Below are 144,179 nucleotides of genomic sequence, written 5' to 3' on the forward strand. Positions count from 1 at the left end.
TCCAGACGATTAGCCATGCAGTGACAGCGCATCGGACCATTTTCCAGAGAGGATAAAAAGGTAGCCATTGACAACGGTGATGTCCTTACATAAAGCCAGCCATGGAAAGGAGTAGGATTGATTGGATGAAGACAGCAGGAAAGCAGAGGTTCAGAGAAAAGCATCTCTATGCGCTTATCTGAAATTCTCACCAATGATTTACATAAGTATTTCTATCCTTATTTTATTATATATTTTCGAAAACTCCGTAACTATTTTATATCCGCCTGACTGAGATCTACAAGGTGACCATAGCTTGCTTCATACCAACAATCTCCGTGGGATCGACCCTTACTCACGTAAGGTTTATTACTTGGACGACCCAGTGCACTTGCTGGTTAGTTGTATCGAAGTTGTGAATGAAAAACAATTTATTAAGACGTGCTTACCAAGTTTTTGGCGCCGTTGCCTGAGATCACAATTTCGTGCACCAGCAGGAAGGAGTCATTTACCCAATCTTGGACAGCCCCTGGGTCAGCCCCGTGCATGTCGTGCCCAAAAAGGGAGGAATCACTGTAGTTCCCAATGAGAGGAACGAACTAATTCCTACAAGGACCGTTACAGGATGGCGGATGTGCATAGACTATCGGAAACTCAATGAGGCTACACGAAAGGATCATTTCCCCCTCCCTTTCATGGATCAGATGTTGGAAAGACTCGCAGGACACACATATTACTATTTTCTTGATGGTTATTCAGGATATAACCAAATAGTGGTTGATCCTAGAGACCAAGAGAAAACTTCATTTACTTGTCCATATGGAGTGTTTGCCTATAGGCGCATGCCATTTGGGCTGTGTAATGCACCTGCGACTTTCCAACGCTGCATGCTTTCCATCTTTTCAGATATGATAGAGAAATTCATTGAAGTTTTTATGGATGATTTCTCGGTATTCGGAGATTCCTTTACTAGCTGCCTGAATCACCTTGCCTTGGTATTGAAAAGGTGCCAAGAGACCAATCTGATCTTAAACTGGGAGAAATGTCACTTTATGGTGATAGAAGGAATAGTCCTTGGCCATAAGGTTTCTAACCAAGGCATTGAAGTGGACAGGGCTAAAGTGGAACTTATTGAAAAACTTCCTCCACCCAGTGATGTTAAGGCAATTAGGAGCTTTTTAGGGCATGCGGGTTTTTACAGAAGGTTTATTAAAGATTTTTCAAAGATAGCCAAGCCCTTAAGCAATCTCCTTGTATCTAATACACCATTTATCTTCGATGAAACATACATGTTAGCATTTGAAAATTTGAAAATGAGGTTGTCCTCTGCTCCTATCATTTCCCCACCTGATTGGAACTTACCATTTGAATTGATGTGTGACGCATCTGATTTTGCAGTTGGGGCAGTGTTAGGATAGAGGAAAGATAACTTAGTCCATATGATATACTATGCGAGCAAAGTCCTTAATGATACTCAAAGAAATTATACCACTACTGAAAAGGAGTTGCTAGCAATAGTTTTTGCATTTGACAAGTTTAGATCGTACCTCATTAGCGCTAAAGTGATTGTTTTTACAGATCACACAGCACTTAAATATTTGTTTGCCAAGAAAGAATCAAAACCAAGACTAATAAGATGGATCTTATTGTTGCAAGAATTCAATATTGAAATCAGAGACAAGAAAGGAGTGGAGAACAAGGTAGCAGATCACCTATCCAGGATTCCTCACGATAAAGGCGGAACACCTGATACAAGTGTGAACGAGCTCTTCCCTGATGAGCAGTTGATGACAGTTCACAAAGCACCATGGTTCGCAGACATTGCCAACTTCAAGGCAACTGGGGCCTTGCCTCCAGAGATCAATAAACATCAAAAAAGGAAGCTCGTGAATGATGCAAAGTACTTTGCCTGGGATGAGCCATATATATTCAAGAAGTGTTCAGATAGAATCCTTAGAAGATGTGTTTCGGAAGAAGAAGGACGAGAGGTCCTATGAAATTGCCACGGCTCATGCTATGGAGGCCACTTTGGAGGGGAAAGAACTGCAGCTAAGGTGTTACAAAGCGGATTCTTTTGGCCCACCCTTTTCAAGGATGCCAAAGAACTAGTGAAGAGCTGCAATGAATGCCAAGGATCTGGGAACTTGCCCAAAAGAAATGAGATGCCACAAAATTTCATCTTGGAACTGGAACTGTTTGATGTGTGGGGAATCGATTTCATGGGACCATTCCCAACCTCATATGCAAACAAGTACATCTTAGTAGCAGTGGATTACGTTTCCAAGTGGGTAGAGGCTATTGCAACCCCAACAAATGATAACAAGGTGGTCATGAACTTCCTCAGAAAGAATATCTTTAGCCGGTTTGGAGTTCCACGAGCACTCATCAGTGATGGAGGGAGCCATTTTTGCAACAGACCACTAGAGGCTCTTCTCCTACGATATGGGGTAAGACACAAGGTAGCCATGCCTTACCATCCCCAAACAAGTGGACAAACTGAGATATCCAACAGAGAGCTAAAGAGGATTCTGGAAAAGACTGTGGGTGCATCAAGAAAAGATTGGTCGAAGAAGCTGGATGATGCTCTTTGGGCATACAGAACAGCATTCAAAACACCACTTGGAATGTCCCCATATCAACTGGTGTATGGGAAAGCTTGTCATTTACCACTGGAGCTGGAACACAAAGCTCTTTGTGCTATCAAGATACTAAATTTTGACAGCATTGCTGCTGGTGCAAAGAGGATCTTGCAACTGCAAGAGATGGAGGAATTCAGGTCACAAGCCTATGAAAATACCAAGATATATAAAGAGAAGGCAAAGAGAAGACATGACCTGCATCTTGAACCCAGGAGTTTCGAAAAAGGGCAGCAAGTACTCCTCTACAATTCCAAATTAAGACTGTTCCCAGGAAAACTCAAATCAAGGTGGTCCGGGACTTTTCTTGTCACAAGGGTCTCACCATATGGACACATCGAAATCATGGATGAAGGTTCAGAGAGGACTTTTATAGTGAACGGACAAAGACTCAAGCATTATCTGGGCAACATGGGAGAAAACCCCAGAGTAAAGTATCATCTCAAGTAAAGGAGGAATCGTCGAGCTAGCGACGATAAAAAAAGCGCTCTGTTGGGAGGCAACCCAACCTCAGGTAGTTTCCTTTTCATTTTTTATTTCAATAAAGTAAAGTTGTTTCCCCTGTATTGCGAGAAGCTAAGTTTGGTGTTCCACACCAAAACAATCCAAGAGTGAAAGTGTAATTCTAAGTTTGGTGTTTCACCAAAGGAATTCAGTTAGAATCACACACCACTCCTAAAGCACATTGCTAGCTCCAGTCAATCAATGGAAACCACTTAGATTTAGTTAGATTTTAGTTAATAATTGTTTTGTTAAACAACAAGATATGAGGTTCTATGCATAAATGCAAGGTTCTGTACTAGGCAAGGAACTAAGTTTGGTGTTCACACACCAAATTAAGTTCATAAGTCACAAGTATACATGCAAGTTAACTGTTTCTCGAGTGCTTTGGGAACAAGCAACTTCCAATAACTTTGTAGGAATCTTATGAGGAAATGGTGCACTTTCACCCAAGGAAGTGAGGTAGCAAAGACCAGGATGATGACAAAAAGAGGGCAACTAGAAACCATCACCTGAAGGTTATATTGTCACTTAATTCCATGTACTTAGAATGTTAAAAATTGGAAGTCCGAATGCAATCTTGATTAATAGTTACATATTAGTTTGAACCTTTTTAAATTCTATCTTTTAAAGTTTTGTGTTGAAGAGGTCTATGATTGCTAGTCTTTATGTCACTGCATCCTTGTGTTACTTACTTGTATGCTGGTCCCTTTGAATCAAATGAAAAGAGAATGAGTGTTTACAAAAGGCCAGAGTGGAGTTCATACTATGGAGTAAGTTCATGAGTTTATGGTGTGATCATAAGTTAGCTAAGTTGGTTCAACCACAAGGTGGGAGGACAACTATCTGTCATGAATACTATGCTTTGAACATACACATGAGACTAGCTAAATAACAAGATCCTAATAAGAAAAAGGGAAAAAGAAAAATGAAAGTGGAAGAATAAAAGAAAAAGAGTAAGCAATAAGGCTAGGCACCAATGGTTTTAATCTTGAAGCATGTGTCTGTGGTGTTCCTGTGTGAGGGATTTACTTGGATGAATAAGCTCTTAGGGGTGCCTTATCACTTGGTAACTTGGGTTAACTAACTCGGGATTATCAGCTGAAAGTCCACTATCAAGAGTAACCCCCACTACAGAGCATTTAGTAACCCAAAGAGGTGCTGGACACCAAGGTCTCAAGAAAGAAAATAAACAAACCATGTGCCTGTGGTGTGTATGTACGGGGGAGAGACTTGAGGAAGTAAGTCTTTAGGGGTACTTCAACACCTAGCACCTTGAACCAACTGGTTCGGGAGTGTTGGCTGAAAGCTTATTCTAAAGAGTTGCCCCCTTACAGAGCACTTAGCTTAAGAACACAAATAAGCCCTGAAATGACAACAAAAAGATCAATGAATAAAAGTCTCATGGGATGCAATCACAGTGAGTATTCTAGGACATGATAAAGGTCTGAAAGCCAGGAATGAACCTAAGTTGCTATGCATGAAACCACCATAAAACCAGGGACATGACTTCCACAAGTATGACTCATTTCTCTTGGCATTCCATTCATCATTCTCTTGTTCCAGTACTTGCTTAGGGACAAGCAAGCTTTAAGTTTGGTGTTGTGATGCCAAGGCATTTTGGCCAGTTTCACTGACCTTTTCTTTACTGTTTTTAAGGTAGTTTCATGCATTTCCTTAGAAAATAAGCTAGTTTTGGGTAGATATTCACTTACATCTTGATTCAAGCATACATTGTGCACTTTACATGATTTCATGAGGATTTTCCATGAAATTAATGACAAATTGGATGTTGCATTTCCCATGACTTGGACTAGAACTTTGATGCACTTTATTGCTTGATTTCAGGACAAAGGAAGCAAGGAAGAACCACGTTAGCAGCCACGTTAGTCTCACTAACGTGACTTCTAACGTAGGAATGGGAGCTAGCTTGCAAAGTTATTGAGAAAAGTAATCGCCAATAACGTCCTCGAAGCCATCATAGCCCACGTTAAGAGTCACGTTAACTAAGTCAACGTGAACTCTAACGTGGAGGAAAGAAAATGGAGCCAACGTTAGTGACACTTACCTTTGTCACTAACGTTGGGCCAAGCTCATAAGTGGCCACGTTAGTTGCCACATTAACTTAGTTAACGTGGCTTCTAACGTTAAGAAGTAAAAGAGAAGCCAACGTTAGTGACATTCACGTTTGTCACTAACGTTGGCTAAGCCTCCACAAGCCACGTTAACTTCCACGTTAACTTAGTTAACGTGGAAGCCAACGTGGAGAAAGTATATGATCGCCAACGTTAGTGACACCTAACTTTGTCACTAACGTTGGAATGAACCACACAAGCCACATTGAGCCACGTTAACTCCCACGTTAACTTAGTTAACGTGGAAGCTAACGTGAAGAAGAGAGATGATGAGCCAACGTTAGAGACATTCACCTTTGTCACTAACGTTGGAGATGGCTAGCATTGCTACGTTAGAGGCCACGTTAACCTAGTTAACGTGGAATCTAACGTGGGAGATAGGGGCACATTGGAACGTTAGTGACAAAGGTAAGTGTCACTAACGTTCTCGAAGGTTGGCAAGCTAACGTTAAGAGCCACGTTAACTAAGTTAACGTGGACTCTAACGTAAGAAAGGGGGAGGCTTCTCAACGTTATTGGGAAAGGTAAGTCCTAATAACGTGTGCGAAGGACCAAGAGGCAACATTAGTGGCAACGTTTGTGCCACTAACGTTGAGGTTAACGTGGCTCTAACTTGGGTAAGGAACGTTAGTGAAAAAGGTGATTGTCACTAACGTTCTCGAACCCACATTTTCACTTAAGATTAACACCACTAACGTCCTGAGCTAAAGTCCCTGCCCACTTCACACTTTCTCTCTGCAAGTAAAGCTAAGCCCAATGAAGAAGATAACTGCTTCAAACTCAAGATCCAAAGGCCCATACCCAAGACTTGGAGAGCCAACTAGAAGATCAGAAGATTAGTATATATAGGAGTAGCTTTGAATTGATTAAGTGAGATTGGAAATTGGGAAAACTACTCTCTGTATTTTACCATTCTCTGCACTTCTAGTTTTGTTTTCATCATGTATTCTCCATCTTTGCTTCCATTTTCCAGAGCTATGAACAACTAAACCCCTTTCATTGGGTTAGGGAGCTCTGTTGTAATTTGATGGATCAATACTAGTTTTCATTATTCTTCTCACTACAAAAAAAAGGTCTATGGTCACGGTGAAAAACCGTGACCATAGCTAGTGAAAAGGGTGACCATAGGTCTATGGTCACGGTTTTTGACCTATGGTCACGGTTTTTCTGCCGTGGCCTATTCTCTCGTGGCCATAGACCTATGGTCACGATTTTTTTATCTATGGTCACGGTTTCTATGGTCACGGTTGTAATGTTCAAATTCTGGCACTTTAGGCCACGTTTTTTTACCGTGACCATAGCCTTATCTATGGTCACAGTTTTCACTGTGACCATAGCCTCTATGGTCACCCCACCAAAAACCGTGGCCATAGCCTTAGCTATTGTCACGATTTTAGCCGTGACCATAGCCTCTATGGCCACCCCTCATTAAACCGTGACCATAGCCTCTATGGTCACCCCTCACCAAAACCGTGACCATAGCCTTATCTATGGTCACGGTTTTGGCCGTGACCATAGCCTCTATGGTCACCCCTAACCAAAACCGTGACCATAGCCTTATTTATGGTCACAGTTTTAACCGTGACCATAGCCCCTATGGTCACCCCTTCCTTAAACCGTGACCATAGCCTTATCTATGGTCACGATTTTTCGCCGTGACCATAGCCTCTATGGTCACCCCACCGTGACCGTGACCATAGCCTTATCTATGGTCACGGTTTTCACTGTGGCCATAGCTTATCTATGGTCATAGTTTTTACCGTGACCATAGCCTGTTTTATGTTATGAGATTTAATTTTTTTAAATCATAATCACATCCCAAAATGATGATAATCACAAAATAAATCTAAAGATGAAAAATTTGATAAATCCAAATCATAAAAGTTTCATTAAAAATTAGATATTCATTACAACACTAATCAAAATAGAGTGTAATTTATCCATTACATATAATATCGGATAAAGTCTCTTATCAAAAAGTAAAGAACACATCAAAATAATACATTTAGATAACCAAACTTATTATAAGACCCATCCCATCTTATACAGGGTGCCACAACAACTAGTCAACTCCTTTTGTCTTTACGAGTCCAAAAAAATTATCCTGTATACAAAATAAAACAAAAAATTCCTCGTAAAGAACATTAAAGAGTAGGTAAACAAAATAATCAATTAACAAATATTAATCCTAAATTAATATAAATACAAAATAATTTCTATTTTAAACTTCCTGTCTTAAAATGAGACACAATCAAGCATGTTGTGGAAAATATTTACAATGTAGCAATTGAAGATTTTACATATCAATAATTATAAAATATCTTGGAAAACACAGAGCTATTTGAAAAATCAAAGAAAATAGATACAAAAATTTTAAAATTTTTACACACTAATCACATAAATAAAGTTGATGCATGACCTCTGAAAAATAAATAAAATTAAAATTCCTAATCTATCATTAAGACAAAAAATAGTGATATCATATCATCTACATGACATTTATAAAGTGATGTGTTTTGATTGAGTGAAATCAAAATGATTTAGTAGTCCCCATATATATTTCTTTGGTAAAATTGGAATGAGAAATTTTCATGCAAAAATTTACTCTTAGTGCTTAAATTCATCACTGTTACAACTTATTATATTCACCCTTTTGTTTAGTGTAAAACCTTGCTATTACCAATTTCAGAAGAAACAAGAAATGCTAATCCCTAGGTTAGTTCAAACAACCCTAAATTCACGGACAGTCCCAACAAATAACCATCCTACAAGCATACCAAACAAGTTGTTTATTGCTGCACTGAAAAATTGAAAACACGGAAATTTTCACTGAGAACTAGCCATAAGGATTCACATTTGAGAACAAGGGAATCTGCTACTTGACTAAATTTAAATCAGAGTGAGGTCAGATGTTTCAGAAAAAGTAACTCTGGAAAACAGAAAAGAAAAAATAAAAATAGCCTAAAAAGATGCATTGAAACCTAGGATATTAAAGATGAAGAGAATAGACTGGCTTTAGAAATATAATCTCATCGAAGCGCCAATTATCATTGGCAAAGCACACAACTGGAAAGCACTACAATGCTCATATGCATCAGCAATCTAGCCTTTCCGGGTCCCAACAAAACCATTTGTCAAACTCCTTTCAACTCAATTTCAAAATCTGAACAATTTCAATATCTCAAACCATTTTCAATTTAAATTCATTTTTCTACAAATCAAGCTCATCTCCAATATTATAACCCTTTCCAAATTCCAATTCATTTCCAACAAAGTCAACTAACATCTTCTCAAACACTTTCCAACATTTTCAAACCCAAGTCATTCACAAATCTCAAATCATTTTCCGAAATCAAACTAAATCTAACATCCAATCACTTTCCAATTCTCAAATTATACTTGATAAATATTTGAATCAGAATTTTAAATTAATCCTTCATTCACTACTTCAATATCAAATAAATATTCAGAACTAGTCACAGGCAAGTAAGCAATCACATTTATTCAAAGCAGTTCAGCTCAACTCATAAGACCCCATAATCACCAAAAATATTTACTCGCCTAAATAACAATTTATAACAACTCCTAAGAACAAAATGAGTTTTAATAAAAACGTCCCTACCTCAAAGTCGAAACTCGCAAAACCAAAACGCGTCAAAAACCCCTTTTTCCTCGGCCAGCGACAGCAGCAACCGTAACCTCAGCTTTATCCACTTCCGCAACAACCGAAACAACTTGAATTGTAACATACAATAATCGAAACTCGATCCTAAGGCATTCACATCACAGGAATCTTAGTAACATATAACAAAATAGTGACTAACAGAGTTCAAAAGAAGGGATAGCTTACCAGACTTACGATTAACTGAGAACACGGAGCAGCAACTGTAACATCCCTTCCAGCAAAATACAATCTCTTGGGTTGCTTCAAGCAACATATAAATAAATATTATCTCTTGGGTTGCATTAAGCAACAAATAAGCAAACAATATCTCTTGGGTTGCCTCAAGCAACAAACAAACATCTCTTGGGTTGCTTCAAGCAACAAACAAATAAACAAATATCTCTTGGGTTGCCTCAAGCAACTGATAATCATACAATAAGTACTTTACTCTTTCTTTTTTCTTTCATAATTGCAAGTACGCAAGCGGGACAAGACCCACGCCCTTGCTAACAATCTCGTATACCAAATAATATTTTCTTAAAAGAATCATTGAAGTTATTATCATTAAATAAGCCTTAAATATTGATTTTGATTAAGTCCTTATACTTTTATAAAAATTTGGACATAATCTCCTTTAAAAATAGGACTTAGCCACCCTTACGGGTTCCTTCTTTCTCAACATTTCATCAGCCTCTTTCAGCAGTTGCCACAGCAATATATATTCTCAAAAACATTTGATAATAGTATAGAAAATCTATTTCTTAAATTCCACATCCAAAATAATTGCCAACACAACTTGGCAGCCTGATTTTCATTTTGTTTTTAAAATATCAAATGAATTCGGAATCACGCAAACTTTATATCCATGCGACCGTCTTGGATTAAGCTTTCTATTAAACTAAAAATCATAATTTTTCACTGATTCTAGCTTCGGAAATATAAGCAAAACCGTGACTGCTCTGCAGTGTTTTAAATCCAGAAGACAGCAGCAGTGTACAACATTCGAAATTTCATATAAAATCCAAATTAAATCCAACCACCTTCAAAATTTATGTGGTTAAACATAACTTATTCAAATTTCTTTCTCAATTAGTTCCAGGGTCATACCATTTTTAATGAAGGAGTTACGTAGCTTGGAAGTTAGGTAATTTTCTGCTGAAGTCTGTTTTACAAATCATTAAACATAAGCTCTTCCAAGTCCGATAACTCACTTAAAACATGGAAAACCCTGAAATTTGAATCATATATACTAAACATACTCAAATTTCATCTTCAATTGGTTGCATCTCAATATCATTCGAGAATTAAAAATTATGAAGCCTCAAAGTTACTGACTTAGAAAACAAAGCCTAACTTTTACTGCACAATACATCTATCTCTGAAAATCCAAATCTTTAAAACCACAACTCTAACCATTCTAAATTTTTATAAAATTAAAGTATTAGGACCAAAGTTTCATTTAAAATTGGTTCCATTTCAAAATTCAAACTGCAGAATTTCCAATAGAGGAATCAAGTTGCTGATGTGTTAAACGTTCTGCAGAAAAACCAGATTTGACATCCCCAATTCACAAATTCACCATAAATCATAAACTTAATAAAAAAGTCTCAAATTTACCAGTTTAGTTCCTTATATCCCAAGTTTAACCCAGGCTTGGTCTCATGTAATTCCGATCATTACGTAAGTAGTTATAGCTTTTCAAAGTTTCTGACTTCGTTTAAAATTATGCAGAAAATCAGATTTTAGAGTTCAACTTTGAAAAATCATAACTAATTCTCTAGTTGATACGAAACCTCAAAAATTGAATTTTCACAATTACACTTAACATAATTTACTTAAAATTTAAATTCTTATAATTTCAGTCACTATAGAGTTACTAAATCACTTTTAAAGTTGCCGCTTTATTTCAAGAGAACCTGATTTTCAGCAAACCATTTAGTATTCAAAATCCAACCCTTCAATACCCCTCAAAACCAATTCCAAATCAACCACCAACCAAGTTCATTAACATTACAATATACCAAATAATAGCTCAACGGCAACAAATCCAACATAACCCATTAAAATTCAGAAATTCTCAACAATTAGTCATCAAACAATTCCCAATCCATATAATCAATCAATATCACTAATCAACAATTCCAAATCACAATCTCAACCATTCCAATCACAATTTCAGCCACAATTCAATATTCACATAATCAATCAATTACTCACAGCTATTAAATCTATTTGCAGTTATTCAATAAACCTTGTAGGCAATCTTAAATTGAAATCGTTTAAACCCCCTACCTCAATTAGTCAAAACCGTCGAATTTAAACGCAATGATGCCCTTCTTTTTTCCAGTTTACAACAGCCAATGCGGCCGGAACAGCAGCAGCAGCCTCACTTCTTCTGGGGCAGCAACAACAATGACAATCGCGCCTATCCCAATCACCTCTGTAGCGGTGACATCAGTGGTTCCGGATAAAGATGATAATACTAAACAGAGACATTAACATATGCTATTGTAATCAGAACAAAATATGGTAGAGGAATAGATTCGGAAAACAGAGCATGAGCAAGAGTGTTACAGTTTTAAGAATGGAATTGGGAACGCAGGGGAAGCTGCTGTCGGGTATATCAGTGACGCCTCCCTTCAAGCTCAATGATGATTGAACTATGACGGCGAGGTCCCTTCAACGGCAGCGCTAACGGCGGTGCGCGGCGTTGGCAGCGACGACTCTAACACGGCGACAAAGGCAGAGCTTCTTCTCGGTCAGCAGCTTGCAGCTCAAAGTTTCCTCCCAACGTCTCTCTCTCATCTCTGTTCCATAGCAGCGGCCTCAACTGGCGCCAGCGGCGGACTTCACCCACGGCGATGGCGACGGCTCGAACAACAGCGACAGCACACGACGGCGCGCAACGACAACAACAAATCCCTCTCTACGCAACGTTGAATCTATGCCTCCCTCTTTCTTCAACTCGAACCTGACGATGGACTCCAAGGCAGCAGCAAGAAGCTCAACGGCGTTTGGTCTCCATAGTGACGGCGGTGAGACACTGGTGATGGCGAGCCGGACAGCAACTGGACGGTAACGTGGCGCAGCTCCCTCTCTTCCTCTCTGTGGCTGGTGTGGGTGTATTGTGCGTTAAGTGGGTGAAGGAGAAAGGGGGTGAAGGCTGCGTGTTTTAGCCTCTGAGGAAAGGGGAAAATGAGGGTTAGGTTCTCAATTTGGGAATTAGGGTTTCTAATTTTAATTTGGGAATTGGGATTAGAAATTAAGGATTTTATAAAAGAATAAAGGATAGATATGAATAGATATTTTGATAAAATTAGAGGGTAGAGAAATTTTAAAATCAAATATACTCTATTAAAAATATTTAAGAATATTATTTATCAACACATTGTTAAGTTCAACTAATTATTTTTAATTTAAATTATAAAATAAATATATTAATCACATTTTTATAAAATATAGTTTAAACTCAATACTAATTATTCAAATTAAATGATATAACTTTTTATTATTTTTCTATCACCGAAACTTTAATTTCAATTTACAAAATATCTAATTATAATAAAATTACTTAAACTTTAAGTATTTATAAAAATCCATTTAATCATTTCTCATTTAATTATCAAAACTTAATTTAATTACTTTTAATAAAATAATTTCTAAAAATAAAGTATTTAATAAATATTTAAATTGAAATTAACTCAAATAATATTTTTTTCGAAAATTATGGGTCTTACAAATCACATTTTATAAAATACGATTTTAAATCTAAAATATCGATTACCTAAATTAAATTATATTACATTTCATTATTTTTCTATCACAACTTTAATTTCAATTTCTATAAAGTAACTAATTATAAATCATTTTTTAAATCATTATTAAGTTATTAAATCATTTTTTATGTTATTAAGTTTTAAATCTTTTTTTAATTTAAAATTAATAGTATTCAACTTAATTTTTTATTTATAAAATTAAATTTAAAATTTTAATATTTAAAATAAATCATATAAAATTATTATTAGTTTTTAATTATTAAAATTTTTAAAAGATAAAATATTTAAAATTATAAAAAATACATAAAAATTTTAATTAATTCAAACTCAAATGATTAAAACTGTGACTATAGACCCCTTTAGGCCACCCAAAACCCGTGACCATAGACCTTTTTAGATCACCCTTTTGAAAAACCGTGACCATAGACACTTTTTGGTCATTGTAAAAAACCGTGACCATAAACCCCTTTAGGTCACCCTCAAAACCGTGACCATAGACCTTTTTAGGTCACCCTTCCGAAAAACCGTGACCATATACCCTTTTTGGTCACTGTAAAAAACTGTGACCATAGACAGCTTTAGGTCACCCCCAAAACCGTGACCATAGACCCTTTTAGGCCACCCCCAAAACCGTGACCATAGACCATTTTAGGTCACCCTTTTTTGAAAAACCGTGACCATAGCCCCTTTTTGGTCACTGTAAAAAACCGTGACCATAGACCCCTTTAGGTCACCCCTAAAACCGTGACCATAGACCCTTTTAGGCCACCCCCCAAAACCGTGACCATAGACCCCTTTAGGCCACCCCCAAAACTGTGACCATAGACACTTTTAGGCCACCCCCAAAACCGTGACCATAGACCCCTTAAGGTCACCCCCAACACAGTGACCATAGACCCTTTTAGGTCACCTTTTTTTGTAAAACCGTGACCATAGCCCCTTTTTGGTCACTGTAAAAAACCGTGACCATAAACCCCTTTAGGTCACCCTCAAAACCGTGACCATAGACCCTTTTAGGCCACCCCCCAAAACCGTGACCATAGACCTCTTTAGGCCACCCTCCAAAACCGTGACCATAGACCCTTTTAGGTCACCCTTTTTTGAAAAACCGTGACCATAGACCCCTTTTGGTCACTGTAAAAAACCGTGACCATAGACCCCTTTAGGTCACCCCTCAAAACCGTGATCATAGACCCTTTTAGGCCACCCTTTTTTAAAAAACCTTGACCATAGGTACTCTATGGTCACCCTTTCCAAAAAAACCATGACTATAGTTTTTTTTTTGGTCACCCTAAAAAACCGTGACCATAGAGGGACTATGGTCACGGTTTTTTACCGTGACAAAAAAAACCGTGGCCATAGACCCAAAATGTTGTAGTGTCTTCTATCTGTTCTTTTGATTTTACTTGAAAGCTTTCAATCTTCATCCAATTGGACAGTTATCTTGGAAAAGAAGTTATTCAAACTTGGATCTCTTCTGAACCTTGAAAGAGGAATGAAGAGATCATGCTAGAAATGTTTTCTCATGCTGGACCAAATTGGGTTTGGATGGATATGTGACTATAATCCTCTCAATACTTGATTTGGGAAATGCATGTGGTATAATCAGTGACCATACTTCATCTCTTCTCATGAGCAATTGACCAAGGAATTGGCTATTGATCAAGATTTGAGAGATCGAATTACAAGGAATTGTAATTCGATCACTTAAGATTGCCAAGGAGATCAATGAATGCATTGGTTGAGGAAGAGATGAAAATGAAATTGATCCGGAGAATGCAACATCTCCTGAGCTCAATGAACTCCCCATTTCTGATCTTACCCATTCTCTTTAATTTCTGTCATTTACTTTTATGAGCAATTACCCCATTCCCATTTACAATTCTACAATTTACTTTCTGTCATTTACTTTTAGCTCTTTATTTCTAGCATTTGCTTCTTCTGTTATTTACCTTCCCGCCATTTTATTTTTTGCAATTCTCAACTCAAATACTGATTCGCTCAACTAGAACATTCCTCTAATTAAAGTTGCTTGATCAATCAATCTCTGTGGGATTCGACCTCACTCTATTGTGAGTTTTTACTTGACGACGAATTCGGTACACTTGCCGAAGGAAATTTGTCACGAGACAAGTTTTCCGTGCATCAAGTTTATGGCGCCGTTGCCGGGGATTGATTGTGCATCAACAATGATTAAATTGGAAGATAACTAGATTGAGCATTTTTGTTTTGTTTGATTTAATTTTCTGTTTGAGTAATTTACTTTAAGTTCTGGTTAATTTCTTCCCTTCCCCCTACCTTTTCAATTTTCTTTGTTATTTACAATTCAGTTCACTAACCCACTAACTGTTTGATATATTGCATCACTCATACTAACAGTAATTCTAACAGAATACTTTCTGCATTTATTTTCCTTGCTTGTGCTTTGTTGGTTGTATGATAGGGAGAAGAAGCGGGGCTTCAACTTCCTTTGATTCTGAACCTGAGAGAACCTTCTTTAGATTAAGGAGGGAAGCAAGAGGAAAAAGAGTGGTTGGTGCTGAGAAAGAGGAGGAATCCTTTGTTAGTTGATACATAAACACCACATGTACTTAACAATGATATTGTCATTAGTACTCAGAGCCTTCAGCTTTCTCATTCTTTCCCTTTTTCTTTCTTGCTTTAATTTACAATTGCTTTTTCAAGGTTTTCATGATTTTCAAAAGATTTCACAAAATGCACTAGATAGAAACTTCAACTAAATAAAATCCAATGCCATTGAGCAACAATTAATCATACTAGCTTTCCAAAACTTGTATGCATATGCTAACTTCTTCTTTAATTCCTTGTTTGTTTATGATCATGATGCTTTATTGCTTTTGAACTCACAAAACTTAAGTTGGTAGTTATAATGTCACAGCAGCATGTTAGAAATCAGTAATCAAACTATGCTTATTCATACACACATGCATACAGATAATATAAAGACAATCATGCAATTTAAAGTGCTGGAAACAAAGGAGAGGAAAAGGAACTTTACAACCTTGTAATTCATCTTCTCTATTGTTGTCCTTTTCCTTCAATTCTTCCCTTTCCCTTGCCAAACTCAGAATGCTTGCTCATCCTCAAGCAACAATTAGAACAATGGCTATGGGGCTAAGATGGATCATGAATGTCTTACACATTGAAATATTAGTAGCACATGTGTTTTAAGCAAGCAAAATTAAAGATAAAAATCAAGGCACAAAGGACAGAGACATTGTGATTGCATAAATATGAAGGTGTGCACAATACATTGCATAAAAGATAAGTGGCACACCAAATTTAGTGTGACACTTTCACTTGGAATTAATGCAAGTATCTTGTAAGAATTGGAACCAAATTTTGTTGCATAGCAACACCAAACTTAGAATGCAATCATATGTCAATTTATTTGAATTAAAACTAAGCAAATGAAATTGTTATTTGTTAAGTACAATCACTAAACCAAGAATCTATCATGAATAAGGATCTCTTGGTGATGTACTAACAAAGACAGTTAATAAGCAAACTAGAGGAAAGTATTAAAAAAATAGAAAAATAACTAAAGCAAGTAGAATGAAAAAGTGTTAAATCAAAAGAGAAAAATAAAACTGCAGAGGCATTGTGATTATACAAACAAGTGGTGCTGCTGGATGACTTGCATAGAAAATTAAGTGGCACACCAAACTTAGAATCTTAGTGTGACACTTCCATGTAAAATTGATGCAATCATCCATGAAGATGAAAAACAGTTTGTTGCAGGGCAACACCAAACTTAGAATGTAACCATATGCCAATTTATTGAATTTAAACAAAGCACATAAAGAAAACAAAGCAGAGAAGAAATGTTACCTACGGTTGGGTTACCTCCCAACAAGTGCTCTTTTAGTGTCATTAGCTTGACATGTTGTTCTTCACTTTCTTCCTCTTCTTCCAGTTTGTTAAGAGGAATGACCTCAAAGGGGGGAAAGATTCAGCTAGTGTCCCTTGTCTTGGCCTTTCCTCAGCAAGCTTCCTTTTGTAAATAGCTTGATTTAGCTTGCTTGCTAGATTTGGGACAGAATTGGTGTTCTTGCTAGTTGCCTTCACTTATTTGGATTCAAGACTTGGTTGCTGTGTGATTATTGGAGTCTTGTATTCATCCAGAGCCTTTTGAATTGGTGGTTCCATGAGCTTTTGCTCTATGTACTTCTCTGCTACACTTGAGTTTGGAATTCTTTGGTTGTCTTTCTCACTTTCTTGCTCTTCCACTTCCTCCCTTGCACTCAACATTTGACTTAATAGCTTTTTCATTGAGGAGGTTTGTTGATCTTCCCAACATTTCTTCATTTCCTCTTCATATCTTTTAATCTCAGAGTCAATTGTTGAGACTTTTTGGTCCAGGGGAGTTTGAGGAGGTTGTGAGTGTTCAGGTTCTCTTGTCATCTCAAGTGTAGTTTCAGGTTCCAATACTTTCACCACCTTTTCCTTTTTTGCAATTTCACTTGACACAGGGACCTTGTGTTCTTGTTTTTCCACTTCCTCATCCACAAATTGGTGGTCATCCTCACTGTTTGATGGTTCTAAGTTTCTCTTTATTTGCTCTAAATGCCCATCCATCTTCTCGAGGAGGATTTCTTGCTATTTCCAAGAGTCCATTGATGTTTGTAAGTATTGTTCAAATGCTAGCTCAAGGGATGAAGGTTGAGAATGAGTTTCTGGATATGTGGGTGCTGTGGTGAAGTTGTTTTAAGTGGTATGGACTGAATCTTGTGGATTATGGAATAAGTTTTGTAGTTGGTGGAATGAATTATATGGATCTTGGAGGAAACTTTGTGTTGAGGCATAATCAAGTGATGAACACTCTTCCAAGTATGCTCTGGCAGCACAATCAAGTGATAATGTCCTTGAATAATTAGAATGTGAATCATTGCATTTCCCTGGCTCTGGGAAAAATTTCATTTCACTTGATTGTTCATACTCCCTCATTCCTTGTTGATACTCCCATCCACCATGGAGATAATGATATGAATCATTTTGTGGTGGTGGTTAGCATCCCATATGATTCTCTTGTTCATCTTGTGTTTCTGAAGCAAATCTCCATGGATTGGAGTGCTCAGAATTTGTATTTTCTTGGTGATATTCCCAGCCACCATTAGAGATTGGTGATGGTGGGTAATATCCCATAAAACTTGTTTGATCATAAGATAATTTGAACTCCATTTGAGTTTTGTAAAACACACAACCAATGAGAATTTCTTAGTGAGGCAAAAACACAAACACATTGGTTTCAACTTAAAATAGAGAACAAAAACAAAGAAAACGCTTGATCTAGACTTCTCACCCACTTAGTCATTGTTGATCTAAATCAATCCCCGACAACGGCGCCAAAAACTTGTGGGTTGGAACCGGAATCCAACACAAATAACTCACCGGCAAGTGTATCGGGTCGCATCAAATAGTAAAACTCACTTAGAGTGAGGTCGATCCCACAGGAATTGATGGATCAAGCAACTTTAGTGGGTGATTAGTTTAGTCAAGCTAACATTGAAGTGAAATTGGATGAAATATAGCCAACAGAAAGTAAATTGACAAGAATTGTAAATGACAGAATGTAAATAGGCAGAGAACTTAAAGAGCAAGAAATGTAAATTGGCAAAATCTTAAATGACAAGAAAGGTAAATTGCATGAAATGTAAAGGAAATTGGGTGCTGAAAATTAAAGAGGTAGTAAATCAAAGCTTAGAACAAGTGATAGAATCTTAAATGATAAGGAAAGTAAATTGCATCAATAGAAAAGGGAATTGAGGTGTAGAAAAATTTAAATTTCTTAGAAAGCAGACTCAGCTCAGGTAAAATGTAAAAGTGTAGAAAAGTAATTGCCAAAGAAATAAAAAAGGGAGACGGTAAATGAAACTTAAATCCAATTCTCCAATTCCCAAACAGAAAAGCAAATATTGCAGAAGAAGAGAATAGCAAATGAACCAAACTTAAATTGCAGACTCTCACTAAGAGAGTAAAGATCTCAGGGGTCAAGAGACTAGAAAACAAGTCTAGATCTCAATTCCTTCCTTGATCCAACCAAGAACAATTGCAGAAGAAATAAAGATGAAAATCAGTAGAGAAACTTAGATCCAAATCACAATTCCTTGAATTTTGCAGAAAGTAAACAAAGAGAATTCTCAAGGTGAGATTGAAACAAAATTTCTTCAATTCTCAACCCAAGACTCAAAACAAAAATAAAAACTAAGAGAGAGCTCTCAAATCCCATTCCTACTACTCCCTCAGGGACCCAGCCTGTTTAACATAGGTGAAAATGATGCCTTATATAGGCTTTACAAAATGAAAATGAAAATGAAATTGAAAACAAATTACAACTAAATAAAATTCCTATTCTAACTTGTTCTTGTGCCTTTGAGCGATGATGTGGGCTTTGCTTGCTTTGTATTTGAAGAGAGATGGGTCCAGTTGATCGCTCTTGGTCTTTTAGGAGAAATCTATGTGCAAATTGGATTGTTGGTGCTTCACGTTTGAGTCAACGTTTGAGGCAAACATTGACTCAAACGTCTTCGTGTAATGGCATCATGTAGAGCGGGCTTTGCTGTCACTCATGTTTGAGTTCACGTTTGAGGTCAAACGTGAGCTCAAACGTGATCCTCCCAGGGTGTTATTAAGCCAACGTTTGACTTCACGTTTGAGGAAAACATTGGCGCAAACGTTACTTCTCCTCCAGGGTATTAGTAAGCCAACATTTGACCTCACGTTTGAGGCAAATATTGGCACAAACATTGAGAACATTGCCAGATTCGGGAGCTCAAACGTGCTGTCCACCCCATACTATTACATATTGTTGGAAAGCCTTGAATGTCTACTTTCCAATGCTGTTGGAAGCGCATCATTTGGAGCTTTACAGCTCGAGTTATACTCCGTTGAAGGTGCAGAGGTCAGCTGGCCTTACTACAGGTTGGTGCCATATTCGTTTATGCACTTTTTGGGGTAATTTTCTCCCTCAATTTTAGTGTCCATCATGTAGTGCCATATATTCTAGAAAAGCTCTCAATCCTTACTTTCCATTGCTTTTTGAATCACCTCATTTGGAGCTATGTAGCTCAAGTTATTCTTGTTGGAAGTATACCCCCTTCAGGCTGTGGGGAGCAACGTTTCCAGCAACGTTTGGAGCAAAACGTTGAGCTCCTCCCAAGGTATTCCTTAGCCAACATTTGACCTTACGTTTGAGTCAAACGTTGGCGCAAACGTTGAGCTCCTCCAGGGTGGCTGTGCTGATTGTCAATCTTCCTTGATTTGGTCATGGGCCACGCTTTTAAAAGCGTGGCCTAAGGCTCCAAAGTGTGCTCCAACTTCAAAGTGTGTCCCAAAGCTCTTTTTTTTTCCTTTTTAGCTTATTTTGTGCTTCTTTGCTTCTTTTTCTTCTTATTTCTTATAAGATTTATAAAATTAAAAGATCAAAGAAATATACCAATTAAGTACAAAAGCATTCAATATTTAAGCACAATTCATCAATTTCTTGTATGAAAAAGCATAGAAAAACATGACATGGTGACATGTCATCACTACCTGATTATGTGCTACTTGTTTTAATTGTACCTTATTGTGTATTACTTGCCTGTATTGCTTGTGTTTGTACAACTGAGAAGTCCCTCATGCTGGTGTCAGTTGACGCTAAGGGCTGTTCTTGATGAGATGAGTTGATGATGTAATTGAATAATGATGATAATTATTGAATGAGGTAATTGAGCTCCCTGGGTATATGCAGTGAAGTAATTTCAATTGCTCCAGGTAGAGAATGAGATAATTTAAGTTCCCTGGGTAGACGCAGTAAAGTGATTTCACTTGCTCCAGGTAGAGAATGATATATTTTGAGCTCCCTGGGTAGACGTAGTGAAGTGATTCACCTGCTCCAGGTGAGGATATGAGGTAATGATATAGAATTACTGAGATAGAATGGCTGGGGATGGTTACGTTTATAATCCTGATTGTGAATCATCGGAGAGTTAGAAAGTTGGGAAGCATGAGGAATATGAATCAGATTTAGCATTCCCTTATGACAGTTGCCTAATTATGCATTAGCGAGGACATAAGATGAATATTTTGGTGAAAGGAAGTTTAGGATGCTTAGTGAGTTTTTATTACAATGCATTGTATTTATTTGGCACTTTTACCGTACTGGAAACCCATGGGTCGGGGGTTCTCATTCCGTATATATCTCTTGTTTTTCAGATACAGGTCCAGGTGCTCAGAAGTGAGCAGTGGTTCATCTGAGAGATGGCGAAGGTCTTTATATTCTCTACTTTATATTTTGCTTAGGATCTCTCCACCTTTATTTTGAAAATCTTACATTATGTATTGAACTCTTTTGAACTTGCCTATAGAGGCTCTTATGTTTCTTTTGGGAGAGATTAGGAGATTCTGTTGTCAATTACTTTCATATTGTACCCTAGCTGGCCTAAACTTCGCGGGTCGTGACTAGAGGCTATTTACTTATGTTATATATCTATATACTGTCATTCTCTTATTCTCCGTAATGCCTTTATCTGTATATCGCTTTCGACTTCACGCTTTATCTTTTAGTTGTCGATACGTGAGTGTTACGACTTTGCGATTTTATTTTACTCCTTTTTTCAGGCTTCTCATTTAATATTTCCTTTCAATATATATATAACTACATATTATAATCCCCCTTGAGAGTCATACCACCTTATTATCATTGAATTATGACTCGAGCATAAGGATTTGAATATTAGGGTGTTACATTATAGTATCAGAGCAGTTCGTCCTCGTGAGCCTGAGGGATGGAACTGCTTATGCTTCAGTGCATACTCTGAGTTTGTGCCTGTGCTAGTTAGGGTATTGATGACCGGAAATCACTCCCCATATAAAATGAATCCGTTCTTTGGCAAGCTCACCAAATATCATCAAGTAATAACCCACTAGGAGTGGGGTCGAATCCCACAGAGATTAACGGATTAAGACAAACAATAGTTAATTGATTATCCTAGTTTGACGATTTATTAAGGAGAGATAAGCAACAAGAAAATGTAAATGACATAAAAGTAAAAGAAAGCAATAAAGTGCAAGAAAGTAAATGGAATAAATGTAAAGTACAAGAAAGTAAAGTGCTGGAAATGTAAAGTGCAGAAAATGTAAATAACCATAAAGTAAATGAAAGAAAGAAAGATAAAATAAGTATTGGGATCAAGAGATATTGCATTCTCTGGATCAATTGATTTCATCTGATCTTCAATCATGCAACTCATTGACCTCTTGGCAATCATGAGTGATTAAGTCCCAATTCCTTGGTAACTCAATTTCCCCAATATTGATCAATAGCCAATTCCTTGAGCTAGTTGCTCATGAGAGAAGATGAATCTTGTTCCCTAATTATACCACACATCCTCATAGATCTAAGTGGTGGGTAGATTAAATGTCACAATATCCAACCCAAAACCCAAATCTACTCAAGTGTGAGATGTAACAACCCTGATTTTCGAGTATGCGAGATCTTTTCTGAAGGTAGGGAATCCTCTGAAAGATCAGTAAAGGGAACACCTCTGTTGTATCATCAAGCATCTCAATCATCATTGTCATTATATTATCTTTAATCAAAACCTTATTGGAGATAAGCTCGACAACGCAATCGCGAAGAACCTAGTTTTTGAACCGTATCGGTTAGGAGTTTTGATTCTGATTTCTGTAAATAGTCTCAGTTTGACAAAACGGACTCAATTCATGAGAGAAGAGAGATAATAGGATAATGTTATCATTATATGGGTATTAGAAGCTTCTTTAATGATATTATAAGGTTACTTGGTCAGTTTTGGTTAAAAACAGAAAATCGGTTTAACCGGGTTCACAGTTTACTGGTGCAGCTTAGCACCAGCACTCTTTGATGACTTTAGCAATGCTAAGGCCTCATCATACATGTTCTATTCTCATAACAAATATGTTACTAGTGTCATTTATGCTAGTATCTCAGAAAATAATTTTTAGTGATGTTTTTACAAGTGTTCCAATACATCTAGTTTTAGTAGTTATACATCTGAGATATTTTAATATTATTTTAATCCACCTCCAAGCCAACCAATCAAAACTCAACCTACAACCCCAAGATACTCCAAAGCTGGTCATTTACTCCATTTGGCCGAAAATGACAAGAGAGAAAAGAGAAAAACTTTCATGACACTTAAATCTTCAAAGCTTGATTTCTTCTGAACTAAAACTCAAATCAAAACTCTAATTTCACCAAAATGATCCTCTCTTCTTTCTCTACATAACCATATAACATATCAAGGCTGGAAATATGGTGAGATAGTTGTCTCCCTCCCTCTTCAATTCGGTTTTCAAGGAAACATGCTTAAACAAGTGTTTTCTTGATGTTCTTCCTTAGATCTCTTGCTTAGCTTGAATTGTGGGCCAAAGATCTTTGATTTCCTGCACGTTTAAGGTGAGGATAACCTTCCTAAGATGCTGATGAAGTTTTTTTAGTTGATGGTTTAGAGTTTTAAAGTTGTTCTTAATGTGTTTTAGGAGGAAAAAGTGCTTTAAGAACACTTCAAAGAGTAACCAGATTTGGAGCAGCAAATCAAGGTAGGGTGTAACAAAATTAATGTTGATAATTTGTGTTTGAGTTGTGTGAATGTTGTATGATTTGTCTGTGCTAAAAATTGGTTGCATTCATGATTGATTCTTGGTGAAAATTTGGTGAAATTTTGATGAAATTTGATGAAATTCAAGCTATGAATTTGTGTTCTTGGGTGCAGCTAGAAACTGAAACCCTAGACCTTAAATTGGGGTTTAATTTGTGATAAAATCATGTAGAAAAGATGGGGTCTTAGTGGCTGCTAATTTATTATGAATTATGGTAAAAATCGGTTGCTGAAACGATTAAAAAAGGGTAAAAACAGAGAAAGAATGTGAAGAATTTATGAAGAAAACGAAGAAGACTTTGAGTGTGATGAAGAACATTGAAGAACACCTTTTAGATCTTAAAAAGGGCAAGGTTGTAATTATTTTGTTGTTTGAGGGGTTATTTGGTAATTTCCGAAAGTTAGGGTGGTTAAAGTAGAAATATTAAAAGTTACCGGGGTAAAAAGTTAATTTTGAAAGTGAAAAGGTAAAGGCAAGGTAATTTTCGAAAATTTAATGATAAAATAATAAATCATAATAAAATATTAAATAATAATATTTAATTAAAAATAATATTTTAATAAAAATAATAAAATAATGCGGAAAAAGCAGTTTTCTGTAAAAGCTTTAGAAAGACAACTTTAAGCGTAGAATCTCATAATTACCTTCATAAAACACTTAGGGAGTGGTAATAACATGTTATTGAGGCAAAGATAAAGGAAATATAAGAAGTTAAAGAAAAGATAAACACCAAAGAAAAGTCTGTAAAGTTTTAATAACAGAAAAACAGACAGAGATTAGTGAACGAACTAGGACAATATAGTTAGTCCTTGAGTTGCGACTAGGGTTAGGTATTATATGAAAAGTTAAATTGTTTCAGTATAGACTTAATGAACCTATACTTGGGACAGGCTAACTATTCATTCCAAAATTTACATAAGCTTTAAATACATACGTTAAACAGAGAAATCAGAGCAGAGTAGAGAGACACGGAGAACCGAGTAATCAGAGCAGAGTAAAGAGACAATGAGGAAAGAGTAATATAACAAAAAGAATAGAGGAGAAGAGTATAAGAATAAAGAGTTAAGCCTTGCGGCATGATGTTCTGTTGTATGTTCATCTGCTGCTTTTCCATTGGCCCTAGAGGTCCTATAGGCCCAAGTTCACCTACAGTGAGTTGTTATTCCTGTAGGCCAAAGCTTACTTGCAGTGAATATCAATTGTGTATCTCAAGGTGTTGCTCCTGTAGGTCAAAGTTCACCTATAGAGAGTTGTGATACCTGTAAGTCGAAGTTCACTTACAGGGGTGCCATCTCTGTAAGACAAAGTTCACTTACAGAGGTGCCATTTCTGTAGGCTGAAGTTCACCTACAGAAAGTTGAACTGTTGTATGTTGATCTCGGGTATAACCCACGAACTGAGGATCAATGTGTTGTTGTGTGTTGATCTCGGGTATAAACCACGAACTGAGGATCTCTGTTTTGTTGTATGTTGATCTCAGGAAAATCTATGAACTGAGGATTTCTATTTATTTGTGTATTGATCTCGGGGAAACCCACGAACTGAGGATCTTTGTTTTGTTTGTGTGTTGATCTCAGGGACGCCCACGAACTTAGGATTACTATTTCCCCTTGTGCGTATATTATGGGGTTGAGCTTTGTGCCGACTACTGGTAGTCATGAAGGAGTGGTATTCTTACCACCAACACGTATGCACGAAGGACACAAAGGGAAACCATATCTAGGACTTGTTCCTAGGTAATGTCGGGATGCAGGGTGTAAACCGACACATGATCTCATGGCCTGCATAGGACAGACATGCATCATACTTGGTTGTGCATTTCCTCTGTTATGATTATTGAATGAATGTATGCTCTGTTTGTTTGTATTCTATTCTTTGTATTTGCGTTTTATTTTCTTGTATTCTTTTGTTTGTGTTTTGCTTTCTATTATCTCTATTTTCTCTATTTATATGTATCTTCTGTTCACTACCTCTCGGTATTTTGCTATTCGTCTGCTAAACAACACGGAATTAATGAACTTAACTAATAACCCTGACCCTACTAAGAACTCCCCAGTTCTTACCCCTTCTATCTCCCTTCCCCCTTCAGATGGAAGCATGAGTACCCTTCTGTAGTTCACTGACGACCGTTCACAAAAAGGATTCCGCTCTAGGTAGTCTTCTGAGTCTAGGGTGAATTTTGTTCTCTGTTTATATGTATATACTGTGAGACCAGCCATCGTCTGCACCTCGTTTGTATGTGAACTCTAACCAAAATCCCGTGTACGAGACTCCTGTTACGTGGCTACTTGATGAGGTACCCGAGAGACGTCATGTGGCAATGTCTGACTGTGCAGAGGAGTAGTAGAAGATGTTCCACCTTTTGATGACGTTCCACCTGGCTTGAGTTTTGAAGACCTAGAACGTACTTTCCCTTGCTTTAGTAGTTTAGAGGGACTAGGTGAGTATAGAGTTTAGGCTAGCCTGGGTGCCAGCTTAGGGACTTCTTGAACAGGTCAGGGCCTGGGTTGTTGTATGTATATATATGTATATAGTTATTATCTAGCTATACCTAGGGGTGTTCTAACTAAAAGTCTATACTCTGATAAAGACTGGATCACTGAATGTTGTTAGCTGCTTGTGATGTATTTATGTGTGGTTGTTTATAACTGTTTTATCTGTTATCAGTTGTGAGTTGATTATGAGTGATTCCGTCTATTAACCCAAACATTTTCAAAAAAACAAATACCTCACAAATTAACCACGCTTTTAACAACAAATCAGACTCATATGATAAATAGTAGATAATAATTAGGAAGACAAATTGGTAGCGCTCAGTTTCCGGTATGATCTAGACATATTGAAAATTGGGTCGTTACATGAGAAAGGATTTCAAGCATGGTTTTATGATTCCTCTTCCAAGGTTCACATAAAATCCAAATACATTCCATCTCTTTTCCAAGATAATTGAATGCTAACATGTAGAACAAAATCCCTTCTAGTAAATCAAAGAGAGATGAAGAGAAGAAGAAGAATAAAAACAATCAATCCATCAAATAACAATAGAGCTCTCTTTCCCAATGGAAAGAGTTAGTGATTCATAACTAAAATATTTACAAGTGAGAAAGAAAATGGAAGAGGAGAGAAATGTGGAGAGAGGGTCTGAAGACCCCTCTAAAATGTGTCCAAAATAATAGATCCTCTCCCAGCATACCTAATTCTATGAAACTAAGGCCTTTATATAGGCTCTCCTAAATTACAAACTTAAATGAAATTAAAAGCAAATTACAATGAAATGAAAATAAACTATTCTAGATGCTTCTTGTGGCCTTGATTGGTTGACAATTGTGGCTTGAATAAGAGTTAGACTGGGCTTGGTTGAAGGTTGGGGGCTGCAGGAAGAAGTTGGCATGTGGGTTCAAGTGCCACTCCCACTTGATTTTGCTCTTTGGATTGTGACCCACTTTCCAACGTTGAAAGTATGGAGTTATTTGGGCCACAATCAACTCATTTAGATCTCTGTAGCTCAAGTTATGCTCATTTGAAGGTGGATAGGTCAGTCTGTCAAGTAGCCCGGCGTGCCACGCCCATATATTATGAAACTGGCATCCCACGCCTTCAATGATGCACAAAATCTTCCTCTCTGGCTAATAGAACTGGTGTGCCATGCCCAGAACCTGGCGTGCCACGCCCATTATAAAAGTAGAGCTGGCGTGCCACGCCTTCGATATCAAGTGGCACGTCCAGGTTTTGCAACGCTAAAATAATGACCTTTTTCACCTCCAGTTTTAATGTCCACTGGTGCACGAAATTGTGATCATCAACAATGGCGCCAAAGACTTGGAGGTCTCAAACGTGAATCACACTTTGTCATAATTCCGCACAACTAACCAGCAAGTGCACTGGGTCGTCCAAGTAATAAACCTTACGTGAGTAAGGGTCAATCCCACGGAGATTGTCGGCTTGAAGCAAGCTATGGTCATCTTGTAAATCTCAGTCAGGCGAATTCAGATGGTGATGAAGAATTCATAATTAAAAGATAAATAAAACATAAAATAAAGATAGAGATACTTATGTAATTCATTGGTGGATTTCAGATAAGCGTATGAAGATGCTTTGTTTCCCTTGAACCTTTGCTTTCCTATTGCCTTCTTCCAATCATTCATACTCCTTTCCATGGCAAGCTGTATGTTGGGCATCACCGTTGTGAATGGCTACAATCCCGTCCTCTCAGTGAAAATGTTCAACGCACTCTGTCATAGCACGGCTAATCATCTGTTGGTTCTCGATCATGTCGGAATAGAATCCAGTAATTCTTTTACGTTTGTCACTAACGCCCAACACTTGCGAGTTTGAAGCTCGTCACAGTCATTCAATCCTTGAATCCTACTCAGAATACCACAGACAAGGTTTATACTTTCCGGATTCTCAAGAATGGCCGCCAATGGATTCTAGCTTATACCACGAAGATTCTGATTAAGGAATCCAAGAGATACACACTCAATCGAAGGTAGAATGGAGGTGGTTGTCAGGCACACGTTCATAGGTGAGAATGATGATGAGTGTCATGGACCATCACATTCATCAAGTTGAAGAACAAGTGATATCTTAGAGAAGAAGTAGGCGTGAATTGAATAGAAAAACAGTAGTAATTGCATTAATTCATGAGGAACAGCAGAGCTCCACACCTTAATCTATGGTGTGTAGAAACTCCACCGTTGAGAATACATAAGAACAAGGTCCAGGCATGGCCGTGAGGCCAGCCCTCAAATGTGAAAAGAACTATGAAAGTATATGAAAGGTCTAATGTATCAAAATACAATAGCAAAAGGTCCTATTTATAGAGAACTAGTAGCCTAGGGTTACAGAAATCAGTAATTAATGCAGAAATCTTCTTCCGGGCCCACTTGGTGTGTGCTTGGGCTGAGCATTGAAGCTTCCATGTGTAGAGACTTTTCTTGGAGTTAAACGCCAGCTTTTGTGCCAGTTTGGGCGTTTAACCCCAGCTTTTGTGCCAGTTTTGGAGTTAAACGCCAGAATTCTTGAGCTGACTTGGAACGCCTATTTGGGCCATCAAATCTCTGACAAAGTATGGACTATTATATATTTCTGGAAAGCCCAGGATATCTACTTTCCAACGCAATTGGGAGCGCACCAATTGGGCTTCTGTAGCTCCAGAAAATCCACTTTGAGTGCAGTGAGGTCAGAATCCAACAACATCTGCAGTCCTTTTTCAGCCTCTGAATTAGATTTTTGCTCAGGTCCCTCAATTTCAGCCAGAAAATACCTGAAATCACAAAAAAACATACAAACTCATAGTAAAGTCCAGAAGAGTGATTTTTATTTAAAAACTAATAAAAACATAATAAAAACTAACTAAAATATACTAAAAACATACTAAAAACAATGCCAAAAAGCGTATAAATTATCCGCTCATCACAACACCAAACTTAAATTGTTGCTTGTCCCCAAGCATTTGAAAATCAAATAGGATAAAAAGAAGAGAATATACAATGAATTCCAAAAACATCTATGAAGATCAGTATTAATTAGATGAGCGGGGCTTTTAGCTTTTTGCTTCTGAACAGTTTTGGCATCTCACTTTATTCCTTGAAGTTTAGAATGATTGGAATCTATAGGAACTCAGAATCCGGATAGTGTTATTGATTCTCCTAGTTAAGTATGTTGATTCTTGAACACAGCTACTTTATGAGTCTTGGCCGTGGCCCTAAGCACTTTGTTTTCCAGTATTACCACCGGATACATAAATGCCACAGACACATAACTGGGTGAACCTTTTCAGATTATGACTCAGCTTTGCTAGAGTCCCCAATTAGAGGTGTCCAGGGTTCTTAAGCACATTCTTCTTTTTGCTTTGGACCTCGACTTTAACCGCTCAGTCTCAAGTTTTCACTTGACACCTTCACGCCATAAGCACATGGTTAGGGACAGCTTGGTTTAGCCGCTTAGGCCAGGAATTTATTCCTGTGGGCCCTCCTATCTACTGATGCTCAAAGCCTTGGATCCTTTTTTTTATCACCCTTGCCTTTTGGTTTAAAGGGGTATTGGCTTTTTCTGCTTGCTTTTCTTTTTTTCTTTTTTTTTTTTTGCAAGCTTTTCACTGCTTTTTCTTGCTTCAAGAATCAATTTTATGATTTTTCAGATCATCAGATAACATTTCTCCTTTTCCTTTCATTCTTTCAAGAGCCAACAATTTTAACATTCATAAACAATCAAATTCAAAAATATGCACTGTTCAAGCATTCATTCAGAAAGACAATAGTATTGCCGCCACATCAAAATAATTAAACTGTTTTAAAATTTGAAATTCATGCACTTCTTTTTCTTTTTCAATTAAAAACATTTTTCATTTAAGAAAGGTGATGGATTCATTTTCATAGCTCTAAGGCATAGACACTAATTGATCATATAATAAAGACACAAACATAGATAAACATAAAGCATAATTTTTGAAAAACAGAAAAATAAAGAACAAGGAAGTTAAAGAACGGATCCACCTTAGTGATGGCGGCTTGTTCTACCTCCTGAAGATCTTATGGAGTTCTTGAGTTCCTCAATGTCTCTTCCTTGCCTTTGTTGCTCCTCTCTTATGGTTTTTTTGATCTTCTCTAATTTCATGGAGGAGGATGGAATGCTCTTGGTGTTCTACCCTTAGTTGTCCCATGTTGGAACTTAATTCTCCTATGGAGGTGTTGATTTGCTCCAAATAGTTTTGTGGAGGAAGATGCATCCCTTGAGGCATCTCAGGGTTTTCATGATGAGGAATTTCCTCATGCTCTTGATGAGGTTCTCTTGTTTTCTCCATCCTTTTCTTAGTGATGGGTTTGTCCTCATCAATGAGAATGTCTCCCTCTATGTCAATTCCAACCAAATTTACAAAGGTGACAAATGAGATGAGGGAAGGCTAACCTTGCCAAAGAAGAGGACTTGTCTACCACCTTGTAGAGTTCTTGGGATATAACCTCATGAACTTCCACTTCCTCTCCAATCACAATGCTATGTATCATGATAGCCCAGTCTATAGTAGCTTCGGACCGGTTGCTAGTGGGAATGATTGAGCGTTGGATAAACTCCAACCATCCCCTAGCCACGGGCTTAAGGTCATGCCTTCTTAGTTGAACCGGCTTCCCTCTTGAATCTCTCTTCCATTGAGCGCCCTCTTCACATATGTCCATGAGGACTTGGTCCAACCTTTGATCAAGGTTGACCCTTCTAGTGTATGGGTGTGCATCTCCTTGCATCATGGGCAAGTTGAATGCCAACCTTACATTTTTCGGACTAAAATCTAAGTGTTTCCCTCGGACCATTGTAAGCCAATTCTTAGGGTCCGGGTTCACACTTTGATCATGGTTCTTGGTGATCCATGCATTGGCATAGAACTCTTGAAACATTAAGATTCCGACTTGTTGAATGGGGTTGGTGAGAACTTCCTAACCTCTTCTTCGGATCTCATGTCGGATCTCTGGATATTCGCCCTTTTTGAGCTTAAAAGGGACCTCGGGGATCACCTTCTTCTTGGCCACAACTTTATAGAAGTGGTCTTGATGCACCCTTGAGAGGAATCTCTCCATCTCCCATGACTCGGAGGTGGAAGCTTTTGCCTTCCCTTTCCTCTTTCTAGAGGTTTCTCCGGCCTTTGGTGCCATAAACGGTTATGGAAAAACAAAAAGCTTTAGCTTTTACCACACCAAACTTAGAAGGTTGCTCATCCTCGAGCAAAAGAAGAAAGAAGAGAGTACAAGCCGAAGAAATAGAGGAGATGGAGTGGACTTTGTGTTTCGGCCAAGGGGGAGAAGTGGTGTTAAGGTTGTGTGAAAATGAAGGAGTGAAGATGGGTTTATATAGGGGTGAGAGGGGTGTGTATGGTTCGGCCATAGAAGGTGGGTTTGGGAGGGGAAGTGGTTTGAATTTGAATGGTGAGGTAGGTGGGGTTTTATGAAGGATGGATGTGAGTGGTGAAGAGAATGGTGGGATTTGATAGGTGAGGGGTTTTTGGGAAAGAGGTATTGAGGTGATTGGTGAATGGGTGAAGAAGAGAGAGAGTGGTGGGGTAGGTGGGGATCCTGTGGGTCCACAGATCCTGAGGTGTCAAGGATATCTCATCCCTGCACCAAGTGGCATGCAAAATGCCCCTTTCTGCCAATCCTGGAATTAAACGCCAGGCTGCTGCCCATTTCTGGCGTTTAACGCTAGCTTCTTGCCCATTCCTGGCGTTAAACGCCAGTCTGGTGCCCTTTTCTGGCGTTAAACTCCCAGAATGGTGCCAGACTGGGCGTTTAACGCCCATTCTGCTACCTTTACTGGCGTTTAAACGCTAGAAACTGTCTCCTCCAGGGTGTTCTATTTTTCATTCTGTTTTTGTGACTTCACATGATCATCAACCTACAGAAAACATAAAATAACATAGAAAATAGAAATTTAACATAGATAAATAAAAATTGGATTGCCTCCCAACAAGCATTTCTTTAATGTCAATAGCTTGACAGTGGCTCTCATGGAGCCTCACAGATGTTCATAGCAATGTTGGAACCTCCCAACACCAAACTTAGAGTTTGAATGTGGGGGTTCAACACCAAACTTAAAGTTTGGTTGTGGCCTCCCAACACCAAACTTAGAGTTTGACTGTGGGGGCTCTGTTTGACTCTGTATTGAGAGAAGCTCTTCATGCTTCCTCCCCATGGTTACAGAGGGATATCCTTGAGCTTTAAACACAAGGGAGTCTCCATTCACTTGAATGATCAATTCTCCTCTGTCAACATCAATCATAGCTTTTGCTATGGCTAGGAAGGGTCTGCCAAGGATGATGGATTCATCCATACACTTCCCAGTCTCTAGGACTATGAAATCAGCAGGGATGTAATGGTCTTCAACCTTTACCAAGACATCCTCTACAAGTCTATAAGCCTGTTTCTTTGAATTATCTGCCATCTCTAGTGAGATTCTTGCAGCTTGTACCTCAATGATCCCTAGCTTCTCCATTACAGAGAGAGGCATAAGGTTTATGCTTGACCCTAGGTCACACAGAGCCTTCTCAAAGGTCATGGTGCCTATGGTACAAGGGATTGAGAACTTTCCAGGGTCTTGTCTCTTTTGAGGTAATCTCTGCCTAGTCAAGTCATCCAGTTCTTTGATGAGCAATGGAAGTTCATTCTCACAAATCTCATTACCAAATAACTTGGCATTTAGCTTCATGATTGCTCCAAGGTACTTAGCAACTTGCTCTTTAGTGACATCTTCATCCTCTTCAGAGGAAGAATACTCATCAGAGCTCATGAATGGCAGAAGTAGATTTAATGGAATCTCTATGGTCTCAGTGTGAGCCTCAGATTCCCATGGTTCCTCATTAGGGAACTCCATGGAGGTCAGTGGGCGTCCATTGAGGTCTTCCTCAGTGGGAATCACTGCCTCTTCCTCCTCTCCATGTTCGGTCATGTGAGATGTGGTTATGGCCTTGCATTCTCTTTTTGGATTCTCTTCTGTATTGCTTGGGAGAGTGCTAGGAGGGAGTTCAGTAATTTTCTTACTCAGCTGACCCAATTGTGCCTCCAAATTTCTAATGGAGGATCTTGTTTCAGTCATGAAACTTTGAGTGGTTTTGATTAGATCAGAGACAATGGTTGTTAAGTCAGAGGGGTTCTGCTTAGAATTCTTTGTCTGCTGTTGAGAAGATGATGGAAAAGGCTTACTATTGCTAAACCTGTTTCTTCCACCATTGTTGTTGTTGAAACCTTGTTGAGGTCTCTGTTGATCCTTCCATGAGAAATTAGGGTGATTTCTCCATGAAGGATTATAGGTGTTTCCATAGGGTTCTCCCATGTAATTCACCTCTTCCATTGCTGGGTTCTCAGGATCATAAGCTTCTTCTTCATAGGAAGCTTTCTTAGTACTGCCTGTTGCTGCTTGCATTCCAGACAGACTCTGAGAAATCATATTGACTTGTTGGGTCAATATTTTATTCTGAGCCAATATGGCATTCAGAGTATCAATCTCAAGAACTCCTTTCTTCTGATTTGTCCTATTATTCACAGGATTCCTTTCAGAAGTGTACATGAATTGGTTATTTGCAACCATTTCAATGAGTTCTTGAGCTTCTGCAGGCGTCCTCTTCAGATGAAGAGATCCTCCAGCAGAGTTATCCAATGACATCTTGGATTGTTCAGACAGACCATCATAGAAAATATCTATGATGCTCCATTCTGAAAGCATGTCAGAAGGGCACCTTCTAATCAATTGCTTGTATCTTTCGCAAGCTTCATAGAGGGACTCTCCATCCTTTTGTCTAAAGGTTTGGACTTCCACCCTAAGCTTACTCAATTTTTGAGGTGGAAAGAACTTTGCCAGGAAGGTATTGACTAGCTTTTCCCAAGAGTTCAGGCTTTCCTTAGGTTGTGAATCCAACCATGTTCTAGCTCTGTCTCTTACAGCAAAAGGAAAAAGCATAAGTCTATAGACTTCAGGGTCAACCCCATTGGTCTTGACAGTGTCACAGATTTGCAAGAATTCAGCTAAGAACTGATGAGGATCTTCCAATGGAAGTCCATGAAACTTGCAATTCTGTTGTATTAGAGAAACTAATTGAGGCTTAAGCTCAAAGTTGTTTGCTCCAATGGCAGGGATTGAGATGCTTCTCCCATAGAAATCAGGAGTAGGTGCAGTAAAGTCACCAAGCACCTTCCTTGCATTGTTGGCATTGTTGTTGTTTTCGGCTGCCATGGTTTCTTCTTCTTTGAAGATTTCTGTTAGGCCCTCTAAAGAGAATTGTTCTTTAGCTTCTCTTAGCTTTCTCTTCAAGGTCCTTTCAGTTTCAGGATCAGCTTAAACAAGTATGCCTTTATCTTTGTTCCTGCTCATATGAAAGAGAAGAGAACAAGAAAGTAGGGAATCCTCTATCAAAGGAAACAACAGTGTTAGCATCATCATTACGGGTAAGAATTGGTTCCACCCATTTGGAAACATAATCCACAGCTATCAATATATAAAAATAACCATTTGAATTCGGAAATGGACCCATGAAGTCAATGCCCCAAACATCAAAAATTTCACAGAAAAGCATAATTTGTTGAGGCATCTCATCCCTCCTGGATATATTACCAAATTTTTGGCATGGGGGGCAAGATTTACAAAATTCAGCAGCGTCTCTAAAAAGAGTAGGCCACCAGAATCCACAGTCCAAGATTTTTCTAGCAGTTCTTTAAGGGCTAAAATGTCCTCCACTCTCAGATGAGTGACAGGCCTCTAAGATGGACTGGAATTCTGATTGAGGCACACACCGTCTAATTACCTGATCAGCGCCACATCTCCATAAATATGGGTCATCCCATATATAATATTTAGACTCGCTTTTCAGCTTGTCTCTTTGATGCTTAGAAAAGTTAGGAGGAAATGTGCGGCTAACTAGATAATTAGCTACAGGTGCATACCACGGAGATACCTCAGATACTGCTTGCAGGTTATCAAATGGAAAATTATCAGCTATAGGAGTGGGGTCATCCTTAATGTGCTCAAAGCGACTCAAGTGGTCTGCCACTAAATTCTGGTTACCACTCCTATCCTTTATTTCTAAATCAAATTCTTGTAATAGCAGTATCCAACGTATAAGCCTTGGTTTGGACTCCTTTTTAGCTAATAGATACTTTAAAGCTGCATGATCCGAATACACTACTACTCTAGTACCAAGTAAATAAGCTCGGAATTTTTCCAGAGCAAAAAAAAAAAAAGAAGCTCTTTCTCAGTAGTAGTATAATTGGACTGGGCAGTGTCTAAAGTCTTAGACGCATAAGCAATAACAAAAGGATCCTTACCTTCGTGTTGAGCCAGCGCTGCTCCTACTGCATGGTTGGAAGCGTCGCACATGATTTCAAATGGCTGGTTCCAGTCTGGTCCTTTCACAATTGGGGCTCGAGTCAGGGCGGCTTTCAGCTTATCAAACGCTTGTTTGCAATCTTCACTGAACTCGAACTCAATATCCTTTTGTAGTAATCTGGATAAGGGAAGTGCTACCTTACTGAAGTCCTTAATAAATCTCCTGTAAAAACCTGCATGGCCAAGGAACGAACGGACTTCCCTCACAGAAGAGGGGTAAGGTAAACTAGAAATAACATTCACCTTTGCTGGGTCTACAGAAATGCCAGTATTAGATACCACATGTCCTAATACAATCCCTTGTTTCACCATAAAATAATATTTTTCAAAATTCAATATAAGGTTTGTATTAACACATCTATCTAATACTCTAGATAATCCATCTAAGCAAAGGCTAAAAGAATCACCATAAACGCTAAAATCATCCATAAAAACCTCCATACAGTCGTCAATAAGATCAGAAAAAAGACTCATCATACACCTTTGGAAAGTAGTTGGTGCATTGCACAAGCCAAAGGGCATTCTCTTGTAAGCATAAGTCCCAAAAGGACATGTAAAAGTGGTCTTTTCCTGATCCTCAGGAGCTATATGAATATGGAAATAACTTGTGTAACCATCTAAAAAGCAATAATGTGATTTACCTGACAGGCGATCCAGCATTTGATCAATGAATAGAAGTGGGTAGTGATCCTTATGGGTGGCTTGGTTGAGACGCCTGTAATCAATGCAGACTCTCCAAGCATTCTGAACTCTAGTTGCTATGAGCTCGCCATGCCCATTCTTCACTGTAGTGACTCCAGACTTCTTGGGCACCACTTGTACTGGGCTAACCCATTCACTGTCTGAAATGGGATAGATGATACCTGCTTCCAATAGTCTGGTCACTTCCTTTTTGACAACTTCCAAGATAGTGGGATTCAATCTTCTTTGGGGTTGACGGACAGGTCTTGCTCCCTCTTCTAAAAATATTCTGTGTTCACATACTTGAGGGTTGATGCCTACTATGTCTGCCAAACTTCACCCAATTGCTTTTTTATGCCTCCTCAGTACATCAAGTAATTGCTCTTCTTGTTGGGAAGTGAGTTCCCTTGCAATGATAACGGGGAACTTCTGTTCATCTTCAAGATAAGCATATTTGAGATGTGGAGGAAGAGGTTTCAGTTCCAATTTTTGATCATGGGTCGGCTCTGGATTGTCTGGAGCTTGTGAAAATGCTGAGGTACCTTCATTGTCTGTCAAGAGGGTCCCCACACTTGGACTTTGTCCAATGAGCCTTTCTCCTAACTCTTCTTTGTGAATTTCACCTACAGTTTCATCTATGAGATCACACTGGAAGATAGAATGATCTTCTGGAGGGTTGTTTATGACTCCATTCAGATTGAAGATTACTATGCGGCCATCTATTTCAAACGAGTATGTTCCTGAAAAAGCATCCAATTTGAATTTTGATGTCTTCAGGAATGGTCTTCCAAGTAGGATTGATGATGGTTTATCCGAGTCATTATGGGGCATCTCCAAGATATAAAAATCAGTGGGAAATGTAAGCCCCTTAATGTTCACTAAAACATCTTCAGCAACTCCAGCCACAGTAATAATGCTTTTATCTGCTAACACAAAATGAGCTACCGACCTTTTTAAGGGAGGGAGCCTCAAAATATCATATATGGACAAAGGCATTATACTAACACATGCTCCTAAATCACACATGCAATCATAAATTACTACTCCACCAATAGTACAACTAACTATACAAGGACCTGGGTCGCAACATTTTTCAGGTAATCCTCCCATTAAAGCAGATATGGAACTACCTAAAGGAATAGTTTCTAATTCATTAATTTTGTCTTTATGTATACATAAATCTTTTAGAAACTTTGCATATTTAGGTACTTGTTGAATAACATCAAAAAGAGGAACGGTTACCTCAACCTTTTTGAATATTTCTACCATTTTGGGATTGGGTTCCAGCTGCTTCTTGGGCTTCCTTGCAAGTTGTGGAAATGGAATAGGAGTATTGTTTCCTGCACTGTCTCCGCCTCTTGGTGCTTCCTCCTGTGGTTGGACTTCTTCTTTTTCAGCTATGTCTTGTATGTCCTCTTCCTCTTCAACATCTTCTATTTCTACTACCTCTTCAGCTGAGGCGTGTTCTGGTGAGCTTGGCTCCTCCTGATTCCTCTCCTATAGTGTGGTTCCGGAACTCAGGGTGATGGCATTAATGCCTCCCTTTTGATTGGGTAATGGTTGAGAGGGGATTCCAGTGGAGCTTGAAGGTTGGTTACTGGAATTTTGCATTGATCCAATCTGTGAAACAAGAGCTTGCAAAGTAGAGGTCAGACCATTCAGACTGGCATTAATGTTATTCATAATGTTATTTTTCATGGTCTGTTGTCTCCTCTCAAAAGATTGTAGTAACTCTTCATTAGGAGATAAAGAAGAATGAGTAAATTGAGAGGTCTGCTGTTGGGTATTCTGTGGTCCTTGGGATTGCCTCAGGTGAGGTGCTCTGTAAGGTTGGTTCTGCTACCTGTTGTTATTATTATTCCACCTCTGATTTTCCTGATTATCTCTGCCTCCTCTATTATTGTTGTCCCTCCAATTCTGTTTAGAATTGTCCTGCCATCCATGGTTATGATTTCTACCTTGATTGTACCCTTGGTTGGGGCGGTCATAGAAGTTATGAGTGGATGCCACCATGTTGTCTTCTTGTTGGAGTTGCGGGCATTCATCAGTATAATGGTTATAATCAGCACAAATTATGCAAACTCTCTGTGGGACTAACTGTTGGCTTTGCTGTACTGGAGAAGGTTGAGCTTGCTGAACTTGTTGTTGATTCAATTGCATTTGCTTCAGCAAGTTGGTCATTTCACAGATACTTTGAGTCAGAGCAGCAGTCTCTCTGCTAGAGGGTACTTCTGCAACAGCTTTTGAATGGCCTTGCTTCTGTCTATGGTTCCTAGTAGGATCAGCTAAGTCGCTGATCAATTGCCATGCCTCATCAGTGGTCTTGTACTTCTACACAGACCCATTGCTAGCACTTTCCAACGTGGTCTTATCTTGGGGCCTCATACCCTGTGTGATATAGCTGAGTAACACTACCTTGTCAATCATGTGGTGGGGGCATGCTTCCAGAAGATTATTGAAGCGCTCCCAGTATTCAAAGAGAGTCTTGTTGTCATCTTGAACAATCGTGGAAATGTATTTCCTCAGTTTATCAGTAACTTTAGCTGGAAAGAATTTCTCCAAAAACTCTTTTCTAAGCGTATCCCAGTTGGATACATTTGCTAGGGGTTGAGTGTAGTACCACTCTCTTGCTTTTCCTTCAAGAGAGAACGGGAAAGCTTTCAGCAGAATTGAAGTTTCATCTGTACCATCTCGCCTGACAGTAGAACAGGCTGCCCGGAAATCTCTCAGGTGCTTGATAGGCTCTTGAGCAGGTAAGCCATGAAACTTGGGCATCAAATTGAGCAGTGCGGTCTTTATTTCAAAATATGTAGCCACCGCTGGGTGATGTGCTTGAAACGGTTGCATTGTAAAATTAGGGGCTCCTTCCTCCTGGATGGTAACTCTCCTAGGTTCTGCCATGTCTTCTACACGTGAATCAACCGAATCAGAAGAACAGGAGCTGGTTTCTTCCTCAAGTTCACTTTCAGATCCGCCCTCAGAGCGGACTAACCGACGCCGAGCTCGCCTTATTCGTGAAATAGTCCTTTCAATTTCAGGATCGAATATTAGCAAGCGCGAATCAGGAAGTGAACGCGTCATTTGACGAAAGAAACATGCAGCTCATAGTAGCAAAATAAAATAAAATGCGAATAAATAAATTCTAATTAATAACTTTAGCACTCTATTGCAACTCCTCAGCAATGGCGCCAAAAATTGATACGGGCAGAAATTAGCGAATTAAAAATTATTAAAATATATATATACGTTGCAAGTATAGTTCTTAATTCGCCAGAAATCCGCCTATCAATTTAGAAAGGTGTCACAGAAAATTGAATTTAAAATACTGGGAGTATGAATCCCAGGTCGTCTCCCAACGAGTTGCAGAAAAGTGTGCTATTTTATTAATCAGAGGTTTTCAAAAAGGTTTGAATTGGGCAAACAGGAAATTAAATTGATGAATTTGAATAATGTAAATAAAAGCCTTTACTGGGAATTGATTAGTTGGAATCCCTATTATTGTTGGAATGCTCTCAGGATTAATTGACAATTAAAGGTTATCATGTTTAGTTATCCTTCACTAGGTGAAGGAAAGTCAAACAAGTTGGAATGCTACGTCCGTTCACAAGTTGCAATCCACTTAATTAAAAGGGATTGGTGTTAGTGATTAGGAGGCAATCCAACCATAAACCCAATTACAATTTTTCTTTCAAGCCTTCCAACTCAAGGGTTCCTTTCAATCAATTCCCCACCAAGTTAGGGAACTACTCACTCATTGTAAAGGTAAAATTCATAGCATATGAAAAGGAATTAAAGAAAGACATTGTAAATAAAAATCAAAATAGTTAATTATAAATAAAGGTGATCCTTGTATTAAATAATCCTAAGAATATTCCAATGGTAAAATTAACAAAGCAAAGAACATGGAAGAGTAAACCAAGTAAAGAAAACGAACTAGAATGACGAAGTCTTGATGAGGTAATAACTATTCTCAGTGTTCCAATGCCAAAAAAATAAGAGAAACTAAAATCCTAAGAACTATGAATGTGTAGAGAGAAAACCTAGAGGAGGAGTAAAACTAGATCTAAAACTAAAACTGTGTAGAATGAATGTTGTCTTTTGTTTCTGCATGTTCTCTGGCTCTAGTATGCTATTCCGGGCCAAAAACTGGGTCAAAATAGGGCCCCAAATCGCCCCCAGCGAATCTGCAAATTATGCAGGTCGCGCACGTCACGCGATCGCGTCACTCATGCGGACGCGTCATTCGCGTTTCTACTTTGCCACGCGGACGCGTTGTCCATGCAGTCGTGTCACTCGTGCTGTTCCATCCGCGTGGTCGCATGTTCCATGCGGCCGCGTCGATACAAATTGCTCTTTTCCGCGCGGTCGCGTCATCCATGCGACCGCGTCGCCTCTCGCTGGTCATCTCCTCAATTTCTTGTGTTCCTTCCATTTTTGCAGGCTTCCCTTCCAATCTCCAACTTATTCATGCCCTATAAAGCCTGAAACACTTAACACACAGTTCACGGCATCGAATAGAATAAAGGAGAAATAAAATACATAATTAAAAGTCTCTAGGAAGCAAGTTTTCAGCCACAAAACATCTTTAGGAAGGAAATATAAATGCATGCTTATTTAATGAATAAGTAGGCAAAGATCATGATAAAACCACACAATTAAACACAATATAAACCATGAAATAGTGGTTTATCATGTTGCTTTTGGAGCTTTGGTGAGGCTTGGAGCTAAGGGTTGGTGGAGACTTCCAAGAAGAAGCTCAACTATTTTGGCTACAAGAGGTACAATTTAGGTTTCATTTAAGTACCATGTAGTGTGATGAGAATTCCTAGGTTAGATGCCCCTAGGATTAAGTTTGGATTGTGTAAATGGTTGGTACTAATATGTATAGTTGATACGTAATGTGAATTAATGATTGAGTTGAGAATTGTGTGAATTGCATGCTTGGTGTGTTGAGAATTTGATGAATTAGATAATGAATATTGGTTTGTGGAATATGCATTTAAATTGTGAATTTGGGCCGGAAGCTGGAAAGAGGTAAGAAAGGTAAGTGATGTATGTATTGTGTGATGTCATATGAGATTGAATAGATAATTAATATTGAGTGTGTGAATAAATGGGAGGAATGTGCCTTATTGTTCATTTACATTTCCTTGCAACTTATTGTTCTACATCTTTGTTCTTCTAGTTTAACTTGTCACTTCCTTTATTTTGTTCCCTTTATGTTTATGACACTTTGTTGCTTTTGATTTTCATTTAATGCAATTTGAGGTATTTCATGTTATTATTGCTTTCTACATTTGTTATTGTTAAATTCTTGTAATTGGTAGTTGTTAGATTTTATTATTGTTGCAATTTTAACATGCTTTATTTTATGCCTTCCAAGTGTTTGATAAAATGCTTGGTTGGATTTTAAAATAAATTTTTGTGTTCTTGGCTTGGATTGAGTAATTTGGAGACTCTTGAATTGGCAAAGTCTATTGTGTTCTGCTTGAGGATACTTCTGCAACGGCTTTTGAACGGCCTTGCTTCTGTCTATGGTTCCTAGTAGGTTCAGCTATGTTGCTGATCAATTGCCATGCCTCATCAGTGGTCTTGTACTTCTTCATAGACCCATTGCTAGCACTTTCCAATGTGGTCTTATCCTGGGGCCTCATACCCTGTGTGATATAGCTGAGTAACACTATCTTGTCAATCATGTGGTGAGCGCATGCTTCCAGAAGATTATTGAAGCGCTCCCAGTATTCAAAGAGAGTCTTGTTGTCATCTTGAACAATCGTGGAAATGTCTTTCCTCAGTTTATCAGTAACTTCAGCTGGAAAGAATTTCTCCAAAAACTCTTTTCTAAGCATATCCCAGTTGGATACATTTGCTAGGGGTTGAGTGTAGTACCACTCTCTTGCTTTTCCCTCAAGAGAAAACGGGAAAGCTTTCAGCAGAATTGAAGTTTCATCTGTACCATCTCGCCTGACAGTAGAACAGGCTGCCTGGAAATCTCTCAGGTGCTTGATAGGCTATTGAGCAGGTAAGCCATGAAACTTGGGCATCAAATTGAGCAGTGCGGTCTTTATTTCGAAATCTGTAGCCACTACTGGGTGATGCGCTTAAAACGGTTGCATTGTAAAATTAGGGGCTCCTTCCTCCTGGATGGTAACTCTCCTAGGTTCTGCCATGTCTTCTGCACGTGAATTAACCGAATCAGTAGAACAGGAGCTGGTTTCTTCCTCAAGTTCACTTTCAGATCCGCCCTCAGATCGGACTAACCGACGCCGAGCTCGCCTTATTCGTGAAATAGTCCTTTCAATTTCAGGATTGATTTTTAGCAAGCGTAGATCAGGAAGTGAACGCATCATTTGACGAAAGAAACATGCATCTCATAGTAGCAAAATAAAATAAAATGCAAATAAATAAATTCTAATTAATAACTTTAGCACTCTATTGCAACTCCCCGACAACGGCGCCAAAAATTGATGCGGGCAGAAATTAGCGAATTAAAAATTATTAAAATATATATATACATTGCAAGTATAGTTCTTAATTCGCCAAAAATCTGCCTATCAATTTAGAAAGGTGTCACAGAAAATTGAATTTAAAATACTGGGAGTATGAATCCCAGGTCGTCTCCCAACGAGTTGCAGAAAAGTGTGCTATTTTATTAATCAGAGGTTTTCAAAAAGGTTTGAATTGGGCAAACAGGAAATTAAATTGATGAATTTGAATAATTTAAATAAAAGCCTTGACTGGGAATTGATTAGTTGGAATCCCTATTATTGTTGGAATGCTCTCAAGATTAATTGACAATTAAAGGTTATCCTGTTTAGTTATCCTTTATTAGGTGAAGGAAAGTCAAACAAGTTGGAATGCTACGTCCGTTCACAAGTTGCAATCCACTTAATAAAAAGGGATTGGTGTTAGTGATTAGGAGGCAATCCAACCATAAACCCAATTACAATTTTTTTTTCAAGCCTTCCAACTCAAGGGTTCCTTTCAATCAATTCCCCACCAAGTTAGGGAACTACTCACTCATTGTAAAGGTAAAATTGATTGCATATGAAAAGGAATTAAAGAAAGACATTGTAAATAAAAATCGAAATAGTCAATTAAAAATAAAGGTGATCCTTGTATTAAATAATCCTAAGAATACTCCAATGGTAAAATTAACAAAGCAAAGAACATGGAAGAGTAAACCAAGTAAAGAAAACGAACTAGAATGACGAAGTCTTGATGAGGTAATAACTATTCTCAGTGTTCCAATGCCAAAAAAGTAAGAGAAACTAAAATCCTAAGAACTATGAATGTGTAGAGAGAAAACCTAGAGGAGGAGTAAAACTAGATCTAAAACTAAAACTGTGTAGAATGAATGTTGTCTTTTGTTTCTGCATGTTCTCTGGCTCTAGTCCGCTGTTCCAGGACGAAAACTAGGTCAAAATAGGGCCAAAATCGCCCCCAGCGAATCTGCAAATTATGCAGGTCGCGCACGTCACGCGATCGCGTCGCTCATGCGAACGCGTCATTCGTGTTTCTGCTTTGCCACGCGGACGCGTCGTCCATGCGGCCGCGTCACTCGTGCTGTTCCATCCGCGCGGTCGCATCATCCGTGCGGCCGCATCGATACAAATTGCTCTTTTCCGCGCGGTCGCGTCATCCATGCGACCGCGTCGCCTCTCGCTGGTCATCTCCTCAATTTGTTGTGTTCCTTCCATTTTTGCAGGCTTCCCTTCCAATCTCCAACTCATTCATGCCCTATAAAGCTTGAAACACTTAACACACAGATCACGGTATCGAATAGAATAAAGGAGAAATAAAATACATAATTAAAAGTCTCTAGGAAGCAAGTTTTCAACCATAAAACATCTTTAGGAAGGAAATATAAATGCATGCCTATTTAATGAATAAGTGGGCAAAGATCATGATAAAACCACACAATTAAACACAATATAAACCATGAAATATTGGTTTATCATGTTGCTTGTGGAGCTTTGGTGAGGCTTGGAGCTAAGGGTTGGTGGAGACTGGTGCACGAAATTGTGAATCACACTTTTCACAACTCCGCACAACTAACCAGCAAGTGCACTGGGTCGTCCAAGTAATACCTTACGTGAGTAAGGGTCGAATCCCACGGAGATTGTTGATTTGAAGCAATCTCTGGTTATCTTGTAAATCTCAGTTAGGAGGTCAATTATAATTATCAGTTGACTTGCAAATGAACAAGGGAACATAAAATAAATACTTGGTATGCAGTAATGGAGAATATGTTGGAGTTTTGGAGATGCTTTGTCTTCTGAATCTCTGCTTTTTCCCTGTCTTCTTCTTCACGCACGCAAGGTTCCTTCTATGGCAAGCTGTGTGTTGGTGGATCACCGTTGTCAATGGCTACCATCCGTCCTCTCAGTGAAAAAGGTCCAGGTGCGCTGTCACCGCACGGCTAATCATCTGTCGGTTCTCGATCATGTCAGAATAGGATCCATTGATCCTTTTGTGTTTGTCACTATGCCCAACACTCGCGAGTTTGAAGCTCGTCACAGTCATTCAATCCCTGAATCCTACTCGGAATACCACAGACAAGGTTTAGGCTTTCCAGATTCTCAAGAATGCTGCTAATGGATTCTAGCTTATACCACGAAGATTCTGATTAAGGAATCCAAGAGATATTCATTCAATCGAAAGTAGAACGGAGGTGGTTATTAGGCACGCGTTCATAGGTTGAGAATGGTGATGACTGTCACGGATCATCACATCCATCATATTGAAGTGCGAATGAACATCTTAGATAGAAACAAGCGTGTTTGAATAGAAAACAGAAATAGTTGCATTAATTGATCGAAACACAGCAGAGCTCCTCACCTCCAACAATGGAGTTTAGAGACTCATGCTGTCAAAGAGTACAAAGTTCAGATCTAAAATGTCATGAGGTACGAAATAAACCTCTAAAAGTTGTTTAAATACTAAACGAGTAACCTAGGTTTACAGAAAATGAACAAACTATGATAGATGGTGCAGAAATCCACTTCTGGGGCCCACTTGGTGTGTGCTGGGGCTGAGACTTAAGCTTCTCACGTGCCTGGGCTGTTTTAGGCGTTCAACGCCAGGTTGTAACCTGTTTCTGGCGTTGAACTCCAACTTGTAACTTGTTTCTGGCACTGGACGCCAGACTGCAACATGAAACTGGCGTTGAACGCCAATTTACATCATCTATCCTTGAGCAAAGTATGAACTATTATATATTTCTGGAAAGCCCTGGATGTCTACTTTAAAACGCAATTAAAAGCGCGCCATTTTGAGTTCTATAGCTCTAGAAAATCCACTTTGAGTGCAGGGAGGTCAGAATCCAACAGCATCAGCAGTCCTTTTTCAGCCTGAATCAGATTTTTGCTCAGCTCCCTCAATTTCAGCCAGAAAATACCTGAAATCACAGAAAAACACACAAACTCATAGTAAAGTCCAGAAATGTGATTTTTAATGAAAAACTAATAAAAATATACTAAAAACCAACTAAATCATACTAAAAACTAAGTAAAAACAATGCCAAAAAGCGTATAAATTATCCGCTCATCACAACACCAAACTTAAATTGTTGCTTGTCCCCAAGCAACTAAAAACAAAGTAGGATAAAAAGAAGAGAATATACAATGAATTCCAAAAACATCTATGAAGATCAGTTTTAATTAGATGAGCAGGGTATTAGCTTTTTGCTTCTGAATAGTTTTGGCATCTCACTTTATCCTTTGAAGTTCATAATGATTGGCATCTATAGGAAGTCAGAATTTAGATAGTGTTATTGATTCACCTAGTTCAGTATGTTGATTCTTGAACGCAGCAACTTTATGAGTCTTGGCCGAGGCCCTAAGCACTCTGTTTTCCAGTATTAGCACCGGATACATACATGCCACAGACACATAACTGGGTGAACCTTTTTAGATTGTGACTCAGCTTTGCTAAAGTCCCCAATTAGAGGTATCCAGGGTTCTTAAGCACACTCTGTTTTTTGCTTTAGACCTTGACTTAACCGCTCAGTCTCAAGTTTTCACTTGACACCTTCACGCCACAAGCACATGGTTAGGGACAGTTTGGTTTAGCCGCTAAGGCTAGGATTTTATTCCTTTAGGCCCTCCTATCCACTGATGCTCAAAGCCTTGGATCCTTTTTATTATCCTTGCCTTTTGGTTTTAAGGGCTATTGGCTTTTTGCTCTTGCCTTTTGGTTTAAAGAGCTTTTGGCTTTTTCTGCTTGCTTTTTCTTTTTCTTGCTCTCTTTTTTTTCGCTTTTTTTTTTGCAAGCTTTGTTCTTTATTGCTTTTTCTTGCTTCAAGAATCATTTTTATGATTTTTCAGATTATCAAATAACATTTCTCTTTTTTCATCATTCTTTCAAGAGCCAACAATTTTAACATTCATAAACAACAAATTTAAAAGACATATGCACTGTTCAAGCATTCATTCAGAAAACAAAAAGTATTGCCACCACATTAAAATAATTAAACTATTTTAAAATTCGAAATTCATGTACTTCTTTTTCTTTTTCAGAAAGGTGATGGATTCATAGGACATTCATATCTTTAAGACATAGACACTTAGATACTAGTGATCATATAGTAAAGACACAAACATAATTAAACATGAAGCATAGTAAACGAAAAACAGGAAAATAAGAACAAGGAGATTAAGGAATGGGTCCACCTTAATGAGGGTGGCGTCTTCCTCTTCTTGAAAAACCAATGGTGCTCTTGAGCTCCTCTATGTCTCTTCCTTGCCTTTGTTGCTCTTTCCTCATAGCTCTTTGATCTGCAGTCAATTGCTCTACCATTGAATTATGGAAAAACAAAAGCAATGCTTTTACCACACCAAACTTAAAAGGTTTGCTCGTCCTCGAGCAAAAGAAGAAAGAAGTGGAGAAGATGGAGGAGATGGAAGTGTGTGAATGGTTGAGTTTGGGAGGGAAATGGTTTGAATTTGAATGGTGAGGTAGGTGGGGATCCTGTGGGGTCAAGGATTTAGCATCCCTACTCCAATTAGGCGTACAAAATGCCCTTACTGTGCAATCCTGGCATTTAACGCCAGACTGCTGCCTGTTTCTGGCGTTAAACGCCCAAATGTAGCCTGTTTCTGGCGTTTAACGCCAGACTGATGCTTGTTTCTGGCGTTAAACGCCAGCTTGGTGCTTGTTTTTGGCGTTAAACGCCAGACAGATGCTTGTTTCTGGCGTTTAAATGCCAGAATGATCTTCCTCCAGGGTGTGCTATTTTTCATGCTATTTTTCATTCTATTTTTTATTTTCCATTTGTTTTTGTGACTTCACATGATCATCAACCTAAAGAAAACATAAAATAGCCATGGAAAATAAATAGATATAATTAAATAACATTGGGTTGCCTCCCAACAAGCACTTCTTTAATGTCAATAGCTTGACAGTGAGCTCTCATGGAGCCTCACAGATAATCAGAGCAAGGTTGGAACCTCCCAACACCAAACTTAGAGTTTGAATGTGGGGGTTCAACACCAAACTTAGAGTTTGGTTGTAGCCTCCCAACACCAAACTTAGCATTTGACTGTGGGGGCTTTAGTTGACTCTGCAGTGAGAGAAGCTTTGCATGCTTCCTCTCTATGGTTACAGAAGGAAAACCTTGTGTCTTATAGTTTGCAATGTCTGCAAACCACAGAGCTTCCTGAATAGCAAACAATTACTCATCCGGAAAGGTTTCAGAGATCTCAGTAGGAGGGAGGGATGCTCCTGCTACTGGTTCTATCCGGGATAGGTGATCAGCTACTTGATTCTCTGTCCCTTTTCTGTCTCTTATTTCTATATCAAACTCTTGCAGAAGCAACACCCATCTTATGAGCCTGGGCTTTGAATCCTGCTTTGTGAGTAGATATTTAAGAGCAGCATGGTCAGTGTACACAATCACTTTTGATCCTACTAAGTAGGATCTAAACTTGTCAATGGCATAAACCACTGCAAGTAATTCTTTTTCTGTGGTTGTGTAATTTTTTTGGGCATCATTTAAAACACTGCTAGCATAATAAATGACATGCAGAAGCTTGTTATGCCTCTGTCCCAATACTGCACCAATGGTATGGTCACTGGCATCACACATTAGTTCGAATGGTAATGTCCAGTCTGGTGCAGAAATAACTGGTGTTGTGACCAGCTTAGCTTTCAGGGTCTCAAACGCCTACAGGCACTTTGTGTCAAACACAAATGGTGTGTCAGCAGCTAGCAGATTGCTCAGAGATTTTGCAATTTTTGAAAAATCCTTTATAAACCTCCTATAGAATCCTGCATGCCCCAGAAAGCTTCTGATTGCCTTAACATTGGCAGGTGGTGGTAATTTTTCAATTACTTCAACTTTAGCTTGATCCACCTCTATTTCCTTGTTTGAAATTTTATGCCCAAGGACAATCCCTTCAGTCACCATAAAGTGACATTTTTCCCAGTTTAAAACTAGGTTGGTCTCTTGGCATCTTTTCAGAACAAGTGCTAAATGGTTAAGGCAGGAGCTAAATGAGTCTCCAAATACTGAAAAGTCATCCATGAAGACTTCCAAAATCTTCTCTACCATATCAGAGAAGATAAAGAGCATGCACCTCTAAAAGGTTGCAGGTGCATTACACAGACCAAAAGGCATCATTCTGTAGGCAAACACTCCAGAAGGACATGTGAATGCTGTTTTCTCTTGGTCCTGAAGATCTACTGCAATTTGGTTGTAACCTGAATAGCCATCCAAAAAGCAGTAATATTCATGACCTGCTAGTCTCTCTAGCATCTGGTCTATGAATGGTAAAGGAAAATGATCCTTCCAGGTGGCTGTATTGAGCCTTTTATAGTCAATACACATACGCCACCCTGTAACTGTTCTTGTAGGAACCAGTTTATTCTTTTCATTATGAACCACTGTCATTCCTCCCTTCTTAGGGACAACATGGACAGGGCTCACCCAGGGGCTATCAGAAATAAGATAGATAATCCCAGCCTCTAGTAACTTAGTGACCTCTTTCTGCACCACCTCCTTCATGGCGAGATTTAGCCGCCTCTGTCATTGAACCACTGGCTTAGCATCATCCTCCAATAGGATCTTGTGCATGCATCTGGCTGGGCTAATGCCCTTAAGATCACTTATAGACTACCCAAGAGCTGTCTTGTGTGTCCTTAGCACCTGAATTAGTGCTTTCTCTTCCTGTGGCCCTAAAGCAGAGCTTATGATTAAAGGAAAAGTGTCACCTTCTCCCAGAAATACATATTTCAGGGATGGTGGTAGTGGTTTGAGCTCGGGTTTAGGAGGTTTCTCCTCTTCCTGAGGAGTTTTCAGAGGTTCTTTTATTTCCTCTGGTTCCTCCAGATCAGGCTGAACATCTTTAAAAATGTCCTCTAGCTCTGATTCGAGACTCTCAGTCATATGGACCTCTTCCACCAGGGAGTCAATAATATCAATGCCCAGGTAGTCGTCTTATGTGTCTAGATGTTGCATAACTTTGACAACATTCAACTTAAACTCATCCTCATTGACTCTCAGGGTTATCTTCCCTTTTTGGATGTCAACGAGGATTCGTCCAGTTGCTAGGAATGGTCTTCCTAGAATGAGAGTTGCACTCTTGTGCTCCTCTATTTCCAGCACTACAAAGTCAGTAGGGAAGGCAAATGGCCCAACCTTGACAATCATGTCCTCAATTATGCTGATGGGTATTTAATGGAGCCATCAGCAAGTTGAAGACAGATCCGGGTTGGTTTGACCTCTTCAGTCAAGCTAAGCTTTCTGATAGTGGATGCAGGGATTAGGTTGATACTTGCCCCAAGATCACATAGAGCTGTCTTGGTGCAGTTACCCTCTAATATGCATGGTATCATAAAGCTCTCGGGATCTTTAAGCTTTTCTGGGAAGCTTTTCAGAATGACTGCACTGCATTCTTCAGTGAGGAGAACTCTTTCAGTTTCTCTCCAATCCTTCTTATGACTCAAGATATCATTCATGAACTTGGCATAAGAGGGTATTTGCTCAAGTGCCTCTGCAAACAGAATCTTTATTTCAAGAGTCCTGAGATAGTCTGCAAAGCGGGCAAATTGCTTATCCTGCTCCTCTTTGCCGAGTTTTTGAGGATAAGGCATCTTGGCTTTGTATTCCTCAACCTTAGTTGCTGCAGGTTTATTTCCTACAGAGGTAGGTTGAGAAGCCTTCTTGAGGGATTTATTATCAGCACTTGTAGGTGTCTGATCCCTCACTGGCATTTGAAAGCCAGGGTTGGAAGCTGGAGTGGCGTTAGACGCCAACTCCTCATCTGTTCCTGGCATCTGAACGCCAGAACTGTGCTTCCTTTGGGCGTTCAACGCCAGTTCCTTGCTTGTTTCTGGCGTTGAACGCCAGTCCTGAGCATGGTTTGGGCGTTCAGCGCCAGCCTTCCACCCAATTTCTGGCGTTTTAGCGCCAGAATTATTTTTTCCCGGGCTCTTACTATCCTCAGATGGAATTTAGGTAGTTTGCTCATTTCTTGGCTTCATGCTACCTTGAGGTGGGGTATTTAATGTTTTTCCACTTCTTAATTGAACTGCTTGGCATTCTTCTGTTATTTATTTTGACAGCTGCTGCTTTGTTTGCTTTAATTATTCTTCCATATTTATATTAGTCATCCTTGTCTCTTGTAGTCTCTCCTTGAATTCGGCTAACTATTTTGTTAGAAAATCCAATTGCTGATTGAATTCAGTAGCTTGTTCAGCAGGACTGAGTTCAATAGTCACTGTTTTAGCCTCTTCTTTCATGGAAGGTTCGCTGCTTAAGTACAGATGCTGATTTCTGGCAACTATATCAATGAGCTTTTGAGCTTCTTCAATTGTCTTCCTCATGTGGATAGGTCCACCAGCTGAGTAATCTAGAGACATCTGAGCTCTTTTTGTAAGCCCATAATAGAAGATGTCTAGCTGAACCCACTCTGAAAATATCTCAGAGGGGCATTTTCTTAGCATCTCTCTGTATCTCTCCCAGGCATCATAAAGAGATTCATTATCTCCTTGTTTAAAGCCTTGGATGTCCAGCCTTAGCTGTGTCATCCGTTTTGGAGGAAAGTATTGATTCAGGAATTTTTCTGTCAGCTGTTTCCATGTCTTTATGCTAGCCTTAGGTTGGTTATTTAACCACATCTTAGCTTGGTCTTTTACAGCAAATGGGAACATTAATAATCTGTAGACATCCTGATCTACTACCTTATCATGTACTGTGTCAGCAATTTGTAAAAACTATGCCAGAAACTCTGTAGGTTCTTCCTGTGGAAGACCGAAATACTGGCAACTTTGTTGCACCATGATAATGAGCTGAGGATTCAACTCAAAGCTACTGACTCCAATGGAAGGTATACTGATACTACTCCCATATGAAGCAGTGGTGGGGTTAGCATATGACCCCAGAGTTCTTCTGGACTGTTCATTTCAACTTAGATCCATGATGGAGAAAGGGAGATGATGTAAAATAGAGAAAAAAATATTTTTATTTATTTATTTATTTATTTATTTCGAAAATAAAATAAATTAAAATAAAATAAATAAAAATGGGTGAAGATTTTCAAAAAATGGAGAGAGAGAAAGAAAAAAAATTGGTTAGGAAGTTTTGAAAAATATATGATTTGAAAAATTTTGACCAAGTCAACCCAAGTAATTCGAAAATTATGAGAAAAGATAAGATAGAAGATATGATTTGTAAAAGATAAATATGATAGGAAAAAGATGTAATTAAAAAATATAAAAGATATTTGAAAAAGATAAATTTGTTTTGAAAAAGATATTGTGAAGATTTGAAAAAGATATTTATGAGTTGAAAATATTTTAAGAAGGAAAAGATATAGATTTGTTTTGAAAAAGATATAAATTTTTTTTAATCTTAAAAGGATAAGATTTGAAAAATTTTGAAATTGAAATCTGAATTTTGTTAAAAAAAAATTTCGAAAATATGGCTTAAAAATAGTTAGAAAAGATATTTTTTTTTTGAATTTTGAATTTTATGATGAAAGAGAAAAACACATAAAAGATACAAGACTTAAAATTTTTAGATCTAATGCTCCTTGTTTTCAAAAATTTTGGAGGAAAAACACCAAGGAACACCAAACTTAAGAATTTTAAGATCAAGACACAAAGAAGACTCAAGAACACTTTGAAGATTCACAAGAACACCAAGAACAAGAGAAAGAACACCAAACTTCAAATTTTTAGAATACCAAAATAAATTTTTGAAAATTATATAAAGATTAACAAGAAAACACCAAACTTAAAGTTTGGCACAGGATTAAATCAAGAAAAATTATTTTTAAAAAAGATTTTTAATAGAACCGGTGCCCAATCATCAAGAACATAAACCAATGCTCTAGCCAATTGAGCTGTAAAAGTAACCCTTGTTTTGAAGAGGTATATTTTCACTAACTAAAAATAAATTCCTTTTTGAAGACTAATGCTTTGGAAAAACATAAGAAAAACAAGAAAAGACACAGAACAAGAAAAGCTAAAAATCAAACAAGACAAATAAACAAGAACAACTTGAAGATCAAAGAACACAACTTCGAAAATTTAAAAGAAAAATATAGAATATGCAATTGACACCAAACTTAGAACAAGACACTAAACTCCCGAAAAAAATTAAAAATTGATAAAGAAAAATAATATTTTTGAAAAATTTTTGAAAAGGAAATAAAGGACTCAGAATTTAATGACTCTATAGCAACAAAAATAAATTATTCCTAATCTAAGCAACAAAATAAACCTTTAGTTGTTCAAACTCAAACAATCCCAGGCAACGGCGCCAAAAACTTGGTGCACGAAATTGTGAATTACACTTTTCACAACTCCGCACAACTAACCAGCAAGTGCACTGGGTCGTCCAAGTAATACCTTACTTTAGTAAGGGTCAAATCCCACGGAGATTGTTGGTTTGAAGCAATCTCTGGTTATCTTGTAAATCTCAGTTAGGAGGTCAATTATAATTATCAGTTGACTTGCACATGAACAAGGGAACATAAAATAAATACTTGGTATGCAGTAATGGAGAATATGTTGGAGTTTTGGAGATGCTTTGTCTTCTGAATCTCTGCTTTTTCCCTGTCTTCTTCTTTACGCACGCAAGGTTCCTCCTATGGCAAGCTGTGTGTCGGTGGATCACCGTTGTCAATGGCTACCATCCGTCCTCTCAGTGAAAAAGGTCCAGGTGCGCTGTCACCGCACGGCTAATCATCTGTCGGTTCTCGATCATGTCAGAATAGGATCCATTGATCCTTTTGCGTTTGACACTACGCCCAACACTCGCGAGTTTGAAGCTCGTCACAGTCATTCAATCCCTGAATCCTACTCGGAATACCACAGACAAGGTTTAGACTTTCCGGATTCTCAAGAATGCTGCCAATGGATTCTAGCTTATACCACGAAGATTCTGATTAATGAATCCAAGAGATATTCATTCAATCAAAAGTAGAACGGAGGTGGTTGTCAGGAACGCGTTCATAGGTTGAGAATGGTGATGACTATCACAGATCATCACATTCATCATATTGAAGTGCGAATGAACATCTTAGATAGAAACAAGCGTGTTTGAATAGAAAACAGAAATAGTTGCATTAATTCATCGAAACACAGCAGAGCTCCTCACCCCCAACAATCGAGTTTAGAGACTCATGCCATCAAAGAGTACAAAGTTCAGATCTAAAATGTCATGAGGTACAAAATAAACCTCTAAAAGTTGTTTAAATACTAAACTAGTAACCTAGGTTTACAGAAAATGAACAAACTATGATAGATGGTGCAGAAATCTACTTCTGGGGCCCACTTGGTATGTGCTGGGGCTGAGACTTAAGCTTCTCACGTCCCTGGGCTGTTTTGGGCGTTCAACACCAGTTTGTAACCAGTTTCTGGCGTTGAACTCGAACTTGTAACTTGTTTCTGGCGCTGGACGCCAGACTGCAACATGGAACTGGCATTGAACGCCAGTTTACGTCGTCTATTCTTGAGCAAAGTATAGACTATTTTATATTGCTGGAAGGCCCTGGATGTCTAATTTCCAACGCAATTGAGAGCGCACCATTTGGAGTTCTATAGCTCCAGAAAAGCCACTTTGAGTGCAGGGAGGTCAGAATCCAACAGCATCAGCAGTCCTTTTTCAGCCAGAATCAGATTTTTGCTCAGCTCCCTCAATTTCAGCCAGAAAATACTTGAAATCATAGAAAAACACACAAACTCATAGTAAAGTCTAGAAATATAATTTTTAATGAAAAACTAATAAAAATATAATAAAAACCAACTAAATCATACTAAAAACTAAGTAAAAACAATGCCAAAAAGCGTATAAATTATCCGCTCATCAGAGACTTCCAAGAAGAAGCTCAACTATTTTGGCTACAAGAGGTACAATTTAGGTTTCATTTAAGTACCATATAGTGTGATGAGAATTCCTAGGTTAGATGCCCCTAGGATTAAGTTTGGATTGTGTAAATGGTTGGTACTAATATGTATAGTTGATACGTAATGTGAATTAATGATTGAGTTGAGAATTGTGTGAATTGCATGCTTGGTGTGTTGAGAATTTGATGAATTAGATAATGAATATTGGTTTGTGGAATATGCATTTAAATTGTGAATTTGGGCCGGAGGCTGTAAATCTTGGGCCGGAAGCTGGAAAGAGGTAAGGAAGGTAAGTGATGTATGTATTGTGTGATGTCATATGAGATTGAATAGATATTGAATATTTAGTGTGTGAATAAATGGGAGGAATGTGCCTTATTGTTCATTTACATTTCCTTGCAACTTATTGTTCTACATCTTTGTTCTTCTAGTTTAACTTGTCACTTCCTTTATTTTGTTCCCTTTATGTTTATGACACTTTGTTGCTTTTGATTTTCATTTAATGCAATTTGAGGTATTTCATGTTATTATTGCTTTCTACATTTGTTATTGTTAAATTCTTGCAATTGGTAGTTGTTAGATTTTATTATTGTTGCAATTTTAACATGCTTTATTTTGTGCCTTCCAAGTGTTTGATAAAATGCTTGGTTGGATTTTAAATTAGATTTTTGTGTTCTTGGCTTGGATTGAGTAATTTGGAGACTCTTGAATAGGCAAAGTCTCTTATTTTTTTGGTGATTGAAAGTTGCTAGCTGGCTTAAGCTTCACTAAATCTAGTCTTTAATTAGGACTTGTGAACTTAAGTTAATTTTGCTCACTTGACTTAGCTTCAATTGTTAGAGGTTAACTAAGTGAAAGCAAAAGGCAATTGCCATCACAATTGATGATGATAATGAGGAAAGAAATTCCAATTCTCAACCCTTGCTAGGAATTTTCTTAGTTGTTAGTTACTTCTTGTTATTTGTATTCCTTGTTTATCATTCAAAAACCCCAAAAATACTTTTCCATAATCAATGATAAGTACACTTCCCTACAATTTCTTTGAGAGATGACCCGAGGTTTAAATACTTCGGTTAATTTTATTGGGTTTGCTTAAGTGATAACCAAATTAAACGTTGACCGAGGATAATTTGTTGGTTTCGAACTATACTTACAACGCGATATTTTTGTGAAAATCTTTACCGACTTTTATCCTCCGTCAAGTTTTTTGCGCCGTTGCCGGGGAATTACAAATGTGTGCCTTATTATTGTAGCCACCCTAATCCACCTTGATCATCTTTGCATCCACCAAGGATGGTGTAATCTTTAAGTGTGGGGAGGTCGAGATCGACTTCTGTGGGTAACTCCTTCCTTTTCCAACACTAATATTTTGATTTTCTTTTGTTAGATAGGATAACTTGCATGTGTAGGTAGTTGCTTGCATTTAGGTACTACTTGGTTGAAGTGTTAATTTCTTGTCCAAGAAATAGAGCATTTCACTAATTTGAATTAAAATTTTTTTTGAACTTGCCTGAAGAAATTAATGTGGAACATGGTTTTAGAGCTCGAACAAACAAGCCAAGTGAGTTTTTTTTAACCTATTTGATTAGTTGCATCTTATCAACCAATATTTTGTTTCGGTGTGTGTTGTTCTCTCTAAAATTTTGATCTTTTTCTTTCTTGATTCTATATTGCCATTATTTGATGTATGCATATACTTATGTGATTGAGGCCTTTGTTTCACTATAGCTCACATACCCATATGGCCTTACTCTTTCATCAGCCTTTGCAACCCAATGTTGAGCCTATTTTACCCCATCTGTTCTTTATTTTACCTAATTATAAGCGGAAAATAATAAATGTCCCTAATTTGAGTCCTTAGTTAGCTTAGGCTAGTGAGGGTGTACATGAATTAAGTGTGGGAAAGTGGATTTTGGGAATACTTGGCATGGGAATTGGGTATTTTATATTCTTATATGAAAATGTGAAAATAGTTTGGGCACTTGTTCATGCATCTAACACTTTAGCCATATGCATTAACTCATTGTGTGTGTATATATATATATATATATATATATCCTCTACCATATATGCATATTAAAAAATAAGAGAGAAAAAGCAAAGAAAAAGAGACAGTAATAATAAAGAGGACAAAATGCCCCAAAGTAAATAATGATATCAATGCAGATGATTTGTATTCAAAAATATCAAGGTGCATGAATGCGTGTAAAGATAGTCACTGGGTAGTTAGGATTTGCTTTGTAATTACATGGAGTGTCTTAGGTTAGGTGGGAAGTTTGAGTTAATCAAGGATTCAGATTTTAGTCCACTTAACCAAATACATTCCTACCTTGATCCTAACCCCATTACAACCCTAGAAAAGACCTCTTGATATGTGCATTCGTACATTAAATTATTATTGATTGGTAGAAGAAGAGCAAGCCTTAGAAAGCAAGATTAGTAGAGAACCGAGAGAATCGACCCTCAAACACTTCCGAAGAGGGTTCGGTGCTCGACTCTTTGTTCCCGGCTTTCACGAGCTTTCTTCTTGCAAGTCTATTTGTACTTTATTTTGAGATTTGAATGAGTGAAATCCAGTTTATATTTGTTCTAGGAAGATTTTTTTACTTTTAACCAAATAGGTATAAGTATTTAGCATGTAGTTGCATTCATATAGATAAGTTGAATTGCATAAGTCTCACCCTTTTTCCTTCACTCTTTTGGTTCCCTTGAACTTAGCATGAGGACATGCTAATGTTTAAGTGTGGGGAGATTTGATGAGCCACTATTTTATGGTTTATTTTATACCGAATTGAGTGGATTTTGTCAACTATTCTCTCACTTATTCATGTAAATTGCATGTTTTTAAGTTTCATTCCGAATTTTGTGCTATGATTGAAAACATACTTCTCAGGCCTTAAAATCACTAATTTTTAATCCTCTCTTATTACCATTCCGATGCTGTAATATGTATGTTAAGTGTTTTCAGAGTCAATACGTAGGAATGGTCTAGAGGATGGAAAGGAAGCATGCAAAAGTGGAAGAAACACAAGAATTTAAAGTTTTGAGACGCTGGTGTCCACGCGTACGCATGGCTGACGCATACGCGTGACCAAGCCATAACCAAATAACGCGCACGCGTTGCTGACACCTACGCGTGGCCAGTGAATTATCAAAGCAATGCGTACGCGTGGCTGATGCGTACGCGTGACGAGCGTCACGTGCTTCAGTAAAGTGAATTCGATGGGAGCGATTTCTGGGCTGCTTTTGACCCAGTTTCAAGCCCAAAAATGAAGACAAGAGGCTGCAGAGTGGAGGTGGGATTCGAATCATTCATTCATTTTCACACACTTTTAGGTTTTAGATGTAGAGTTCTAGAGAGAGAGGCTCTCTCCTCCCTCTGGGTTTTAGGGTTTTTTCTTTCAATTTCTTCGTAGATTTAGATTTAATTCTTGTTTTCATTTACATTTCCTTTCAACTTATTGTTCTACATCTTTGTTCTTCTAGCTTAACTTGTCACCTCCTTTATTTTGTTGCCTTTATGTTTATGACACTTTGTTGCTTTTGATTTTCACTTAATGCAATTTGAGGTATTTCATGTTATTATTGCTTTCTTCATTTGTTATTGTTAAATTCTTGCAATTGGTAGTTGTTATATTTTGTTCCTTCCAAGTGTTTGATAAAATGCTTGGTTGGATTTTAAATTATATTTTTGTGTTCTTGGCTTGTATTGAGTAATTTGGAGACTCTTGAATTGTCAAAGTCTCTTGTTGATTGGTGATTGAAAGTTGCTAGCTGGCTTAAACTTCACTAAATCTAGTCTTTGATTAGGAGTTGTGAACTTAAGTTGATTTTGCTTACTTGATTTACCTTCAATTTTTTTAGGTTAACTAAGTCAAAGCAAAAGGCAATTATCATCACAATTGACGATGATAATGAGGATAGGAATTCCAATTCTCAACCCTTGCTAGGACTTTTCTTAGTTGCTAGTTATTTCTTGTTATTTGCTATCCTTGTTTATCATTCAAAAACCCCAAAAATACTTTTCCATAATTACTGATAAGTACACTTCCCTGCAATTCCTTTGAGAGATGACTCGAGGTTTAAATATTTCGGTTAATTTTATTGGGTTTGCTTAAGTGACAAACAAACTAAACGTTGATCGAGAATAATTTGTTGGTTCAGAACTATACTTGCCATGCGATATTTTTATGAAAATCTTTACCGACATTTATCCTCCGTCAATGCTGTAACACCCTACCAATCAGAATTTTACGCTTAAGTCGTAAAACAGAGGTGGTGAGGTATTACGACTTAAGCGTAAAATTCTGAGTGGTAGGATGTTACAAATGCATTGATGTCTTATTTAAGAATTGAGTTTTGTTCTTCATCTTAAGAGTTAGAGTGTATTGGAAAATAACTTTTATCTGAATTAAATCCCTTTATTAGCTTGGAAAAGTTAATCTTTGGAATTAAGATTGAAAATCTTTCTCACGATTCTTTAATTGTCTGAAACTAATTGTATAAGTGACATAAAATCAATTAGAGTTGGCTCTTAAGAATTGTGTGGCCTGTAAATCAGAAATTGAATTTAATCTCTTAGCACAATTAATTGTTCAAAGAATTGACAGTTGATTACGTTAGGAGAAACTTAATTGCCAAGGAATTGGGGATCGATTATTTAGGATTTGCCATAAATTATATTTCTGCATGATCAAAGTAGATAGCAATAATTTTTAATCCAAAATTTAAATATCTCTAACACCTTAATTTTTTTCACACGTCTTAAATAACTTTGTTTATATTCTCTGTTTAATTTTAAAGATTTCAAAAACTCATTTTTGATTGTCTTACTAAAATAATCAATTGATTATTATTTGCTTAATCCCTTAATTCTCGTGGGAATAATAATCCACTCCTATGATAGTAAGTATGGAAATTCTGCATCAATGATGTACCAAATACGAAAATTTTTATGATACCTAAAGAATTAGTGTCTATTTTACCTAAAAGGTGAGAGGAAAAAGTGTAGAACTTGCTCTCTTTTAAAATATGTAGATATAATACACAAGTTGTAGCAGTTATTTTTTGTTTATTCAATAGATATCTTCTGCAACTTGCAGCTGAATAAGCAAATAGAAAAAAACAGCAAAGGTAGGGTTCACTGCTAATTTGTCCTTTTCATATGCACATCGATTGATTTACCTAATATGTTTACGATTTCATTCTTTATGAGTTTTTGACAAATCCATTTAAGCCTTAAAATAACCAAGAAAGTATAAAGGACGATTTAAAAGTACATTTGCAAATTAAAAATAAAAACCCAAATTTGTACGCACACAGAAGAAGCTACCACTTTTATAATAATTAATTAGTGATTACCATATTATATATATATATAGGTAAATTCAAAATTCAAAACCCAAATTACATTCTCTGTTTAATAATTTTGGTTGTGATAATAGTAAACTTTTATTTTTGTGGTAGAACTCAGAAGTTATCATTTTTTGACGCGTTTTAGAATCAGAAAAATATTATAATCAGTTGGAAAAATAGTTGGGAAATAAAAATTCAAAGAGTGTCAGAGAGAAAGTAAGTATTGGAAGAGATAAAACAAAATTATAAGTAATTGAGATTTAAGGATATAAAATAAAATTATAATTAATTATAAACAAAATTATTATTAATTGCGCATTTCCATATGTTAAACACTTCTGAAATTTTGACAGACTTTAGTTGCCTTGAAATTAGTTTTTGAAATATCTATGATGAAAGACAATTTTGAGTAAAAACTTTTTGAATTAAGTATACGTAATAAACTTTAAAAGTAAGAAGATAACGTTTTATGAGATTGATAAATTTCATTTTATCATTCTAATTGTATTAAAAAATATGAAATTTATCAATTAATTTATATAATTTAACTTAATTAATCTAGTCTTTTTAAATGTGTGAAAAATATTTTTTTATACTTCTAATTAAATTTTTTAATTTCTTTTTGTGTCATTTGATGTCGTGATAAATTTTTTTTAAATGTTTCAGGATTAAAGTGCATCAACAGCTTCAAAGGATCGAAGAGAATGAAGTGAAGAAGGAAATTCGAAAAGCAAATCGAAAGATAAGCTGTCTGGCAACTCGCTTAAACGAGATTTTAATTTCTTGCTTAAGCAAGATTCTCGCGTGAGTGACATGTTCTCGCCTAAGCAAGATCTTTGGCAAGTGCCATTTCCTCGCTTGAGCAAGATTCTTGCGTACACGAGGTCGGATCACGTTCGTTGATTAATAAAGCACATGTGTATTCACCTTTTAGGCTTCCCAAGGTACTCCAGTAGCTGTGGGAGATAGTATTTTGAAGCCAAAACTTGGAGGAGGAGACTACACACATTCACACTCACTCATTTTTCAATTTTCATAGGGTTTATAAAATCCGGTCAAACCGTAATTAATTAAATAATAAATTAAATAGGAGCGAATATGGTTAGAAAATTTAGCAATCGAAATTTGATAATTTAAATACGATATTTGGACTCAGTGAATTTTTCTGAGTCGAAAAACATAGTTTTCTAAATAAAAATGCGCACTGAAAATTTGACTGGTAGTACTGGCTAAGAAAATTAATTAGAAGTGAATAATTTTAAGAAATAAGAATTTATAATTTGGGAAGATAGAAATATTTAAAATACGATTTAAGACTCTAATCTTAGAAGTTTTGGCCCAAAATTAGGCCAACGGACCATACCAAGTGAACCGGGCCTAAGTGGGTCCAAGACCCAACATATATAAACATTAGTTATGAGCATTTCAGCTCATTAACCCTAAAGAAAGGGGTTTGGGGTGCAGCTATGGAGAAGAGAGGAAGAAGAGAGAAAATTCTATCTCCATCAAACATTAAATCACTATAACTTTTTCTCCGGAACTCCGATTGATGAGCCGTTTGTGGCCACGTATTGCTCTTCTCATCCTCTACAATTCTATCTAAGTTTTGTGGTGAGTATCCCACTGTGCTCTGCCCAGTTTTTGTTTTCCTCTTTAAATTTGAATTTGGTTTGGGTTTTAAGGAAATCTTATGATTTTGGTTGTTTAGGAGTCCCCTAGTATGAGTCATGGGTGATATTCATCACAAACTTCAGTGGGTTAAGGTAAAAAATCCTCCAACCCTTGTGATTTATCATTTTTATGAACCCTAAGTTGATGTATATATGTAAAATTGGTTATGTTAGTGTATTTGGTGATTTTGGTGCACTATTGGGAGGTTGGTATTGCTTGTGAAGCTTTGGTGAGACTTGGAGCTAAGGGTTGGTGGAGACTCTCAAGAAGAAGCTCAATTATTTTGGCTACAAGAGGTATGGTTTAAGTTTCATTTAAGTACCGTGTGGTGTGATGAGAATTCCTAGGCTAGATGCCCTAGGATATGTTTGGATTGTGTAAATGGTTGGTACTAATATGCATAGTTGATATGTAATGTGAATTAATGATTGGGTTGACAATTGTGTGAATTTGTATGTTTGGTGTGTTGAGAATTTGATGAATTGGATAATGAATATTGGTTTGTGGAATATGCATTTAAATTGTGAATGTGGGCCGGAGGCCATAAATCTTAGTCCTGAGGCGAAAAGTGGTAAGGGAGGTAAGTTGATGTGTGTATTGTGCGATGATATAAGAGATTGAATGGATTTTAGATCTTGAATGTGTAAATAATTGGTTTGGTTGTTAAATAATAAGGTTCGAGGAATTGAAGGTAGAATTTGATAGTTTTGGGTGAAATTGTGTAGATGAGGTAGGTTTGATTTTGATTGAGTGTAATTATTTGAATATGGTTGGGTTGTGGTCATTTGGATGAGTGGAAATGAATTTGGCTTGTAAACGTTGGTAAAATTTGTGATTTCTATTTTGGGTAAAAACTTATTTTTGACCAACTTTGGAGGTCCGTAATTTGATCCACGGAGTTTGGAATTCTTCAAAATTGGATTCTTATGAAACTTTATTCAACGATCTTTCCAACGGTTCAGAAATTGTTGAAAAAGGAATTTTGTAGAAGAAGTTATATGTGTTGGAAGTTTGTGGTTTGAAAATGTAATTCTGCAGCTTTTTAACTTAGTAAAAATTTTGGAATATCGTGCTCCTACACGCACGCGTGGCTAATGCACTCGCGTCAGTCTCAATTTTTACTCACCCACGCGTGCACCTGGCCGACGCGTATGCGTCGATGAACTGATGCAAATGCTCAGTAGAAAATCCAGAGAGTTGTGCTGGAATTGTGCTAGTTTTGTGCGAGGAGCACAAAACGCACCCACGCATCATCCCCGCGTCACGTTACTTTTCTGCCAGCCACGCGTGCGCAAGGGCGACGCACACACGTCGCTTTGTTTTTCTGAATTTCACACGTGCGCATGGGCGACGCGTACGCTTGACACTGTTTTTATCAAAAGTTGATTTTTGAGTTTTTAAACCCAAATTTTAGACTTCTAAGCCTCCATTTTCATCCTTTAAGTCTTAAATCTCTATAGCATGCCTAGTAATGAAAAGAAGCTAGGACATGTGGTAACTTGTGGATGAAGTAAAGTAAGAATCAATGATGAATGATGAGTAATGATGATTGTATGAGTTGCTGAGGATGATGGTGAGAGTGCTGTGTATGTTATGAGTTGGATGGCTGTGACAAGCATTGAAATATGGCTGAGTATGTACATGCATATGATTAATGATTAAATGATTATGATTGATTGAGGAAGCTTGAACATGTGGCGAGTATGTCGGAGATGCATATATGATTAATGAATGTGGTAAACGAATAATGATGAAAAATATTGAATCTGACGTGTGACCACGGGTAGTAGGCAGTGGCGTTGTCCACTTGCTCTGGGTATGAGATGGGGAGGGATAATTATGATAGTTTAATTATGGAGTTTTGAATGAAAGTATTCCTATGATACCTAGGTGGTAGCAAAGGTCGTGGTTCGTCCCGCTTGCTCCGGGTCATTGTCTGAGAATTGATATTAATGAAGGGTGATTATGAATAAATGTGTATTTGTGATACCTGGGTAGTAGCAAGGGTGGTGGTTCGTCCCGCTTGCTCCAGGTTAATGTTTGAGATTTGATAACAATGATGATTGATTTTGAACTAAATAAATGTATGTTTTGAGATCCTGGGCAGTAGCAACGGTTGTGGTTTGTCCCACTTGCTCCAGATCAGAGATTGTGATGCCTAGGTAGTAGCGGCAGTAGTGGTGATTCCACTCGCTCTAGGTTGAGTTTTTAAACACCCGCCTGGTAGTAGCCGCAGTAGTGGTTATTCCACTGGCTCTGGGTTGAGCAGGTAGTAGCAAGGGGGTTGTAGCTCAAACCTACTTGCTCCGTGATGGTTATTTCTGTCCATGGTTAGCTACCAGGACGTGTCGGGTTGGCTATATAACCGACAGATGATATCATCAGCTATAGGGCAGGCATACATCATTTTCATATGTTTGAATTGTTTGGGTTTGCCTATTTGTTTGGATTGCTATATCATATATGCTATGTTACCTGACTATATGCTATCTGTTCTACTTGTACCTTAATTGTGTATTACTTGTCTGTATTAATTGTGTTTGTACAACTGAGAGGTCCCTCATGCTGGTGTCGGTTGATGCTGAGGGCTGTTCTTGTTAAAATGGAATAATGATATGATTAATTTAAAATGATGATTATGGAATGAGATAATTTGAGTTCCTTGGGTAGACGCAGTGAAGTGATTCCACTTGCTCCAGGTTGATAATGAGATCATATGAGTTTCCTGGGTAGACGCAGTGAAGTGATTTTGCTTGCTCCAGGTGAGAATATGAAGTATTGATATAGAATTGCTGAGACAAAATAACTGGTGATGGTTTGGTTTATGATTGATTCTGGTTTGTCAGAGAGTTAGAAAGTTGGGAAGCATGAGGAATATGAATTAGATTTAGCATTCTCTTATGACAGTTGCCTATTTATGGATTAGCGAGAACATAGGATGAATATTTCGTGAAAGGAAGTCTAGGATGCTTAGTGAGTTTTTATTACAATGCATAGTATTTATTTAGCACTTTTACCGTACTAGGAACCCATGGGTCGGGGATTCTCATTCCGTATATATTTCTTGTTTTTCAAATACAGGTTTAGGTGCTCAGAAGGGAGCTGTGGTTTATCTGAGAGACGGCGAAGATCTTTATATTCTCTACTTTATATTTTTCTTAGAATCTCTCCATCTTTATTTGGAAAAGCTTATATTATGTATTGAACTCTTTTGAACTTGCCTATAGAGGCTCTCATGTTTCTTTTGGGAGAGATTAGGAGATACTGTTGTCAACTACTTTTAGACTGTATCCTAGCCGGCCTAAACTTCGTGGGCCGCGACTAGTGGCTATTTACTTATGTTATATATATCTATATACTGTCCTTCTCTTATTCTCCTAGATGCCCTTATCCTTATGACGCTTTCGACTTCACGCTTTAATTTTTAGTTGTCGTTACATGAGTGATACGACTTTGTAATTTTATTTTTACCCTTTTCAGGCTTCTCGATTAATACTCCTTTCAATTATACTTATATTTATATATTAAAAATCCATCTTGAGAGTCGTACCACCTTATTATCATTTACTTATGACTCGAGCATAAGGATTTGAATATTAGGGTATTACAGGGTTTTAGTTCACAATTTCTAGTGGGAGAAGCTCCAACTTCTTTCTAGGTTTTATAGGATTTTCTTCAATTTTATCTCTAGTTTTGGATTTTGATCTTGTTTAATCGTAGTTTTGTTCTTATTTTCTTTTTTTTTTCTACATTATACTTAGAATCTCTTATTAGTTTCCTTTGTTTCCTTTTGCCATCTTATGAACTCTGTGAACTCTTTTGATTTCTTATGAATTTATTTCATCTTTTATGTTTATTTAAGTTGTTAATATTGAATTCTTACATTGGTTATCAGTTATAGTTTTTATTAATTCTTGTAATTTTTAGGTTTTACTTTTATGCACACTATAACGACCCTATTTTCGGTAGGTCTGGATCATTGCCAGACATCAGGTGTTACTTCTTAGATTCGATAATATTTACTACATATGAGCCTTTCATATTAACGAAATTACGTGTATTAACTTATTTTTATCATATACTTTTTCTTAATGAACCCATTAGCAACAACAGAAAATATCATGAGAGATATACAATATAAAATAAATACTAAACTAACAGCAAAATCAAATAACAATGAGATTATAGAAAAGCTTTCATACATATATACATCTCAAGTTAGTTCATACAAAATCGACATACTTACATATATATACAACTAACAACTTTCTAGATACCTAGTTCATATAGAAAACTTCTAAATTGGTACCCAACCTAACAAAAGAAAATATCAAGTTCTATCCCACAAAATGCTACAAAAATGATGGAAAGCACAGTCTAAGTATAACATCTCGAATTTTTAAAAATTAAATAATTAGTTATTCAAAAAAATATATATTTTCAACAAAAATAATTAAATAAAATATTATAATTATTGAAGTTTAATTTAATTTTGACTTATTTTATTAGTTTTAATTATGTATTAGAAATTATTTTAATAGATAAAGTTTAGATTGACATGTATAAATATTATTATTACTATTATTATTATTATTATTATTATTATTATTTAGATAAGCATTAAAACTTTCTTCATGCTCAATTAAAACCACCGAAGACAAGAACCAAGAGAAAGAGAGAACGTGAAACCATGGCTACTTCCATGGAACCGTGACCCTCACTAAAGCTTTCGGCTTTGATTTTTTGAGATTCATAACTCCAATAAAAAATCTAATCCAATAAAAGTGTTCATATTTTTCTTTTCTACACATTGGATCATTTTTGTCCGGTAGAAGTTGATGGTAAAATAGCTTTCCTTCTCCTTGAGTTCGGCCAACTGAAGTTATAGAAGACACAGACAATTTCTGACATTTTCTTCTTCGGCAGATCGATCAGAAAGTTTCTCTGTAGCCTCGAGTATTTTGATTTCGTACGGAGGTAGGGATTGGTAATTTTATAATAATTAAATGTGAATTTGATAAGTGAATGTTGATTTGGTTGATAATTGTTTGAGTTTAAATGAGTTTATGTTGAATTATTGTTGTTACTTGTGATTTGTTGGTTTGGCTTTGAAAAAAAGTAGCTCAGTGGTGATTGTTTTAATAATTTTGGGACAGTTGTGATATGATATTTTTGAAGAAATTGGTGAGATATGGTAGTTGAAAGATTAAATTAAAAACTGAGAAAAAATCGGTAATAGTAAAGCTTAAAAAATGGACTTAAAACTCAAGTTGAAAACATGAAGAATTAAGAAAATGAGATTCAGTATTTTGATAAAGTTATAATCGGGAAATTAAGATTTATATCTGAAAATGAAATAGTAATTTAATAAAAGATTGAAGTTAATTTTATATTTATATACGTTTTCGAGTATTTTGGGTAATAAGTAAAGTTTAGGGGTAAAATGGGCATTTTATAAAGGTTCAAGCTATTTTTATAGATATGAAAATAATTGAGGATTTGAATATAATTTTATAAAATATTGAGATTAAAAAAATAGAACATTAAAAGATTCGTGATTTAGAAAGTAATTGATAAAAGTTTAAAAGTAAGGTTTTAGAAATTAAGTTTTAAGAAAAGATATAAATATATTATTTATTTACTATTTAAAATATCTTATTTATATTATTGTTATTATTATTTTATGAAGAATATTATCTAGTAAAGATATTATTAATATTATTATATGTTATAGAAGAGCAAACAGAGTATTCTTAAAAGCTTTAGAGAACGCAGACTTAATTAAAGTACTTTACAATTCTTTTCCATAAGATACTTAGGGAAAGACAAGGGAAGAATGTGAAGTTAAGTTATGATAAAGAATTAAAAGATTGAAGAAAAGAAGAGAGAAAGAAAAGAAGTAAGAAAATAAAAAGAAAGATGAGAAAGAAAAGAATGTATTAACTAATGGGATATCTCCCATAGGAGAGCAGATCTCTGTCACAAGAGAGCAGAGACCAAAGATAAAAAGACTATAAAAGACTGTCTGCCACAGAAGAGCAGAGAGCAAAAACTAAAAGATTTTAATGAACGTCTTCACAGTAGAGGAGATAGAAAAGAAGGTATTAGTTAAAGTGATCTCTACCATAGTAGAGTAGAGAGCAAAGATTGAAAAGAAAGTAAGTGTTGTTTGGGTCTTAGTGCCAAGTGTCTAGTGGGGACAGCGATACGTAATGCTCACTTGACACTATAAGGACGGCTCAGTGAGGACGGCGATGCGTAACGCTCACTAGAAACCGTAAAGAAGATTCCCCCATGAGGACGGCGATGTGTAATGCTCATGGTGGGGATGTTGGCAGAGATAAGGATGGCGGTACAAAACGCTTATCTCAGGACCAGTGTCGGGAATCGGGCAACAAACTGACACATGAGCCCATGGCCAGTATAGGACTAGACATGCATCATACATGTTTGCGCATGCTTGTTGTGATTATGTTTTCATGATTGTGTGTGCTTGTGATTGGATTCTATGTTCTGTAATTGCCTTCTGATTTGTGTTTGTCTTGCACTGTTTGTGCCTATTATTGATTCTATTTTGTGATTGAGTTTTGATGGTGATTCGTGTTGAATTAGGCTGTAGGCCAAGTTGATTTAACTTGGACCAGAGATAAGGTTGATTTGGGCCAAAGACCATGATTGGAAGGACCAGCAGTAGGCTTTTGTTAAAATGGTTTATTAGTAAGCGGTGAAATATATGAAATGTGATTTTGTGTGAAATTTTTATAAGGAAAATAAGAGTTTTAAATTTGGATAATGAACTTAACTTCTAATCCCGAAGCTACTAAGAACTCCCTAGTTCTTACCCCCTATCTCCACCCCCCCTTTCAGCTACATGTGTGAAGGCTTATTGCGAAGTTGCGGGAGCACAGAGGAATATGTTTACGAGTTGAGTTGCTAGAATTTATTTTTCCCCTCGCCTTGTCAGTTAGAGTTTTATTCGGAGGGGTAGGTTGTGTAATTGCTTCTGTATGTAATATTACAATGTATTATTAATATTAAGTAGGTGAATATGTGTTGTTTGATCTTGTTGAAAAAGTTAAAAGTTTTAGTAAAACCATCAATAGTTTTATGCATAGAGGCTCAATTATAAATAGATAATAAAAGAAATTAGGTTAGTAGCGCCTCGCTTCTGGTACAATCATGAGGTGCTAAAAGTTTGGGTGTTACATTATAGTATCAGAGCAGTTGTTCCTGTTAGAGCCTTGGGAATGGACTGGCTATGCTTTACTGCATACTCTGAGTGTCTGTCATGCAATAGGACTTATCTTAATGACAAGAATTTGAGTTTCAGATGCATGTCTGGCTATTGATTAATGCTTTTAGTCGACCGTTGCATTTCTCATGGTACTAGGTCTGGCCAACTTAATACTGATGATTGGTGTATACGAAAACACTAATGGATTATCATAGACGAAATAGAAATATTAGGTTATGCGAAATCACAGGGTTTGGGACGTTAGAAGTTACGTTTTAAGGATTCGTTTTGACATATATTCTTTACTCGTGCTATGTGACTTGGTGCCACCTCTTCCTTCATTATCTTCATTGGAATCCTTGCCTTGAATTTTCCTAAAATGTGATTTGATTATTTTTTCGACCAAACCTTATCGTTCCGGTGTAGTTTCATTGGCCTGCAAATCTAATTGCCTACCTGCCCTCTTTCGAATATCACTACAAGAAAAATACCCATTCAGCCACACTTTTTTTAAGCTACATTTGAAAAGCGTAGCCTATTCATAGAATAGGCTACGCTTTTCTCCATGTTGCCTTTTTATAAGAGAAAAGAATACACAATTATGGCATCATTTAAAAAGTGTAGCCTTAGATATTATAGAAATTACTTATAAAGCGTAGCCGTAGGTTGATATCTATGGGTTCATTTTTCGTATCAAAGGGAACGCTTTTAAAGAGTAACTTATTTATTATGTTTTGGGTGCGCTTCAAAAGTGATGCCTAATGTATGTAGGGCCAAATCCTAACACTTAGTGAAATTTTTATTCTCCCTTCAATTCCCTCTAACGTAACCCTCTCACACCAAATATAAACCAACACTTAGTTAATTTTTAGTCCCTTCTCACCATATTCTATATTAATATATTTTTATCCCCTTTTCACCAACACTTAAAACGTGACCTGGCCTCCTTTCTCCCTTTTCCTCTTTTCCCCTTCGCGCCCCATTCAGCTTCACCGAAAATCAGAGAAAGCTCACCCTCACGCCGTCACTCATCATCCTTTTCCCCTCTTCCCCACTCCCCACTCCCCACTCACCACTCACGCACACCACTTCGCCACTGGAGAATCGTCGCTCCTCTTCATCCTTCTGCTCTGGCTGTCACTTTGAGCTCACCATCGGGAAGAACCGCGTTCATCCTCTCTTCGTTCATTGTCGTCGAGAAGGTATGTATTCACCTTCATTTTGTTCTAAAATTTGAGAGGGTTCTGATTTTAGGGTTCCGATTTGATTCACTTTTTGCTTATCAGCTTGCATTGTTTGATTTGATAGGGGTGTTCTCAAGAATAGGGCTATTATAATGGCATGTTTGTGCAACAATGCTACTCTGTGAATTTGCTTCAGCTAGCATTTTGCTTACTCTGGTTTGTGCATGCCTTCAATTTTGGTTCTTACGATTTTGTGCGTGCGTGTGTGTTCAGCTGCTTGAAAATGAAATTATTAGTTGGTGTTTATTCAGTTCTGTTCTATTCTGATTAAGCTTTTGAATTCCATTATATTGTTTATTTGATGTTGTCGTGAATTGTGATAAGACAACTGAAAAAGTATACACAAAATTGTACTGATATTGGGTGTGTTGTAGTGTTGAGCTGAGAATCTTGATGCGTATTAGAAAGTAGTATTATGACACTGACTTCTGGTAGCTAAAGAAAGTGTCTAGTTCCAGTTGTTGGCTGATTTGTTATGATAACTCTGGATTTGTTTGAAGAAAAACTTTGGATGATTTGTTCTTAAATTGGCTTATGACCAATTAACAGCTTCTGTAACTAATCTTTTTATGCATGCTCACTGACATATTAGAGATGCATACCTATGTAAGACACTTTTATGGCAAACCTTATGCATTTTTATTCATGTTCTTAACAAAATAAACTAAATATTTTGGTATAACAGCTCTAGTTGCTAGGCTGAGTATCCTATAAAGTATAAACTAGACTTGAAGATTATATAGTTGCAATAATGGTATCACTCTTGCTGAATGTGACATCTGAATGTGACATCTTAATGGTCATGTTCATGGAATGAAATTATATCTAAAGTTGCAACATAATAATTATATTACAATAATGTAATGAATTGTGTTCTTTTTAACTCTCTTTTTACATATTTAATATAATTAGTGTCATTTCAAGTGATGAAGACACAAATTAAAAACACATATTCCATAGTGATATGATATATTTTGCTCGCTATGATTTGTATATGATTTTCAAATTGAGGTCGTGATACAAATTTAATTAGTTTTTATTTATTTCCATTGAGCAAAATTCAAGCAAAACATACTGTGATCACAGGCATCCATTTTCCATAACCTCCACCCCGGATCATAATTACCCAAGCGTTCATATTAAGATACTTGGTGATTGGACTGAAAATCTGAAAGCCAAATTTGTTAAGGTGAATTAATCTTTATTTGTTTATTTATGTTCCTATCAAAATATTGGTTTCTCGTATGGTAAGTAACTAAGTCTATTGCTTTGCTGAATTCTATCAGGCGTGCCAGCCACCCCTCAATGGCCAGAGTGGACTTCTAAGAGCTAACTGCATCAAAGAAGACAGCCAACCGAGGTGAGCCCAAATCGAAGTGGGGAAATTATGATGCCAAGCGATTAATATTTCAAAACTTGTTGGTTTTTTTTATTTGAATTTTTCTTCTTTTTTCCTTGCGAGATTCATGGTTTGGATTTAAATTCTGGGCTGTGGTCAGATTTAATTAGTATAGATACTATACGAATTTAATTTTTTTTATTCCAACTGTTTAATCATTTGCTTGTTCCTGATTTGAGCTACAATACTCAATAGGTTATTGAATTTAGAATGCTAAGTAATGCCATTCAAATAAGCTTAATGAATATCTCATATAGTTGTTTCTGAATTGTGACTTCAACTCTTTAGAATATTTTATCACTTGAGAAATTTTAATTCCACTTTACATCTTCTATTCTATCCTTTTCTTTTTTGGGTGCTCTCTTTATCATTTGAATTTGCTTCTTTTTGCTGCAATTCCTTTTGTATTTTATTTAATTTTTTCCCCCTTAACATTCTCCTTTTGTTCTTGTTGCTTTTGGACATAAAATTATTATGAATAAGAATTGAGATGTGTGATGTAGCAGTATCTATGATTTTTAGCTTTTTTTCTGACATTTCACTTTGATTTGTGTATGTCCTATTATTTTCCAAATAAGTTACCGACCTAAATTGAATTTTGAAAAGCAAGATTTCTTCCTTTTATTTTCAGTTACTCAGTTACTCATGCTTTGGATTTGAATTTTGGGCAGTTATCAGATTGCTTTTTTTTCCAAATAAGTTATTGACCTGAATTAAGTTTTTTTATTTTTTTTTCTTTCATTTTAATTATATCAGTTTAGAATTTATGAAAATAAATCAAGACTAAATATGATTATAGTCTAATCTCTTAGAATTTTACTTGGTAACAAACAGATTAAAGTTTTTGGTTAAAGCTCCCAAGTGAATTTTGTCAAAACGTTGATCGTGTCATGGCAAGGTACAATGCATACTTTTTCTTTTCACTTTATTATTATGCTATTAATTCATGGGTAACTCCACCTTAATTGCTTTATTAGTTATGAAGTTACAATTTAACTTATTATTTATGTACTATAAATTCTTTGTTTTCCTTAATTTGTTTTGCTTCAGCGAGTTTCTAGTAAAATGTTTAGAGAATTACTTCTAAGACTAGGAACTATTTCCTAACCTAACTACAAGGTTATGAAAGTCCGTTTCATAGCCCATGCCCCTTATATTTCATAACACCCTTCCTCTTCTACTCTTGTTATCTTCACTTTGCGACCCCTTATAAATTTTCCTCTAAAAAAATTTAATAATTATCGATTAGGTTTTGTGATATGCCGAAGGATTGGATGGATCTACCGAGGTATAGCGAAGAGTATATCAATGGTGTTATTAGTTTCTTAGAGTTTGCATACTCTGAGGGAGAACCGGACGGACAACAAATTCAATGTCCTTGTTACACGAAGTGACTTAAAAAAGCATGCAAAAATTTCTGAACTCAAGCAACAGCACCAAGAAGAAGTCACATCTTTGAAGGCTGAACTTGGAGACATGAAGGCCAAACAGCAGCACCAAGAGGCTGACCTTCATGGATTGCGAAACATGATTAAGTTACTAGTTCAGCGATCTAAACCTGGAATGAGGCCGGAAGAAGTTGAAGCTTTGTTACAAGATGCCTAACACTCTCCAATTGATGCAAATAGCGCTCATGGATCAACACATATTCCAAACATAAATATGATATGACCAGTTTTTTCTTATTCCCTAATATTTGTTTATATATTGTTAATTGTTAATTAGGATTCTGAATATCTACTATTGAGTTTAAAATTTTTATTTGTTAGAACTTAGGAGGATGCCAAATCTTTTTAATTTGAACTGAAATTGAAGAAGATGGAAGCTGTGATTTAGTTTTTCTGGTTTTGTTTTTTTATTATGTAATTTTATTATTATTGTTATCAGGGTGGAAGCGGTAATTTTTCTGGTTTTTCAAATTTTTCTGGTTTTGTTTTTTCATTATGTAATTTCATGCAAAGTTTGAGCTTCTTATAATATTAAAATAAAAAAGGAAGAAAAATGTTATTATGCGCTGCTTGTCACTTGCACAATACACTTGAATTTCTGATTTTAGTTCCCATTTAGTATGAAGTTGTGTTAGTCCATTTTTTAGTTATGTCCTTTATGGTGACTTATAGTATCCCCTGAATATGATTGTTATTTTAAAGCAAAAGACTTTAGTTTATTTAATTATTTATTCAAGCATAGTATGGTTTTGTTTCTTATTTTATGTCTTTGGTGATATGAAAAGAAGAGTAGTTTCAATTATCCTATGCCGCTCGGATATTGTATGTGTTATTATTCTGTTAATTACTTTTTTTGTTGTACTTTTTCAAATTATAATTATTTTTCTATATAATTATGCAGGATAATTATGAAGATGCGAGTGAAGATTGAGATACTTATCATGATGGTTTATTGACAAAGATGAAAATTGAAAGATGTATGGTTGATGATGATGTCTTTTATTAGAAGCTAAGATACATTTATATGATATAATATTTTGGTTTTTCCTAGTTTATTAGTAGTAAACTCTAAGTGCATTATATGAGTATACTTATTCTAGTTTGAGATGTATGAATACTCAAAATTATGATCATCCCAATATTTTTGGTTCATTATATAATTATATTTTGTTTCAATATAATTTTTATTATTTAAAGATTATTGTATGGTATTATTATATATGTATTTATTTTTATTTTATAATAATTAACTAATTTAATTAAAAATACAGGATTATATATATATAATTATATTCTCAATTATTAGATTTTAGATAAAAAAAATTGTTAGAAATATATATATATATATATATAAACAGAATTTTTTTTTAAAAAAATGAGGGACAAAAGGCTACACTTATATAGAGTAGATATAGGTATACTATTTGCTACATTTATAAAGTGATGCAGTAGCCCTGAAAAGTGTAGCCTATTCTTTAGAATTATGGTAACCATTAGTGCTGAAAAGCGTAGCCTTAGGTCCTGAACAGCATCACTTAAAATGCGTACCCTATTCTCAAAGGCCAGAAGCGTAGCCTTTGATACAGAAAAGCGTAACCTTTGAGAATAGACAACACTAGTATAGGCATCGCTTACAAAAGTGTCTTTGAAGCCTAAAAAGCGTAGCCTTTTCCTAAGGCATCATTTTTTTTCATTTTTGGCTACACTTTTCAAGAGTACCTAAATGGGTGTTTTTCTTGTAGTGTATTATTTTTGACATTTTTTTGTACTTCTCTTCGAGGACTTTATTTTCTTTAGTTGTCGTTTAAATCTGTTTCAATATAATAATTTTCGGAGGCGAAAATTTTTGTAAGATGGGTGGGATATAACATCCCGAATTATTGAAAATTAAATAATTAGTTATTCAAAAAAAATATATTTTCAACAAAAATAATTAAATAAAATTTTATAATTATTGAAATTTAATTTAATTTTAACTTATTTTATTAATTTAAATTATGTATTAGATACTATTTTAATAGGTAAGGTTTAAATTGATTTTTATAAATATTATTATAACTATTATTACTATTATTATTATTATTGTTATTATTATGGAACAAATGAAAAAAAAAAAAAAAGAAGTGTCCGAAGCCTTTAAAGAATGAAGAGAGAACATTGAAACGTGGATATATATACATCATTATCATTACTTAGATAAGCATTAAAACTTTCTTCAAGCTCAATTAAAACCACCGAAGCCAAGAACCAAGAGAAAGAGAGAACGTGAAACCATGGGTACTTTCATGGAACCGTGACCCTCACCAAAGCTTTCGACATCGATTTTTTGAGATCCGTAACTCCAATAAAAAATCTAATCCAATAAAAGTGTTTGTATCTTTCTTCTCTACACATTAATGTTATTTTTGTCCGGTAAAAGTTGACGGTGAAATAGCTCCTCTTCCCCTTGAGTTCGGCCAACAGGAGTTCTAGGAGGCACAAACGATTTCTAACATTTTCTTTTTCGGCAGCTCGGTCAGAAAGCTTCTCTGTAGCCTCGAGTATTTTGATTTTGTAAGGAGGTAGGGTTTGGTAATTTTATAATAATTAAATGTGAATTTGATAAGTGAATGTTGATTTGGTTGATAATTGTTTGAGTTTAAATGAGTTTATGTTGAATTATTGTTGTTGCTTGTGATTTGTTGGTTTGGCTTTGAAAAAAATAGCTCAGTGGTGGTTGTTTCAATAATTTTAGGACCGTTGTGATATGATATTTTTGAGTAAATTGGCGAGATTTAGTAGTTGAAAGATTAAATTAAAACTGAGAATAAATCAGTAATAGTAAAGCCTAAAAAATGGACTTAAAACTCAAGTTGAAAACTTGAAGAATTTTCGATATGAGATTTAGTTTTTTGATAAAGTTATAATCGGGGAATTAAGATTTATATTTAAAAATGAAATAGTAATGTAATAAAAAATTGAAGTTAATTTTATAATTATGTACGTTTTTCAAGTATTTTGGGTAATAAGTAAAGTTTAAGGGATAAAATAGGTATTTTATAAAAGTTCAAGCTATTTTTATAAATATGAAAATAATTGAGGATTTGAATATAATTTTATAAAATATTGAAGTTAAAAAAATAGAACATTAAAAGATTTGTGATTTAGAAAGTAATTGATAAAAGTTTAAAAGTAAGGTTTTATAAACTAAGTTTTAAGAAAAGATATAAATATATTATTTATTTACTATTTAAAATATCTTATTTATATTATTGTTATTATTATTTTATTAAGAATATTATCTAGTAAAGATATTATTAATATTATTATATGTTAGAGAAGAGTAAATAGAGTAATTTTAAAATCTTTAAAGAACGCAGACTTAATTAAAGTACTTTATAATTTTTTTACATAAGATACTTAGGGAAAGGAAAGGGAAGAATGTGAAGTTGAATTATGATAAAAAATTAAAAGATTGAAGAAAAGAAGAGAGAAAGAAAAAAAAGTAAGAAAATAAAAAGAAAGATGAGAAAGAAAAGAATGTATTAACTAAAGGGATATCTGTGACAGGAGAGTAGATCTCTGTTACAGGAGAGCAGAGACCAAAGATAAAACGACTTTAAAAGATTGTCTGCCACACGAGAGCAGAGAGCAAAAATTAAAAGATTTTAATGAACGTCTGCCACAGTTGAGCAGATAAAAAAGAAGGTATTAATTAAAGGAATCTCTACCGTAGTAGAGTAGAAAGCAAAGATTGAAAAGAAAATGAGTGCTGTTTGGGCCTTAGTGTCAAGTGTCTAGTGGGGACGGTGATACGTAACACTCACTTGACACTATAAGGACGGCTCAGTGAGGGCGGCGATGCGTAACGCTCATTGGAGACCAAAAAGAAGGTTCTCCATGAGGATGGTGATGCGTAATGATCATGGAGGGGACTTTGGCTGAGATAAGGACGGCGGTACGAAACGCTTATCTTAGGACCAATGTCGGAAATCGGGTAACAAACTGATACATGAGCTCATGGCTTGTATAGGACTAGACATGCATCATACTTGTTTGTGCATACTTGTTGTGATTATGTTTTTATGATTATGTGTGCTTGTGATTGGATTCTATATTCTGTAATTGCCTTCTGATTTGTGTTTGTCTTACATTATTTGTGCCTATGATTGATTCTGTTTTGTGATTGAGTTTTGATGGTGATTTTTGTTGAATTAGGCTGTAGGTAGAGTTGATTTAATTTGGACCAAAGTCTGGGTTGATTTGATTTGGGACAAAGGCCGTGATTGGAAGGACCAGCAGTAGGCTTTTGTTAAAATGGTTTCTTAGTAAGCGGTGAAATATATGAAATGTCATTTTGTGTGAAATTTTTATAAGGATAATAAGAGTTTTAAATTTGGATAATGAACTTAACTTCTAACTCCGACCCTACTAAAAACTCCTTAGTTCTTACCCCATATCACCACCCCTTTCAGCTACAAGTGTGAAGGTTTATTGCGAAGTTGTGGGAACACAGAGGAATATGTTTGTGAGTTGAGTTGCTAGAATTTATTTTTTTCCTCGCCTTATTAGTTAGAGTTTTATTCAGATGGGTAGGTTCTGTAATTGCTTTTGTATGTAATACTACAATGTATTATTAATATTAAGTAGGTGAATATGTGTTGTTTGCTCTTGTTGGAAAAGTTATAAGTTTTAGTAAAACCATCGATAGTTTTATGCGTAAAGGTTCAATTATAAATAGATAATAAAAGGAATTAGGTTAGTAATGCCTCACTTTTGGTACGATCATGAGGTGCTAAAAGTTAGGGTGTTACACTAAGTAACAAAGACCATCTATCCTGAAACACATGTTCCTCTGATACCTCTATGAATAGAACTTTAGTGGCGGTGGCCAAGTCAGGATCCTCCATCTGTAGGGGAAAGGGGATGAAGGGGGTGAGAACCTATAGGGTTCCAATTAAGGTACTATCACGGAAATGTATCTCTCTTGTAATTCCTAGGGTTCTTGGCTCTAGCATCATAAGTTATTATGTTACCTAATTTCTTAACCCTAGTTCTTTTACTAACTCTTCTCTCCTTTTCGTATTTATAACTTTTAGAGTTTTTTTAATAACTTTTCCTTTTATTTTTATCAGAAAATTATAAATACATCCAAGCACACAAAGAACATAGCAAATAGCAAACATAGAGAATGAAAATAAACAAACACAAGTAAATCTGCAAGCAATATGATGCATGCTTGTTCCTAGCATCGGCTATGAGCTCATGCGTCGGTTGACTACCCACAACTCGACGTTACCCAAGACGAATTCTGAATATGATTTCTCCACTGAATCATTCAACACAGGTACCACATGAGTGTTCTTATGTCAGTCAGATACCAAAGTCACACGGATTTACCCATGTCCGTCAAGCTAAAATTATAATCAGAATATGCTATAGCAAATGTGCATTCAGTGAGAAACAAGATATCATACGAACAAACTCGTATCATTCAGATACCACTCTGCTTTAAAGTGGGTATCCCTACCTAGCAACTCTGCCTAGCTAGTACGTTTTGCTAATTAGGCTCTCTACCCTGTCCGTACGTTTTTCTGGATGGAGTTTCTCTGCCCAATCAGTATGTTTCTTTGACTGGGGCATAAGTCTTCTTAAGACTCTCCTTTACTTTAGATATCTTAATATTTTTATTTCATTAACAAACTTATACTCCTAATTATTTTCTTAACTGATTTGGCTTAATGTCTCCTTGGCAACCTGTAACACCCTATTGTTCAAATCCTTATGCTCGAGTCATAAGTCATCGATAATAAGGTGGTACAACTCTCAAGGTGTATTATAACACATATATAGTTTTGAAAGATTAACGAGAAGCCTGAAATGAGTAAAATAAAACCACGAACGGATAACACTCTCGTATACGATAACAAGAAGATAAAGCGCGTTCAGAAAGCTATATAAAGTAAAGCATTAAGGAAGAATAAAATAAGACAGGATATATATATATATATATATATATATATATATGCGTAAGTGAATAATGTGGAGAGAAATCTAAACAAAATATCCAGAGAATCCAAAGATCTTTGCTATCTCTCAAATGATCCATAGCATCATTGCTGAGCACCTGGACCCGCATCTTAAAAACAAGAGATATATATGGAATGAGAACCTCCAACCCATGGATTTTCAGTACGGTAAAAGTGTCAAATAAATACTGCATAAGGCAACACGAACTCACTAAACAATCTTAATTCTCCACATATCACTATGTCCATCTTAAGTAATTTCTAATCCACAATCTTTGCTACTAACATAAGGGGTTCTAAGTCTAAGTCAATAATTTTCAACCTTTCTCAATTCTCCAACAAAACAAAATCATAATCATATCCAGCATCAGCTGGTAGACTCAGTAATTCTTCATCAATACCTCATACTTTACCTGGAGCAAGTGAAACACTGCGTCTACCCAGGGAGCTCAAATCATCTCATTCAATATTCATCATTGTTAATCAATCATTTCATCATTTCATTTCAACAAGGACAACCCTCAGTGTTAACCAACACCAGCAAGAAGGACCTCTCAGCTGTACAAACACAAATCAATATAGACAAAAATAATACCCAAGTAGGTACAAGTAAGGCAAGTAGCATATAATCACGTAATATAGCATGTACAATTAGGCTATCCAAAACAAGTAAGCAAGCACAAACAAGTCAAACATATGAAAATTATGTATGTGTGCCCTATGGCTGATGATATCATCTGTCGGTTACACAGCCAACCCGACATGTCCTGGTAGCTAACCATTAGACAGTCCCTACGTGTGCGCATTCCCAAGCTCAAAATCGTAATCATTCAATATAATCATTCAATATATATATCAACAGAATCTCGGATCTCAACTTGGAGCAAGTGGAGCCGACCCACTGCATCTACCCAAGGAAATCCGAAACTCAAATAATTTTTCAAATCTCAAATCATTGTTGACTAGGAGCAAGTGGGGGCTAACCACTGCATCTACCCCAGGAGATTCAAAACAAACCCAGAGCAAGTGGATCAATATCATTACATCTACCCAGGCAGGTGTATCACAATCAAAATCATATTCAATATCAATCTCATAATCATCATTCTCATCTCAATTCATATTCAATCTTAATTGGACTCATCCATCATCATCCATTCATCATCATACTCACTTATCACATCATTCTCAGCATGCATCATCACACCCCGTATTCATTTTCCATAATTTCACTAACAAAATTCTTTAGTTTAGGTTCATAACTCTTTCATCCTCAATTTTACTAACTTTATATTCTTATCAAAGCTTATAAAGTTTATAATTACACATGCAAAAAATTGCTTACGCACGGCTGAAAATTTAGGTGTCACGTAATCGAGCCCTTGTCTGCGTACGCAAAAGTTAAAAACACCAGTCGTCCCTCGCGCCGCGTACTACCTCCACATACGCATATGCATGCCTCCTTCCGCGTACACAAGATAATTGGACAGCGCCCAGTGTCCGCGTCGCGTCACACCTCCGTGTACGCATGGTGTTGCAGAATTGCAAAAAGCTTATAAGTGTAAAATTTAGTTTTTGAACCCAATTTTCAGACCTTCATATCTTTTGTTAAAACTTCATTTTTCAACAATTCTTGAACCATTGGAAAGATTGATAAATAAATTTTCATAAAAATCTAATTTTTAAAGTTTTCCAACTCCAAGGACCTAGTTACGGCCCATCAAAGTTGGCCAAAATTTCAATTTTAACTAACGACACACATTTACCAATTTTCCAAATATTCACAAGTCTCAATCATTTTCAACAAACAAAATGAACCCAACCCAACTTAACCACATATTCACACTTAACCAAATCCAAACCTACTCCATCTACATATTCCAACTCAAATATATCCATTCAACATTTCAAAAACCTCATTTCCACAGTTCCATCAATCAATTAAATTCTCATACATTCCATACTAATTCTTCATCGAACCTCATACATTATGTAACACCCTACCATACAGAGTCTTATGCTTAAGTCATAATTCAGAGATGGCAAGGTATTACGACCTCTAAAAAATAAAAATTTAGTACATATAGTAGTGTGAATAAGGATTATAACTAGGAGCCTTTGTAGAAAAAGGGGTAAACAAAAAAATCACAACTCGAAAGCGCAACACTCCGATCGATAACGCAACGAGCAAAGGATAAGCTAACGCTATATATATATATATATATATATATATATATATATATATATATATATATATATAAAAGAGTGTCAAAAACAGGAATATCAAAACTCAAATCTGGATGCGAAGATAACCGGTCCGAGCATAGCAATATATACATATAATAGAATAAGGAAACCCCAAAGGAACACAAAAATAGAGAACCTAGTCTCCAAAACCCCCTCTAAGAGGAGTCATCACAGTTTGTATTATTTAATGGAGATAAAAGTATCTAAGAGAAAACATAAAATCAAAACAGAGTCCCGAGAACAAAGGATCTTCGCTAATCCAGAAGTCTCCAGTATGCCTCAACGAGAAGCCTCGCGCCCTGCATCTGAAAACCACAAAATTCGCATGGGTGAGAACCAGAGGTCCCCAGCATGGTAACAGTTCCCCATATATAACATATAATAATAGAGGAAAGCGAAGGCAATCCTAGAACTTCCTCCAAATAAAATCAAAGCTTATAAACAAGCTAAACCATAAGTGGCAACTGACTAAAGATCCTTCAGTCTAACTAATACTTTCCTTTCCAATTCCTTCAGACCTCCCAACTACCAGTAGGAGTATAATGTAGCAAACACAGCTTAATCAAACAAGAGATATACAAATAGGAACAGATAAGGCATTTAGACAATTAGCAAGTAATATACAGTCAAATAGGCAATCTCAAACAATTCATATAGTATGCATATGATGAATGCCTGTCCCTAGTGGCTGATGATATCATCTGTCGGTTATAGAGCCAACCTGACAAGTCCTGGTAGCTAACCATTGGACTGTCCCTCTGTCGTGTCTCCCCAACTAGAGTTATACTCAATATAAATTTGATCATAATCATGATCCATATCCATCACCCTCACTGGTGAATATTCATGGGGGTGAGCTCATCCGGGGCTTTCACAGTGCCCGGCCACCCTGACGACATAGGGTCACAAGAGCTTCGAGTCTCAACCTGGAGCACGTGGTGGCTAGCCACTGCTTCCTCCCAGAAAAACCCTCATCTCCGATAGTGGAAGTGCAAACATTCACAATTCATTCAATAGCATATATGTATTTATACTTAGCCATAATCATGGCTCCGCTGTAACACGGCAATAATCCAGCCATCCGGCTCACAGTTAAATCCATAACCAACCAATTCATTAACAATTACGGCCCTTCGGCCCATGGCATAACAAACACTTCCACCGTCATCCTCCGTATTTCACATAATCATCTTTGATCCTCATTGATCATTCATTTTTCCCTTACTTCACTCGCAAGTTACCACATTCACTAGCTCCTTGTCTTATTGCTAGGCATATCATAATGATTTAAGACATAAGTGGTGAGATCGGAGGCTTAGAAGTATGAAATTTGGCTTTTAAAACTCAAAAATCAACTTTGGAATGAAAACAGGGCCACGCGTATGCACACTCCACGCGCACGCGTGGATGGCCTCAAAATCTCATCGACGCGCAAGCGTCATACACGCAGACGCGCGGGTTGAAAAATAGACAAACGACGCGCAAGCGTCAACCACGCGTATGCGTGGGTGCTCTTGCGCCCCAGGAACAAAACTGGCACAACTCTGGCACAACTCTCGGGAAAATAGCTGGGCATTTGGTGCAGCGCACGCGTGGATGGTGCTTTCTTAAAGAACGGCGCGTACGCGCCAAGTGCGCCTACGCGTGGAGGGTCATTCTGCTAAAAAATATTTCTAAGTTAAAAGCTGCAGAATTCACAGATTCAACCCCCAATCTTCCGACGGACATAACTTTCACATTTTAAATCATTTTTCACCCGTTCTTCGAACGGCATGGACATCCCGGATCCAATTTCATTTCTAAATAGATTTGGCACAAGTCAGAGATCTGTAGTCCAAGTTATGTCCCGTCAAAGTATGCCCAAAAACCATGTTTTCATACCAAACCACAATGTGCCATTTTCAAAACAAGCCACTTTCAACTATTTTCAAAATCAACCAAAACATGCCAATTTCAACCCTTTTTGAAATCAATCAAAATGTACCAAAATCAACCTCAAGCCATCCTCAACTCACACATTGACACTTTACCAAAATTTCCAAAATCACCATCCAACCATTTTAACACTTCTCAATCAATTGGCTAAAGGACAAACACAATATCATGTCATACATCCTTCCTCATCCCAATTTCCAATAATACCATTTCCAATCAACCGTCATTATACATAATCATCATCATACCCACCATCAACATGATACCACCCACCAATTCAACCTCAATCATTCATCAAGCATATATCACAACATACATTTCTCATATATCACACAATCAAGGCATCAATATCCATAATCACATATATGATCACATCATATATCTCAACCATTCAACAACATCATCAATTCAATGCCTATCTTAGGGCCTCTAGCTTAAGTATTTCCTACCACATTACATATTAGATACGAGAAACCGAGACCATACCTTAGCCGATTTCCCAAGCTCAGCTGGAGCACTTCCAAATCACTTTTCCTCAAGCTCTCAAGGTCTCAACACCTCCAAGAACAGATTTTATCACACAAAACCCTCTCCCAAGTTTTCCAAAATCACCAATCAAGCTCCAATATTCACATGCACATAACCTAAGCCACAACATCTCAATACCCAAACATCATAGAACAACAAATTACACTAGGGTTGAGAATCTTACCACACCCAAGGTTCAAGGAGACAAGATTAACTTTCTCCTTCAAGAGAGTTGGGTCCTATAAGATCAATGAGCCCAAAATCTCAACATTTTTGCTCATGGAACTCGAAAACAAGGGCTGGAATTTCGAAGAGTAAAACGTGGCTTACCTCAAGATTGATTTTATGAGTTTTGTAGAGCTCTCCGCGGTGAACGTGTGGCCGCAAACGGTGTGACAATCGGAGCTCTAGATCAAAAGTTATGGTGGTTTGAATATCAACCAAGGGAGAGAACTTGAGAAAGTGTTCTTCCCCTCTCCATATCAATTTCAGCGTGTGTTTGTGTGTTGTGAGGAGAGAGAGTGCTGAAAACTAGGGTTTTGGTTTAGTTTAGTTGGGCCAAGGGCCCACTTTGGGTCTGGTTGGCCCGGTTTGGCTCGTTCGATTCAATCTTGGTCCGATTTCTATAAAATTGGTACCGAAATTCTCGTCTCAAACTCCTCTATCACATTTAGTCATAAAAATAACATTTTTGACTTTCTAGAATAAATTCTCATTTATGGGTTAATTAGCTGTTAATTAACCGGGTCTTACATTCTACCCACCTAATTGGGAATTTTGCCCACAAAATTCAAATTCAATTACCTGAGAATAAGTGCGGATAATCCGATCGCATCTCCGACTCAAGTTCCCAAGTGTGCTCCTCAACACCGCCTCGACTCCAAGCCACTTTGACTAATGAATCCTCTTTTCCATGCAACCGTTTGATACTAGTATCATCAATTCTGACTGGAGCCACTGAAAGCGTCAAATCTTCTCTTAAATGAACCGATTCAGGTTCTAACACATGGCTAGCATCAGGAGTGTACTTCCGAAGCTGCGACATGTGAAACACGTCGTGCAGGTTCGAAAGATGAGGTGGTAGAGCCATCCGATATGCCACCGGTCCAACCCTTTCCAGGATCTGAAATGGACCGGTGTACCTAGGGTTCAACTTCCTTGCTTTAATCACCCTACCTACTCCCGTGGTTGGAGTAACCTTAAGGAAAAAATAATATCCTTCCTCAAATTCCAAGGGCTTCCGTCTTTGATTGGCGTAACTCTTCTGGAAACTCTGCACCGTAAGCATCCTATCTCGGATTTTCTTGACTTGTTCAGTGGTCTCTGCTATCATCTCGGGCCCCAACAAGCCTTTCTCTCCAGCTTCATACCAACATAGCAGAGATTGACATTTTCTCCCATACAATACCTCATACGGAGCCATTCCTATAGTCGCATGGTAACCATTATTGTATGCAAACTCCACTAACGGCATATACCGATCCCAACTCGCCGGTTGGTCCAAAACACAAGCTTTCAACATATCCTCTAGTGTTTGGATTGTCCTCTTGGATTGACCATCTATTTGAGGATGGTAAGCCGTACTCAAGCTTATCGAGTTCCGAAAGCTTTCTGAAATGCACCCCAAAACCTCGAAGTGAAGCGAGGATCTCTATCAGAGATTATAGTGGCCGGTACACCACGAAGTCTCACAATCTCCTTTATGTACAACCGTGCTAGTTCCTCAAGGGTGTAAGTCATCCGAATGGGTAAAAAGTGAGCTGATTTCGTCAGTCGGTCCACAATCACCCAGATAGCATCAAAACCAGTCCTAGTCCTTGGCAATCCTAACACAAAGTCCATTGCAATACTTTCCCACTTCCATTGCGGAACCTCTAAAGGTTGCAACATCCCAGAAGGTCTTTGATGTTCAATCTTCACCTTTTGACAAGTTAAGCACTTTGAAACATATTCCGCCACATCATTCTTCATGCCTGGCCACGAAAACATCGCCTTTAAATCATGGTACATTTTAGTACTTCCCGGGTGAATGGAGAATCCGCTTTTGTGTGCCTCCTTTAAGATATCTTGCCTCAAAGTGCCAACATCCGGCATAATGATTCTACCCTTGAATCTCCATAACCCATCTTTTTCTTCCGACACTCTCCACTGTTTTCCTTGCTCAATAGCCGGTAACACCTTCCATAACGCCTCATCATTTTCATGAGCCTTTAGGAGCTCGAACTTAAAATCACTCGAGATTTCTAATCGGCTCAAACACAAGGTTCCAGATACTTCTCGAGCACCAATTTTTAGACTCTCGAATCCCTTGAGCAACTTCTCCTCTTGAAGCATCATCCAAGCCGCATATAACGACTTCCGACTTAACGCATCTGCCACTACATTCGCCTTTCCCAGATGGTAATTCAACTCAAAGTCGTAGTCCTTCAATAATGCCATCCACCTCCTCTGCCTCATATTAAGCTCTTTCTGATCAAAGAGATATTTCAAGCTCTTGTGATCGGAGAAGACTTGGAACTTAACCCCATAGAGATAATGCCTCCACACCTTCAAGGCAAACACAACCGCAGCGAGTTCCAAATCGTGCGTAGGGTAACTAACTTCGTGAGGTCTCAACTGTCGTGAGGCATACGCCACCACATTATGATGCTGCATCAGCACGCACCCTAGACCCTTTAGTGAGGCATCACAGTACACCTCAAAAGGCTCGTTCGGCTCAGGTAACACTAACACAAGTGCAGTGGTCAACTTTTTCTTCAATGCCTGAAAGCTCTCCTCGCACTCAGGAGTCCAAACAAAATGGAGTGTCTTTGCGGGTTAACTTTGTCAACGGCAAAGCTAATTGCGAAAAGCCTTTGATGAACCTTCGGTAATAGCCAGCTAAGCCCAGAAAACTCCTTATCTCAGTTACTGTGGTTGGTTGCTTCCAATCCATTACAGCCTCCACCTTAGCTGGATCTACGGCTATTCCCTTCTTACTCACCACGTGACCCAAAAAATTTACCTCATCCTTCCAAAACTCACACTTAGACAGTTTCACATAGAGTTTCTTCTCCTTTAGAATCTGCAACACGGTCCTCAAGTGTTCCGCATGCTCTTCTTCAGTCTTGGAGTAAATCAGTATGTCGTCAATGAAGACAACAACGAATTTATCCAAAAACGGACGGAACACTCTATTCATGTAATCCATGAATACTGCAGGAGCGTTCATCAACCTAAAGGACATCACAGTGTACTCGTAATGACCATAACGAGTACTGAAAGCGGTCTTAGGGATATCCTCACCCCTCACCCTTATCCGGTGATAATCGGATCGCAAATCGATCTTGGAGAAAACCCCAGCTCCTTGTAACTGATCCATGAGATTATCAATCCTCGGCAACGGGTACTTATTCTTTATCGTGACCTTGTTCAGCTGCCTATAATCCACACAGAGCCGCATACTTTCATCTTTCTTCTTTACCAGTAACACTGGAGCACCCCACAGGAAAACACTTGGTCGGATAAAGTTCTTATCCAATAATTCCTCTAACTGAGACTTTAGCTCGGCCATCTCTAACGGTGACATTCTGTAAGGAGCACTTGAGATTGGTCCCGCCCCAGGCACCAATTCAATAGCAAACTCGACCTCTCGGTTAGGTGGAAATTCCTCAATATCATCGGGAAACACTTTCGGAAACTCACACACTACCGGAATCTGATCCAACCTTTGATCATCACCCGAAACACCCGCAGTTAACAACAGGATACCCTGACATTCGATTCTAGAACAGTTCACCATCATCGAATTCAAGTAATAATTATTTACCACGACCGGCCCTTCTGTATCTTCCTGCATAAAGTACACCAACTTTATAGAACAATCAAGCAGGACATGGTTCTCAGATTATCAGTCTAATCCCAAGATAAGATCAAGACCGATCATCGGTAAGCAGATTAAGTTATGGAAAAAATCACGCTGCTTGAACCTAAACAAAACTTTCGGGCATCCTAGCCAAGTTACCAAGGCTTCATGGGTAGCATTATATACTTTTAGGTCATAACCTAAGGTTACGATCTTCAATCCTAACTCATGGGCTTTCTCAAATGCAATGAATGAATACGATGCTCCCAAATCAAATAAAGCATTTAAAGTTCGACCAGCTATTTCACAGTTACCGTGGATAAGTGCCTCAGATCCCTCAGCACCTATAGCTGAAGTGGTGAACACCCGACCAGTCTGCTGTGCCTTCCCGGCACCTTGTTTCTGCTTCTCCGGACAATTTGCGACTCTATGCCCCGCCTTTCCATAATTGTAGCACAAACCCCATCCGGCCTTGCATGGTGCTCCCGGATGGTGACTTCCACACTTAGTACAAGCTTGATCATTCTGAGGCTGCTTTCCAAACCTTTTCCCTTGGGAGTTGTTGTTGTTGGGCCTCCTAAAAGAACCTCCCCTCTTGAAAGGTGGACCTCTAGGTGCAAAGCTCTTCCCTCGGTTCTGTGGGAATGACCCTTTGTGATTCCCTCTCTCAGCAGCCGCCTTCTTCACGCACTCTTCAGTAACTCTACACTTGTTCACCAACTCGGAGAAAGTTCTGATCTCCATTGGTCCCACTGAGCTGAAAATATCACTCCGGAGCCCTCCTTCATACTTAACGCACTTCTATTCCTCACATTCCACCAGAGTCCCTTGACACATACGAGAAAATCTGAACAGCTCTTCAAACTTGTTAGTATACTCAGATACGGACATAGTACCCTGCTTCAGCTGCAATAATTCATGCTCCTTGGCCTTCCTAGCAGAAGTTAGAAAGTACTTATAGAACTCCTCTTGGAGGACATCCTAGGTGATATAATCATCACCCTGCTGCAGGAGGCGTCGGACTCCTTGCCACCAATGCGACGTTTCCTCAGTGAGCAAATAGGTAGCAAACTCAACACACTGTCCTTCAGGCACCACCTGCGCTTGTAGTGCTCGCTCCATAACCTGAAACCATGTATCGGCTTCAATCGGGCTAGTAGTTCCCTTGAATTTAGGAGGATTAACCTTTAAAAAGTTTGCCAGTGTCATCGGGCCCTGAAATCCACCTCCGTCATTACCATGGTTGTTCATCTGTTGACCAAGAGCCTCAGTAGTGGCTTGCATAGCAGCAGCCATGTTCTCCAACGTAGTCATAAAGTTCACCGGGTCATTAAGGTTAATCTCTGGCACACGAGCATTCGTATGACCTCTCCCATGGCCTCTATCGCGTCCACGAGGCGCCATTTGGTTCCTATACACACCAAACATTCGATATTAAGTTGATCAGTCTCAATATCATAAGTCTAGTGCTTCAAAGTCCCAAATGTATGCTCATGAACGTTTATGCCAATTATATCAAGTAGATATACTAACAGCATATAACACACATACAGAGAATGCACAGAAGTATAGTCAGTCCGTCCCTCAGGCTCTACAGGAACGAACTGCTCTGATACTGATAAACCACTATTTTATGGTTTATACTGTGTTTAATATTTGGTTTTATCATGATCTTTACCCACTTATTCATTAAATAAGCATGCATTTATAATTCCTTCCTGAAGTTATTGCATGATTGAAAACTTGCTTCCTAGAATCTTTTAATTATGTATTTTATTTCTCTCTTATTCCATTCGATGCCGTGATCTGTGTGTTAAGTGTTTCAGGTTTTATAGGGCATGAATGAGTTAGAGATTGGAAAGGGAGCTTGCAAAAATGGAAGGAACACAAGAAATTGAGGAGATGACCAGCGAGAAGTGACGCGGCCGCATGGATGACGCGACCACGCGAAGAAGAGGAAATCGCAGTGACGCGGCCGCATGGATGACGCGACCGCGCGGAATGGAATAGCACAAGTGACACGGCCGCATGAATGACGCGACCGCGTGGCAAAGCAGAAAGCCGAATGACGCGGCCGCATGGATGACGCAACCGCGTGACATGCGCGATCTGCATAATCTGCAGAATCGCTGGGGGCGATTTCGGGCCTTATTTTGACCCAGCTTTCGGCCCAGAAAAGCATACTAGAGCTAGAGAACATGCAGAAACCAATAACAACGTTCATTCCGCATATTTTTAGTTTTTAGATCTAGTTTTCCTCTCCTCTAGGTTTTTTTTCTCTCTACACATTCATAGTTTTTAGGATTTTGTTATGTTCATTGTTTTTGCATTGGGATATTGAGAAGAGTTATTGCCTCATCAAGACTTCGACATTCTAGTTCGTTCTCTTTACTTGTCTCTTACTCTTCCATGTTCCTTAATTTACTTGATTTTATTATTGGATTATTTTAGCATTTATTAAATACAAGAATTACTTTTATTTTTAATCAATCTTTTGATCATTATTTATCATGTCTTTCTTTAATTTCCTTTCTTATGTTATGAATTTTACATTTACAATGAGCGAGTAGTTCCCTAACTTGATGGGGAGTTGATTGAAAGGAACCCTTGAGTTGGGATGCTCAAGAGAAAGATTGCAATTGGGTTTATTGTTGAATTGCTCTCTAGTCATTAACACCAATCCTCCCAAGAGCGGATTGGAACTTGTGGTTAGATACAGCACTCCAATTCGTTTGACTTTCCCTTACTTAGTAAGGGACAACTAAACATAATAACCCTCAATTGTCAATTAATCTTGAGAGTACTTCGACAAGAATAGGGCTTCCAGCTAATCAACTCCCAGTCAAGGCTTTTATTTAAATTTATATAAATTCTCTAATTTAATTTTCTGCCATTCAACTCAAACCTTTTTGAAAACATCTGATTAATAAAATAGCACACTTTTCTGCAACTCGTTGGGAGACGACCTGGAATCCATACTCCCAGTATTTTAATTTTATTTTCTGTGACACCCTTCTAAATTGATAAGCGGATTTCTGGTTGGTTGAGAACTATACTTGCAACGCATATTTTATAATCATTCTTAACTCGCCAATTTCCGCTCACATCAATTTTTGGCGCCGTTGCTGGGGAGTTGCAATAGAGTGCTAAAGTTATTAATTGAAATTTATTTATTTACATTTTATTTTATTTTGCTACTATGAGCTGCTTGTTTCTTTCGTTAGATGACACGTTCGCTTCCTAACCCAAGCTTGCTAGTATTCGATCCTAAGATTGAAAGAACTATTTCACGAATAAAGCAAGCTCGGCGTCGGTTAGTCCTCTCTGAGGGCGGATCTGAAACGTCACTTTAGAAAGAAACCAACCCCCGTTCTACTGATTTGGTTGTTTTACGCACAGGTAACATGGCAGCAGCCAGGAGAGTTACTATCTAGGAGGCTGGAGCCCCTGATTTTACAATGCAACCATTTCAAGCGCATCACCCAGTGGTGGCTACAGACTTTGAAATAAAGACCGCACTGCTCAATTTGATGCCCAAGTTTAATGGCTTACCTGCTCAAGAGCCTATCAAGCACCTAAGAGATTTTCAGGCAGCCTGTTCTACTGTCAAGCGTGATGGTGCAGATGAAACTTCAATTTTGCTGAAAGCTTTCCTATTTTCTCTTGAGGGGAAGGCAAGAGAGTGGTACTACACTCAACCAGCAGTAATTGTATCCAACTGGGATACACTGAGAAGAGACTTCTTGGAAAAGTTCTTTCCAGCTGAAGTTACTGATAAACCGAGGAAAGATATTTCCATGATTGTTCAGGATGAATCCGAGACGCTTTATGAATACTGGGAGTGCTTCAATAATTTTCTGGAAGCATGCCCCTATCATATGATTGACAAGATAGTGTTACTCGGTTATGTCACACAGGGAATGAGGCCCCAAGATAAGACCACATTGGAAAGTGCTAGCAATGGGTCTATGAAAAAGTACAAGACCACTGATGAGGCCTGGCAATTGATCAGTGACTTAGCTGAATCTACTAGGAATCACAGGCAGAAACAAGGCCATTCAAAAGCCATTGCAGAAGTATCCTCTAGTAGAGAGACTACTGCTTTAACTCAGAGTATCTGTGAAATGACCAACTTGCTGAAGCAGATGCAATTAAATCAACAACAAGTTCAGCAAGCTCAACCTTCTCCACCACAGCAAAACCAACAGTTAGTCCCACAGAGAGTTTGCAGAATCTGCGCTGATTATAGCCACTATACTGATGAATGTCCGCAGCTCTAGCAGGAAGACAACACCATGGCAGCCACACATAACTTCTATGACCGCCCCAACCAAGGGTACAATCAAGGTGGCAATTACAACCACGGATGGCAGAACAATTCTAACCAGAATTGGAAGGACAATAACAACAGAGGAGGCAGAGATAATCAGGGAAATCAGAGGTGGAATAACAACAACAACAGGCAGCAGAATCAGAATCAGCCTTACAGAGCACCTCACCTAAGGCAATCCCAAGGACCACAAAATACCCAACAGCAGACCTCTCAATTTACCTATCCTTCTTCATCTGCTAATGATGACTTACTACAATCTATTGATCGGAGACAACAGACCATGGAAAATAACATTAATGCCACTCTGAATGGTCTGACCGCTACTTTACAGGCTCTTGTCTCCCAGATAGGATCAATGAATAACTCCAATTACCAACCTTTGAGCTCCAGTGGTATTCCCTCTCAACCATTACCCAATCCCAAGGGTGGTATTAATGCCATCACCCTGAGGTCCGGAACCACACTGCAGAAGAGGAATCAAGAGGAGACAAGCCCACCAGAATACGCCTCAGCTGAAGAGGTAGTGGAAATAGAAGATGTTAAAGAAGAAGAGGACATACATGACGTGGCTGAAGAAGAAGAAGTGCAACCACAGGAGGAAGCACTACAAGGCGCAGACATTGCAGAAAACGCCACTCCCATCCCATTTCCACAACTTGCAAGGAAGCCCAGGAAGCAGCTGGAACCTGATCCAAAAATGGTAGAGGTATTCAAAAAGGTTGAGGTAACTGTTTCCCTTTTTGATGTTATTCAACAGGTACCTAAATATGCAAAGTTTCTAAAAGATTTATATATACATAAAGACAAAATTAATGAATTAGAAACTATTCCTTTAGGTAGTTCCATATCTGCTTTAATGGGAGGTTTACGTGAAAAGTGTAGTGACCCAGGTCCTTGTATAGTTAATTGTACTATTGGTGGTGTGATAATTTCTGACTGCATGTGTGATTTAGGAGCATGTGTGAGTATAATGCCTTTGTCTATATATGATGTTTTGAGGCTCCCTCCCTTAAAAAGATCGGCAGCTCATTTTGTGTTAGCAGATAAAAGCATTATTACAGTGGTTGGAGTTGTTGAAGATGTACTAGTAGGCATTAAGGGACTCACGTTTCCCACTGATTTTTATATCCTGGAGATGCCCCAAAATGACTCAGACAAGCCATCATCAATCCTACTCGGAAGGCCATTCCTGAAGACCTCAAAGTTTATATTAGATGCTTTTTCAGGAACATACTTTTTTGAAATAGATGGCAGAGTAGTAATCTTCAATCTGAATGGAGTTATGAAACATCCTCCAGAGGATCACTCTATCCTCAAGTGTGACATTATACATGAAACCGTGGCTGAAGTCCATCAGGAGGAATTTGAAGAGAAGCACACAGGACAAGGTCCAAGTGTGGGGACATTCTCAGAGGACAATGACAGTGCCTTACCACTGTTACCAGCTCCAAACAACCCAGAGCCTGAACATGATCAGAAGTTAAAATTAAAACCCCTTCCTCCACACCTAAAATACGCTTACCTTGAAGACGGGCAGAGGTTTCCGGTTATCATTGCAAGGGAACTCACTTCTCAACAGGAAGAGCAGCTACTTGGTGTGCTGAGGAGGCACAAGAAGGTAATTGGTTGGAGTTTGGCAGACATAGTAGGCATCAACCCTCAAGTCTGTGAGAATAGAATATTTTTTGAAGAAGGAGCAAGACCTGTCCGTCAACCCCAGAGAAGACTGAACCCCATTATCCTAGAGGTTGTCAAAAAGGAAGTGACCAGACTACTAGAGGCAGATATCATCTATCCCATCTCAGACAGTGAATGGGTAAGCCCAGTACAAGTGGTGCCAAAGAAGTCTGGAGTCACTACAGTGAAGAATGAGTATAGAGAGCTCCTGACAACCAGAGTTTAGAATGCCTAGAGGGTCTGCATTGACTACAGATGCCTCAACCAAGCAACCCGTAAGGATCATTATCCTCTTCCATTCATTGATCAAATGTTGGATCGCCTGTCAGGTAAATCGCATTATTGTTTTCTAGATGGTTACACAGGTTATTTCCAAATTCATATAGCTCCTGAGGATCAGGAAAATACCACTTTTACATGTCCTTTTGGGACTTATGCTTACAAGAGAATGCCCTTTGGCTTGTGCAATGCATCAGCTACTTTCCAGAGGTGCATGATGAGTCTTTTCACTGATCTTATTAAGGACTGTATGGAAGTTTTTATGGATGATTTTAGTGTTTATGGCGATTCCTTTAGCCTTTGCTTAGATGGATTATCTAGAGTATTAGATAGATGTGTCAGTACAAACCTAGTATTAAATTTTGAAAAATGTCACTTTATGGTTAAACAAGGGATTGTACTAGGACATGTTGTGTCTAATACTGGCATTTCTGTAGATCCAGCAAAGGTGGATGTTATTTCTAGTTTACCTTACCCCTCTTCTGTGAGGGAGGTCTGTTCGTTCCTTGGCCATGCAGGTTTTTACAGGAGGTTCATTAAGGACTTCAGTAAGGTAGCACTTCCCTTATCCAGACAACTGCAGAAAGATATTGAGTTCGAGTTCAGTAAAAATTACAAACAAGCGTTTGATAAGCTGAAGACTACACTGACTCAAACCCCAATTGTGAGAGGACCAGACTGGAGCCAACCATTTGAAATAATGTGTGATGCTTCCAACCATGCAGTAGGAGTAGCACTGGCTCAGCGTGAAGGTAAGGATCCTTTTGTTATTGCTTACGCTTCTAAAACTTTGGATGCCGCTCAGTCGAATTACACTACTACTGAGAAAGAGCTTCTTGCTATTGTTTTCACTCTGGATAAATTCCGAGCCTATTTACTTGGTACTAAAGTAGTAGTGTATTCAGACCACACAGCTCTGAAGTATTTATTATCTAAAAAGGAATCCAAACCAAGGCTTATACGTTGGATACTGCTATTACAAGAATTTGATTTAGAAATTAAGGACAGGAGTGGTAACTAGAATTTAGTGGCAGACCACCTGAGTCGCCTTGAACATATTACAGATGATTCCACTCCTATAGCTGATAATTTCCCATTTTATAACCTACAAGCAGTATCTGAGATAGTCCCTTGGTATGCACCTGTAGCTAATTATCTAGTTAGCCGCACTTTTCCTCCAAACTTTTCTAAGCATCAAAGAGACAACCTGAAAAGCGAGTCTAAATATTATATATGGGATGACCCATATTTATGGAGATGTGGCGCTGACTAGGTAATTAGACGGTGTGTGCGTCAATCAGAATTTCAGTCCATCTTAGAGGCCTGTCACTTATCTGAGAGTGGAGGACATTTTTACCCTCAAAGAACTGCTAGAAAAATCTTAGACTGTGGATTCTGGTGGCCTACTCTTTTTAGGGACGCTGCTGAATTTGTAAATCTTGTTTCCCATGCCAGAAATTTGGTAATATATCTAGGAGGGATGAGATGCCTCAACAGATTATGCTTTTCTGTGAATTTTTTTATGTTTGGGGCATTGACTTCATGGGTCCATTTCTAAATTCTAATGGTTATTTCTATATATTGTTAGCTGTGGATTACGTTTCCAAATGGGTGGAAGCAATTCCTACCCGCAATGATGATGCTAACACTGTTATTTCCTTTGTGAGAAACCATATTATTTGTCGCTTTGGATCACCACGAGCAATCGTGAGCGATCAAGGCACACATTTTTGTAACAGGAGACTAACAGGACTAATGAAGAAGCATGGGATAATTCATAAAGTTGCAACAGCCTACCATCCTCAGACTAATGGGCAAGCCGAGGTGTCAAATAGAGAGATAAAGCGTATCTTGTAGAAGATAGTCAAACCTCATAGAAGAGACTGGAGCACCAGGCTACAAGATGCACTCTGGGCATACAGAACAGCTTACAAAACACCCATTGGGATGAGTCCTTTCCGCTTAGTTTATGGAAAAGCTTGTCATCTCCCTGTTGAAGTAGAGCACAAAGTCTTTTGGGCAGTAAAGGAATGCAACATGGGAATTGAGAGAGCCGGAGATGAAAGAAAGTTGCAACTGCAAGAACTGGAAAGCCTTCGCCTAGAAGCTTATGAGAACTCAAGACTATACAAGGAGAAGATGAAGGCTGTACATGATCAGCACATCAAGAGGAAAGAGTTCCAACCTGGGGACTTAGTCCTCCTTTATAAATCTCGACTAAGGCTCATGCCAGGCAAGTTAAGATCAAGATGGGAAGGTCTATACAGAGTAGAGAAGGCAGAACCGTACGGAGTCTATCACCTAAGTCATCCTTCAAGCTCTAAACCTATCAAAATTAATGGACATCGTTTAAAGCTGTACCATGGCGAGAAGTGATGAGATATTTTGATGAGAAACGAATCTCTCACTAAACATCACAATCCAACCGGCAAGTGCACCGGGTCGTATCAAGTAATAAAAACTCACGGGAGTGAGGTCGATCCCACAGGGATTGAAGGATTGAACAATTTTAGCTTAGTGGTTGATTTAGTCAAGCGAATCAAGTGTTGGTTGGGTGATTTGTGATTTACAGAATGTAAATTGCATGAAATTAAAGAGAGCGGGAAAGTAAATTGCTGAAACTTAAAGAACAAGAAATTAAATGGCAGAAACTTAAAGTGCAAGAAATTAAATTGCAGAAACTTAAAGTGCAAGAATTGTAAATTGCTTGGAATGTAAAGGGGATTGGGATGTGGATTTGCAGAATTTAAACAAGGAAAAACTAAATTGCATCAAACAGAAGAAGGAAAAGGGAATTGGGATTGAACCGGATCTTATAACAGCAAAGTGAATAAACAATGAAAGCATTAAACAGAGAATTGAAATGAGAATTCAGATCTCAGGACCCAGAGACTAGAAAACCAAGTCTAGATCTCAATGCCTTCCTAGATCCAACAAGAACAATAGCAAGGAAATTGTAAATTGCAAAGAGAAGAGATGAAGAACAATGAACCGGAAATGAAATTCAATTAACAGTAAAGTAAAGAAACAGAGAGATCCAAGATTGAGATTGAAACAGAATTTCTTCAATTCTCCAATCCAAGATCCAAGACAAAAGTAAAATGAAATTGCAAGTAAAAGGAAACAAAGAAATTCAAGTTCACTCAGTAACAAAAGCTTCCCCAAAAACTATATTGAAAATTCTAAAAGGAAAAGCTCCCTAATAACTTGAATTCTATCCTATTTATACACTTTCCAAAATGATCTTCAAGCCTTGAGTTGGGCCTTTGTTCTTGGTGGGATTGGGTTGAAAGAGGCCTTGGTTGATTGCTCTTGAAGATTGAAGAAGAACCGAAGTGAACCAATTGAACCGGAAATGAAGTTAGCCAACGTTGGTCTTCAACGTTAGGGCCAAAGTTAGGGGTCTAACTTTGACCCCAACTTTTCATAGCAGCAAACCACATCCTTCTGGTATGGACGTTGGCGCCAACGTTAGGGGTCTAACTTTGACCCTAACGTTGGCCTTGCTTGGTGTGATTGGCGCCAACGTTAGCCTCCACGTTAGGGGGCTAACGTTGGCGCAAACGTTGCCTACTCCCCCATTGTGATTTAAGTGCCAACGTTAGCCTCCAAGTTAGGGGGCTAACGTTGGCGCAAACGTTGGTGGCCCAGGGATGAAGTTTCTCTTGCCAACGTTAGCCTCCAAGTTAGGGGGCTAACGTTGGCTCAAACGTGGGAGCCCAGGGAGTACTTCATGCCCAACGTTAGCCTCCAAGTTAGGGGGCTAACGTTGGGGCTAACTTCAAGCCTCCAAGTTCAATTTCAACTTCCATTCTTCACTTCTAGCCATTCCTCTTTGCTTCAACCTTTCTCCAAGCCTTCTTCACCTATCATTGATCAACCAAACTAATCAAAGTTTTGCTCAAAATCATGAGGTATTCAATCCTCCACAATATGCAACAATTATAGCTCAAAACCTCATGAAATGGCATGAATTCACATATGGTTGGTTCAATCAAGGGAAACATGAAATTCTACTCAATTAGCTTGCTTGTAGCTCAAGAAAGTGCATAATTCTAATGAAAACTAAAGAAAAAGACTAGCTAAAATGGGTTAAGATGACTTGTCATCACAACACCAAACTTGAAGCTTGCTTGTCCCCAAGCAAGAAATGAATTATTAAGAAGAAAGAATGAAATGGAAGAGGAAGTTCATGCTAGCAAAGTGTTATTGATAGTTCATGGGGTTTTATGTGGATATGCAAATGCTCACTTCTTATTGACTCCTAGGCCTAGAAAGTCTCCTTCAAGCTTCAAGTGACATACTGCTATGACCTCTCATTATTCCTTTATCCTTGGTCATTACTTTATTCAAAAGCTTTATTTGAGTGTCATGTGTAGCAAGTTCATTTTCTTTTTCTTTATACTTGACACATTATTCACCATAGACACTTGGCTCACATTCCTTCTTAAAACATTGATGCCCAGCACCTCTTTGGGCTACTAAATGCTTTGTAGTTAGGTTGCTCTTGATAGTGGATTTTCAGCTGATGATCCCGGGTTAGTTAACCCAAGTCACCAAGTGTTGAGGCACTCCTAAGAGCTTACTAATCCAAGCAGATCCTAGTACAAAAATATCACAGGCATATATTTCAAAGTTCAAGCTATTGGTGTCCAGCTTTCTTTCTTTTCGTTTTTCTTTTGTTTTGCCACTTTTTGGCTCTCTTTGTTCTTTCTTTCTTTTTGTTTTTCTTTCTAACCAAGGAATTCAATTCAATTGAGATTCATAGACAGTATGCCACTCTCTACTTAGAAGGAGATATCCTAGCTCTTTATTCACTAAAGTGAGTTATTATACAATCACACACACCACCACTTACTTTTATTCCACTTCTAACTAACAAAGACTATTATTCTTCACATTCAAACTGTTCTTTTATTGAATTAAAAGATGCAGGGGACAACATATGCTTCTTGTCAAGTGAAAATGAACACAAAAGCCAACACATAAACTAGCCTACTAAAACATAATTGATGCATACTATACTAACAGTTTCTGTTAAAATGGGCATATTCATACTTCCAAATTAGAGCAATTCAATACTGATGGAGTTAAATGACAATACAACCTCTTGGTGGTTCCTTCTTCTTTCATCTCAGCTAATGGTGAGTAGTCCTCCCAGAAGAGTGATTGATTTTCTGCAGTGTTAATGGAAGTTGCTTGTTTCTCAAGCCCTTATGTGATTTGTTAGTGTGCAAGACTTTCTTGTAGGCGTTTGAACTTACTTTGGTGGGTGAACACCAAACTTAGTCTCTTGCCATGTTTCTTATCCATAACCATATGTTGAAAGCTTAAATCTTTGCTAAAGGTAATAGAATTGAAAACTAGAAACAGACAATGCTTAAATGATTTGTCAGATTGCTTGGAGCTGGTAACTTTTTATATAGAAAGTGAGAATGTGCTTTTAAGTAAGATTTTGGTGGAACACCAAACTTAGAATCCTTTATTCTCCCTTAATATGTTTTGATGTGAAACACCAAACTTAGCTCCTTGCAATACATACCACTCATTTAACCTTTTTATTGAACTAATTATGAAAAGAAAAGTACCTCCGGTTGGGTTGCCTCCCAACAAGCGCTCGTTTATTGTCACTAGCTTGACATCTTTCAATTCTTTTCAAGAGGGCTGTAGGTGTTGAACCTCTTTTTCCTTAACCCATTGTCCTCCCAAGTACAACTTTGCTCTGTGACCATTCACAGTGAATTGATTCTTTGTTGCCTCGTCTAGTAGTTCAATATTCCCGTAGGGAAAAATCTTTGTCACCAAGTATGGGCCAGTCCACTTAGACTTCAGTTTGCCAGGGAAGATTTTAAGCCTTGAATTATACAGGAGTACTTGTTGTCCAGGCTTGAATTCCTTCTTTGTGATCTTCTTGTCATGCCACTTCTTAGCTTTCTCCTTGTATATCTTCGCATTTTCATAAGCTTCCAGTCTGAATTCATCCAGTTCATTTAGTTGTAACAACCTTTTTTCTCCTGCAGCTTGGGGATCAAGGTTGAGGAGTTTAGTGGCCCAAAAAGCTCTGTGTTCAAGCTCTACAGGGAGGTGGCAGGATTTGCCATACAATAGCTGAAAGGGTGACTTGCCAATAGGAGTTTTAAAAGCTGTCCTATATGCCCACAGTGCATCCTCTAGCTTTCTAGCCCAATCCTTTCTTGTGATTCCCACTGTTTTCTCTAGGATCTTCTTTAATTCTCTATTTGCAAGTTCAGCTTGGCCGTTAGTCTGAGGGTGGTAGGGTGTGGCTACTTTGTGAATTACTCCATATTTGTGAAGGAGTTTCTCCATTTGTTTGTTGCAAAAGTGACTACCACCATCACTAATAAGACTTTTGGGCACTCCAAACCTAGTGAAGATGTGCTTTTTGAGGAATTGGAGGACGATCTGTGCATCACAGGTGGTTGTGGCTATAGCTTCTACCCATTTTGAGACATATTCCACTGCTACCAGGATGTATCTAAAAGAATAGGAAGGAGGAAAAGGCCCCATGAAATCAATTCCCCACAGATCGAACAATTCTAATTCCAAGATAAAATTTTGAGGCATCTCATTCCTTCTTGTTAATCCTCCTGCTTTCTGGCATTCATTACATTGGTGTACATATTCTCTGGCATCCTTGAAAATAGTTGGCCAATAGAAGCCACTCTGTAGTATTTTTGCGGCTGTTTTTTCTGGGCTAAAGTGTCCACCATAAGCTGAACCATGACAATGCCACAAGATGTCCCTCACTTCACTTTCAGGAATACACCTCCTGATCACTCCATCAGAGCATCTCTTGAATAAGAAGGGTTCATCCCATGAAAATTTCCTTGCTTCTTTAATCAACTTCTTCACTTGTTGCTTAGAGAATTCTTGCGGTATCTTCCTTCCCACTTTGTAATTTGCTATGTCAGCAAACCAAGGTGCTTGCTGGATCTGCAGAAGGTGCTCATCTGGGAAGCTTTCATTTATTGGCTGGGATGCTTTTTGATTTGTTTCATGTGGTAGTCTTGACAGATGATCAGCGACCTGATTTTCAGTGCCCTTCCTATCTCTTATTTCAATGTCAAATTCTTGTAGGAGCAGTATCCACCTGATGAGTCTTGGTTTAGCATCCTGTTTTGACATCAAATACTTAAGTGCAGCATGATCAGTGTAAACTACAACCTTCGATCCTATCAGATATGATCTAAACTTATCAAATGCATAGACTACAGCTAGCAACTCTTTTTCTGTTGTAGTGTAATTTCTTTGGGCCTCATTCAACACTTTACTTGCGTAATATATGACATGATGCAAATTCCCCTTCTTTTGCCCAAGTACAGCACCAATTGCAATGTCACTTGCATCACACATGAGTTCAAAAGGTAATCCCCAATCTAGGGGTGTGATTATTGGTGCTGTTGTGAGTTTATTTTTTAAAGTTTCAAATGCATGCTGACAGTTTTCATCAAAAACAAAAGGGTTATCAAGTATTAACAGATTACTTAAAGGTTTGGCTATTTTTGAAAAGTCCTTGATAAACCTTCTGTAAAATCCAGCATGCCCCAAGAAACTTCTAACAGATTTCACATTAATTGGTGGAGGGAGTTTTTCTATAATCTCAACCTTTGCCTTATCAACCTCTATCCCTTTTTTTGAGACTTTATGGCCAAGAACAATTCCTTTGGGTACCATAAAATGGCACTTCTCCCAGTTTAAAACCAAATTAGTTTCTTGGCACCGTTTCAAGACAAGAGTTAAATGGTTTAGGCAAGCATTGAAATTATCACCAAAAACAGAGAAGTCATCCATGAAGACTTCTAAAAATTTTTCGACCATATCAGAAAAAATGGAGAGCATACACCTTTGAAATGTGGCAGGGGCGTTGCATAGCCCAAAAGGCATCCGCCTATACGCAAAAACTCCAAATGGACATGTGAAGGCAGTTTTCTCTTGGTCCTTGGGGTCTACCACGATTTGATTATACCCAGAATATCCGTCCAAGAAACAGTAATAGGCATGGCCGGCTAACCTTTCCAGCATCTGATCAATGAATGGGAGAGGGAAATGATCCTTCCTGGTGGCATCATTCAATCTTCTATAGTCTATGCACATTCTCCACCCAGTCACTGTTCTAGTAGGGATCAACTCATTCTTCTCATTAGTGATGACTGTCATCCCTCCCTTCTTTGGTACAACTTGAACCGGGCTTACCCATGGGCTGTCAGATATTGGGAATATTATCCCTGCATTCCACAACTTCATTACTTCCTTCTGGACAACTTCATTCATTGTAGGATTTAGCCTTCTTTGTGGTTGAACCACTGGTTTGGAATTATCTTCCAAGAGGATCTTATGCATACATACTGCAGGGCTGATTCCCTTCAAATCATCAATGGTCCATCCTAAAGCATCTTTGTGAGCTTTGAGTACATCAAGAAGTTCTCCTTCTTCCTTCTTTGACAGGGATGAATTAATGATTACTGGGAAGCTCTCCGATGTGCCAAGGAATGCATATTTGAGATGGGTGGGTAAAGGTTTCAATTCTTGTCTTCGTACATCTTCTTTCTTATCTTGCCTTTCATATTGCTCAGCAAAGGTCTCAGCCACTTGTTCCTCTGTTGTTTCTTGATTTCCTTCTTGCTCTTGAAAATTTTCTTCCAAAGTTTCTTCCACCAAACTATCTATCATCTCCACTCTCACATAATCTTCTTGCTCAGGAGCGTTTTGCATTGATTTGAACACATTTATAATCATTTGTTCATTATGGACCCTGAAGGTCATTTCTCCTTTTTCAACATCAATGATGGCCCTTGCTGTGTGTAGAAATGGCCTTCCCAGAATGATTGAGTCGTTTCCTTCTTCTTCAGTATCCAAAATTACAAAATCTGCTGGGAAGATAAACTCCCCAATCTTTACTAACAGATTCTCCACAATTCCATTAGGTGTCTTGATTGATCTGTCAGCCATGACTAGTGACATCCTGGTGGGTTTAAGTTCTTCTATGGCAAGTTTTCTCATCATTGAGAGAGGCATTAAGTTGATGCTGGCACCCAGGTCACAGAGGGCCTTGTTGAGAATTATCTTGCCAATAGTGCATGAGACTACAAAGCTTCCCGGATCCTTAAGTTTTGGTGGAATACCCCGTTGGATCACAGCACTGCATTCCTCTGTGAGTAATATGGTTTCCCTTTCAAGCCAACTTCTTTTCTTGTTGATAAGATCCTTCAGAAACTTGGAATACAGAGGCATTTGCTCAAGTGCTTCGGCCAAGGGAATGTTGATTTCCAGCTTCTTAAAAATCTCAAGGAATTTGTGAAAATGCTTGTCATTAATCTCTTTGTTGAACCTCTGAGGGTATGGCAAGGGAGGAGTGAAGTTATTTCCCTGCATTTGGTCCTTAGTTGGCCCTTCAATTACTTCCTTTCCCTTTCTTGATTTTTGTGGCTGATCTTCTTTTTCTTGAACTTGATTCTGAGTTGGCTTGCTTGCTGCCTCCTTCTTGTCATTGACTTTTTCTTCTTCAGCTTGTTTCTTGTCACTTTCCTTTGGCTTCTTGGTTGCTTCTTCATTTTTCACCAAGACTCTTCCACTCCTCAGTTGTATTGCCTTGCATTCTTCCTTAGGATTTGGGATTGTGTCACTCGGCAGTGAGCTTGAAGATTTCTCAACAGAAATCTGTTTGGAGATTTGCCCAATTTGCCTCTCTAGGCTCTTCATGGAGGCTTCATGGTTCTTAGTTGTCATTTCTTGGTGTTTCCACATTTTGTCTATCAAGGTTTCCAAGTTGGTGAGTCTTTGAGATTCAGGTGATGCTTGTGGTGGGTTGTGAAATGTGGATGGTGGATGGTAGGCATTTTGGTTGGTGGGTTGGTTATTAGATTGGTAATGGTTGGGGTTGGAGTAGTTGTTTTGAGGTTTTCTGTAGAGGTTTTGGTTGGTTTGCTGCTGGTTGTGGTTTTGGTTGTTTCTTAAAGTGTTTTGGTTTGAGTTTCTCTGCCATGGTTGTTGATTTTGGTTGTGATTGTCTCCCCACCTAAGGTTTGGGTGGTTCTTCCAAGAAGGGTTGTAAGTGTCACCATATACTTCATTTGGCCCAGAATTTTGGTTGTGCATGTACTGGACTTGTTCTTGCTGTTGCTCCTCTTGAGTCTCTTCACTCTGTCCCCATGTGGTTGATGGTTGGCTAATGTTGACTGCTGCAACTTGGAGACTATCAATCCTCTTAGCCATTTGCTCAAATTGTTGTTGAAATTGCTGTTGCATCATCTTGTTTTGAGCTAGGATTGAATCCACTCCGTCTAGTTCCATTACTCCTCTTCTCTGTGATGGTTGGCGGCTTCTTTGATGAGCAAAGAAATATTGATTGTTGGCCACCATGTCCACAAGATTCTGAGCTTCCTCAGCAGTTTTCATTAGTTGTAGTGAACCTCCAGCAGAATGATCTAATGCCTCCTGAGATTTCAATGTCAGGCCTTCATAGAAATTTTGCAGCACATCCCATTCATTGAACATCTCTGGAGGGCACTTTCTGATTAAGGCTTTGTACCTCTCCCATGCTTCATACAAGGATTCAGCATCTAATTGTGTGAATGTCTGCACCTCAGTTTTCAGCCTGATGACTCTCTGGGGTGGATAGAATTTGGCTAGAAATTTAGTCACCAAGTCATCCCAACTAGTGATACTTGCTTGGGGAAAAGTTTCAAGCCATTGTGCAGCCTTATCCCTTAATGAGAACGGGAACAGCAGAAGCTTGTAAGTTTCAGGATTCACACCATTGGATTTGACAGTGTCACAGATCCTCAAGAAGGTAGATAGATGTTGATTTGGATCCTCCAATGGTCCTCCTCCAAATGAGCAGTTGTTCTGGACCAATGTGATGAGTTGTGGCTTCAGTTCAAAGTTATTTGCATTGACATTAGGGGTGAGAATGCTGCTTCCACAATGTCTAGCATTTGCAAAAGTATAGGAAGCCAATACTCTCCTCTGTTGTGGTGGATTATTAACTCTTTCTCCTGGATTAGATGTATCTCCTTCCATCTCGTGGTATTCTTCCTCAGATTCTTCTTCTCCAACAATACTTTTCCCTCTTTCGGCTCTTCTTAACCTCCTGAGAGTTCTTTCGTCTTGTTCATGAAAATTGGGTATGGCTCTTCGTGTACCTGACATACAAGCAGAACATAAGAGCACACAAACCAGTGATACTTCAATCTACTGCTAGAATGAAGTTTTAGTTAGCTTAAGCAAAAATTCAAACAGTTAGTGGGTTAATCAAAGGTTAAAGAAAGATAAAAAAAAAGTGCTTGATCTAGATCACCACCTCACTTAATCATTGTCAATCTAATCAATCCCCAGCAACGGCGCCAAAAACTTGATGAGATATTTTGATGAGAAACGAATCTCTCACTAAACATCACAATCCAACCGGCAAGTGCACCGGGTCGTATCAAGTAATAAAAACTCACGGGAGTGAGGTCGATCCCACAGGGATTGAAGGATTGAACAATTTTAGCTTAGTGGTTGATTTAGTCAAGCGAATCAAGTGTTGGTTGGGTGATTTGTGATTTGCAGAATGTAAATTGCATGAAATTAAAGAGAGCGGGAAAGTAAATTGCTGAAACTTAAAGAACAAGAAATTAAATGGCAGAAACTTAAAGTGCAAGAAATTAAATTGCAGAAACTTAAAGTGCAAGAATTGTAAATTGCTTGGAATGTAAAGGGGATTGGGATGTGGATTTGCAGAATTTAAACAAGGAAAAACTAAATTGCATCAAACAGAAGAAGGAAAAGGGAATTGGGATTGAACCGGATCTTATAACAGCAAAGTGAATAAACAATGAAAGCATTAAACAGAGAATTGAAATGAGAATTCAGATCTCAGGACCCAGAGACTAGAAAACCAAGTCTAGATCTCAATGCCTTCCTAGATCCAACAAGAACAATAGCAAGGAAATTGTAAATTGCAAAGAGAAGAGATGAAGAACAATGAACCGGAAATGAAATTCAATTAACAGTAAAGTAAAGAAACAGAGAGATCCAAGATTGAGATTGAAACAGAATTTCTTCAATTCTCCAATCCAAGATCCAAGACAAAAGTAAAATGAAATTGCAAGTAAAAGGAAACAAAGAAATTCAAGTTCACTCAGTAACAAAAGCTTCCCCAAAAACTATATTGAAAATTCTAAAAGGAAAAGCTCCCTAATAACTTGAATTCTATCCTATTTATACACTTTCCAAAATAATCTTCAAGCCTTGAGTTGGGCCTTTGTTCTTGGTGGGATTGGGTTGAAAGAGGCCTTGGTTGATTGCTCTTGAAGATTGAAGAAGAACCGAAGTGAACCAATTGAACCGGAAATGAAGTTAGCCAACGTTGGTCTTCAACGTTAGGGCCAAAGTTAGGGGTCTAACTTTGACCCCAACTTTTCATAGCAGCAAACCACATCCTTCTGGTATGGACGTTGGCGCCAACGTTAGGGGTCTAACTTTGACCCTAACGTTGGCCTTGCTTGGTGTGATTGGCGCCAACGTTAGCCTCCACGTTAGGGGGCTAACGTTGGCGCAAACGTTGCCTACTCCCCCATTGTGATTTAAGTGCCAACGTTAGCCTCCAAGTTAGGGGGCTAACGTTGGCGCAAACGTTGGTGGCCCAGGGATGAAGTTTCTCTTGCCAACGTTAGCCTCCAAGTTAGGGGGCTAACGTTGGCTCAAACGTGGGAGCCCAGGGAGTACTTCATGCCCAACGTTAGCCTCCAAGTTAGGGGGCTAACGTTGGGGCTAACTTCAAGCCTCCAAGTTCAATTTCAACTTCCATTCTTCACTTCTAGCCATTCCTCTTTGCTTCAACCTTTCTCCAAGCCTTCTTCACCTATCATTGATCAACCAAACTAATCAAAGTTTTGCTCAAAATCATGAGGTATTCAATCCTCCACAATATGCAACAATTATAGCTCAAAACCTCATGAAATGGCATGAATTCACATATGGTTGGTTCAATCAAGGGAAACATGAAATTCTACTCAATTAGCTTGCTTGTAGCTCAAGAAAGTGCATAATTCTAATGAAAACTAAAGAAAAAGACTAGCTAAAATGGGTTAAGATGACTTGTCATCAAGAAGCTGAAGAAAAACAAGGAGCTTGAGATCTTCCTCTTGGAATATCCCCACATAGCTGAAGACTGAGCTAGTGGAGCGTCCAACTAACGGACGTTAAAACAAAGTGCTAGGTGGGAGACAACCTACCATGGTATGATCGTCCTTTTCTTTATTTTTAGTTTTCTTATTCAATAACTCTTCTCTTCATTAGCACATTTCCTGCACCTGCATTTACATTCATTTATTTAAAAAAAAAAAAATAAATCACGCGACGCGACCGCTTCATTGACACGTCCGCGTCGCAAGGATATGGGAGACAATAATAATATGAACAGAGAGTTACGCAGGAGCAGGGCTGGAGGCGTGCCAATGGCACAAATCACCCCACGTGACCGCGTCGCCGACGCGACCGCGTCATTTGGGAATAATGGGCTCCCATGCAATCACGTGCCCCACGCTGCCGCGTGACCAGGATTTCGACGTCAAAGTGGTGCACACCCCAAAGTTGTGCTAGAGTTGTGCTGGACTGGCGCTGGACGCGCAGTCCCTCTCACGCGATCGCGTGCCCCACGCGACCGCGTCATATCATTCTAAAGCCCACTCACACAATCGCATTCCTCACGCGATCGCGTCACCCAAAATTTGGCACTACTATAATTTTGAACAGAGAGTTGTGCGAGAGCAAGGCTACCCTCGCGCCATTAGCCTAAAACGGGTCACGCGACCGCGTGACCGACGCAACCGCGTCATTGAGTTTAAGTGCAAGTCACGCGACCGCGTCGCTTGCGCCGCACAGTTTTTCTAATTTGCCAATTATCATATCTTTTTCTCCCCAAATCCTATTTTCTCTTTTCCCTCCTTATTTCTTCTCCCTCCTTTCCTCCATTCTTCCTTCTTTCTCACCTTTTACTCTCTCTCACCCCATTAACAAGGTTTTTATTTTTTTCTTTCTCCTTCCCTCCTTACTTTTCTATTATTCTTCTTATTTTTATATGTTATCTTCTTTTCTTTTCTTTTTACTTTCATTACTCATATCTGCTTCCTTTCTTTTTTCCTTTTTACTTGGTGTTATCAATTTATGTGAGTCATTATTTATTATTATATGCTTGTGGATTGTTGTAAATTTGTTTGACGATTATATATTACATTTTAAGGGATTACTTGCATGTTTGGTGCACGAAATTGTGATCATCAATGGCGCCATCAACATGGTACGCTCAATTGTAATCTCAACTTTTTATCACAACTTCGCACAACTAACCAGCAAGTGCACTGGGTCGTCCAAGTAATAAACCTTACGCGAGTAAGGGTCGATCCCACGGAGATTGTTGGTATGAAGCAAGCTATGGTCATCTTGTAAATCTCAGTCAGGCGGATATAGAATGGTTATGGAGTTTTCGAATATTAATAATAAAACAGGGATAGAAATACTTATGTAAATCCTTGGTGAGAATTTCAGATAAATGCATGGAGATGCTTTTGTCCCTCTAAACCTCTGCTTTCCTGCTGTCTTCATCCAATCAGTCTTACTCCTTTCCATGGTTGGCTTTATGTAAGGACATCACCGTTGTCAATGGCTACTTTTAATCCTCTCTGGAAAATGGTCTGATGCGCTGTCACTGCATGGCTAATCGTCTGGAGGCATCACCCTTGCCAATGGCTGCATCCCATCCTCTTGTGAAAATGGTCCAAATGCTCTGTCACAGCACGGCTAATCATCTGAGGTTCCGATCATGCTGGAATAGGATTCACCCTCCTTTTGCGTCTGTCACTATGCCCAGGACTCGCGAGTTTGAAGCTCGTCACAGTCATTCAATCCTAGAGTCCTACTCGGAATACCACAGACAAGGTTTAGACTTTCTGGACTCTCATGAATGCCGCCATCAATCTAGCTTTCACCACGAAGATTCTGATTAAGAGATCCAAGAGATAATCATTCAATCTAAAGTAGAACGGAAGTGGTAGTCAGGCACGCGTTCATAGGGAATGATGATGATTGTCACGTTCATCACATTCAGGTTGAAGTGCAAATGAATATCTTAGAAGCGGAATAAGTTGAATTGAATAGAAAAATAGTAGTACTTTGCATTAATCTTTGAGGAACAGCAGAGCTCCACACCTTAATCTATGGAGTGCAGAAACTCTACCGTTGAAAATACATAAGTGAATATAGGGTAAACATGGCCGAGTGGCCAGCCTCCCATGGAGGTCTAGAGATCTAAAAATGATCAAAAGATATCTAATACAATAGTAAAAAGTCCTATTTATAATAAACTAGTTACTAGGGTTTACAGAAGTAAGTAATTGATGCATAAATCCACTTCCGGGGTCCACTTGGTGTGTGCTTGGGTTGAGCTTGAATGTTACACATGCAGAGGCTCTTTCTGGAGTTGAACGCCAGGTTGTAACATATTTCTGGCGTTCAACTCTAGTTTGTGACTTATTTCTGGCGTTTAACTCCAGACAGCAGCATAGAATTGGCGTTCAACGCCCTTTTACATCGTCTAAACTCGGCCAAAGTATAAATTATTATATATTGCTGGAAAGCCCTGGATGTCTACTTTCCAACGCAGTTGGAAGGGCTCCATTTTGAGTTCTGTAGCTCCAGAAAACTCACTTTGAGTGTAGGGAGGTCAGAATCCAACAGCATCAGTAGTCCTTCTTCAACCTATGAATCTGATTTTTGCTCAAGTCCCTCAATTTCAGCCAGAAAATCCCTGAAATCATAGAAAAATACACAAACTCATAGTAAAGTCCAGAAATGTGAATTTAACATAAAAACTAATAAAAACATCCCTAAAAGTAACCAGATTCTACTAAAAACATACTAAAAACAATGCCAAAAAGCGTATAAATTATCCGCTCATCACAACACCAAACTTAAATTGTTGCTTGTCCCCAAGCAACCGAAAATCAAATAGGATAAAAAGAAGAGAATATACTATAAATTCCAAATTATCAATGAAACATAGCTCCAATCAGATGAGCGGGACTTGTAGCTTTTTGCCTCTTGTTCGAGTTTGGACAACTGACGGTTCATCTTGTTGCTCAGATTTGGTAATTTTCTTTTTGTTTTATTTTCAAAAATTCTCCTTCTCTCACATTACTGCTCCTATCCCTATGCTTGTGTTTGGATTCTTCATTCTTCTTCACCCCTATTCCTTTTCTTCTTCTACTAACAATAAGGAACCTCTTTACTGTGACATAGAGGATTCCTCTTCTTTTCTTGTTCTCTTCTCTTTCAAAAACTTGGTGCACGAAATTGTGATCATCAATGGCGCCATCAACATGGTACCCTCAATTGTAATCTCAACTTTTTATCACAACTTCGCACAACTAACCAGCAAGTGCACTGGGTCATCCAAGTAATAAACCTTACGCGAGTAAGGGTCGATCCCACGGAGATTGTTGGTATGAAGCAAGCTATGGTCATCTTGTAAATCTCAGTCAGGCGGATATAGAATGGTTATGGAGTTTTCAAATATTAATAATAAAACAGGGATAGAAATACTTATGTAAATCCTTGGTGAGAATTTCAGATAAATGCATGGAGATGCTTTCGTCCCTCTAAACCTCTGCTTTCCTGCTGTCTTCATCCAATCAGTCTTACTCCTTTCTATGGCTGGCTTTATGTAAGGACATCACCGTTGTCAATGGCTACTTTTAATCCTCTCTGGAAAATGGTCCGATGCGCTGTCACTGCATGGCTAATCATCTGGAGGCGTCACCCTTGCCAATGGCTGCATCCCATCCTCTTGTGAAAATGGTTCAAATGCTCTGTCACAGCACGGCTAATCATCTGAGGTTCTCGATCATGCTGGAATAGGATTCACCCTCCTTTTGCGTCTGTCACTACGCCCAGCAATCACGAGTTTGAAGTTCATCACAGTCATTCAATCCCAGAGTCCTACTCGGAGTACCACAGACAAGGTTTAGACTTTCTGGACTCTCATGAATGCCGCCATCAATCTAGCTTATACCACAAAGATTCTGATTAAGAGATCCAAGAGATACTCATTCAATCTAAGGTGGAACGGAAGTGGTTGTCAGGCACGTGTTCGTGGGGGAATGATGATGATTGTCACGTTCATTACATTCAGGTTGAAGTTCGAATGAATATCTTAGAAGCGGAATAAGTTGAATTGAATAGAAAAACAGTAGTACTTCTCATTAATCTTTGAGGAACAGCAGAGCTCCACACCTTAATCTATGGAGTGCAGAAACTCTACCGTTGAAAATACATAAGTGAAAGGTCCAGGCATGGCCGAATGGCCAGCCCCCAAAACGTGATCACAGGATCAAAAATATAATCCAGGATGTCTAATACAATAGTAAAAAGTCTTATTTATAATAAACTAGTTACTAGAGTTTACAGAAGTAAGTAATTGATGCATAAATCCACTTCCGGGGCCCACTTGGTGTGTGCTTGGGCTGAGCTTGAATGTTACACGTGCAGAGGCTCTTTCTGGAGTTGAATGCCAGGTTGTAACGTATTTCTGGCGTTCAACTCTGGTTTGTGACTTGTTTCTGGCGTTTAACTCTAGACAGCAACGTAGAACTGGCGTTCAACGCCCTTTTACGTCGTCTAAACTCGTTCAAAGTATGGACTATTATACATTGATGGAAAGCCCTAGATGTCTACTTTCCAACGCAATTAGAAGCGTGCCATGTTGAGTTCTTTAGCTCCAGAAAATCCACTTTGAGTGCAGCGAGGTCAGAATCCAACAGCATCAGCAGTCCTTCTTCTACCTCTGAATCTGATTTTTGCTCAAGTCCCTCAATTTCAGCCAGAAAATACCTGAAATCACAGAAAAACACACAAACTCATAGTAAAGTCCAGAAATGTGAATTTAACATAAAAACTAATAAAAACATCCCTAAAAGTAACCAGATTCTACTAAAAACATACTAAAAACAATGCCAAAAAGCGTATAAATTATCCGCTCATCAATGTTCAAATTCTTATTTTCAAGAACTTCTTCTACATGCATGCTATGTGTTTGTGAAAAAGCCCATATGGCATTATGAACTTCTTTACATTTTTCTACTCTAATATTCAATGCTTGCTTTTCACAAATTCCCTTTACTATTTTATTCATTGAATTTAATTGTCAATATAAACGTGATAGTTAGTTACGAGTGATAACATATTTAAATTGGACATTGAATGCTTGATATATGCTACTCATGCCTTTGCCTGCATGCCAATAAACCTCTTGCATTTCATTGTCCTACATGCACTTGCTATATTTCCATTGATGAACATTTCACATATAATCCGAACCATGTGTTAACGTCATTTTTCTTTATTGTGCATTGATTATCACTTACATCACCCTCTTTCTTGCTTTACCCCTTTAAATTTAATTTACTTTCTCTTCCCTTTTTTAGGATGGCCACCAAGAAAGGAAAGGAGAAAGGTACTCCCAAACAACCAGCAAGAAGAGGTACAAAGAGAGCATTAGTGGTAGAACCCTCTTCAACTACGGTAAAGCCCTCAACAAAGAAAATTAAAAGGATCATAAAGGTTGATGATAAAGATAAAGCCTTCCCAGCAAAGGACACTGCGTGATTTCCCAATCGCTACTGTGAGCAGATGTTCCCCATCCTGGCTGAAAGGAGTTACAACAACGAATACCTTCTTCTCCTCCCGCCCAATATTGCTACCCTTGTTAAGCCGCAAATTGCCTGAAGACAATGGGGTTTCCTACAGAGACAGCCAAGGCAGGTCAATCTTTCTTGGGTAGTCGAGTTCTACTCCAACTTTCACCTGCCAACCCTGCAGTCTGTCTATGTCCGTCAGAAGCAAGTCCCCATTACTGAAGAAGCCATTCAAAAAGCTCTAGGTCTTCCCCCTGTTCCAGAAGGACTGGACGCCTTTCAAGAAGCTGCACTCAAGCGCCAGATGTACCAATTTGACTGGGACACCGTTCTCAGAGTTATCGCACTACCTGGCAGTAGATGGATCTATGGATACCATCGTACCCGCCCTAAGGGAATTTCGGCTTCAGCACTTACCTTGGAGGCTCGCGTATGGGCACAGATTATGTCCCATTACGTCTTTCCGAGCACTCACAAGTCCTCCTTCACTGCGAACATGGCCGTTCTACTATGGTGGATCCTTACAGACCAACCTTTGAATCTACCAAGACATATCCGGAATGCCATGGGATACGTACAAATTGCGGGCAACTTACCTTTTCTCGCCCTGGTCTCAGATCTTGTCTCAGCAGCCGGAGTCTCCTACAGAGCTGGGGACACCAAAGCCATGCTTCCCCGGGATGATCAATATGTCCCCAACGAGAAGTACCTTAGACTTCCAGCAGCCACTACCAGCCAGCCCACTGAACCAGTTGAAGATATTCCTTCTTCAACACCACAAGCATCTACAACAGCCCAACTGCTCCATCAGATACTTGAAAGGTTGGATCGGCAGGAACAGAAAGCTAAGATGAGAGAGCGCCGTAACAAGCGTCGATTCACATACCTCAAGGAGCTGATCATGGGAAAATTCAAGGACTCAGATACCCCGGACTCCACCTCCTTTACCAGCACAGGGAGCCATGATGGTTTCGACTGTGGAGATACTGCTACCAGCCCACCTTTGTTCTTGACAGATGGCACCGAGGACGGTGCAAAGCCTTAAGTGTAGGGAGGTCGGTCAGTACCTGACTTCCGGAGGTAATTTCTCTTCCCTAGCACCAATAAATTAGGATATTTAGTTAGATTTTTCTTTTGTATAATAGGATAAATTGCATAGTAATAGATTAGTTGCATGCATGTTCTGCTTGATTAAAAAGACAATAAGTTTCTTCTAAAACCCTATCTTTGGAACAAAATTTTACTAATTTTAATTAAAACTTTTATGTTAAATTTGCTTGAAGTTGTATTTGGAACATGATTTTTGAGCTAAAGAACACACAACATGTGAGATTTGAGCCTTTATGAATGGTTATATTATTTAACCATAATTATTTTATTCTTGTGTGTTTACTTCTCTATGATTGTAATCTATATTTTGTTTCATCCAATATGTCCAATGTTTATTATATTTATATGTTTGCATATGATTGAGGCCATTATTTGTTTAGCTCACTTATCCAAATAAAGCCTACCCTTTCAATTACCTGTTAGCCACTTTGAGCCTTTAAATCCTATTTGTTCTATATTTTACCACATTACTAGCCTTAACAAGAAAAACAAGTATATACCCCAAATTGAATCTTTGGTTAGCTTAAGATAGAATTGTGTGTGTTATTTAAGTATGGGAAATTGTGAGAACAAAGGATAATAAGGGAATGAGTCATGATAATATAATGGGAATTTGGATACCTACTCATGTGAAACTATAAGAATTAAAACTCTATGTGCATTGATAAGCTATGTTTATGTTTATATTTATGTTGAAAAAAAAAGAGAAAAATCCAAAAATATTCAATAAATAAGTAAATAAATAAGGGGACACAATTATCCCAATGCTGAGTCAAGCATTCAAAGATCAATGCATGTATGATAAAATAAAAATAAAAGGTTGATACATCAGTATGGAATGTGAAAGGATATTTCTGGGTAGCTAGGTATGAATTTTAAGGTTATATAGAATATATATAGGTTATGTTAAAGCTTGGGTTAATTAAAGATTCAATTTATAAGCTTACTTAGCCATATATATATCATTACCCTTACCTTGGCCCCATTACAACCTTGAAAAGACCTCATGATGTTTGCATTTGTGTATTAAATATTGTTGATTGATTAGGAGAAGAACAAAAATTAGAGAGCATGATTAGAGAAGGATAGAGTGATGACCCTATACACTAGAGAGACTAGAGTGTACATACATCATCAGTGAGGGTTCCATGCTTGAAATATTATGTTCCCTGCTTTCAGGAGCTATCTTCTTGCATTTTTATTTGCTCTTGCTTTATAAGAATTGGGTTAGTGGAATTTGATTTGTAATTATTTTGAAGAGTTTATTTACTTTAAATCAAGTGGACAAGAATCATATAGTTGCATTCATATATATAGGTTGCATTGCATTGCACAGGTTTTACATGTTCTTGCTCATTCATTTTATCTCCTTCAACTAAGCGTGAGGACATGCTAATGTTTAAGTGTGGGGAGGTTGATAAACCACTATTTTATGGTTTATATTGTGTTTAATTGTGTAGTTTTATCATGATCTTTACCCACTTATTCATTAAATAAGCATGCATTTATAATTCCTTCCTGAAGTTATTGCATGATTGAAAACTTGCTTCCTAGAGACTTTTAATTATGTATTTTATTTCTCTCTTATTCCATTCAATGCCGTGATCTGTGTGTTAAGTGTTTTAGGTTTTATAGGGCATAAATGAGTTAGAGATTGGAAAGGGAGCTTGCAAAAATGGAAGAAACACAAGAAATTGAGGAGATGACCAGCGAGAAGCGATGCGGCCGCATGGATGACGCGACCGCGCGAAGAAGAGGAAATCGCAGTGACGCGGCCGCATTGATGACGCGACCGCGCGGAATGGAATAGCACAAGTGACGCGGCCGCATGGATGACGCGACCGCGTGGCAAAGCAGAAAGCCGAATGACGCGGCCGCATGGATGACGCGACGGCGTGACATGCGCGATCTGCATAATCGGCAGAATTGCTGGGGGCGATTTCGGGCCTTATTTTGACCCAGCTTTCAGCCCAGAAAAGCAGACTAGAGCCAGAGAACATGCAGAAACCAACAACAACGTTCATTCCGCATAGTTTTAGTTTTTAGATCTAGTTTTCCTCTCCTCTAGGTTTTTTTTTCTCTCTACACATTCATAGTTTTTAGGATTTTGTTATGTTCATTGTTTTTGCATTGGGATATTGAGAAGAGTTATTGCCTCATCAAGACTTCGACATTCTAGTTCGTTCTCTTTACTTGTCTCTTACTCTTCCATGTTCCTTAATTTACTTAATTTTTTAATTGGATTATTTTAGCATTTATTAAATACAAGAATTACTTTCATTTTTAATCAATCTTTTGATCATTATTTATCATGTCTTTCTTTAATTCCCTTTCTTATGTTATGAATTTTACATTTACAATGAGCGAGTAGTTCCCTAACTTGATAGGGAGTTGATTGAAAGGAACCCTTGAGTTGGGATGATCAAGAGAAAGATTGCAATTGGGTTTATTGTTGGATTGCTCTCTAGTCATTAACACCAATCCTCCCAAGAGCGGATTGGAACTTGTGGATAGATACAGCACTCCAATTTGTTTGACTTTCCCTTACTTAGTAAGGGACAACTAAACATAATAACCCTCAATTGTCAATTAATCTTGAGAGTACTCCAACAAGAATAGGGCTTCCAGCTAATCAACTCCCAGTCAAGGCTTTTATTTAAATTTATATAAATTCTCTAATTTAATTTTCTGCCATTCAACTCAAACTTTTTTGAAAACATCTGATTAATAAAATAGCACACTTTTCTGCAACTCATTGGGAGACGACCTGGGATCCATACTCCCAGTATTTTAATTTTAATTTCTGTGACACCCTTCTAAATTGATAAGTGGATTTCTGGTTGGTTGAGAACTATACTTGCAACGCATATTTTATAATCATTCTTAACTCGTCAATTTCCGCTCGCATCAGATACCATAATGTAACACCCTACCATACAGAGTCTTATGCTTAAGTCATAATTCAGAGATGGCAAGGTATTACGACCTCTAAAATAAAAATTTAGTACATATAGTAGTGTGAATAAGGATTATAACTAGGAGCCTTTGTAGAAAAAGGGGTAAATAAAAAAATAGCAACTCGAAAGCGCAACACTCCGATCGATAACGCAACGAGCAAAGGATAAGCTAACGCGAGATTATATATATATACAAAAGAGTGTCAAAAATAGGAATATCAAAACTCAAATCCGGATGCGAAGATAACCGGTCCGAGCATAGCAGTATATACATATAATAGAATAAGGAAACCCCAAAGGAACACAAAAACAGAGAACCTAGTCTCTAAAACCCCATCTAAGAGGAGTCATCACAGTTTGTATTATTTAATGGAGATAAAAGTATCTAAGAGAAAACATAAAATCAAAACAGAGTCCCGAGAACAAAGGATCTTTGCTAATCCAGAAGTCTCCAGTATGCCTCAACGAGAAGCCTCGTGTCCTGCATCTGAAAACCACAAAATTCGCATGGGTGAGAACCAGAGGTCCCCAGCATGGTAACAGTTCCCCATATATAACATGTAATAATAGAGGAAAGCCGAAAGCAATCCTAGAACTTCCTCCAAATAAAATCAAAGCTTATAAACAAGCTAAAACATAAGTGGCAACTGACTAAAGATCCTTCAGTCTAACTAATACTTCCCTTTCCAATTCCTTCAGACCTTCCAACCACCAGCAGGAGTATAATGTAGCAAACACAGCTAAATCAAACAAGAGATATACAAATAGGAATAGATAAGGCATTTAGACAATTATCAAGTAACATGCAATCAAACAGGCAATCTCAAACAATTCATATAGTATGCATAGGATGAATGCCTGTCCCTAGTGGCTGATGATATCATCTGTCGGTTATAGAGCCAATCCGACAAGTCCTGGTAGCTAACCATTGGACTGTTCCTCTATCGTGTCTCCCCAACTTGAGTTATACTCAATATAAATTTGATTATAATCATGATCCATATCCATCACCCTCACTGGTGAATATTCATGGGGGTGAGCTCATCCGGGGCTTTCACAGTGCCCGGCCACCCTGACGACCTAGGGTCACAAGAGCTTCGAGTCTCAACCTGGAGCACGTGGTGGCTAGCCACTGCTTCCTCCCAGGGAAACCCTCATCTCCGATAGTGGAAGTGCAAACATTCATATTTCATTCAATAGCATATATGCATTTATACTTAGCCATAATCATGGCTCCGCCGTAACACGGCAATAATCCAGCCATCCGGCTCATGGTTAAATCCATAACCAGCCAATTCATTAACAATTACGGCCCTTCAACCCATGGCATAACAAACACTTCCACCGTCATCCTCCGCATTTCACATAATCATCTTTGATCCTCATTGATCATTCATTTTTCCCTTGCTTCATTCGCAAGTTACCACATTCACTAGCTCCTTGTCTCATTGCTAGGCATATCATAATGATTTAAGACATAAGTGGTGAGATCGAAGGCTTAGAAGTATGAAATTTTGCTTTTAAAACTCAAAAATCAACTTTGGAATGAAAACAGGGCCACGCGTATGCGCACTCCACGCGCACGCGTGGATGGCCACAAAATCTCATCGATGCACAAGCGTCATACGCATGGACGCGCGGGTTGAAAAATAGCCAAATGACGCGCAAGCGTCAACCACGGGTACGCGTGGGTGCTCTTGCGCCCCAGGCACAAAACTGGTACAACTCTGGCACAACTCTCGGGAAAATAGCTGGGCATTTGTTGCAGCACATCGACGCGGCCGCGCACACCACACACATGCGTGGATGGTGCTTTCTTGAAGAACGGCACATACGCGCCAGGTGCGCCTACACGCGGAGGGTCATTCTGCCAAAAAAATTTTCTAAGTTAAAGGCTGCAGAATTCACAGATTCAACCCCTAATCTTCCGATGGACATAACTTTCTCATTTTAAATCGTTTTTCACCCGTTCTATGAACGGCATGGAAATCCCGTATCCAATTTCATTTCTAAACAGATTTGGCATAAATCAGAGATCCGTAGTCCAAGTTATGTCCCATCAAAGTATACCCAAAAACCATGTTTTCATACAAAACCACAATGTGCCATTTTCAAAACAAGCAACTTTCAACTATTTTCAAAATCAACAAAAACATGCCAATTTCAACCCTTTTTGAAATCAATTAAAATGTATCAAAATCAACCTCAAGCCATCCTCAACTCACACATTGACACTTTACCAAAATTTCCAAAATCACCATCCAACCATTTTAACACTTCTCAATCAAATGGCTAAAAGACAAACATAATATCATGTCATACATCCTTTCTCATCCCAATTTCCAATAATACCATTTCCAATCAACCGTCTTTATACATAATCATCATCATACCCATCATCAACATGATACCACCCACCAATTCAACCTCAATCATTCATCAAGCATATATCACAACATACATTTCTCATATATCACAAAATCAAGGCATCAATATCCATAATCACATATATGATCCCATCATATATCTCAATCATTCAACAACATCATCAATTCAATGCCTATCTTAGGGCCTCTAGCCTAAGTATTTCCTACCACATTACATATTAGATACGAGAAACTGAGACCATACCTTAGCCGATTTCCCAAGCTCAACCGGAGCACTTCCAAATCACTTTTCCTCAAGATCTCAAGGTGTCAACACCTCCAAGAACATATTTTATTACACAAAACCCTCTTCCAAGCTTTCCAAAATCACCAATCAAGCTCCAATATTCACATGCACATAACCTAAGCCACAATCATCATACCCATACACAACATATCAATACCCAAACATCATAGAACAACAAATTACACTAGGGTTGAGAATCTTACCACACCCAAGGTCCAAGGAGACAAGATTAACCTTCTCCGTCAAGAGAGTTGGGTCCTATAACATCAACGAGCCCAAAATCTCAACATTTTTGCTCATGGAACTCGAAAACAAGGGATGGAATTTCGAAGAGCAAAACGTGGCTTACCTCAAGATTGATTGTATGGGTTTTGTAGAGCTCTCCACGGTGAACGCGTGGCTGCAAACGGTGCGGCAATCGGAGCTCTAGATCAAAAGTTATGGTGGTTTGAAGATCAACCAAGGGAGAGAACTTGAGAGAGTGTTCTTCCCCCCTCCATATCAATTTCAGCGTGTGTTTATGTGTTGTGAGGAGAGAGAGTGCTGAAAACTAGGGTTTTGGTTTAGTTTAGTTGGGCCAAGGGCCTACTTTGGGTCCGGTTGGCCCGGTTTGGCCCGTTCGATCCAATCTTGGTCCGATTTCTATAAAATTGGCACCGAAATTTTCGTCTCAAACTCCTCTATCACATTTAGCCATAAATGGGTTAATTAGCTGTTAATTAACCGGGTCTTACACATTATCACACAATTCAATCATCACTTACCGTTCTTACCTTTTTCCTGGCCTCCGGCCGAAATTCAGAAATTCAATACATATTACACAAACAAGTAATCATTATCTAATTCATCAAATTTTTCAACACATTAAATATGCAAGATCACAAAATTCACAACCCAATCATTCACTTTCACAACATATCAACTATATATATCAATACCAACCAATTACACAATTCAAACCTAATCCTAGGGACATCTAGCCTAAGATTTCATAATACATTATATGGAACTTAAATGAAACTAAAACCTTACCTCTTAGAAGTCCAAACCAAGTTCTTAACGTGTGAATCTTCACCAAATCTTAGCTCTATGCTCTACCCAACATGTCCACAAGCAGTTTCCAAGTTCTAAAAATGCACCCAATAATCTAATACACACAATTTCATACATACTTCAACCTAGGGTTTATAAAATTCATGAATTACTAATGAGCGGATATTTTATATACTTTTTTGCACCATTTTCATATAGTTTTTGTTATGTTTTGTTTATGTTATATTATATTTTCATAAGTTTTAGTGCAAAATTCATATTTTTAGATTCTACTTTGAGTTTGTGTGTTTTATGGTGATTTTAGGTATTTTTTGGCTGAAATTGAGGAGCTTGAGCAAAAGTCTGATTCAGAGACAGAGAAAGGACTGCAGATGCTGTCAAGATCTGACCTGCATGCACTCGAAGGAGCATTTTTGGAGCTACAGAAGTCCAAATGGAACGCTCTTAATGGCTATAGAAATATAACATCCAGGGCTTTCTAGAAATATATAATAGTCCACACTTTGCTTTGGTAATGAAGGCCCAAAACTAGCGTTCAACGCCAGCCACCAGCCCTATTCCTAGCATCCAATGCCCAAAGGGGAGTAGCTAGCGTTGAAACGCCCAAAAGGGAGTCCAAGGCTGGTGTTCAACACCCAAAAAGGGTCTAGCTCATGGATTTCACTCAAGATCAGCCCAAACACTCACCAAGTGGGCTCGAAAAATGGATTTTCGCACTACAAGACTAGTTTATCTTATTTCTGTAATCCTTAGTTAGCAGATTAGTATATATAAAACAAGGATCACCCTTGTTCAGAACTTTATGCCTTATTTTCGAATTACATTGTTCCTTTGTACAGTATGAGTTACTAACCTCCTAAGATTAAGGTTTGGAGCTCTGCTGATTCTCATGAATTAATAATATCACTATTCCACTTCAATCTATGCTTGATTATATTCTAAGTTGTATCTTTGTTCTTCATCCTAATGGATTGGGAGTGTAACTTGATCGTCATCCCAATTCCACATGGGTTCTTGCGAGTCCTTGATGGGATAGTATTGAACCACCAGCTTGATTATACATCTCTTAGACGGCTAATCCGCGGCTTCGTTGGTGACTTCTCGAGACATCAGTTCAGCCGAGGTGCAGGGCGATTAGGGCCTTTGTGGTATAGGCTGGAACCAAAGGAGCAGCTTTCTATGATCCAGAAGATCTGACCTTGTCTGTGGCATTTTGAGAAGGATCACCAAGGGAATTGACTGCTAGAGCTTCACCCCCGTTCAGATTGGATGACTGCTGACCCGGTGTTTGATCTGAAGCAGAGAAAGTTATGATGGATTGAAGTATTTGGAAGTTAGGGTTTTCTCTCTTCTTTCCCTCTCTTCACATTTCAGCACATTTCATCAAATGGGGAGTGTGTATACTGAAATGGCCATTAGTTATGGCTTATATATGCAGGGTTAGATCCAACTTGGGTCTGGTTTACGTATATGGCCCGTTTGGCCCACTTTTGGGCCAAAACCTTTAAGGTTAGCGTTTTAAAGTGCGTTTTAATTATTTTTACCATCTCATTTTCCAGTTTTAACTTCTGAACCTTTCTTACTAGGAATTGATTTTTTTAGTTGTAGTACCAGACAAATCTTAGCCGATACTGCTGGTGAAATTTTCAGTTTGCATTTTTACGAAAAAAACTATTTTTCCGATTCAGAAAAATCCACTGAGTCAAAATATCATTTTTAAATGATCAAACTCCGATTGCTATATTTTCTGACTCTTTTCACCCATATTTAATTAATTACTTAATTATTTACACTTTAACGAAGTTTTACATAACCAGGTTTTGTATTAAAACTAAAACTCGCGCAAACTTTATGTCCACGTGTCCGTATCAAACTAAAGTTTCTAAAGAATTAACAATTACAGTATTCTAGATGATCTAGCTATATTTATTGAAGATAAACTAAGACCCGTGTACCGGTTTTTCAGAACAACACCTTGTTTCCTCGCATGGTAGATATACATCGTGAAATACTAGCGGAATGACTCCACTTATTAATGGAGGTATTCTAAGGACTCTAAGGGTTAGTTTAGTTTTAGTTTTGGGTCTATTAAGAATTGACTTTTCTATAACTTTTCAAAGTTCGGTTGTCCTTTAGTAACTTCTAAAAAAAATAGCAAGTAGTAGTAAATTTTGAAAAATTATTAAAAATCCATTTCTAATAGAAAACCTCTAAAATTTGGTATGGATATACTAGAATCTCAAAAGTTTTTTTGGTTTAAGTTTCAGAGTATTCTCGTTTGGACAACAAAAGTTATACATTTCTATTTTTGAGAGGTTTCTGTTCGGTTAACCGGAGAACTAGTTAACTTCCAAAGTGCATAACTAATTTTCTATAAATGCTATGGGTCTGAAAATTGAACTGAATAAACTAGATATCATAGGCTTCCATTTAGTTTTAATCTCATTTTAACAGCCTTTCTGTATTTGAAGTTATACATCTAGGAAGTCATTGCTCTAAATTTGGAAATTCTATTTAGCCAATAGTGAGCAATAATTTTGTAAAATCCATAACTCCCAATGTATAACTCCAAATGTTTTCACTATCTAAATATCACACTTTTAGATGCGCAACTCTAATAACGAGAATATTACAACGACTTCCATATATTTAATAATAAGATATGAGCTTTTAACTCGAAATCGTATCGCTACTTTCTTAGAAAATCGAAAATACTTTTAAATTTTTACCAACATGCATATACATATATACAAAACTTCTTATACAAGTGACTTATAAATATTATATACATATAAGTCATATGATTTCTATCCCTCTTACAAAGTTATAATGACAAAGGCGAGAAAAAACCTATGACTGTTATATGTACAAACAAAAACAGTACAGCTAAGCACTTAGCAAAAACTTCATCAGCTTCCTCGTCCGTCCTGAAAAGAGAAGTTTATAGCGGGTGTGAACATCATCCTCGCTGGTTCGCAGTAGAGAGTATTTTGGAATTGTCATAAGAAGATATTTCAAATAAAACTATTTTCAATTGCAATGATCCTTAGTTCATTATCCAAATCTAAAACTCATATTTTTCTCATAAAAATTTCACGCAAAATAACATTCCATACATTTCACCACTTACTAGGGAACTATTTTAACCAAAACATACCACTGATCCAACTAATCACAGCCTCCAGCCCAAACAGAATCAATTCACGGCCTTCTTCCCAACACAATCAATTCACGGCCTTTGATCCAACACGTAATCAAATCAACAATCAAATCATCACATCAGGAAAATGACCCTTAGCGTTACCACCACCAGTATGAGGGATCTCTCAGAAAATAAACACAAACAAGACGAACAAAAAAAACACATATATGGGAATAGATACAGCAATTAGATCAAGTAGCAGATAATTACAGTTAAACAAATAGGCAAGCCAAGACAATTTCATACTCAAACAAATCATACAATTCATATGATGCATGCCTGTTCTACTGGCCATGAGCTCACGTGTCAGTTATTTTGCCAAAACCCGACACATCTGATAGCTAACTCAGATATCGTCCTCTTGAAAACTGGTTGACGGTACACCACCATGATTCTCACAGGATCTTTAAGTGGAAAAACCCGTGTGCGGTACACTACCACGATCCCCAAACACATTGCGACACTGGATAAGCGATACACCACCATGATCTTGCCAGGTCAAAGCTCACATTCAGAACCACAATTTTTTTAAATCTTGACCTAGATCAAGTTGGACAAACCACAATCCTTGCGTCTTACGCAGGTAATTCAAATATCAAATCTCTTTTTCCTTTAAAACCATTACCACCTCTTTGTGACATTCTCTAAAACCTTCAAAACAATTTCACTTAAAACTAATTCTTCTTTTAAAAGACAAAAGAAAATGATTTATTAGTTAAACCTTTTGGCAAGGCTTCTAGACTTTAGGAAAGCGACAACTGATGAGCGGATAATTTATACGCTTTTTGACATTGTTTTTAGTATGTTTTTAGTAGGATCTAGTTACTTTTAGGGATGTTTTTAATAGATTTTATGCTAAATTCACATTTCTGGACTTTACTATGAGTTTGTTTGTTTTTCTATGATTTCAGGTATTTTCTGGCTGAAATTGAGGGACTTGAGCAGAAATCAGATTCAGAGGTTGAAGAAGGACTGCTGATGCTGTTGGATTCTGACCTCCCTGCACTCAAAGTGGATTTTCTGGAGCTACAGAACTCGAAATGGCGCGCTTCCGATTGCGTTGGAAAGTAGACATCTAGGGCTTTCCAGCAATGTATAATAGTCCATACTTTGGCCAAGAATTGACGACGTAAACTGGCGTTCAATGCCAGCCTTCTGCCCAAATCTGGCGTCCAGCGCCAGAAAAGGATCCAAAACCAGAGTTGAACGCCCAAACTGGCACAAAAACTGGCGTTCAACTCCACAAATGGCCTCTGCACGTGCAACACTTAAAGCCCAGCCCAAGCACACACCAAGTGGGCCCCGGAAGTGGATTTATGCATCAATTACTTACTCATGTAAACCCTAGTGACTAGTTTATTATAAATAGGACCTCTTACTATTGTATTTGACATCTTTGGACGCCTGGTTCTTAGATCAGAGGGGCTGGCCATCTTGGCCATGCCTGGACCTTCACTTATGTATTTTCAACGGTAGAGTTTCTACACTCCATAGATTAAGGTGTGGAGCTCTGCTGTTCCTCAAAGATTAATGCAAAGTACTACTGTTTTCTATTCAATTCATCTTATTTCGCTTCTAAGATATCCATTCGCACCCAAGAACGTGATGAAGGTGATGATTATGTGATGCTCATCATCCTTCTCCCCTATGAACGCGTGCCTGACAAACACTTCCGTTCTACATGAAATAAAGCTAGAATGAATATCTCTTAGATCTCCTAACCAGAATCTTCGTGGCGTAAGCTAGAATGATGGCGGCATTCAAGAGAATCCGGAAGGTCTAAACCTTGTCTGTGGTATTCTGAGTAGGATTCAATGATTGAATGACTGTGACGAGCTTCAAACTCGCGATTGTTGGGCGTTAGTGACAGACGCAAAAGGAGGGTGAATCCTATTCCAGCATGATCGAGAACCGACAGATGAATAGCCGTGCCGTGACAGGGTGCGTGAGCATATGATTCACTGAGAGGAGGGGATGTAGCCACTGACAACGGTGATGCCCTTGCATACAGCCAGCCATGGAAAGGAGTGAGACTGATTGGATGAAGATAGCAGGAAAGCAGAGGTTCAGAGGAACGAAAAGCATCTTCATTCGCTTATCTGAAATCCCTGCCAATGAATCTACATAAGTATCTCTATCCCTTTTATTGTTTATTTTAATCTAATAAAGTATCATGTTTAAATCCGCCTGACTGAGATTTACAAGGTGACCATAGCTTGCTTCAAGCCAACAATCTCTGTGGGATCGACCCTTACTCGCGTAAGGTTTATTACTTGGACGACCCAGTACACTTGCTGGTTAGTTGAACGGAGTTGTGATCACACGTGCCATTACCAGGGATTATTAAGATCCCAATTCATTACACCATGATCTCTTTGGGGTATTTTTGATTTCATACAAATACAAAGAGACTAACTTTGAGGATCACAATTTCGTCCACCAAGTTTTTGGCGCCGTTGCCGGGGATTGTTTGTGTTTGGACAACTGACGGTTCATCTTGTTGCTCAGATTAGGTAATTTTCTTTTTATTTTATTTTCAAAAATTTTTCAAAAAAATTTTCTAAAATTTTCTCATCTGTTTTCGAAAAAAAAAATGTTTTCAAAAATAAATTATTCTATGGCTTCAGAATTTTTAAGAATGAATTCTAGTGTTTCATGAAGCATGTTGGAGCCTGGCTGGCTGTAAAGCCATGTCTCAATCCTTATACTCAAGAGAAGAGCTTCTTTGTCTTTCTTAGCCAATTGGCTGTTGAATGCAAGGAATGTCAGGCGTGTCATGTCTGAGTTACATACTAAAGCTTGGCTGGCTATTAAGCCATGCCTGACCCTTTGATTGGAGCTTTAGAGCATAAGATTCCTGGAATTCATATTAAAAATTTTGAATCCTTATTTTTCTTTTTTTCTAAATAATTTTCGAAAAATATAAGTTAAAAATCTAAAAAAAAATCATAAAATCATAAAAATAAAAAAATATTCTTGTTTCTTGTTTGAGTCTTGAGTCACATTATAAGTTTGGTGTCACTTGCATATGCATCTTGCATTTTTCGAAAATATCATGCATTCATAGTGTTCTTCATGATCTTCAAGTTGTTCTTGGTAAGTCTTCTTGTTTGATCTTGATTTTTTGTTTTGTGTCTTTTCATGTTTATCATATGCATTCTTGAATTCTTAGTGTCTAAGCATTAAAGAATTCTAAGTTTGGTGCCTTGCATGTTTTCTTTGCATTAAAAATTTTTCAAAAATATGTTCTTGATGTTCATCATAACATTCAAAGTGTTCTTGGTGTTCATCTTGACATTCATAGCATTCTTGCATGCATCACATGTTTTGATCTAAAAATTTCATGCATTGCATTTTTTTTTTGTGTTTTTCTCTCTCATCATAAAAATTCAAAAATAAAAAAAATTATCTTTCCATGTTTCTCTCATCAAATTCGAAAATTTGAATTGACTTTTTCAAAAATTTTTAAAAATCAAGTTGTTGCCAATGAGTCAAATCAAATTTTCAATTTGAAAATCTTATCTTTTTCAAAATCTTTTTCAAAAATCAAATCTTTTTCAAAATTATTAGTTATTTTCGAAAATTTCAAAAATATTTTTCAAAAATCTTTTTCTTATTTTTATACCAAATTTTCGAAAATAACATAATCAATTAATGTTTTGATTCAAAAATTTGAAGTTTGTTACTTGCTTGTTAAGAAAGATTCAAACTTTGAGTTCTAGAATTATATCTTGTGATTTCTTATGAATCAAGTCATTAATTGAGATTTTAAAAAAAAAAATCAAATCTTTTTCAAAACTAACTCCAATCATATCTTTTCAAAAATATCTTCTTATCTTATCTTTTTCAAAAATATCTTTTCAAAATATCTTCTCTAACCTCCTAACTTCTTATCTTTTCAAAATTTGTTTCAACTAACTAACTAACCTTTTGTTTGTTTCTTTACTTTTTCAAAACCACCTAACTAACTCTCTCTCTCTCATTTTTTCGAAAATATCTCTCCCCTTTTTCAAAATTTCTTTTTAATTTATTAATTATTTTAATTTAAAAAAAAATTCGAAAAAAATACTAAACTTTTTCAAAAACTATTTTCAAAAATCACTAACTCCTTTTCAAAAATAAATTTCGAAAATTCCCTCCTTCTCTCCCATCTCATTCTATTTATTCATTCATATCCTAACATCTCATCTCACATTCCAATCCTCACAGTTGTGTTTCTTCCTTTACATCACATCCTTTATCTCCCCCTCTTCTTCTACTTACAAAGGGATCCCTATACTGTGGTATAAAGGATTTCTATTATTATTATCATTTTTCTGGCCATTCTTCCTTGTCATATGAGCAGGAGCAAGGATAAGAACATTCTTGTGGAAGCAGATCCAGAACCTGAAAGGACTCTGAAGAGAAAATTAAGAGAAGCTAAAATACAACAATCCAGAGATAACCTTTCAGAAATTTTCGAACAGGCAGAGGAGATGGCAGGCGAAAATAATAATAATGAAAGGAGGATGCTTGGTGACTTTACTGCACCTAATTCCAAATTACATGGAAGAAGCATCTCCATTCCTGCCATTGGAGCAAACAACTTTGAGCTGAAACCTCAGTTAGTTTCTCTGATGCAGCAGAACTGCAAGTTTCATGGACTTCCATCTGAAGATCCTTTTCAGTTCTTGACTGAATTCTTGCAGATATGTGATACTGTTAAGACTAATGGAATAGATCCTGAAGTCTACAGGCTCATGCTTTTCCCTTTTGCTGTAAGAGACAGAGCTAGATTATGGTTGGATTCTCAACCTAAAGACAGCCTGAACTCTTGGGATAAGCTGGTCACGGCTTTCTTAGCCAAGTACTTTCCTCCTCAAAAGCTGAGCAAGCTTAGAGCTGATGTTCAAACCTTCAGACAGAAAGAAGGTGAATCCCTCTATGAAGCTTGGGAAAGATACAAACAGTTGACCAAAAAGTGTCCTTCTGACATGCTTTCAGAATGGACCATCCTGGATATATTCTATGATGGTTTATCTGAGCTATCAAAGATGTCACTGGACACTTCTGCAGGTGGATCCATTCACCTAAGGAAAACGCCTGCAGAAGCTCAAGAACTCATTGACATGGTTGCTAATAACCAGTTCATGTACACTTCTGAAAGGAATCCTGTGAGTAATGGGACGCCTATGAAGAAGGGAGTTCTTGAAGTTGATACTCTGAATGCCATATTGGCTCAGAACAAAATATTGACTCAGCAAGTCAATATGATTTCTCAGAGTCTGCATGGAATGCAAGCTGCATCCAACAGTACTCAAGAGGCATCTTCTGAAGAAAAAGCCTATGATCCTGAGAACCCTGCAATAGCAGAGGTTAATTACTTAGGTGAACCTTATGGAAACACCTATAACTCAACATGGAGAAATCATCCAAATTTCTCATGGAATGATCAAAAGCCTCAACAAGGCTTTAATAATGGTGGAAGAAACAGGTTTAGCAATAGCAAGCCTTTTCTATCATCAACTCAGCAACAGACAGAGAACTCAGAACAAAATGCTTCTAATTTAGCAAATCTAGTCTCTGATCTATCTAAGGCCACTGTAAGTTTCATGAATGAAACAAGGTCTTCCATTAGAAATCTGGAAGCACAAGTGGGCCAGCTGAGTAAAAGGATCACTGAAATCCCTCCTAGTACTCTCCCAAGCAATACAGAAGAGAACCCAAAAGGAGAGTGCAAGGCCATTGACATAAGCGCCATGGCCGAACCTGTGAGGAGAGGAGAGGACGTGAATCCCAAGGAGGAAGACCCCCTGGGACGTCCAGTGGTCAATAAGGAGCTTCCCTCTGAGGAACCAAAGGACTCTGAGGCTCATCTAGAGACCATAGAGATTCCATTGAACCTCCTTATGCCCTTCATGAGCTCTGATGAGTATTCCTCTTCTGAAGAGAATGAGGATGTCACTGAAGAGCAAACTGCCAAGTTTCTTGGTGCAATCATGAAGCTGAATGCCAAATTGTTTGGCATTGATGCTTGGGAAGTTGAACCTCCCTTGTTCATCAATGAACTAAGTGATCTGGATCAACTGACATTGCCTCAGAAGAGACAGGATCCTGGAAAGTTCATAATACCCTGTACCATAGGCACCATGATCTTTAAGGCTCTGTGTGACCTTGGTTCAGGAATAAACCTCATGCCCCTCTCTGTAATAGAGAAACTGGGAATCTATGGGGTGCAAGCTGCTAAAATCTCACTGGAGATGGCAGACAGCTCAAGAAAATAGGCTTATGGACAAGTAGAAGATGTATTAGTAAAGGTTGAGGGCCTTTACATACCTACTGATTTCATAGTCCTGGATACTGGAAAGGAAGAGGATGAATCCATCATCCTAGGAAGACCTTTCCTGGCCACAGCAAGAGTTGTGATTGATGTTGACAGAGGTGAAATATTCCTTCAATGGAATGAGAAGTCCTTTGTGTTTAAAACTCAAGGATCTCCCTCTGCAACCATGGAGAGGAAGCAGAAAAAGCTTCTCTCCAAGCAGAGTCAACCAGAGCCCCCACAGTCAAACTCTAAGTTTGGTGTTGGGAGGCCACAACCAAACTCTAAGTTTGGTGTTGAACTCCCATATCCAAACTCTAAGTTTGGTGTTGGAGAGTCTCAACAAAGCTCTGCACATCTGTGAGGCTCCATGAGAGCCCACTGTCAAGCTATTGACATTAAAGAAGCGCTTGTTGGGAGGCAACCCAATGTTTATTTATCTAACCCTATCATTCTTGTTTTTCATGTTTTCTTAGGTTCATGATCATGTGGAGTCACAAAATAAATATAAAAATTGAAAACGGAATCAAAAACAGTAGAAGAAAAATCACACCCTAGAGGAGCATCTGTCTGGCGTTCAAACGCCAGAACAGGGCATAGTTCTGGCGCTGAACGCCCAGAATGGGAGCATCCTGGCGCTGAACGCCCAGAACAAGCATGGTTATGGCGTTCAACGCCAGAAATGGCAGCAAATGGGCGTTGAACGCCCAAAATAGGCACCAACCTGGCGCTGAACGCCCAGAGTTGTATGCAAGGGCATTTTGCATGCCTAAATTGGTGCAGGGATGTAAATGCCTTGACACCTCAAGATCTGTCGACCTCACAGGATCACTTCAGGATCTGTGGACCCCACAGGATCCCCACCTTACCTCCTCATAATCCTAGTTTTTTTTCTTTCCACATCTTCTTCTTCATCTATTCTTTCTTCTTTTGCTCGAGGGCGAGCAACATTCTAAGTTTGGTGTGGTAAAACAATTATGTAAAGGATCTATAGTTCAGTGGTAGACCATGTGGCTGCAAATCAAGAGATCCCTGAGATACCTCAAGGGATACATTTTCTTCCACACAATTATTGGAAGCAACTAAGGGTGGAACATCAAGAGCACTCCATCATCCTTCATGAAATCAGAGAAGATCTAAAAGCAATGAAGGAGGAGCAACAAAGACAAGGAAGAGACATAGAAGAGCTCAAGGACATCACTAAGGTGGACTCATTCCTTGTTCTTACTTTCTCTGTTTTTCATTTTCTATGTTATGTGCTTATCTATGTTTGTGTCTTCATTACATGATCATTAGTAGTAGTAACTATGTCTTAAAGTTATAAATGTCCTATGAATCCATCACCTCTCTTAAAAAAAAAATGTGTTTTAAATCAAATGAACAAGAAGTACATGAGTTTTGAATTTATCCTTGAACTTAGTTTAATTATATTGATGTGGTGACAATGCTTCTTGTTTTCTGAATGTATGCTTGAACAGTGCATATGTCTTTTGAAGTTGTTGTTTAAGAATGTTAAATATGTTGGCTCTTGAAAGAATGATGACTAGGAGACATGTTATTTGATAATCTGAAAAATCATAAAAATGATTCTTGAAGCAAGAAAAAGCAGCAAAGAACAAAGCTTGCAGAAAAAAAAAAAAATAGGCGAAAAAAAAAATATAGAAAGAAAGCAGAAAAAGCCAAAAGCTCTTAAAACCAAGAGGCAAGAGCAAAAAGCCAATAACCCTTAAAACCAAAAGGCAAGGGCAAATAAAAAGGATCCCAAGGCTTTGAGCATCAGTGGATAGGAGGGCCTAAAGGAATAAAATTCTGGTCTAAGCGGCTAAACCAAGCTGTCCCTAACCATGTGCTTGTGGCGTGTAGGTGTCAAGTGAAAACTTGAGACTGAGCGGTTAAAGTCAAGGTCCAAAGCAAAAACAAAGAGTGTGCTTAAGAACCCTGGACACCTCTAATTGGGGACTTTAGCAAAGCTGAGTCACAATCTGAAAAGGTTCACCCAATTATGTGTCTGTGGCATTTATGTATCCGGTGGTAATACTGGAAAACAAAATGCTTAGGGCCACGGCCAAGACTCATAAAGAAGCTGTGTTCAAGAATCATCATACTGAACTAAGAGAGTCAATAACACTATTCGAAATCTGAAGTTCCTATAGATGCCAATCATTCTGAACCTCAATGGATAAAGTGAGATGCCAAAACTATTCAAGAGGCAAAAAGCTATAAGTCCCGCTCATATGATTGAAGCTCTGTTTCATTGATAGTTTGGAATTTATAGTATATTCTATTCTTTTTATCCTATTTTGATTTTCAGTTGCTTGGGGACAAGCAACAATTTAAGTTTGGTGTTGTGATGAGCGGATAATTTATACGCTTTTTGACATTGTTTTTAGTATGTTTTTAGTAGGATCTAGTTACTTTTAGGGATGTTTTTAATAGATTTTATGCTAAATTCACATTTCTGGACTTTACTATGAGTTTGTGTGTTTTTCTATGATTTCAGGTATTTTCTGGCTGAAATTGAGGGACTTGAGCAGAAATCAGATTCAGAGGTTGAAGAAGGACTGCTGATGCTGTTGGATTCTGACCTCCCTGCACTCAAAGTGGATTTTCTGGAGCTACAGAACTCGAAATGGCGCGCTTCCGATTGCGTTGGAAAGTAGACATCCAGGGCTTTCCAGAAATGTATAATAGTCCATACTTTGGCCAAGAATTGACGACGTAAACTGGCGTTCAATGCCAGCCTTCTGCCCAAATCTGGCGTCCAGCGCCAGAAAAGGATCCAAAACCAGAGTTGAACGCCCAAACTGGCACAAAAACTGGCGTTCAACTCCACAAATGGCCTCTGCACGTGCAACACTTAAAGCCCAGCCCAAGCACACACCAAGTGGGCCCCGGAAGTGGATTTATGCATCAATTACTTACTCATGTAAACCCTAGTGACTAGTTTATTATAAATAGGACCTCTTACTATTGTATTTGACATCTTTGGACGCCTAGTTCTTAGATCAGAGGGGCTGGCCATCTCGGCCATGCCTGGACCTTCACTTATGTATTTTCAACGGTAGAGTTTCTACACTCCATAGATTAAGGTGTGGAGCTCTGCTGTTCCTCAAAGATTAATGCAAAGTACTACTGTTTTCTATTCAATTCATCTTATTTCGCTTCTAAGATATCCATTCGCACCCAAGAACGTGATGAAGGTGATGATTATGTGACGCTCATCATCCTTCTCCCCTATGAACGCGTGCCTGACAAACACTTCCGTTCTACATGAAATAAAGCTAGAATGAATATCTCTTAGATCTCCTAACCAGAATCTTCGTGGCGTAAGCTAGAATGATGGCGGCATTCAAGAGAATCCGGAAGGTCTAAACCTTGTCTGTGGTATTCTGAGTAGGATTCAATGATTGAATGACTGTGACGAGCTTCAAACTCGCGATTGTTGGGCGTTAGTGACAGACGCAAAAGGAGGGTGAATCCTATTCCAGCATGATCGAGAACCGACAGATGAATAGCCGTGCCGTGACAGGGTGCGTGAGCATATGATTCACTGAGAGGAGGGGATGTAGCCACTGACAACGGTGATGCCCTTGCATACAGCCAGCCATGGAAAGGAGTGAGACTGATTGGATGAAGATAGCAGGAAAGCAGAGGTTCAGAGGAACGGAAAGCATCTTCATTCGCTTATCTGAAATCCCTGCCAATGAATCTACATAAGTATCTCTATCCCTTTTATTGTTTATTTTAATCTAATAAAGTATCATGTTTAAATCCGCCTGACTGAGATTTACAAGGTGACCATAGCTTGCTTCAAGCCAACAATCTCTGTGGGATCGACCCTTACTCGCGTAAGGTTTATTACTTGGACGACCCAGTACACTTGCTGGTTGGTTGAACGGAGTTGTGATCACACGTGCCATTACCAGGGATTATTAAGATCCCAATTCATTACACCATGATCTCTTTGGGGTATTTTTGATTTCATACAAATACAAAGAGACTAACTTTGAGGATCACAATTTCGTCCACCAACAACCAATCTAATTTAATTAAATTCATTAAAAATATTTAAAATCATTGCTTCTCTATTTGAGTCAATCAAAGTAAAATTTAAACCAAAACCAAATCACATAAATCAAAACCAAATTATTTAAACCAAAACCAAATTATGTAAACCAAATATTCCGAACCAATTTCAAAACCAAGTCATTTAAACCAAAACCAATTTTAGTTTCATTCTCAAATTTAAAATATTTCCAAAGGCTCGGAGATCATCCCGTTTTGCTAAATCAAAATTCAAATTCTTCAACTTTTCCAAAACATTGCAAAACGGAATTATTCAATCAAAAACCAATTACTTTTAAAATTCACTAAAATTCCTCCAAATGTAATTTCTTAATCAAACTCAAAACATAAGTATTTTCTCAATAATTTAAACTCAAACATAATTCATTATTTTCCTAAGTAAATCAAAATCAAATAAAACAATTCTTCAATCCAAATTAACCCAAATAAAACTTCCCAAAGTTCTCATAAAAAGTTTGGCAGCACCTCCCCTAAAACTCGGACTTTGCCACCCTTCTTGGGTTCCATCCAAACCATTTCTCAAACTCTTTTCAAATCATTTCCAAATCTTAATTCATTACCAGCAAAATCAAATGAGTTCTAGTCAATCACAATTTAATCCAACTTCAACATAATCAATTAAAAATCATAATTTTTAGCCACTACAACGAATCAATAATTCAATCAAACAAACGAGTAGAGTCATCTAAAATAATTCAATTCAATTCATAAGACTAACGAAAATCATAAAAATACATTTTTCGCATTAATATCAACTTGTAGCAATTCTTGATAGTAATCTGAGTTTAAGAAATCACCCTTACCTCAATTCTTGATATGTAACAACCCTAGTTTTTGAAAATCAAATAATTAGTTTTTTGTGATTTATTTGAGAAAATTATTTTACTAAAGGTAATTAAATAGAGTTTCATGATAATTGAATTTTAAATTAATTAGAATTTTTATATAATCTTTATTGAATATTTGATATAATTGAAATTATAATTTTAGTAATTGAAAAATAAGAAAGAATTATACCGTTCAATTTAAGTGATTTTTATTATGAATGAATTATGTTATATTTTATTAATTTGTACTCTTGGAGATTAATTTATTAGAAATGATTAGTTTGATTTTATAAATGCTTTATGTTTAAGTCAGTTAATATTTATGCACAATTTTTATTATAATTAGTTATTTATAAATTGAAATTAAAGTTTTGGTAATAGAAAAATAATGAAAAGTGATATCATTTAATTTGAATAATTAATATTTTTAGTTTAAACTACATTTTATAAAATGTGATTAATATGTTCATTTTATAATGTAAATTAGAAATAATTGATTGAACTTAGCAATATGTTGATAAATAATGTTCCTAAATATTTTTAATAGAGTATATTTGATTTTAAAATTACTCTACCCTCTAATTTTATCAAAATATCTATTCATATCTATCCATATTCTTTTATAAAATCCCTAATTTCTAAACCTAATTCCCAAATTAAATCAGAAACCCTAATTCCAAAATTTGGAAACCTAACCCTAATTTTCCCCTTTCCCCAGCCCTGAAGCAAGCAGCCCCAACCCCCTTTTCTTCCTAAACACAAAACAGAGAAAGAAACACAGAGATGGAGAGGAGGAAGAGAAAGAGAAGGGCGTGGCACCGCCGGCTGGGTACCGCCGCCGTCCATCTCGTCGTTGCGCCGTGCACGTCGAGCCCGTCCCGCCGCTGACGTTGCCAAAAGGAGAGCGACCACCATGAGGAGCCACTGCCGTCCTTGCTCGTCATCTCTCTTGGAGCCGTCGCCGTCGAGGACCAGCGGAGAGAGAGAATGCGTGACGTTCAGGAAGGAGGACGCTAGTCAGTGACGCAAGGAGGAGTGCGACCCATTGCGTGAAGTTGTGCCGCCGTGCCTTCCATCGCTGTCGTGCCTTGGTGCCGTTGAAGGAGCCGTCGCTGAAGGAGGAGTGTTCGCTGGATGCTACTATCACCAACATCGCGGAATACACGCAGAGTAGAGGAAGAAAGGATCTTCACCGCGCCAGGTTGTCGTGCTGTGATCAGAAGCTGTTGCCGTCAGAAAGCCCATCTGCGGTGCGAGAGAGAGTTCACGAAGGTTGGAACCATTGTCCTTTGCTCAGCCACTTTTTCTGCTACTGCTTACGTTGGTTCAGCCATTACCGCCACTGGAGCTGCCCGGAAACCCTGTTGCTATTGCTCCGTTATTTTATTGTAAGCTATCTGTAGTTCCAATTCTATTGAACTCATTTCCATTTCCGACTCCATTGAATTTGAACTCTCTATTTTGTTGCCACCATGATTACTACTGCGAGACTGAAGACTGATTAGAAATAATGCTGCTGCCGTTGATCGGAGATGCCAAACTGTTGCTGCTACTACTTTGAGATAATATGGCTGCTATTAAGGTTGTTGTTGATGAGTGCAGCATTCCCAATTTCTATGGATTTCGACACTTTGAGGTAGGTGATTTATTTTTAAAGATAAACGTTTTTAATTTAGAATTCCTACAAAGTTATTTGGATAAATGCAAATGGTTAACAATGGTTAAGAATTTCTTAATTGATATGAATGACTTAAAATGTATTTGAAATTTGTTAGTTGTTGTGATTATTCTAAGCTGTGATTGAATTTATATGCTATTGTGAATAATGATTAATTTAGTATAATTTATTAAATTGAAATATGCCAAGTTGATTATTGAAAAGCTGTCGTATGGATAATTAATGAATTGAGTTTGGATTGTTGCTGTGAATGTAATTTGTTTTATTGTTATGAGAGACTAATTGATAGAGATAAGCTTAGTTTGAGGTTATGAAATTTGGATTAAGTTTGATGCTATTTTGGTGTTTCAATTGGAGTATTGAATTCAGGTTATGGCTGTGAATGTCTTTGGGCTTTGTTGTGAGTATTTGAAGCTGTAATTGATATTGGTTTTTCTGATTTTGATGGAATTGGTTGAAATGTGGCTGCAAATGGTGATTTATTTAATGTTACTTATTAAATTGAAACATGATGAGGTAATTATTGAATGAAATGTATTTGAGAAAAGTTAGTTGTGGTGATTACTCTGAGTTATGATTAAAGTTGGATGTGGATGTGAATTGAGTTTGGGTTATGGCTGTGATATTAACTGACTTTATTGTCGTGAGTAATTAATTATTGAGACTTAATTTGGTTTGAGGCTGTGATTGTTATTAGTTTCTGATATTTTAGAATTGCTAGAAATTCCGGTTTTAGTTGATTATGTCAAGTTGGTTATTATTTTTTATCTAAGTTTAACTAGAGTTGATTTTGAGGATGGTTAAAGGATTTAAGGTTGACTGCTGAACTATTTTCTTGAAGTATGATCTTTAGAGTTAGATGGTAACTTTGCTAATAACTAAATAACTTTAAAAATAACTAGAAATATTAAAGGATGGTGTTTAGAATATTGGTTATGAATTCTTGAAGTTGGACTGGTTTACTTTTAAAGAATGGTTTATGAAAACTCTGATTTTAATTGATGTTAGAATATCAATCGTTAAACTGATTTATGATGAAATGATTATTGAGATTCTATTGTTGTGATAACTGCTGATAAAAGAGCTGGTGATTTTTTGAGAAAGAGGGAACCCGTAAGGGTGGCCAAGTCCGAATTTTAGGGGAAGCGCTGTCGAAATATTATAAAAATCTGAGGTTTCATTTGAAAAGTTATTTTAGAAGTTTTGAATTTGGAAAATTATATTACTTGAGTTTTATTTAGTTAAGAAAAGAATTATAATATTTGGGTTCGATTTACCAAGGAAAGGTCTATGTTTCGAATTTGAGTTATTTAAGAAAGAAATTATGTTTTGAGATTGATTCAATATAGAAAAAAAAGTTATGATTTGGGCTTAAAGTAAAGGATTACCTTTTAGAGATTTGTGAATTTATATTATAACATTTGAGTTGGAATAGTAAAGAGAAAGATGATTTTCTTGAGTCTTTTGAGAGAGAATTAAACTGGAAAATAGTTTTAAAGTTGGTTCGAGTTAAGATTTGCTAAAGTAGAAATCATGAAATGATTTGATGATTAAGATTTTTATAGACAAATGCCTGAGGATTTAAGAAAGGTTTAAGGAAAATTACTGAGAATTTAAAGGGAAAAGAGAATGGGGAACTGATATATGGATTGTTGAGTTTTAGAAAGGAAAATGAAATGTGATAAAAGGTGGGAAAACCCCACGAACTTTTAGTTGTTTAACTACGGGGAAAACCCATGAATTGATAATTGGTTAAATTCGGAAAGTACCCACGAACTGAATGATCATTGATCTCGGAGAAACCTATAAATTGTTATTTGTTTTAAATGCGGGAAAACCCACGAATTGATAATCATTGTTTACGGGAATAACCCACTAACTGTTATATGTTGATCTCGGGTATAACCCACGAACTGAGGATCATGTTTGTTATTGTATGTTGATCTCGGGGAAACCCACGAACTGAGGATCATTGTTTTGATTGTGAATTGATCTCGGGGACGCCCACGAACTGAGGATCACTGTTTCCCCTTGTGCGTATATTATGGGGTCGGGTTTTGCGCCGACTGCCGGTAGTCACGAAGGAGTGGTATTCTTACCACCGACACATATGCACTAAGGACACAAAGGGAAGCCATATCTGGGACTTGTTCCTAGGTAATGTCAGGCTGCAGGGTGTAAACTGACACGTGAGCTCATGGCCTGCTTAGAACAGTGACGTTAGGATTTTTGCCAGTAAAGAATTTTATAAAAACAGTCGCGTTGTAGATATAGTCTCTAAACCAACAGAAATCCCTTCGTACAAACGTTTTGGTTGTCACAAGTAACAAACCCCTAAATAAATTGATAACCAAAGTATTCAAACCTCGGGTCGTCTTCTCAAGGAATTGCAGGGAGGTATGTTCTTATTATTGGTTATAAGTTTGTAAATTGGGGTTTTGGAGTTTGGGCAATGGGCACAGGTATATTTTCAAAGCAATAAAAATAAATAAATAACTGAAAAATAAACTCTTGGCATGGTATGAGAACTAGAAGTCCTATCCTGGTTATCCTTATCAATTGAAATGAGAATTGGATTTTTCTCCCACTTTGTTAACCTCTAACTATGAAGGTAAGTTAAGTGGATGAATTAATTTTTATTCCTCAGATCCTAGTCTTTCCTTGGGAAAGGCTAGAGTTATTGGAACTTGAATTAATGAAATGAAGAAATCCAATTTTCAATCAACAATGAGTTTGATAACTCAAGTGTCTCCAATGACTCAACCAAAGCCAAAAGGGAAAAAATTCTACTTGAATGAAAATAATTTGGATAAACAAAGAGCATTAATAAATTAAAGAGAGCAATTATAAGTCTGAAATACCTCAATTTATATTAATAAAAGCAATCCAATCTAACATGAAAGATTTATGAATCAAATGGGCAACATAAGTAATTAACAAATAAAAGTATTAGAGTATCTAAAAGTAGAAGACAAATATAAATTGAAGAACATTGAACCTGGGATTGAGAGTCACTCCTAAAATTAAGAGAAATCCTAAATCATAATCCTAAGAGAGAGGAGAGAACCTCTCTCTCTAAAAACTACATCTACTCCTAAAATTGTGAATTGTGAGCTTTTTTTTTTGTGAACGGATGCATTCTCTCACTTTATAGCCTCTAATCTGTGCTTTCTGGGCCGCAAACTAGGTCAGAAACAGCCCAGAATTCGCTGGTTGCGAATTCAAACACGCTGATTTTTGCCACTGCGACGCGTCCGCGTGGACAACGCATTCGCATCGCCTATCATTAGAGCAACTATGGCATATTATATATCAAATCGAAGCCCCAGACGTTAGCTTTCTAACGCAACTGAAACCGCATCGTTTGGACCTCTGTAGCTAAAGTTATAGCCATTTGAGTGCGAAGAGGTCAGGATGGACAACTTAGCAATTTCTCCAACTTCTTGTATTCCTTCCACTTTTGCATGCTTCCTTTCCATCCTCTAAGCCATTCCTGCCCTGTAATCTCTGAAATCACTTAACACATATATCAAGGCATCTAATGGTAATAAGAGAGGATTAAACATAGGGAACTTAAGGCCAAAGAAGCATGTTTTCAATCAAAGCACATAATTAGGAAGGCAAATGTAAAACCATGCAAATAGTATGAATAAGTGGATAAAGAGTTGATAAAATCCACTCAATTGAGCACAAGATAAACCATAAAATAGTGGTTTATCAACCTCCCCACACTTAAACATTAGCATGTCCTCATGCTAAGTTCAAGAGAAGCTATAAAGATGAAGAAAAATGGTAGATTAATATGAAATGCAACCTATCTATATGAATGCAACTACAGGCAAAATATTTCTACCTACTTAGTTAAAAGTAAACAAATCTTTCAAGAAGAAATATGAACTGGATTTCACTAATTCAAATCATGAAAATGAAGTACAAATAGACTTGCAAGAAGAAAATAGCTCATGAAAGCAGGGAACAAGGAATTGAGTATCGAACCCTCACTGGTAGTGTATACACTCAAATCACTCAAGTGTTTAAGGTTCGATTATCTTAATTCTCTACTAACCTTGCTTTCTAAGGCTTGCTTTTCTTCTACCAATCAACAAAAATTTAATGCACAAATACACATATCAAGAGGTCTTTTAAGGGTTGTAATGGGGTTAGGGTTAAGGTGTGATTGTATTTGGCCAAGTGGACTAAAATCTGAATCCTTAATTAACTTAAACTTTCCACCTAACTTTAGACAATCCATGTAATCAAAATACAAAATCTAACTATCCATTAACCATGTTTTTCACATATTCATGCATTCTAATTTCAAGTACAGTACATATGCATTGCTTTCACCACTTACTTTGGGGCATTTTGTCCCCTTTTACTTATTTGCTCATTTTCTCTTCTTTTTTTCTTCTTCTTCTTTTTTTTATTATATATATATATATTAATATATATTTTTTTTTCAATGCATATGATTAAATTATTGAATGCATGAACATGTCCTAAACATTTCTTTCACATTTTCAGAAAATTCTAACATACTCAATTCTCAAACCAAATGTTTCCAAATCCAATTTTTCCCACACTTAAATCATAAGCAATCTCACTAGTCTAAGCTAACCAAGGATTCAAATTAAGGACATTATTTTTTTCCGCTTAGAGTTAGTGATGAGCTAAAGTAAAGAACAAAGGGGTATAATAGGCTCAACATTGGTTTGCAAAGAATAATGAAAGGGTAAGGCCATATGGGTATGTAAGCTCAGTGAAACAAAGGCCTCAATCATGTAAGTGTATGCATACATCAAATAATGGAAATATAGAATTAAGCAAGACAAAGATCACAATTTCAGATAGAAAAATACACACTAAAACAGAATTTTGGTTGATAAAATGCAACCAATTCAAATAGGCTAAAAAATCTCACAGGTTTTGTGTGTTCGAGTTCTAAACCATGTTCTAGTATAATATCTCTTCAAACAAGAGTAACATTAAATTTTATTCAAATTAGTGAAATTCTCTAAAAATTTTCTTGAAAAAGAAAATATTACTTCAACCAAGTGGTAAAATATGCAAAAAAAATCAAACAAATATGCAATCAAACATGCAAATGCAACAATGAACAAACAAATAAAATAAAAAATTTGGTGTTGAGTCAAGAAATAACTAACCCATGGAGATCGGTATCGACCTCCCCACACTTAAAGATTGCACCATCCTCGGTGCATGCTGAGATGTGCAGGTGGACGGGTTGCTTCAACTGACGCTTTTCTTATCAAGGAATGTGTGTAGGAACTTGTGTGTCTCTCCCATGCAAACGTCTTCCGATTCCCTTCCGGGTGGCCATCCTGAAAGAAAAAGGGAAGAAAAGTAACCCAGAAATAAAGAGAAGAAAATAAATGAAGTATGGGTGGGTTAATTCCAAATGATAAGGGTCTCATTTACATGGAAGCTTCAACATGTACGTGAGAAAACAATAGAAGCCATGGCATACCAATGGTGCAAAATTTGCAACAATGGGAAGAGAGTGGGGGAGGAGAGATAATATAAATTCATGTCAATGCAAAAGTAATACAGGTATAAAAGATTGTCATTGATATAAATAATATTATCTAACCAGAATAAAACAAGTCTCTAAACACCTAAAATAATTCAAGAGAAAATGCAACAGTTAAATAAGAAAATTTTAACACCAAAGGAAAAATAATTAATTTTAGAAAAGAAAATAAAAATATGCACAAAATTAAGATACAATGAATGAAATATGCAAAAAAATTAAGTAAAATAAAATAAAAGATAAGAAGAATGAGAAGGGAAAGAAATAAAGTAAGAAAGAAAGAAGAAAAGATAGAAGAAATTAGGATTAGAAGAGAAAAGATAAGATAATTGGCGCTGATCTGGATAAGTTGTGCGACGCAGGCGACGCGGACGCATGGGTGATGCGTTCGCGTGGTGCGCAATAAGGTCAGGTGACGCGGACGCGTGGGTCACGCGATCGCGTGCCCTGATTTGTGCGATTGGCATGAGTGCAGCCTCGCGTTCGCACAACTCTCTGTTTGAAACTCTTTTCGCCAAATTTTTGGGTGACGCGGTAGCGTGGTTGACGCGATCGCGCGGGTGGCCTTATTTCCAATATGACACGGACGCGTGGGTGACGCATTCGCGTGGTAGGACTGATGCCTCTAGCACGGGTCCAGCCCAATTCCAGCTTAACTTTTGGCCATACACCCTTGTTACGTCGATTCACAGGGCCACGTGGTCGCGTGGGTGACACGGACGCGTGGGGACGCATTTTTCCCACATGACGCGGACGCGTCAGCGACGTGGTCACATGGATCAATCTGTGCTAGAGGCACGCCTCCAGCCACGCTGTCGCGTGACTCTCTGTTCACTTTTCTTTTTCCCAACGCACTGGTGACGCGGACGCGTCAGCGACGCTGCCGCTTCGCGTGCGTGTTTTTTTTTTAAATCTAAAAAAAATGCAGAATGCAGTGTTAATATGAATGTGATGCAAAACTCCAGGTTCAATATAATAAAATAAAATAAAACTCGAAAACAAATAAAACTAAATAAAAATGAAAAAGGAACGATTATACCATGGTGGGTTGTCTCCCACCTAGCACTTTTAGTTAAAGTCCTTAAGTTGGACATTCGATGAGCTTCCTGTTATGGTGGCTTATGCTTGAACTCATCCAGGAATCTCCACCAATGTTTGTAATTCCAATGGCCTTCGGGATCCCAAACTAGGCACAGAAAGCCTTCGAGTAAGTTAAAACAAGTGACAAGGCCCCAAGAGTGTTGATTTTTAGACTGGATTCCAGGGTCCCAAATCTTGCTTTTGCACCCGTCTTCTTGTTGATCATCATGATTCCATCCGTGTAGCAAGCAATCTGAATTCTCACTAAAGCGGCCAAACAACTTCCTAGACCCATTCAGTTGAGCTTTACACCAACCTTTTCGTTTAAACTTAAAGCTTCCAACCATAATGAACCTTGCAGGACAATTCTTATCACTGACCATCTTCTTCTTACTCTTTATGCCACAAAGAGCTCTAAGTTGACCATCCGTCTTCAGTAGCCCATATTCAAGTGGAATTAGAAAGCTAAGAGATATGAATTTTACCCACTTGAATGTTGTGAAGGATGATGGCAACTTAGGGGTAGGGGTCTCTAATAACTTTGGCAAGGTGATTTCAAGCTCCACTCCCTTGTGCTCTTTGACAACTTCCACCTCTTTGCAAACTTCATTAATTTCAATCTCTTCCTCTTGGTAGCTTTCTTCCAATTCAATCTCTTCTTCATTGCTTACCGAGGGCATGGGAGGCTGTGCTTCTTCTTCGTTAATCTCCATTGATAAACCACTATTTTATGGTTTATCTTGTACTCAATTGAGTGGTTTTTATCTACTCTTTACCCACTTATTCATACTATTTGCATGGTTTTATATTTCCTTCCTAATTATGTGTTTTGATTGAAAACATGCTTCTTTGATCTTATATTTGCTTATTATTAGTCCTCTCTTATTACCATTAGATGCCTTGATATGTGTGTTAAGTGTTTTCAGATATTATAAGGCATGAATGGCTTGGAGGATGAGAAGAAAGCATGCAAAAGTGGAAGGAATACAAGAAGTTGGAAAAATTGCTAAGCTGTCCAACCTGACCTCTTCGTACTCAAACGGCTATAACTTTAGCTACAGAGGTCCAAACGACGCGGTTTCAGTTGTGTTGGAAAGTTAACGTCCGGGGCTTCGATTTGATATATAATACGTTATAGTTCCCTTGATGCTAGGCGACGCGACCGCGTGATCCATGCGGCCGCGTCGCAGTGACGGAAATCCAGCGTGGCAAAATTCGAAACCAGCGAATTCTGGACTGTTTCTGACGCAGTTTGCGGCCCAGAAAACACGGATTAGATGCTATAAAGTGGGGGACTACATCCATTCATAGGGAGGCTCACATAATTCACTTCTCATGATTTAGATTAGTTTTGAGAGAGGTTCTCTCCTCTCTCTCTTAGGATTTAGGACTTCTTTTAGTTTTAGGAGTGATTCTCAATCCCAGGTTCTTTATTTTTATATAATTTATGAACTCTTCCATGTTACATATAATTTTCTTAATTGATGTTATTTGAGGTATTTTCAGATTTGATTAATACTTTCTTTTATTTACAT

At 37.7% G+C, this 144,179-nt stretch overlaps 1 non-coding gene across 1 annotated transcript; it reads right to left on the bottom strand.

Moving 5' to 3' along the window:
• Window positions 1-127,992: 127,992 nt before the first annotated feature.
• LOC148545803 (small nucleolar RNA R71) lies at window positions 127,993-128,100 on the bottom strand. Its single transcript, XR_015900736.1, has one exon. It is a non-coding gene; the product is annotated as a small nucleolar RNA R71 (small nucleolar RNA).
• Window positions 128,101-144,179: the final 16,079 nt, after the last annotated feature.

This window comes from Arachis ipaensis, chromosome B9 (genome assembly GCF_059453495.1).
Source record: "Arachis ipaensis isolate K30076 ecotype BB chromosome B9, ASM5945349v1, whole genome shotgun sequence".
NCBI classification, from domain to species: Eukaryota; Viridiplantae; Streptophyta; class Magnoliopsida; order Fabales; family Fabaceae; genus Arachis; species Arachis ipaensis.